The sequence below is a fragment of the Pelophylax lessonae genome (genome assembly GCF_965119305.1).
Source record: "Pelophylax lessonae genome assembly, chromosome: 1".
In the NCBI taxonomy this organism is placed as follows: Eukaryota; Metazoa; Chordata; class Amphibia; order Anura; family Ranidae; genus Pelophylax; species Pelophylax lessonae.
The window spans coordinates 595,899,206-596,043,384 of NC_138768.1; the positions used below are offsets into that span (position 1 = coordinate 595,899,206).

At 44.1% G+C, this 144,179-nt stretch overlaps 1 protein-coding gene across 1 annotated transcript; it reads right to left on the minus strand.

The window, feature by feature from the left end:
* Positions 1 to 16,763: 16,763 nt before the first annotated feature.
* LOC309555824 (alcohol dehydrogenase 1-like) lies at positions 16,764 to 105,367 on the minus strand. The gene is made up of 9 exons (XM_082257990.1): positions 105,321 to 105,367; positions 80,406 to 80,507; positions 65,305 to 65,443; positions 56,840 to 56,927; positions 52,181 to 52,400; positions 48,811 to 49,071; positions 41,291 to 41,420; positions 38,155 to 38,293; positions 16,764 to 16,826 (listed from the first exon to the last, which is right to left on the minus strand). Exons 1-9 carry the CDS (start codon positions 105,336 to 105,338, stop codon positions 16,802 to 16,804), a joined length of 1,122 nt encoding a protein of 373 aa, XP_082114116.1. The 5' UTR covers positions 105,339 to 105,367; the 3' UTR covers positions 16,764 to 16,801.
* Between the last annotated feature and the right edge of the window lie 38,812 nt (positions 105,368 to 144,179).

The following is a 144,179-nucleotide window of genomic DNA, read 5'->3' on the forward strand; positions in this document are numbered from 1 at the left end:
TTGTTTGGTAAAATTTAAAAGATGATCTTATGCTGAGTACATGGATACCAAACATGACATGCTTTAAAATTGCGCACGCCTGTGCAGCAGCATCAAACTAAGTAAATTTTTAAAAAGCCTTTAAAAGTCTTTACAGGCTACCACTTTCGACTTACAGAGGAGGTCTACTGCAAGAATTACTGCCCTCGACCTGGCATTTGCGGCGATACCTTACATGCATGCTGCAATTGCAGTTTATATATGACATTAGACCAACGCTTGCATGCACTTTTGCGCGCAAGCACGGGGGGACAGGAGGGCTTGATTTGTTTTTGTTTTTTGCATTTGTATGTTATTTTGACACCTTTCCTTTTATTTATTTATTTTTTTTAATCATTTTTATTGTTATCACAGTGAATTTAAATATCCCCTATGACAGCAATCTGTAGTGACAGGTACTCTTTTTTTTTTTAAATTTGGGTCTTTTAGACTCTAGATCTCTCCTCTGGGAAAGCATCTTATCACACCAATCTTGGTGGGGTTAGATGCTTTAAGGTCAATTTCCCAATGGCGCATGACGACTTTGCTGCCATTGTGCAATGTTCTGGGTGTTCAGTATGACCCTGAGCCTTTAAGGAGGGGTGGACTCCCTCCAGTCACCTGTCCTCCATCTATCTCATCAGAATGCATGTGCTCCCATTATGGAGACTCTTTAAAGGTAGAGTTAGGGTCTGCGGATATCAGGGTGCCTTGCCGTGGCCTGCATGTATTTGCAAATGTGTGCAAATAAACCCGTGCTTTTAACGCATACTGTTAGACAGGTTCATTCGGTTGGTCACTGGCTGGTTGGTAAGTAGTGACTGGAAAACCCATTGCTTTTTTGATCTGCGTTTGCCCTTCCAGTGCTTCTTACTGTTAAGACCAGTTATAGGTGGGGGAGGTGACCACTTTTTGCAATATTGTTTATATTAGTGGACCAATATAACCACAATTCACTCCTTTTAGTTATGCCCATGTTAAGGGAAAGTCCCAGAAAGGTTTCAAACTCGGAAACCGTTATAGGTTTCCAGCAGAATGGTCTGGCAAGGGACGAATATGGGTTGGCGGTGATGAATTGACCAGCATATAAATTGCTTTGGTCCACAATAGATCTAAAAAGATCTTCCGTGAAAAACAGCTCAAAAAATGAAGGGGAGTAAAATTGGCTGTTTCCACGTGAATTCCAGGTTGGGCAGTGGATGGGGGGGAAGTACGGGCGCTGTAGAATCAGTGGTCTGCCAATTAGAATATGCCAGCACTTCAGGGAGGGCACTATGGGCCTGTCTTCTAATTCACGGTGGCTGCAGGCCACTACTCGTGCCAGCCACCGCACCAGCTTCAACTGCACTTATGGGACTCGCCCTGTCACCAAGTGATACTGCAGTGCTGGTATGTCTAGGTCCAGGGTGTACTAGGCCGCTGGTGCTTGCCAGTTCACCAGAAGTGTGAGCGACACTAGTACCGACACTCTGCTCCATATGAGAACCCTGCGATTCCTGCACCTCAGCAACTCCAGAATGGGGTCGGGTACGCCTGAGCTTAGCAGGGACCCATCCGTCGTTGGAGCTATCTGTCAGGGAGCCGCTGCTGTCTACAGGCTCGTATACTGACCCTGAGTCTGCCAGTGAGGCTTCCCCATCGCTCTCATCTGACATGGCCAGTATGCTGTAGGCCTCTTAACTACTGTACCACTGTTTGGAAATTTTAGCAACTAAATTTACAGGTTTAGTAGTGTGACTCACAGGTAAAAAAGCACCTGGTTGTCAAGGACTATTTCAAACGCTACAAAAAAAACTTCTAGTGCTAGCAGGGATCAGGCCTGACTCTGCTAACGCAGCGATTTTTTGTGATGTGATGGACGAACATCGGCCGGGGCGGTTCGCGAATGTCAGCAGCAAATTTTCTCAAATGTCCGCGAACCGCAAGTTCACGGTGGGCCCCATTGACTTTAATGGGAGGCAAACTTTAAAAACCTTTAGGTCATATTTGCAGCCACAAAATACTTACTAGCTGTGCACAAATAGTCCCACCATATGGACAATGTCATAACAGAAGTATTGCAATTAGAAAAGTTGACCTAAAATTTTTTTTTTCCATAAATCAGCCAGAACTGACAGCAGCCGGTAAATAAATGTCAAATACATATAGGGTCCATTCACACATCTGTAAAATGGGTCCGCATCCATTCCACAATTTGGCGGAACATTTAGAGACCCATTGATTTTCAATTCCAGTCTGAAAAATTAGGCATTCACAGGATAAAGAAGTAAGTGTCGGCCAGTATAGGCCCAAAAAATTAGCCCACATGGGTTTACCTGACAGCTAAGAATGTAGTATTTGGTGGCTGGAGGTACATTAGGCATTCACAGGATAAAGAAGTGCCAGCCAGTATAGGCCCCAAAAATTAGCCCACGTGCGTTTACCTGACAGAAAATAACGTAGTATTTGGTGGCTGGAGGTACATTAGGCATTCACAGGATAAAGAAGTAAGTGTCGGCCAGAATAGGCCCCAAATATTAGCCCACATGCGTTTACCTGACAGCTAAGAAAGGTAGTATTTGGTGGCTGGAGGTACATTAGGCATTCACAGGATACAGAAGTAAGTGTCGGCCAGTATAGGCCCCAAAAATTAGCCCACATGGGTTTACCTGACAGCTAAGAACGTAGTATTCTGTGGCTGAAGGTTCATTAGGCATTGACAGAAAAAATAATTGTCAGCCATGAAAGGCCTCAAAAATGAGGCATTCAATGGACATGAAATGCCTTTTATGCGAAGACAAGGACCAGGAATTGTTGTGGGTGGATGGCGGTCTGGCGGATATTTGTGGCCTGGCATGAGGAATTTCAATGAAACATGGTCTACTGGTCACATGTGTTGAATTCCTCAGAGATCCATGCCTCGTTCATTTTTATAAATGTGAGGTAGTCTACACTGTCATGAGCTAGGCGAGTGCGCTTAACGGTCACGATCCCCCTTGCTACGCTGAACGTCCTTTCGGACAGGACACTGGACGGGGGCAAGCCTACAGTTCCATTGCAAATTGTGCATCTCTGGCCAGAGGTCAAGCCTGTCCACCCAGTAGTCCAGGGGTGCATCACTCCTCAGAGCATCCACATCAGCCGTTAACCCGATGTAGTCAGACACCTGTCGGTCTAGGCGTTCCCTGGCGCTGGATCCGGAGTACAGCTGTTGATGGGTCGGCTGAAAGAAGGATCTCATATCGGAAGTGACCAAGACATCTTTAAACCGCCCTCTTCTAGCAGGAGCTGTAGGATTGCTACCCGCAACTGTCTCTCTGTGACTTGAAATTCCTCTGCCAGCGCACGCAAAAGCAGAATGCAGCATTTCTCGCAGCAAGGCCTGGAAGTGCTGCATTCTGACTGCCCTCTGTGATGGTGGTAACATTTCCACCATTTTTTGTTTGTACCGGGGGTCTAAGTACATTGCCATACAGTACTGGTCCTTGCCCTTTATGCTTTTTATATGGGGGTCCCCCTTAAAACACTGGAGCAGGAAGGCCACCATTCGCACTAAACTGGAAGAGGTGTAGTTGCCTGGCTCCAGCTCATCATCCAGGATAATGTCGTCCTCGTTCCCCTCCCCCCATCCATGGATAACACCACGGATCCCAGAAAGGTTTAAAGCATGCTCTTCTTGCTCCTCCTCATCCGGCCCGGCACCATCCTCCTCTGACTCCTCTTCAGACTCCTGTTGTTGACTTGTCTCAGATGGAGTAGCACCCACTGGGAATTCAACCAACATTGCGACTTCCTCATCTTCCTGCTCCTCGACAGATTGATCAGTGAAACAACGCAATGAATGCTCCAGAAAGAAGGCGTAAGGTACGATATCACTGATGGCGCCCTGGCCGTGACTGACCAGTTTGGTGATCCCATCGAATGGCCGCAGAAGTCTGCATGCATGCCGCATGAGCAGCCACTGGCGAGGTGAAAAAACCCAAGCTCCCCAGAACCTCCTGCTGCAGAGTTCATACAGGTAGTCGTTAACTGCACATTTCTGCTGGAGCAGCCTATCAAGCATATGCAACATTGAGTTCCATCGCGTTGGGCAGTCACAAATAAGACGCCTGACGGGCAGGTTGTGTCACCACTGAATGTCAGCAAGGCGAGCCATAGCTGTGTAAGATCTTCTGAAATGGCCCGAGATTTTCCTTGCCTGCCGCAAGACGTCCCGGACCCCAGGGTGTATTTGGCAACGAATCACTGCAAGTCCAAGTTCAGGATGTGTGCCATGCATGGCACGTATATTATTTTGCCCTGTTTTAGCGCGCTCAGCAGATTGGCACCATTGTCGCACACCACTTTATCAACTGTCAAATTCAGCGGTGTCAGCCACTGATCTGCCTGTGAACGCAAAGCTGAAAGGAGTTCAGGACCAGTGTGGCTCTTGGCTTTCAAAAGACACAGCACAGCAAGGCAACATCTCACCTGGCATGTGGAATAGGTTCTGGGGATCTTGGGAGGTGCAGCAGAAGATACGGTAGCAGCAGAAAAGGAGGAGTTAGCCGAGGAGGAGAGGGAGGATGGAGGAGGAGGAGAAGGAGAAGAAGAGGCAGACCTGCATGCAATCCATGGCGGTACAACCAAATCTACACGGGTGCCACGGGTTACATGCTTGATGGCCGTCAGAAGGTTCACCCAGTGGGCAGTAAAAGTGATATACCTTCCCTGCCCGTGTTTGCTAGACCATGTGTCTGTGGTCAGATGTATCTTGGCACCAACACTGTGTGCCAGAGATATATTCACTTGCTGCTGAACATGGCCATACAGCTCTGGAATGCCCTTCTGCGAGAAATATATTTCCTGCCTGGGACCTTCCATTGTGGTGTTCCAATGGCCACAAATTTACGAAAGGCCTCCGAGTCCACCAGTTGATATAGCAGTAGTTGACGGGCTATCAGTTCCGACAAGCCAGCAGTCAAACGTTGGGCAAGAGGGTTATCCAGCGTCATCATTTTTTTCCGCTCCAATATTTGGACCACAGAAGCCTGCCTTTTTCCAGAACAACGTGACGATGGCATGGAAGGTGGAGTGGAGGACAATTGTGAGGAGAGAGGAGAAGCAGAAGAGGCTGGACGGTGAGAGCCTGGAGTGTGGCTTTGTGGGTTCTGACAGTGTTGCTCCCACTGGACTCGGTGATGGGAGTTCAGGTACCTTCTTAAGGCGGTCGTCCCTAGGTGAGTGTTGGGCTTACCGTGACTTATGCATTGACTGCAAAGGCTGCAGATGGCAACACTGTTGTCGGCAAAGGACACATTAAAAAAAGCCCACACTGCGGAGCCATGTGCCGGCGTCCTGGGAGTGTCAGATGTGACTGTACATGGTTGATGGCTCGCTCCTGATACATTTGCAGTCTGCTTTGTACCTCTTGTCCCTATCTGCTGGTCCGTCTCTCCCTCTGAATTCCCCTCCTCTTCCTCTCTTGTGGCCACCCACATGATGTCCATAGACACGTCATCATCCACATCACCTTACCCACCACTAACATTCAAGATCTCGGAGCAGACAGCAACAGCGGGGACCAACCTCCTTGGGCTGATCTGGGTACTGTCGTCAGACTGCTGAGTGGTGGCTGTTGCTACCTCCTCTTCCTGATCCGATGCCAACAATGGCTGCGCATTGCAAATGTCTTGTGATGGATCGGAAAATAATTCCAGTGACTCAAGCGGAGGGTATATGGTGGTGGTGTTTGTGGTGGTGTCTTTGGGGGTGCACACAGCAGAGAGTGAAGAAGGTGCAGATAGAGAGGATGAGGAGGGTGCAGAAGAGGAAGGTTGAGTGAGCCACTCAACCGAGTCTGGTGCGTCCTTTGACATAATCGAATGCACTTTCTGAAACTTCACACTTTGGCTCCGGCCTACTGCTCCTGCCCTACCCCTACAACCCCTGTGTAAGGGCCTGCCTCTTCCTCGGCCTGTCATGTTTTTAAATTACCCTGTGACAAAAGTCTCTAGAGAATCACAGTATATCTGGAAAAAGGTATATAACACCCCGCTTCAATCTGTGGTATTGGGGGGCCACAGGTTTATCACACCAGTTCTACAAATAATTGGCCAGTAACTGTTGTTACTGTATGTAGCACAGATAACACAGCAAAAGAGGCCAAATGTATGCAGGACTAAAATACACTCTTAGAAAAGTATACTGTTAAATAACACCCCACTTCAATATGTGGTATTGGGGGCCACTGGTTTATCACACCAGATGTTCAAAAAATTGACCAATGAGTTTGGTACTGTTTTAAAAAATTGGCCAGTGAGTTTGGCACTGTATGTATCAGAGTTAACACAGCAAAAAGAGGAAATATTGTTGCAGGACACAAATACACTTATAAAAGTATACTCCGATGACACCCCACTTTAATCTGTGGTATTGAGGGGGGGGGGGGGGGCACAGGTTTATCACACCAGTTCTACAAATAAATAACACCCCACTTCAATATGTGGTATTGGGGGGCCACTGATCTATCACACCAGTTGTACAAAAAATTGGCCAGTGAGTTTGGCACTGTGTGTAGTAGAGTAAACGAAGCAAAAGAGGCAATACTGTTGCAGGACACAAATACACTTTTTAAATTATACTCAGATAACACCCTGCTTCAATCTGTGGTATTGGGGGGCCACAGTTTTATCTCACCAGTTCTACAAATAATTGGCCAGTAACTGTTGTCACTGTGTGTAGCACAGTTAACGCAGCAAGAGGCCGAATTTTTGCAGGACTACAATACACTCTTAGAAAAGTATACTGTTAAATAACACCCCACTTCCATATGTGGTATTGGGGGGCCACTGGTCTATCACACCAGTTATAATACATTAAAAGTGCTTTTGTCATGGTTTGTAGTATTGCTGCAGCAACGCTCACCACACCACTCACAATGCTGCACAGTGCACAATACAAATCCACTATAATATGCTTTCTATATTACAAAGTATATTATACGTGGATTACACCCCTATATAGCGCACTGCACACCTATACCAAATAGCAGCCCTTAAAATGACTTTTGTGGACCTTAACAGAGCGATTTGTATCACTGACGATCTGTCCCTGGTGCACACAGCATACATGTCCCTAAACTGAAAAGAGACTGTAGTAGACCTATACCAAATACCAGCCCTTAAAATGACTTTTGTGGATCTTAACAGAGCGATTTGTGTCACTGACAATCTGTCCCTGATGAACACAGCATACCTGTCCCTACACTGAAAAGAGACTGTAGACCTATACCAAATACCAGCCCTGAAAAGGACTTTTGTGGATCTTAACAGAGCTATTTGTGTCACTGGCAATCTGTCCCTGATGCACTTGCCAACCTCTCCCTATGCTGACAAAAAGCAGAATGTGAAATGGCCGCCAGCTCTGGTCTATTTATAAGGTAGGGGGCATGTCCATGTGCTGAAATGTTTCAATTGGCTGTCCCGTTCCACCTGACGGCTGTGTCATGGGTCAAAGTTCTCCCCAATGTAAACTAAGGACACAGGGAAGGTAATACAATGTCCTCATTCAGATGAAACTCTGAAACCACTTTAGGAAGGAAGGATGGATTCGGACGAAGAACAACCTTATCCCTATGAACCACCAGATATGGGGAACGACAAGATAATGCGGCCAGTTCTGACACCCTGCGTGCAGAAGTAATGGCCACCAAAAAGGCCACCTTCTGGGATAACGTAAGCAAGGGAATCTCCCTGATATTTTCAAAGGGAGGTTTCTGAAGAACCGACAACACTAAATTAAGATCCCAGGGCGGTAAGGGCGCGCGCACTGGCGGAGCCAGGTGCCGCACCCCCTGGATGAAATTCCGCACCAAGGAATGAGTAGCCAAAGGTTTCTGAAAGAAGATTGCTAACGCTGAAACCTGACCCTTGATAGTACTCAAGGCCAGCTTCTGCTCAACTCCTTGTTGCAGAAAAGCCAAGATTCGGGTCACCGAATAGGCCCGTGGAGGAAATCCAAAAGATTCACACCACGCAATATAAGACCTCCATGTGCGATGATAGACTTTTCTAGAAGTCGCTTTCCTTGCTTTAATTAAAGTAGGAATAACTGAAGTTGACAATCCCTTGTCCTTCAGCACCTGAGTCTCAATAGCCAGGCCGTTAAAGCCAGCGATTGTAAAGCAGGATGGAAGATCGGTCCCTGAGACCACAAATCCTCCCTGAGAGGAAGTCTCTAGGGAGCGTCAGCGACCAGCCTGACGAAGTCGGCGTACTCGGGTTGACGAGGTCAGTCCGGAACTACCAGGATAACTGGAATTCCTTCCACCTCTATCCTGCGAAGAAGCTTCAGCAGCAACTTGAGAGGAGGGAAGACATACAGTAGCTGATACTGTCCCTACGGGGCGACCAGCGCGTCTGCTGTGTTCGTTCACGGATCTCGGGAGCGGGTTACAAAACTCCGCGCCTTCCTGTTGAGCCGAGCTGTCAACAGATCCACCTCCAGGGTGCCCCAACGAAGGCACCGCTGGTGAAATATCTCTGGATGAAAATCCAGAATCTAACGGCTGACCTAATCTGTCTGCCGATTTTCCACCCCCGGAGTGCATACTGCGGGGAGAGCCGGAACAAACCGTTCCGCCCAATGAAGAATGCTGGCCACCTCTATGGCCGCCAGGGCACTCTTGGTGCCCCCTTGGTGGTTGACATAAGCCACGGCCGTGGCCTTGTCCAACTGAATCCAAACCTGGTTGCCCTGAAGCTACTTGGTCTAGAGAATCAGACAAAGTCTGATCGCTCTCAGTTCCAATACATTTATCGGTAACCTGGATTCTGTCGGAAGAAATGACTTCCCCTGGCTGAGCATCGGAGACCGAAGCTACCAGACCAGAGACTTTCTGGTCCACTCGCTCAATCGGATCCGATTGTCCAGAGAATCAGGATTCAGATTTCATCTGAAAAGAATCTCCTTTTGTGATCTTTTTCAAAAGTGAAGAAAACGTTCTGCTCAAGGAGCGGGAACTGCCGCTCCCTGTTGCATCAAGTCTATTACTGCTCCCCGCAAAGCTTTTAAGTGATCCGGGGATAGTCGAATGTTGGAAGGGAAGAATTGCACCGGTAGAAGTGATCGAAACTTGATTTTGTATCCCGACCGCATGACCTCGCAAACCCCTTTGTCTGGGATTCTGGAAAGCCATGGATCCGGAAACCGGTGAAGACGTCCCCCCACCCCAGAGATGGGTGGGGGCGCACCTTCAGGCTGTCTTATCTTCAGGTTTGGCTGAGTCGGGCTTTTGTTTTCCCGACCAGCGCCCTCTGAAACCCCCTGAAGGGGCTTTGGAGGACTTCCCCTTATCGCCCGCCCCAGCGGAGCGAACAAACTTTTTATGAGCGGAAAAGGAAGGTCCTCGCCTGTTACGAGGTCCTTTACCTTTAGCTGTCTGTGGTAAAAAAGTGCTCTTACCCCCAGTGAGATCCTTTATAATCTCATCCAAGGTGGCCCCAAACAGGCGATCCCCCTTAAAGGGAAGATTAGCCAAAGTCTTTTTGGAACCTTGATCAGCCGACCAGCACTTTAACCATAACACGCGTCTGAGGACCACTGCTGAAACAGATGAACGCCCTAGCAAGGGAGTGGCATCCAGATCCAGGGCGGCGTCACAGATGAACTGTAGCCCCTGTATAATCTGCTCCAGCAAATCTGATACTGCCGGGGGGATACTTCTCCCCTTTATGTCACGGCGTAACAATTTGGTCCATTCTGTCAATGTTTGTGAAACTAAACCAATGGCAATCACTGGCCTAAATGTTGACCCTATCAGGGAAAAAATGGAGCGGGATTCGGCTTCCACTTTTCGATCCACCGGATCCCTAAAGGACGGAGCGTCCTCCAACGGGATAACAGTGGCTTTATTTAGTCTGGAAATTGGTGGGTCCACCACTGGTGGTACCGTCCATTTCTTAAGGAGGGATTCCTCAAACGGATAGCGTCTAGCAATGCGTTTGGAAATAGCAGGGGTTCGTTTTGGATGATCCCATTCCTCCTTAATTAGGTTACCAAAACATTTGGGCAAGGGAAAAACCTTCGCCATTTTGGTAGGCTTGCTGGTACCAAAGGGAATCTCAGTGTCATCTACCTCTGCCGGTGTAACCTCAAAACTTAAGGTTTCCCGGACAGACATGACTAGTGCGTTCACTAACGCTTCTTCTTGCGCTATGGCGGAGGCAGAAACGTCCTCCTCACTATCTGAGGAGACCGTACCCGAGACAGCAGCCCCAGCAGAGGGACCTGCAGCTGCAGTGACCAGCTCAGAATCCGTATCTGAAGTATCAGATGAAATAGGGGTAGGCGGGGGTCGCTTCTCTGACCCCCGTCCCTGACAGGCTACCTCCACCCGGGATACCAAAGACTCCAAAACTGCTGATAATGCATCAATCACAAGCGGGGTACTGGAGGGTCCTGCGGCCACCTCGAGGGGATCAGGTGGGGATACATGTGTGGCAGGGTCCATGATTATACAAGACACTTGCCAGCAAACAAAAAAATAATTTCAAAGAAAATTCTTTTTTTTTCTTAATCCCCCAGTGCAACAGCGCCCCTCAGTGTTACCTGCTTGGACCCCACAGAGAGAGAGAGAGAGAGACCCCAAGGCTCACCACCTGATGCACAGAAGTTTCTATCAACCTGCTCCCAGCACTGTCTGTTAAAGACAGGAAGTCTTTGGCTTGCTTTCCCGGGTAAAGGAGGCGGCTCTGCCCCTTTACACGCCTTCCGGCGCCTCCCCATTACTCCTCGAGGTGTTTGGTCATCTCAAACATGGCTGCCCCATGCTGGAGACATGAGGCTATGCCAAGATGGCGGCCCCGCGCGACCTGCGGGAAAATGGCGGCGGCCTGTGGAGGATGGCAGCGGTCTGTGCAAAATAGCAGCGGCCTGCGGGAGGTGTACGGCCTGTGGGAGGATGGCGGCCTGCGGGAGGATGGCAGCCTGCGGCCTGTATTGCACCTTATGTATCCGGTAAGCCCTCTTACATGGCCATCCTAATAGTAATGCCAGCCATTGACTACAGTCATGATCCCTTACAGTGCCCCTCATACAGTGACCGATTGTCAGCTCCCAAACCAAGCCTTCTGGTTCCTATTCACTAAATCACCCTCAAGAGGGGGATTTGCGACACCTGTTATAGGATAGAGGGGGGATCCAGGATTCCGGTCATCCCAGGGAGGGGCCCGCGTCCACCCACAAACCCGGCAGGGGGGAGAGGGGGAACATTTTACTCACCATACCGGAACAGGCGGGCCCCAACTCCTGACAGAACCCCTCTCCACCGAGGTGGGGGGGCTGTCGACCAATACGGACGCCGTGACTCAGTTTCCAACTTGTCGTCGACGTCCAGGCGAGACGTTTAACTCGCAGGGTCAGTCCCCTGTCCAATGGGACTATGTCGCGGCCGACCCAGCGCGGAGCTAGGGCCTGCACGCGCTCGTAGGCTGACTGGGGTGACCACTGGATCCTAACATCCAGCCCATCGCCCAGTTTCAGCATACTTGCTTGAAGATCTCACAGGAACAACTGGAGAAAAAAGCTGCCTAAAAAAAAATTTTTCTAAAAAAAAAAATCTTGCCAGGACCAAGATCCCAGCAAGGAACTTAGGTCCTTACTCCTAACTAGACAGAAAAAAACTGACATCCTGTAGCAGGCAGAGAGAGGATATACCCTCTGGGACTGCCCCTAAGGTGTGGCCAGAACGTTTTCCTTCTGCCTAGTGTCCTACTCCTGTAGAGGGCAGTATAACCCGATTTGATATTAATCAAGAGGACTGCGTCTGTCAATGAGCGACAGAGAAATAATATTTCCAACTATGCGACGGGGATCTGCGCTGTCCTAGACTGACGCTAACTAATGTCACCTGTGACACTAACAATAGTGATCAGAAAAAAAACTTCACACTATAAAAGTGACACTGTGACAGGGCAATGAAGGGGTCAACTGGGGGGTGATCAGGGGTCACAAGTCACACTATTACAGAAACAGACAAATGCTATATACTGTCTATAGTGTGCAATGTGACAGGGGGGTGTAGGGGTTAACTGGGGGCGATCAGGGGGTTAAATCTTTATTTGGGGGGGTGGTGGGGACCCTAAACCTACTTGGGACAGAAACTAACTTGCTAGCGCTAACTGAAGTCACAATCACACTACTACAGGAATTCAGAAAACCACTACATTATCTGTATATAGTGTGCAATGTGACGGGGAGGGGGGGGAGGGGTTAGCTGGGGTTGATCGGGGGGGATCAGGGGGTTAAATCTTTATTGGGGGAGTGGCGGGTATCCTAAGCCTAAAAGTAACTGTCCCTAGAGCTAAATGATGTCACAAGGCACACTAATAAAGAAATAAGGAAAACTGCTATATATTGTATACAGTGTGCAATGTAACAGGGGGTGTAGGGGTCAACTGGGGGGGGGGGAGTGATCGGGGGTTAAATGTGCCTATCTACCTGTGTGTGGGTGTGCTTGGTGCAGTACTCACGTTTTGATCCTCTCTCTTCTCTCGATGAATCCAAAAAGGATTTTGGGAGGAGATAGGGGGTCATTTCTGTGCCTGTGTTTACAGTTCACAGGCACAGGTTGGTCTGTGATTGGTCAGGACCGATCAGCAGGTCCAGGCCAAAAATCATTGGCCTGGACCTGATGACTGATCAGACCATCGGCAGGGACGGGGGCGGGAGCGTGCTCCAGGACCCTGGGAACGAGCGCCATACATGTACGGGGCTTTGCCTGTACGAGCCAGCCTGCCGCAGTACATCTGCGGTGGCTGGTCGTAAAGTGGTTAAAGACATTGTACACTTTTAAATGTTTTTGTTGTTGTTACTAGGTCCTAGTTTAGTTATATTCCCTGGGTTTTGTTTGCCTTACCTTGTAATGATGTGTCACTGCTCATAAATTTGTGGCTGCAGTTTAGCATATCATAGGTGATTGATTCCCCAATGTCCATTTATTAAATCCCTAGCTTGTAACCATCTCTCAAAAAAAAAAAAAAGGCAACTTCCTGTTCTGGGTCACACAGCATCTAAGCATGCCTTTCCATCCACTCTGTGTTGCATCATAAATGTGTGCATGCTAATGCAATGAATCAGTGATCTCTCTGTAAATGATCTGCCTTTTTGTGTCTGATCTAATTGCTGTGTAGCTCAAACCTGCACCAGCTCTACACTGAGAGACCTGGGGATTATGGGCTCTTTCACACGGGCGTTCCGTATGTCCGTTTTTCATCCCATCCGTTTGCGGATGAAAAACGGACATAATGTATCTCTATGTAAATACGGATGTCATCCTCTGACATCCGTTTTTTTGTCAGTTCAGTTCAGTTCAGTTTTTTTGAACGGAGGAGAACCCTATTTTTTCTTCCTTTCAAAAAACGGAACAGAAGCAAAAACGGATGTCAGTGGTGTCATCCGCAGACATCCGTATTTACATAGACATGCATTATGTCAGTTTTTCATCCGCAAACGGATGGGATGAAAAACGGACATACGGACCGGATGACACAAGTGTCATCCGTGTCCGTTACAAAAAAAAAAAAAAGGACCTGATCGGGCAAAAAAAAAGGAACGCCCGTGTGAAAGAGCCCTATGGGTAGTTTCTTCATGGGAAGTGTCAGGTCTCATTACAGACAGAGGTCATGCATTACCATGTGCAGTGCCATGCCGACTACCTTTTACACACAGAAGCTGCTGTGAAGATTTACCCTACTATAGTCTGGGCATACAGAGCAACAAATAGCACCATGAAACTACATGATCAATGCACATCTTATGCAGGTAAAAAACACAAGATGCAGATAAGAATGTTTACAATCCCTTTAATCAAACTTGATAATACACATTTAGACAACATAATTGCAGGCAAAAATGTATAAACCATCATTTCCTTGACTTCATGTTTTCCATTTAAAACAGATGATTGCAAAAATCAAAATGTCAAAATTCTTTAAACATAATAATGAACAGACTTAGTTATGTTAATTTTACCAAGCTCTGACCAAATGCTGTTTACATTTATATTACTGTTTGTATATGAGAAAGTACATTCTTTTCACGTGACTTAAGTTTTTGATATACACATGTAGGCAGGTGTTGGCTGCAGTATATCCACCAACCTGAAGGTAGCACTGTGCCATTTCTTTTCTGCTGGCAGAAGACCATTGAAGATTAACTTGTTCCCTGCTATGGACTCCAGGCAGCTATCTTGGGGAGGTTTATGTTATTGGATACAGAAATCCTGGGAGATATGGGTGGCCACCTTGACACAGAATTCCTTAAATTCTGCTTCATTTGGTTCTTGAATGCGGGAATAATATAGATATATTGGATAGGGAGAGAGTAGGAGTAGCATTAGGGAGAGGTACATGTGGAAGAGGTAAATAATATTTTTTCCATTACAGCGTGTTTCCTCTTTCAGATTCTTAGAACAGTCTCCCACTGGCAGCTGGAAATCCACAGGGATTTGGGAATCGCAGTGTGATGCAGTAAAACTATTCCTCCAAGGAAAGTGCTCCTCTGCCATTCTGTGATCTGTAAGTGTACTTTGTAACACTGCTGGAAAACGTCCTTACTGGTAAACTTTACTTTCTCTGCTCGAAGACTGTAAGATCTACCAGTAGTACCATTGCTATAACTGCCTTGCTTGTGCCTATTCAATCTCTACAAAAAATAACAGCGCTCAAAAGTCAGAGTGGTAATTCCTCTCAATCTTCATGTACCCTGATTAGATCCTATCCACACACCTGTATCTGTTTTTCCAGCCTCTTTCCTCCCTTCATTACTCAGTTACTTAATGACAAGTCTTTAGTGCCAGCTTTCATTTTTATACCGTAACAAAGCTTTTGTGAGAATCTGAATATACAATCCTAAATATAATTCTGTAATTTTACCTTTAAAAGACATATTTGCTTCACTTTGAAACAGAGTTTCAATTTGAATTATTTGGTTCAGTGGTCACCTCTTGTCTGACATTTGCCATCCTGTTTGGTCTCACGCACTCTCACAACTCTTCAGAATGCATAATTGTGTCAATATACCAGTGCCCTCCTTTAAAGGTTAATGTGAAGAAATGTATGCAAACAACTACAAGCTTTATGTGAGATTTATATAAACTAAAGGCTTCTGTTATCTTCACACTGGGAGGGAGACATTGTGCGACTTTGGTAAGGTGACAGTCCTCGGATGGGCTCTGCCCCTGGCACATGAGCTGAAGAATCAGGTTCAAAGTTAGTAAAGCTAAATAGAGGGCAAATATACATCTTTTATAGGTAAGCACAAGGTATCCAATGCCATACCTGAATAAGGAGGGAATATATTTCCCTTTCTTTTGATGTCCTGAAACATTGTTGCTTTGCTGATCCTCAGGACACAGGGGGGTATACAAGTGGTCAGCTGGGTTGAATACCCACTTGCCCTGCTGCTGGTAAAAGCGGAAATGTGGTATACTTTAAGCAGTAGTGGCATTCTAAGACGTGGTCTGCTGGAAAGGGAAATATATTCACCTTCTTTTAAAAGCTATGCTATTGCATACAGGTGACCCTAGGTTGACAAGGTCACTTCTAAGGAGACCCTTTGAAGATAGAAAAATGGGAACTGTTTTTCCGGACTTATTTTTAAGGATGCAGACTCAGGGGGGACTCAAAATGATTCTGGCTTCCCTATCTAGTGTCATTGAATTAGAATAAACAAATTGAATGAAAGTTCATGCTTTTCAGCCTCCATTGGCTACATGTTGTTGACTCACTAACACTGAAGCCAGGATCAGAAGTTCACATAAAAATATATTTCCACTTTGCAGTCAAACTTTAATTAAATGTGCAAGTAAAGCCAATCATAGATGATTTGATCCTCAGTCAGTTCAGCGGGATCGGCCGAGATTTGAACCATCTATAGGCAGGCTGAAGGTATCCAAGACCTCCCTCTCCTGCTGGGAGAACACAATAGCTCCATGGTAGGGATTCCCTCATCAACATTGACTGTGTTGACAAGGGAAATCAAGCAATTTTCTTTCCTGCCACCAAGGGTTGGCCATCTATGGCCTGCTTAACATACAATGCACCACCCAAGCTTTAAGATTTCCAACCCTTTGTTAGGATAGACAGTATGCCCATCTAGTTGACTAGAGAGATTTGACAGCACAGTACAAACACAGTTAATTATGGTAAACATAATTTCCCAGCTTCCTTAATAGAAGGAGAAAGCTATTCTACTTATGATTTTAAAGCAAGTAAAAAGATAAGCAGACATTTTATTTGTAAGTTATTTTATGTAAATGGAAACATGTAACAAGCAGATGTTTTCCTAACTTGGCTGCAAAGGTGGAATGCTCTTTAACGTCCTTTTCTTGCATAATATACCTACTTGGCGCAGGAAAAAAAAAAAAACATCTAAACTGATCTGCACAGAACCTTTCATGAGAGATGCGTGCCACAAAGACTGTCTCTTTCTATAAATTGACCCTGGTTATTGTTTAGATTTTTTTGGCTTGCAACAAGAATGCAGTCTGCGAAGTCAGTGATTGTGAATTTGCTATGACAGGTTCCCTTTCCAAATTTACATAATTAAAGCGATTACCCTCATCTTCAGTATTTGGGGGCTGATGTCCGTACAAACTTTTTAAACAAGTGCACCCATAATGAGATTCCAGCCCCTACCAGTGTTTAATATATTGAAGGAATCTTTCTTGTGGAGTAAGGGAAAATAAACAACAAAAAAAATATATATATTATATTACTCATTTAGCCTTCAAATCAGGATCATAGGAAGGGGGTTTTTCAAATCAGAACTGCAGGACCGTGCGTATGCTGCAAGTAAAAAAAAAAAAAAAAAGAAGAGTAAGACTTTTACACAAAATAACCAACTCAAATATTTTAGTTTGACGTTTAGGAGGATAGGAGTTAAAGCCTGGAATGTACCTTTAATATTGTCACTTACATTCTAAAGTAATACCAGAGTAATATAGATGAATTAAATTTAAACTTGCATAAAATGAAATAATTATTAGGGATGGGCCGAACAACCCCCTGTTCGGTTCGCATTAGAACATCTCAAACGGGCAAAAAGTTCTAGCGAACATGCAAACTCTTTTAAAGTCTATGGGACACAAGCATGAACAATCAAGTCCTAATTTTAAAGGCTTATATGTAAGTTATTGCCATAAAAAGTGCATGGGGACCTGGGTACTGCCCTGGGGGACATGTACCAATCTAAAAAATGTTTTTTTACAACAATTGTTTTTAAAGGAGCAGTGATTTTAATGATGCTTAAAGTGAAACAATAAAAATTCCTTTAGCTATCGTGCCTGGGGGGGGTCCCCCCTAATGTGCCTATAAAGTGGTGCATCTGTACAATGTATTGAGCCTTTTGCAGCAATACTGACATCTCTAAAGGAAAAAATGTAATTTAAACGTTCTCACGGCTGTAATGCATCGCCAACTCCCGGCAATAGAGATGAAAAATAAAATGAAAAAACGGCGTAGCCCCCCCCCCCCCCCCCCCTCCCCAGTTCATACCAGGCCTTTTGGGTCTGGTATGGAATTTAAGGGAAACCCCATGCCAAAATTAAAAAAAAAAAAGTTGTGGGGTCCCCTTAAAATCCATACCAGACCCTTATCTGAGCCTGCATCCTGGCAGGTCAGTAAAGGAGCGCCCCCCTCCTGTACCATACCAGGGTACATGACCTCAACATGGGAGGTGGGTGCTTTGTTGATGGGGACAAGGGCCTCTTCCCGACAACCCTGGGCTGTGGTTGTCGGGGTCTGCGGGTGGGGGGCTTAATGGAATCTTGAAGCCCCCTTTAACAAGGGGGCCCCCAGATCCCACCCCCTATGGTAATGGGTATCAGTACATCGTACCCAATAACCAAAAAAGAGTAAAAAAGTAAAAACCACTGGAAACTGTTTTTGACAAGTCCTTTATTAAAAAGAAAAAAAAATGTGTTCCTTGATGTAAAGCCCCCTACCCGCAGACCCCCACAACTACAGCCCAGGTTTGTCGGGAAGAGGCACCCCAAAGCACCCTCCCCATGTTGAGGGCAAGCAACCTGGTATGGTTCAGGGGGGCGCTCACTTGTCCCCCCTTTTTCTGGCCTGCCATGCTGCATGCTCGGATGGGCACACGCTGTTTTTTTTTTTTTTTACATTTTGGTGTAGAATTCCCCTTTAAATCTATACCAGACCCAAAGGTCCTGTATAGATTTGGGGGGGGGGGGGCAGTTTTTTTTTTTAATTCTGTCATTGGGTTCCCCTTAACCACTTAATTACAGGGCACTTTCACCCCCTTCCTGCCTAGACCAATTTTCAGCTTTCAGTGCTAATTGGCATCTATAGGAAATCTTGGTAAGCTTGACATGGCACTGCTCCATCTTTACGCACTTGCCTACCATAGCCAAATGACCGCTACAGCGCCACGGGACCCGGGGCATCGCGGATCATGGTAAAGGGCCAATGACAGCGGCCCTTTACCACGTGATCGCTCCATCCAATGATGGAGCAATCAGTTGCCAACAAACCGGGGCATGTTCGGTTCAGTTCTCTCCTCTCCTTGCACGCTTTACACAGCGATCGGTACAGCGTGCGAGGAGAGGAGAGAGACCGCAGCACCGCTCACCCCTGCCTCCTCCATGCCTCAATTGTGCCTCAGTCATGCCTCAATCGTGCCTCAGTCATGCCCATCCGTGCCTCAATCATGCCCACCCATGCCATGCCAATCTATGCCTCAATCATGCCCATCCGTGCCTTAATCATGCTGAATTCATGCCTATCCATGCCACATCCATGCCTCATCTGTGCCCACCTATGCCTCATCTGTGCCCACCCATGCCACTTCAGTGCTCACCCATGCCACATCAGTGCTCATCCATGCCACATCATACCATGTCAGTGCTCACCTGTGCCAAATCCATGCTACATCAGTGCCACATCAATGCCATGTCAGTGCTCATCCGTGCCACATCAGTGCTCATTCGTGCCACATCCATGACACGTCAGTGCTCATCCACGCCAGGTCAGCGCTCATTTGTGCCACATCAATGCCACATTAGTGCTCATTCCTGCCACATCCATGCCAACATCAGTGCTCCTCCATGCCACATTAGTGCTCATCTGCACCACATCAGTGCCACTACAGTGCCTCACAAAAGTGTAATGGGTAGTCAGGAAATTACGGTGCTCCCTGATTGTTGCGTCTCTGTATGTAGCTAGGCTGTGTAAAAGTCTCACACATGTGGTATCGCCATACTGAGAGGAGTAGCAGAATGTATTTTGGGGTGTCATTTTTGTACATGCTATGTGTTAGAAATATCTTATAAATGGACTACTTTGTGTAAAAAGAAAAATGTATTTTCTTTCTACATTTTCCAAAAAATTGTGGAAAAAAATGACATGTTCAAAAGACTCATTATGCCTCCTAGACTATGTGTTGGGGTGTTTGCTTTCCAAAATGGGGTAATTTTCCATTGTCCTGGTGCTCCAGTGACATCAAAAGTGTGATAGGTTGTCAGGAAATTATATATGTAATTTATGCTCCTAGAACGCCTGGAGGTGCTACTTGGATGTTGGGCCTCTGTGTGGTGCCAGGCTGTGTAAAAGTCTCACACATGTGATATCACCATACTCAGGAGTAGTAGCAGAATGCATTTTGGGGTGTAGTTGCAAGTATGCCTATACAGTGTGTGAGAAATAACTTGGTAATATGACAATTTTGTGAAAAAAAATCTTCATATTGCAAAGAATTGTGTGAAAAAATTACAACTTCAAAAAACTCACCATGCCTCTTAGAAAACACTGTTGAATGTCTACTTTCCTAAAAGGGGTCATTTGGGGGGGTTATTTGTACTTTGCTGGCTTGTTAAGGCCCGTACACATGATACAAAAATTGGAAGTAAAATTTCGTCCGACAAACAATCTGCCGATTTTCGGATTGTTAGTATGGTGCTTTCGACAGCCGATTACGAATTTTCGGACGATTTTCATTTAGTTAGTACAGTTTTCATCTGAAAAAAATCGTAAGAGCAAGACTAGGCATGCTCCGAAACGAAAGAACACATACAAAACAATTCAACATGACATCACTTCTGAAGTTGAATTCTGTCGTACGGGAATTTTCGTATGAAAGTAACCTCTTCACTTTCGAAATGAGACTAGCATGCAACAAAAATCAGAGGAAAGATCGTTTGATAGTCTGATCATGTGTACGAGGCTTTAGTGTCTCACGAAATGAGATAGGCCATCAGTACATCAGTTGTGATCAATTTTCAGTGATTGGCACCATGGCTTGTACACTATAAAACCTTCACAGAGACCAAATAATAAATACTTATTTGGGTTTTTTTTTAACAAAGATATGTAGCAGTATAACTTTTGGCCAAAATGTATGAGGAAAATTACTAAATTTGCAAAATTTTAAAATTGAAACAAAGAAAAATGCATTTTTTATAAAATGTACTGTCTTTTTTTATTTATAGCGCAAAAAATAAAAAATCCAGTGGTGATTAAATACCACCAAAAGAAAGCTCTATTTGTGTTAAAAAAAGGACAAACATGTCATATGGGTACAGTGTTGCATGACTGAGTAATTATCATTCAAACAGAGCACTGAAAGCTGAAAATTGGGTTGGTTAGGAAGGGGGGGTTTAATTGCCCAGTGGCGTCTATGGGAAATCTTAGGGAGCAGTGCCATGTCAAGATGACTTTAACATTGGCGTATATGGGAAATCTTGGTCAGCTTGGCATGGCACTGCTCCTGAGAGGGGACCCAGGACTACAACATAGCCAAACATCTTAAAAGTGGAGTATGCCTGTACACTACACTGACTGCACTAAACTGACTGAACTCACTATCCACTAACAAGCTGCCTAATCTCTTTTATCACACACCATTTATGGCTGCCGTGTAAGCAGCAGCCTTATATAGTGTGGGGTGTGGACTTAGCCCCTGAGCCATGATTGGCCAAAGGCACTCCGTCTTTGGCCAATCATGGCTCTCACAGTTCATTGTGGTCAGGTGCATGCTTTGGCCAATCATTAGCAATCAATGCCCTTCAACAGCGCAGTGCATTATGGGGCACTCATCAGCGGGCAAACTTCCCGCTGAGCGCCCCATTTGTTCTTGTGTTCAGCGAACACACGAACAGCTGGTGTTCGAGTCGAACATGCATTTGACTCGAACACAGAGCCCATCCCTAATTATTATACCTGTCCAATCCCTCTGGAAGCTGAAAATCACTGTAGAAGGCACTGCTTTTACAGTTAAACCTAAAATTTACCCTTGAGGTTGTGCCAACTTTAGTGTGTGTGAAAATCAAACAACCTATCATATGTAGCTTGATTCTAGGAGGTTTGATCCGCCGCCTCGCTTGCATGGACCGGGGTGGGTTCCAAACACCGGATGTAGGAACGTCAGGTGTAACCCGGAAATGATGGCAGCGTGTACTTCAACACATTTCATCAAGATGGCATCTTCAGAAAGTCACCATGTTTTGCGTTATGAAAAAAACTTGAACTATGAGTTTATAAGTGTTACTAATTTGATTTGTATATTATAGTAGTGCAAAATCTTGCGTTTGTATATTTAGTTACTGGTACTACAGTGAATACTGCTAGCTTCTGCGTCCCCTGACAAGTGGCTTCCCTGCTGCTTACTGAATGCATGAGCTCACTCAGCATGGGGTGTCATCCTCAGAACACTTTGCATTTCTCAATGAATGCAAAGCACTCTCTGATTAGATGAAGTAGAGATTGTGACATCGCTGAACCACTTTTCCACCTTGTCCAAACAGAAAATGCTTTGCATTTAATGAGATAATGCAAAGTATTACCTGACTGAGCAAACTACTCGCCCAACATGACCCAGAAACTATTGGCAAATACTGTAGTATCAGTGTATGCTACAGGGATTTCCAGCTTCCTCAGGGATCAGCCAGGTATGGCACATGCATACTTACATCAGTCCAAGTTGGAGAAATGTCTTTATGCAAAGTACTCATGCCTGAAATTCAGCTTTAAGCATTTTTTTGCCATAGTAAGTTTATATTGCAGTATGCAGTTTGCATGATTCTTAAAGAGGAACTGCAGTCTGCTCACATAATTTGTAATAAAAACAACATGTTTGCCATTCTGAAGCTTCCCTCAAACCACTTTGCATATTATTCTACATATACTGTGATTCTATACTTGCCAAATATGCTGCAGAAATTTATGACCTTGTTTTACTATCCAAAGTTAAAACAAGGTCAGAAGATTTAATAGATGTAAAGATTAAAAAATTACTGAAGGCCCGCTTTAAATATGATTCAGTGTTCATTATGTAATGTTATGTAGTGTGCATTATGTAATGATATTGTTTTCTTTACTTTCACTCTTTCCCAACTTGTATAATGCTAAACTACATGCTTTCCATAATGTACATTCACCACTCATATGTCTGTTAAGCTTCTCATTAATAAGATAATAATCTTAAATACAATGTTGCGAGAGCAGAAATACCTCAATGTGCACAATGACTAAAACAATCGCAGTAAAGAGAGCTAATATGCCAAATTTCCTAAATCATCAAATGCTTTCCCGATTTTGACTCCCATGGTGAAAGACATTGAACATATGATGCAACAAACATTTATGTTCATCTGTGTGCTGTACTTTTTTTTTTTTTAGATTACGATAACATGCAGCATATATGTGCATATGGCTACACAGTCTTCTGTTAGTCAATGGCCCATTCAATAGACTATACTATATCTCTCGCTATACACATTTCATATGTCTCTCTATACACATTTCATATATACAGTGAGGGGAAAAAACTATTTGATCCCCTGCTGATTTTGTATGTTTGCCCACTAAAAAAAATTATCAGTTTATAATTTTAATGGTAGGTTTATTTTAACAGTGAGAGACAGAATAACAAAAATATCCAGAAAAACACATTTTAAAAAAGTTATAAATGGATTTGCATTTTAAAGTGAAATAAGTTTTTGATCCCCTATCATTTAGCAAGATTTCTGGCTCCCAGGTGTCTTCTATACAGGTAAAGAGCTTAGATTAGGGGCACTCTCTTAAAGGGAGTGCTCCTAATCTCAGCTTGTTACCTATATAAAAGACACCTGTCCACAGAAACAATCAATCAGATTCCAATCTCTTCACCATGGCCAAGACCAAAGAGCTGTCCAAGGATATCAGGGACCAGATTGTGGACCTACACAAGGCTGGAATGGGCTACAAGACTATCGCCATGCAGCTTGGTGAGAGGGTGACAACAGTTGGTGTGATTATTCACAAATGGAAGAAAGACAAATAAATTGTCAATCTCCCTTAGTCTGAGGCTCCATGCAAGATCTCACCTCGTGAAGTTTCAATGATCATGAGAACGATGAGGAATAAGCCCAGATCTACACAGGAGAATCTTGTTAATGATCAGCCTGGACCATAGTCACCAAGAAAACAATTGGCAACACACTATGCCGTAAAGGACTGAAATCCTGCAGTGCCCGCAAGGTCCCCCTGCTCAAGAAAGCACATGTACAGGCCCTTTCAAAGTGTGCTAATGAACATCTGAATGATTCAGAGAATAACCTGGATGAAAGTGTTGTTGTCAGATGAGACCAAAATTTAGCACTTTGGCATCAACTCAACTTGCCTTGTTTGGAGGAGGAGAAACGCTGCCTATGACCTCAAGAACACCATCCCCATCATCAAACATGGAAATGGAAACATTATGCATTGGGGTTTTTTTTCTGCTAAGGGAACAGGACAAATTCACTGCATCAAAGGGACCATGGATTGGGCCGTGTACCATAAAATCTTGGGTGAGAACCTTTTTCCCTCCGCCAGGGTATTGAAAATGGGTCGTAGATGGGTATTCCAGCATGGCAATGACCCAAAACACACAGCCAAGGAAACAAAGGAATGGTTCAAAAAGTAGAATATTAGGGTCCTGGAGTGGCCTAGCCAGTCTCCAGACCTTAATCCCATAGAAAATATGTGGAGGGAGCTGATAGTTCAAGTTACCAAATGTCAGCCACAAAACCTTAATAACTTGGAGAGGATCTACAAAGAGGAGTGGGACAAAATCCCTCCTGAGATGTATGCGAACCTGGTGGCCAACTACAACAAACGTCTGGCCTCTGTGATTGCCAACAAGCGTTTTACCACCAAGTACTAAGTCATGTTTTGGGAAGGGGTCAATCACCTATTTCACTCATTAAAATGCAAATCAATTTATAACTTTAAGTGCGGTTTTTATGGATATTTGTTTTTATTCAGTCTCTCACTGTTAAAAAATCCCTACCATTAAAATTATAGACTGATCAGTGGACAAATGTACAAAATCAGCAGCGGATCAAATCATTTTTTCCGTCACTGTACATTCTACGATTTCAGCAAATTTCATGAATTACAAAGCAGAACAATTTTATGTGCTTATCCTATACTTCAAAGACACCATTAGCACACACTAAAAAAAAAAAAAAAAATGTTGTATATTGCTGTATACCAGACCTTAGATGCTGTGACTGAATTTTGTTTTCTTTCCTAGTTTTATTAATTTTTATTCTTACCTGATATTCCTGGTAATAACACATTTCTTGTCCTAGGGTTACAATATTCATCCAAATGTACTGTATTACCCTAAAGTGTTACTAAACCCACAACAGTAAAATCTGTCTGTATATGCAGTAAAGAATGGGTGTTATACTCACTGTGGAACCTAAGGGGTTAATCCTCTGCATTGTGTAAAAAGGCTGTTAGATCCTGTCTTCTCTGATTCTCCCCATCTTCCACTGTCCCCAAACCATCTCTTTATGGAACATAGCCACTTTCGGTGTCGGCGCTGTATGCCTTAGCTGCTTCTCTCGCAGCTCCCGCAGTGGGACTCACACATCTGCCTGTAAAATCTCACCTGCCTAAAGACGCTACCCTCACCAGTAGCCTCCTCGGCACCCCAGGAACCCATCATCCGCTCGGCATCGGCGTCCATGGACAGGTTCCTGGAGAAAAGCAGCCTGCGCATCCAGCCAGGCACACAACTGCCTGAGGCCGCGGCTTTGGCCCTTACGTCCGGAACAGCCGAATCTCCATCCATGGAGGTTAGTCTGCACCCAGCTCCCACAATGCCTCCCACAGGAGACCCCTCCACTGACCGCATTGCACAGATGGTAGTTGCTCTACTCTCTCCCACAATAACAGCATCTGTGGAGAAAGTGGTGTCTGCAGGAATGCTGGAATTTAAAAGGAAACTTAGTGAACATTCTCACCGGCTCAATGAGGTGGAATATCGCCTGTCCAGTATAGAGGACGAGGTTTATCAGTCCCATATTACTGAGCAATCCCAGAAAAAAAACAACAAATTTCTCCTGCAAAAATTAGAGGACTTAGAAAACAGGGTGATGAGAAGCAATTTAAGATTTATTGGGGTCCCTGAATCGATATCTCCATCCGCAATCAATGACCTTTGTGCAAAAAAATATCCTGGAAGCTCTGGGTCTGCAAGGCATGTATGTTGTGGAAAGAGCACATCGCATGGGTCTTTACTCTGCTGATCGCACGACTCCATGCCCGATCATTGCTAAATATTTAAATTATGCTGATAAAATCGGCTATCCTGCAAAGATTCAGGCAATCCAAAACCTTCCAGATCGATGGTATAAGAATTTTAATCTTCGCGGACTACTCAGTGGAAGTGGCCAAGAAGAGAAAAGCTTTCCAAACGGTCTGCTCTAAGCTGCACCAGGAACAAATAAAATTTACCTTGGCCTATCCGGTGACACTTCGACTACGAGCACCAAACGGCAACCAGCTCTCCTTCCAGGATCCCGCAGAAGCAGAGTCGTTCCTCCATTCCCTCCAGGCAGGTCAGGGCCACTCCTCAGGGACCAAAACCTCCCCAATTCCTCGTCCGCTTGTTCAAAGGAGCCCAAGCAAGGAACAGAGCGGCGCATGCTCAGTTTTGTGTGTTATGCTAGAGATTTTTTTTTCCTTGGGAGAGTGTATGTGATCAGCACTGGGCCAAACAGCATTGCCCAGACAGAGGGTCAGCGATCCTACAACCTCAGAGGACAGTCAGAGGAGAATGAAAACTCCTCCTACAGTCATTAACCAGACACTGGTAGAAGTCACAGGACTGTCATATACTGCTGATGAGAAAAGGTATTTAGCAGTTTATATGTACTAAAACTATTGCATTTCCGTGTTGTGTACTGTGGGAGACCAGATATAGTGAATGCATGCTCCTGGGTTTAGTAACACTTTAAGAGCATTGTTATTAGCCTAGGCTGTTCACTCCTATGTGGACTAACTCACAAACGAGAACTGGGAAGGGCTGATAAAGCTACTTGAGATTTCTATGCAGCAAATTGTACAAGAACTGTTTCTATCGGGATCAAAATATATTTTTGTGCATTTACTTTTTTTTTTTAACAGATAATAAAACACTTGTGACATTGTAGATATCAGACTGATGGAGAACCAAGTTCATAGTTAGAGTTTAAAAACACTTTAAACATAAACCAATTAATAGTTTGTTTCTGATCCATGCTGTAATTGTCAGTCCCCATACACATCAAACTTGTTTTCACATTCTGTGTTCTAAAGAGTTCAGAAGTCATTTAAGGTAGACCTAGCCATGATCATGTTTCAGCTGGAATATTTTTCCTATTATTTAATTGGTTGCAAATAACAAGCAGCTTGGCTTTATTGGCACAAGATGACTAATGCAATTAATGGGCGTGTGATAAGCTATTAAGCTCGTATGAGTGAGGAGCGACTCTCTATACAGAGATGCGTCTAAAGAATTCCCAGGTTCAGCAACTGCTATTAAAACAGTAATCATGGTCATGGTGCCAATGGATCATGGTGCCAATGGATTAATATTACGAAAACTCTGCATCCTGCAAGTTCTAACAATTTTCCTTATATGTTTTTCAATGTAGCCCTAAGATAACACATGTTTAAAAAGGAAGCCATCTCTGCAAAACTATGGGAAATGTCATTGTTGAACTGTTTTTAAAAGGTTTTAAGACGGTCATCCATCCTTCAATGCTTGATTAGTAACTAAACCTGGAAGAAGAAAATGCATAACAAGTATTGGAGACCTGATACACACGTTTTCCAGGTCAGTAAGAAAAACTAAACAGTGAAACAAGGAGTTGGAAAACAGTCCCAGAACCTGCACCTCCAATAACAATAAGCGCAATTGCAATTCTTTTTTGTCTAGATGGGTTATTTTAAAATAAATCTGTAATAAAAGTAGTAAGGAGGCTGTCTTGATTAGCTTCTTTTGAATTTGCTAGCTGCCTGGCTTCAATATAGGTATTATGAGTCACTGACCCAGAACAATCTCTCAGCATCCCATCTGCCTATAATAAGGCTTACCTGTAGGTAAAATGAATATCTCCTAAACCTGCATGGTTTAGGAGATATTCACCCTGCTTGCAGTTGCTGACACAAGCGGTGCATGCACTCTGAAGGTCCGGGTCCTTTGCTGAAAAAAATTAACTCCTGCTCACATGCGCGGGAGTGACGTCATCGCGGCTCCGGCCACTCACAGCGCCGGAGCTGCCGAACTTGGAAGAGACCCAGAGGGAACATGACAGCTCCCTTCGTGGTGTCCGGGCGACCGTGTCGGTGCTTCATTCTAAGGTAAGTATTTAATAATGTGCTAGTATGTGATGCATACTAGCACATTATGCCATTGTCTTACAGGGTTTTTTTTTTTTTTTTTTTTTTTGTATGGGGATACTACCGCTTTAATCCCATAGAAAATATGTGGAGGGAGCTGATGAGTTACCAAATGTCAGCCTCGAAACCTTAAAGTGGAACTCCATCCAAAAGGGAAGTTTTGCTTTAAGGACTTGTCTTGAGGAGCAGGTACTCGATTTTGACAGGTACCTGCTTCCCACTTCTGTTCTGAGCACTCGGCAACTAAAGTTTCCCTTCCTCCCAGTCTGGTGATATGATTTATGTAGTTCAAAATAAGGGGCCATCCTATAACTAAAGGATAGTTTCTCAGGGAATATTGGGTTCAGTACCCTATCCATCCTTAAGATGTGCCAATGTCTGAAGAATATGCTCTCAATCTCTTTGTACTGACAATTAAAATCTGAGATGAAACCCCATTGTTTCGCATCTTCTCAATCAATATGAGCCCTATTCTCCAAACATTGGTCTGTTGGGATGGCCAACATATTCTGAAACTCGCAGTCATTTGTAAACCGGAGTACGTATACATTTTTTTCTTTATAACCTCAGACTGTTCAATTAAGTCACTGTCAAAGGTACAAATGATGTGCACAAGTTGGCCTTGTGGAATATTGCGCAACCAGGTGGGATGGTGGTCACTCCTTATTGATAAATAGCTATTTTGGTCCAATTTTTTAAATTTTTAAATAAACTTTTGTAGCCAGAAGGTCATCTTCTCTATAAATAGTCAAATCTAAGAAATAATGGTGCTGGCGCTATATTGGTAATCAAATTTAATATTATTATTGTTGTTAATAAGAGAATCCATAAACTGGATGAAGTACATGTTCAGACCCCTCCCAGATAAATAGCAGATCATCAATGACCATCCTGTAAAAGCGTAATTCAGGTCTAGGTCTATAAAAAACAAATCTATCCTCCCACTCCACCATAAAAATATTGGCAAAACTGGGAGAGAACTTTGCGCCCATAGCTATACCATTTTGTTGGCTATAAAACACATTTTGGTACCAAAAATAATTGTGTGACAAACAAAAGTCTAATAATTTTTGTAAAAATATCTTTTGAACATGGGGTAATTCATCCCACGATATGTCCACTGTTACTACGTATGTATACTTGCCATTACACAATTTAATATCTTTCAATGCTACTAATAAATCCTTAGTGTCTTTTAAATAGACTCTGGTCATCAAGACACTAAGCTGTAAAAACTTATCAAGGTATTTCCCTAGTCTTGCTGATACTGACCCAATTCCATTAACAATGGGACGGGCCAGGGGACAAGTCACATTTTTATGTACTTTTGGCAGAGTGTATATTATGGGAATTCTACATATACTTGGGACCAAATATTTTTTCTCTTTTTTGTTTAATAACCATAATCTACTAGATGTTTCAATTGGTCTTTATAGGCCAATATCTTTATTAAATTTTGTGAATGTACATTCATCAGAGAGCATTTCTATAATCTGTTGGTGATAGAATTCTTCATCAAGAATAAACACACCACCTCCTTTATCTGCAGGCCTCACAATTTATTTTTGTGTTTCAAGAGATTCAATACCTTCTCTGATATGCCTTTGATTTACACCTCTTTTTGGTGTAATCAATTCCAAATTCCGCAGTACCAAGTTTTTGAACACTTCCACGTAGTGGTTACTTTGCACTGGGGGATTAAAAGGTAGACTTATTTCACAGTCCACTAGCAATTCCAAAATTAGCTATAGTGTTCCTACTAATTTAATTTAAAGGGTTAGAAATAAAGTACTTTTTAAAGTTAATTTTCCTAATAAACTTATGTGTATCAATATATGTATTGAACTTATTGATAGCTTTCTTAGGGGCACATTTTAAACCCTGGTCAAGTATATGTAAATCTTTTGGGGTCAGAGTAACTTTACATAAATTGGAGATTTATTGGTCCCTTCTGCGTTTTTTTTTAATTGGAGCCTTCTGCCTGCTCTGCAACCTCTCCTTGTCTTTCCATTCCTCCTCTTCTCCCTCTTTCTCCTTAATACACATGATTGTAGGGTCAGTGTCTTCCTCTCCCTCTCCCCCTGGCTGGAGCTCCTGGCCCCTCCCTCCTGTTGAGTGCCCCCACAGCAAGCAGCTTGCTATGGGGGCTCCTAAGTCGAGCTGCAGGTCCCTGTATCCATTCAGATACCCCCTCTCACCCCCTTTCTCTCTTGATTGGCTAACTGAGTTTAATTGACAGCAGTGGGAGCCAATGTTGCTGCTGCTGTGTTTCAGCCAATTGGGAGAGAGAGTTCCAGATCGCAGAGGCGTTCGTGGACATCGTTGTATTGAGATGGGGCTCAGGTAAGTATTAGGGGGGCTGAGGGGGGCTGATGCACACAGAAGGCTTTTTATCTTAACCACTTGCCGACCAGCCACTATAGTTATACTGCGGCAGGTCAGCTCTGTTACGCGAAATGAGGTACCTGTACGTCGTTTCATGTAGCAGTTAGTGGGGGCACGTGCACGCACTGATTTGCTAGGGCACCCGCGATTGCTCCCCATGGAGACAGAACGGCGGTCTTCCGAAGTAAACATGGCAGACCACTGCTCTGTCAGGGATGAACACAGGAATCCTGTGTTCCTCCTATTTAGGAACACAGGTCTCCGTTTTCATCCAGTAAGTAAATCCCCCACACAGTTAGAAAGCATCCCCTAGGCACACATGGTGTTAACCCCTTTTCTGCCAGTGTCATTAGTACAGTAACAGTGCATATTTTTAGCACTGATTACTGTAGTAATGTCACTGGTCCCTCCAAAAGGGTCAAAAGTGTCAGTTATGTGTCTGAACTGTCCGCCACAATGTCGCAGTCCGTCTAAAAATCGCTGATCGCCACCATTACTGGTAAAAAAAAATAAAAAATAAATAAAAATGACATAAACCTTTCCCCTAGTTTGTAGACATGATAACTTTTACGCAAACCATTCAATATACACTTATTGGGATTTTGTTTACCAAAAGTATGTGGTAGAATAAAAATTGGCCTAAAAATTATGAAAAATTAGATTTTTTTTTTTTTTTTATTGGGAATATTTTTTAGTAGAAAGTAAAAAATATAAAAATATTGTTTTTTTTTCGGAATTGTCGCTTTTTTTTTTTGTTTATAGCACAAAAAGTAAAAACCGCAGAGTTGATCAAATACCACCAAAAGAATACTCTATTTTTGGAAAAAAAAAAGGACATCAATTTTATTTGGGTACAGCAACGCATGACCGCTCAGTTGTCAGGTAAATTAACACAGTGCCGTATATAGAAAATGGCCTGTTTATTAAGGGGGTAAAACCTTCTGGTCCTTAAGTTGTTAATGCATAGAATGCATTATGATAAAAAACCTTCTGACTTTACAACCCCTTTAAATACATGTCAAATGTATTTACATTGTAAAAAAAAAAAAAAAGAGACAATGGGGTGAAATAACAAAGAGTGGCACAGACTTAATGTCTGCATCTCTTGTCTAAACAGAGAAAACAGAGAAGATCCTCTTCCTAATTTACAACGGAGGCGCAAGCGTCAAACTGTCCTCAATCTGCTTTATTAAAAAAAATAAAAAAAGAAGGATTCCTGTGCTCGTTTCGTCAACAGATGGAAAAGCAGCGCACTATTCATTCAAATACAGGACCATGATCAACTAAACTAAAATAGATGTGCTATTCCTTTAACCACTTCAGCCCCAGAAGGTTTTACCCCCTTAATGACCAGGCCTTTTGCGATAAGGCACTGCATTGCATTAACTGACAATTGCGTGGTCGTGCGACGCTGTACTCAAATAAAATTGATGTTCTTTTTTCCCCACAAACAGAGCTTTCTTTTGGTGGTATTTGATCACCTGTGCAATTTTTAATTTTTTGTGCTATAAACAAAAAAAGAGCGGCAATTCTGAAAAAAAAAAAAAAAACAACAACAATATTTTTAACATTCTGCTATATAACATTCCCTCCACCCAAAAAAAATTAAAAATCAAATTTTTTCATCATTTTTCGGCCAATTTGTATTCTGCTACATATTTTTGGTAAAAAAAAAAAAATCCCAATAGGCGTATTTTGATTGGTTTGAGCAAAAGTTATCGTCTCTACAAACTAGGGGAAAGATTTATGTCATTTTTATTTATTTATTATTTTTTTACTAGTAATGGCGGCGATCAGTGATTTTTATCGGGACTGCAACATTGCGGTGGACAGATCGGACCCTTAACTGACAATTTTGACACTTTTGGAGGGTCCAGGGATATTACTACAGTAATCAGTGCTAAAATATGCATTGTTACTGTAATAATGACACTGGCAGGGAAGTGGTTAACTCAGGGGCGATCAAAGGGTTAAGAGTATGCCTAGGGGGTGATTTCTAACTGTGAGGGGGATGGGCTTGTGGAATCAACACAAAGATCTGTGATCCAAAATAGGAGGCGCTCGGTGCTGATACCAGAGAGAACCACGGTCTGATGTGTTTACAACAGCAGACCGCTGTTCTCTCTCCACAGGGAGTGATTGTGGGTGCTCGGCAGCAATCGCGGCCGCCAGTCCCGTGAGTCAGCTTCCCTGCTGGCTAATGGGGGCACAACACACCTCCGGCAACGTTCATGCGCCCCCAGGAGCGCTCCCGTGAACCGCCGTACCTGTGCAGCCGAGCCAGCTTGCCACAGTATGTCTGCGGCGGGCTGTCGGCAAGTAGTTAAAGATAAATTCCAATTCTAGGGCACCATGGGTCAAATTTGAATCAGATTTGATTCTCTGATATTATCTCCCAGGTCCCCTTTGGGCACATGGGGCTTGTTCCACTAACTAATCTTAGGCCCCGCCTCTGGCAGCCTTTCTGGGTGACCCAACATTTCCCCCAGATTTTACTAATCCTCACATTTTTACCTGGTGGATTGCCTCAGAGGTTCTTTCTGTACAAAAATTGGTAGAAGACTCCACGTTCTCCTCCCAATCCCTGCAGGCCAAATATTACATTCCAAATAATGAAATTTTCCGTTATCTGCAGATAAAGAATTTCTACTTATCTTGTTTTAAGGTTAAAACTGTATCAAACCCAACTCAATATAAACAAATCTGTATGGAGAATCCCAGAGGGAAGGGCCTTATCTCTGCAATATATTCTTCTCTCAACAACCAGAATTCAACTGATAAGCTTTTATATACTTTATATACAGTACATATACAATCAATTATATACGCTGCTTGTAAGTATTATGAGAATACAACGATTTGATGCAAGTTGAAAAGGAGGGTCGCACAGCACTGGTATCATCCACAAGAAACTTTATTGGAGATTTCAGATAGAACACCATGGAAGAACCATGTTCTCTCTAAACAGTCTTCAGTAAAGTTTGTTGTAGATGATACCAGCAGTGTGCGACCCTCCTTTTCAGATTTGCATCATCTGCTAAAGAAGTGGGCTCCGTGCCAGTCTGCATCGGCCCTTCACAGCTAAAAGTGATTAAAAAGTCTTGTGTTTTTTTAAAAAAAAAGTAGCAAACATGTTATACTTACCTCCTCAGTGCAGTGATTTTGCACAGGGCTGCCCGAATCTTCCTCTTCTTGGGTTCCTCTTTGTGGATCTTGGCCCCTCCCTCCTGTCAAGTGCCCCCACAGCAAGCAGCTTGCTATGGGGGCCCCCGAGTGGAGTTGCAGCTCTGTGAGTCCATTTAGCCCCCTCTGTCGCCTGATTGGCTAACTGACTCTGATTGATAGCAGCGGGAGCCAATGACACCGCTCCTGAATCTCTGCCAATCAGGAGGAAGGGTCCCGGACTGACAAGAGACTTGTGGGCATCGATAGATAGAGGTGAGGCTCAGGTAAGTATTAGGGGGGCTGCTGCACACAGAAGGTTTTTTATCTTAATGCATTAAGTTAAAAAAAACCTTTTGACTTTACAACTCCCTTGAGTCTGTAAAAGTAATAATCGAATGCAAAGGCAAGAGTAGATACATTTATATAGTCTTACAGATACAACCGGCCCTTTAGACATCCCTGCTTTAGAGGTTGTCGGATTTCTGGTTCATTTCTCCATTTATTCTGGGAATGTTCCCATGTTGTCCCAATTTGGATAAAACTGTCCGCCTTTGCCTCCACCATCAAGGGTGTTCAGTTTTCCCTTACCTCAACTCACTGTCTATATTTTTCTCCCATTGTAGAGGCTACCCATACGATCATAAAACCATCGGTTTCACATACACAAAATGGCCGCAATGTGACGTCAGCACGTAGACTCTGCCCCTATACCCATTACATCAAGACGTAGACCCCTACTGAAGCGGTCTACTCCTTGATGTAACGCGTATAGGGGGCATTTTAGTGATATCGCCCACTTGGTGTTTTTTTACATAATTTTAATATTTGTGTTATTGTGTTCACACGTTGATTCCGCTGGTTGATTCTTTGGTTATCTTTTATGTGCTATTGATCTCTTGTAACATTGTGATCCTATACATCTACTAAGGAGTATGAGCACCAGGGGGCACTTGGAAGTGGACACGTGTGTAGTGCATTTTTGGGTACGTCACCATTATCAAAAGGAACACAAGTGGGTTGTTTTTACAACTCCCAGGAGTACTATCACTCCCATCAGAGAACACTTAGCCTGGCCTAAATGGCTTTTTGCAGCCTGCTTGGAATCCACTTGTCATAGCGACTACAGTTGGTTATTCTGAGTGGTTAACTACTTCATCTGGGATTCAGCCCCATGAAGGGCCCTTGACAAAAGTGGACTACATCCATATGGCTGTGGGGTGTTTGGCTCTTATGCCCCATCTTACTACGCTCCTCCCCTCCTGGCATTTGTATGGGCACCTAATCCACCCTTTACATGACTACAGGAGTGCTTTGCCTAAAAGGGGACCTAAAAACCAATGATATAATTCCCTATTACCACATAGTTTTGGGACAGAGTCACCTAGCGGCAGTCTAGCTAACTGCAGCCACATACAAGAAGCAGAATTAAGCCTAACTGGACCAGCTAAAACTAAAGCCCGACAGATTGGAATGCTCTCCTTAAAAGGTCAAGAGAAACTGAAAAAAATTATTATTAGCTTATAAAACCACCTACTGGCTGAACATAGCATCACAAAATATTAATATCCTACACTCCATATTAGCTTAACTGAAAAAAAAAAATCTACTTGAGCCACAGCAATTGGACAACCATGAGAGAGCATAGGGGAAAAAAAATTATAAATTTATATTCTAAAAAAAAAAATATATTATATTATATTATATATATATATATATAAATATATATATACACACACATATACACACACAACCCCGATTCCAAAAAAGTTGGGACACTGTACAAATTGTGAATAAAAACAGAATGCAATGATGTGGAAGTTTCACATTTTTATATATTATTCAGAATACAACATAGCTAACACATCAAATGTTTAAACTGAGAAAATGCATCATTTTAAAGGGAAAAATAAATTGATTTTAAATTTTATGGCATCAACACATCTCAAAAAAGTTGGGACAAGGCCATGTTTACAAATGTGTGGCTTCCCCTCTTCTTTTTATAATAGTTTTATACAGGCTTCTAGTTGCTCAACTGTCTTAGGTCTTCTTTGTCGCATCTTCCTCTTTATGAAGCGCCAAATGTTTTCTATGGGTGAAAGATCTGGACTGCAGGCTGGCCATTTCAGTACCCAGATCCTTCTTCTACGCAGCCATGATGTTGTAATTGATGTAGTCTATGGTCTGGCATTGTCATGCTGGAAAATGCAAGGTCTTCCCTGCAAGAGACAACATCTGGATGGGAGCATATGTTGTTCTAGAACTTGGATATACCTTTCAGCATTGATGTTGCCTTCCCGAAAGTTCGGCCTGGATTTAAGAACCCCATTGAAATCAATGGGACCCGAACTTCGGTAATCAAAAAACACCATTTTGAAGCCCTAAAAAGTGCCTAGGGTTCTGGGTCATGCCCCAGGGACTATTAATCACACAAAAAAAAGTTCTTAAAAATTGTCATTTTTGATAGAGAGCCAATTATTGAAATAATTATTGAAAAAAAAAGAGATTTATTTGGATTTAGTGTCTGGGGGGTCTAAAAAGTGTACCTGTGAAGATTTAGCTCTGTAGCATGTCCAAAACCAGAAAAATAAAAAAGTTTGTTTGCATTAGAATTGCAGTAGAACAGGATAGTGGCTTCGCTATTTTCACACCCGGCTTTTTGTTGCAGGCGTTTATAGGGCTTTTTTGTGGACGTGTTTGGAGGCAGGCATAACATCTGAACTTCTGTGTAGGGGTATATATACACACACACACACACGTATGTATATATGTATATATATATATATATATATATATATATATATATATATATATATATATATATATGTGTGTGTGTGAAAGTAGCAGAACACTATGCCAGCGCTAATGAAATAACTAACAGGCATAGGACTTCGCTCCTATCACACCTATATGTGTGTATGTGTATAAATACATATAAGTGTGTGTGTATATATACCCCTATACAGAAGTTCAGATGTTATGCCTGCCTCCAAAGACGCCCAAAAAATGCCCAAAAAAAACCCGCCTGCAACAACACACCTGGGCGTTTTTGTAGCAGGAGTTTTTTTGGGCATCTTTGGAGGCAGGCATAACATCAGAACTTCTGTGTAGGGGTATATATATACACACACACACACACACATGTATGTATATATACACATATATAGGTGTGAAAGTAGCAGAACACCATGCCTGCGCTAATGAAATAATTAACAGGCATAGGACTACGCTCCTATCACACCTATATGTGTGTATGTGTATATATACCCCTACACAGAAGTTCTGATGTCATGCCTGCCTCCAAACCCGTCCACAAAAAAGCCCAATAAAACGCCTGCAACAAAAAGCCGGGTGTCACAGGGGCGAAGCCACTATCCTGGTCTATTGCAATTCTAATAGAAACAATCTTTTTTCTATGGCGGTCACCCTGACATAGAAGGGTTTGGTCACCCTGCGATAGCAGTCAGAGTCAGTTTACCCTACACTACACTACGGTCACCCTGACACTTAACACTTTCCCTACAGAAACTAGATTTTTGAATCTAACTATAGTGGAAAATAGTACCCTAACTACACTAGATATCCCTTTCCTCACACTAATAATTGCTAAATGACACTTTGAAGCAGGAGTAACAGAACTGCTTCCACTCTCTTCCACATCCCTGTATTACAATGCTAGAGATTTGGCGGGGCTAGGTTATATACTGGGGGGCGTATTCACTACTGATTGGCCTCTGGACCCCCTAGTCCCTCCAATCACATTCCTAGCAAACTCCTGCCCTCTTAATTGGCTTTTACTGATGGTTCAGGTCCAATCACTGGCTTTTAAAGCCCAGTTCCTGTCCCATTGCATTTTGGTCGGTTCTGGTTGCCGAATTCCGAACTTTTTCAGCAAAGAGTTTGAAATTCGGCCGAATTTCGAACAGTGAATGTTCGGGTCGAACCGATGGTCGACCCGAACCGTTCCGCAGGCTTCTGAACTGAGCGCTGAGAACAACTTGGGTTGTCCTTGCTCTCTTTAGTCCGGATGACATGGCATCCCAGTTTTCCAAAAAGAACTTCAAATTTTGATTAGTCGGACCACAGAACAGTTTTTCACTTTTCCAGAGTCCAAGGGCCCGAAGATCACGGGTATCCAATATGGTTTTTCGGCCTTGACCCTTACGCACAGAGATTTTTCCAGATTCTCTGAATCTTTGGATGATATTATGCACTGTAGATGATGATAACTTTCAAACTCTTTGCAATTTTTCTCTGAGAAACCCCTTTCTGATATTGCTCCATTATCTTTGACCGCAGCATTGGGGGAATTGGTGATCCTCTGCCCATCTTGACTTCTGGGAGACACTGCCACTCTGAGAGGTTCTTTTTATACCCAATTATGTTGCCAATTGACCGAATAAGTTGCAAATTGGTCCTCCAGCTGTTCCTTATATGTACATTTAACTTTTACGGCCTCTTATTGCTACCTGTCCCAACTTTTTTGGAATGTGTAGCTCTCATAAAATCCAAAATGAGCCAATATTTGGCATGACATTTCAAAATGTCTCACTTTCAACATTTGATATGTTATCTATATTATATTGTGAATAAAATAGAAGTATGAGATTTGTAAATTAGTCCATTCCTTTTTTACTCACAATTTGTACAGTGTCCCAACTTTTTTGGAATTGGGTTTGTACATAGACAGACAGAAAGAAATATACACACACACACACACACACACACACACACACACACACGCACACACGCACGCACATTACACAAAATACAGTGCAGTAGACACACTATACAGGTTTTCCAGCTAATTTGTGATATAAGTAAAGCCCTAACCTTCTGAACTGTGTACTTACTCATTATCATATTCTTCAACAGATTAATTTTTTTTATCTCTGACACTAGTCTAGCAACGTACCTTTCCCCTTTATGCAAAAGTTCAAATCCTTTATTTATTTCAGTAAGAGGCAATCTGTGAGTTATCAGAGCATCCAGTTTGAACTTTTCTGATATCAAATCTAGCACAAGTTGAGGAACACAGTTCTTGCTCTTAAAACCTAAGGAAGAAAAAAATGTAATAATGATGATTTTCTCACATCATATACTCAGAAACAATCAAATAATATTTGTGCAGTATTGTTTGGGTTGCTTATATGCCCCGTCCAGTTACAGAATGGTGTACAAATAACACTTACAGGGAAAAAGGCATGTTTACATACATTTCTAGATAGTCCTGGAACTGCACCAGGGTAGTAATAAGTAAGGGCACTGTTCGTTAGATAGCTATCATTGGAAATGGGGTTAATCTCCCCACAAGCAGCAATAAATCTCTGACAAAAGTTCCAACCCATCCACATTCTATCTTAAAATAAAAAAAAGTTTTAACCCAATATATCTTTTAAGTGAGAAATCTCTTAAGTTTTATATATATATATATATATATATATATATATATATATATATATATATATCTATATATATATATATATCTATATATATATATATATATATATATATATATACATACATACACACATATACACACAGTATCTCACAAAAGTGAGTATACCCCTCCCATTTTTTGTAAATATTTTATTATATCTTTTCATGTTACAACACTGAAGAAATGACACTTTGCTACAATGTAAAGTAGTGAGTGTATAGCTTGTATAAAATTGTAAATTTTCTGTTCCCTCAAAATAACACTCGGCCATTAAATGTCTAAACCGCTGGCAACATAAGTGAGTACACCCCTAAGTCAAAATGTCCACATTTTGCCCAAAGTGTCAATATTTTATGTGGCCACCATTATTTTCCAGCACTGCCTTAAGCCTCTTGGGCATGGAGTTCACCAGAGCTTCACAGGTTGCCACTAGAGTCCTCTTCCACTCCTCTATGACAGTGGTTCTCAACTCCGGTCCTCGGGACCCACCAACAGGCCAGGTTTGCAAGATAACTAAATTACATCACAGGTGATCTCATTTGCTGCTCAGTGATTGCAGTATTCTAGTCTGCATCCCCCAAGGTAATACTTAAAATCTGGCCTGTTAGTGGGTCCCGAGGACCGGAATTGAGAACCACTGCTCTATGACATCACGGAGCTGGTGGATGTTAGAGACCTTGTGCTCCTCCACCTTCCATTTGAGGATGCCCCACAGATGCTCAATAGGGTTTAGGTCTGGAGACATGCTTGGCCAGTCCATCACCTTTACACTCCGTTTCTTTAGCAAGGCAGTGGTTGTCTTAGAGGTGTGTTTGGGGTTGTTATCGTGTTGGAATACAGCCTTGCGGCCCAGTCTCCGAAGGGAGGGGGATCATGCTCTGCTTCAGTATGTCACAGTACATGTTGGCATTCATGGTTCCCTCAATGAACTGTAGCTCCCTTGTCCCAGTAGCACTCATGCAGCCCCAGACCATGACACTCCCACCACCATGCTTGACTGTAGGAAAGACACACTTGTCTTTGCACTCCTCACCTGGTTGCCACCACACACACTTGACACCATCTGAACCAAATAAGTTTATCTTGGTCTCATCAGACCACAGGACATGGTTCCAGTAATCCATAGCCTTAGTCTGCTTGTATTCAACAAACTGTTTGCGTGCTTTCTTGTATCATCTTTAGAAGAGGGTTCCTTCTGGGATTACAGTCGTGCAGACCAATTTGATGCAGTGTGCAGCATATGATCTAAGCACTGGCAGGCTGACCATTCAACCTCTGCAGCAATGTTGGAAGCACATCTATTTCCAAAAGACAACCTCTGGATATGACGCTGAGCACGTGAACTCAACTTCTTTGGTCAACCATGTTGAGGCCTGTTCTGAGTGGAACCTGTTCTGTTAAAGCAGAGTTCCACCCTCGGAAAGTTTTTTTTAATAAAAATACCCCCGGGACAGTCAGGGCTAGTGCATTCCACAATGGATAGCCTCTGAACTGTCCCAGGTCGCACTTACCTTTAAGAAGAAATACTTACCTTGAAAATGTCTTGTCCAGTGCTGCCATCTCAGGTGTGGGCAGCTGAAGCCAGCGTGTCCTCTTCGGCATCCTCTTCTGTGTCCTCTTCGTCCCAGAATGCCCTGCACCGGCCCCGCTCGTCATGTCTGGTGCAGGCACGTCATTCCTGCACAGCTTCTGGGCATGACCAGAAGCTGTTTAGCAGTGAATGACGTGCCTGCACCGGAACTGACGAGCGGGGCCGGTGCAGGTGCATTGATTCCTGGTAGCGATGACGCTCAGCTCCCAGGAATCAATGCAAGCAGGAAGTGACAGCGCGGGCCACGGCCAAAGAGAGACGAACAGGAAGAAAGGTGAGTATATTTTCTTCTAAAACAAGGTAAGTAAAGAAAAAATTTTTTTTCAAGTATCCAATTGTTTTACAGGTGACAGAGAGGAAGAAGATGGCGAAAAGTTGCATTTCAGGGTGGAACTCCACTTTAAACCACTGTATGGTCTTGGCCACCATGTTGAAGCTCAGATTCAGGGTCTTGGCAATCTTCTTATAGCCTAGGCCATCTTTATGTAGAGCAACAATTCTTTTTTTCAGATCCTCAGAGTTCTTTGCCATGAGGTGCCATGTTGAACATCCAGTGACCAGTATGAGAGAGAGATAGAGGGATAACACCAAATTTAACACACCTGCTCCCCATTCACACCTGAGACCTTGTAACACTAACCTGTCACATGACACCAGGGAAGGGAAAATGGGTAATTGAGCCCAATTTGGACATTTTTGCTTAGGGTGTACCCATTTTTGTTGCCAGCGGTTTAGACATGAATGGCTGTGTGTTGAGTTATTTTGAGGGGACAGCATATTTACACTGTTATACAAGCTGTACACTCACTACTTTACATTGTAGCAAAGTGTAATTTCTTCAGTGTTGTCACCTGAAAAGATATAATAAAATATTTACAAAAAGGTTATACACATTATTATATGTATATTAAGCATAATTCTCCAGCTGCCTAATGATTAACAGTAACTTTCAATTACAGACAAGAAAAAAGCATTTTAGATCACATGAAAGAAATATTATTTGTATTAGCTTTCCATTACCTCCGAATATAGCTCCTTTCAAAGTCCGTCCAGTTAAAAGTATCATGGGGTTAAATGTAATTTCTTCAGCTGATACTCCAATAATAACGGTGGTTCCAGAGCCAGCATAAGAGGACAAAATTGCAGAAACCTAAAACGATATAGAAAAATATACTAAAGCTATGTACTGAATATTTTTTAAGATCATTAGTTTACATTTAGCTATAATACACTTTAAAGCTGAATTCCATGGAAATTTTAAAACTAGGCTTCCTGAGGGGCTCTCATCTGCAACGCAAAGGTTTAGAGCTCATTTTTGCCTAGGGTAGCGTTAAAGTGATTTTAAAGGCAGAAGGTTTTTTTTATCTTAATGCATTCTATGCATTATAATGAAAAACCTTTAATGTGCAGGAGGTTCCCTAATACTTACCTTAGCCTCATCTCGATCCAGCAATGTCCACGAGTGCCTCGGCCTGATTGGCTGAGACACAGCAGCAGCGCCAATTGCTCCCGCTGCTGTCAAAGTCAGTTAGCCAATCAGGAGAGAGCAGAGCAGAACTGTGGCTTAGCTGGAATGCCCCCATAGCAAGCTGCTTGCCGTGGAGGTAGGAGCCAAGAGAGTAGGTGGGGGACCCGAGAGGAGGAGGATCTAGGCTGCTCTGTGCAAAACCATTACACAGAGGACGCAAGTATAATTTGCTAGTTATTTTAAAGAAAAAAAAAAAAAACAGCAGGACTTTAGTATCACTTTAATTTCAGTTTTTAGTTATCTTTCACCTCATCCCCTTGGCAGCTGATGTTTAACTTTTCCCTCTAATGCTTTGAGTTGTGGGTTGGCCCTCAGCATGCTCACTCACAATGTGGAACTGCCGGTCTAACATTGTATGGGATGATGTCAGAAAATGTTTTACCCTTGCAGTAAGTCCTTCTTCCCACTGCAAGGGTTTACTGCTTGTTTTTTTTTTTTTCCCTCGGGATCATGAATAAGGCAATATGCTTACTTTATTCCTCTCTCATAGACTTGCTTCTTTTTTTTTTTTATTCCGATGGGCCACTGAAGCCCCTCTTTTGGGGGAGTGAAGAATAAGGTAAGAATATTACCTTATTTATAATCTCCTAGTAAACATGAGCAGTTAACCAATGAAGTGGGGAGGGAACCCATTGCAAGGTTAGAAGCCGAGTTCCATCTTTTTTTTTTCCAAACTCTAGCTTCCCTATGTACCGATATACCAATAATGTACCTCTTAAGAATTTCGTTTTAGAACCCATGTCAAGCTTTTTTGCTGCCCGTGTCCCCTGTTGGAAACATTCAAACTCTCTATTTAGAAAGTTATGGGAAACCCAACATTTCACTGAAATACAACGCCTTGAAAAAGTATTCATAAACCCTTTAAATTTTCCACATTTTGTCATATTACAAACAAAAACGTAAATGTATTTTAATGGGATTTTATGTGATAGACCAACACAAAGTGGCACATAATTGTGAAGTGGAAGGAAAATGATAAATGGTGTTCAATTCTTTTTACAAATAAAAACGTGAAAAGTGTGGCATGCATTTGTATTCAGCCCCCTTTTCTCTGATACCCCTAACTAAACTCTAGTGGAACCAATTGCCTTCAGAAGTCACCTGATTATTAAATAGAGACCACCTGTGTGTAATTTATTCTCAGTATAAATAAAACTGTTCTGTGAAGCCCTCAGAGGTTTTTTTAGAGATTCTTAGTGAACAAACAGCTACAAAAAGGCCAAGGAAAACGCCAGACAGGTCAGGGATAAAGTTGTGGAGAAGTTTAAAGCAGGGTTAGGTTATAAAAAAATTATCCTCATCTTTGAACATCTAATGGAGCACTGTTCAATCCATCATCCAAAAATGGAAAGAGTATGGCACAACTGCAAACCTACCAAGACATGGCTGTCCACCTAAACTGACAGGCTGGGCAAGCAGAGCATTAATCAGAGAAGCAGCCAAGAGGCCCATGGTAACTCTGGAGGAGCTGCAGAGATCCACAGCTCAGGTGAGAGAATCTGTCCACAGGACAACTATTAATCGTGCACTCCACAATTCTGGCACTTATGGAAGAGTGGCAAGAAGAAAGTCTTTGTTGAAAGAAAGCCAAAAGAAGTCCAGTTTGCAAGAAGCCATGTGGGGGACACAGCAAACATGTGCAAGAAGGGGCTCTGATCAGATGAGACAAAAAATGTACTTTTTGTCCTAAAAGCAAAATGCTGCACATCACTTTGAACACACCACCCCCACCATGAAAAATGGTGGTGGCTGCATCATGTTGTGGGGATGCTTTTTATTCAGCAGGGACAGGGAAGCTGGTCAGAGTGGATGGGAAGATGGATGGAGCCAAAATCAGGGCAATCTTAGAAGAAAACCTGTTAGAGGCTGCAAAAGACTTGAGACAGAGGTTCAACTTCCAGCAGGACAATGACCCTAAGCATGCAGGCAGAGATACAATGGAATGATTTAGATCAAAGCATATTTTGTGTTAGAATGGCAAAGTCCAGACCTAAAGCCAATTGCAAATCTCTGGCAAGACTTAAAAATTCCGGTTTACAGACGCTGTCTTACGAATCCGACAGAGCTTGAGCTATTTTGCAAAGAAGAATGGGCAAAAATGTCAATCTCTAGATGTACAAAGCTGGTGGAGACATACCCAAAAAGACTTGCAGCTGAAATTGCAGCGAAAGGTGGTTCTACAAAGTATTGACTCAGGGGGGCTGAATACAAATACACACCATACTTTTCAGATATTTGTAAAAAAAATTTGAAAACCATTTATCATTTTCCTTCCACTTCACAATTATGTGCCACTTTGTGTTGGTCTATCACAGGGATCTCCATACTATGGCCCTCCAGCTGGTGCAGAACTACAGGTCCCATAAAGCATTGTAAAACTCTGACAATCACAGTCATGACTAGGCTTGATAGGAATTGTAGTTCCAGAACAGCTGTTTGGAGACCCCTGGTCTATCACATAAAATCCCAATAAAATAAATGTACGTTTTTGGTTGTAACATGACAAAATGTGAAAAATGTCAAGGGGTAGAAATACTTTTTCTTTTTTTTTCAAATTATTTTTATTACATTTTTCAAAACAGTATAAAACAAGTAGCGTGCAAGCTACCACATTCGTACCAACAACAGGGGTACGTACATCAATGCAGACAAGGTAAAGAAGTTATAGAAACACTAACAGACGTAACAACTGTTACAGTAATAGAACCAAGTGCAAGTCAGTAGCATTAAAAGGACATACTTAGAAATTGTCGAGGTGAACTAGGCAGAGACCACTCAAAATAGCAACCATAGTCGGTAGCAACCAGATAATGCATAAACAGCAATTAGGATTCCGCGCCCTTCTGAACACCGTATCAATATTGAACATTTGACATAATCGTCATAATAAAACCACGAAGGTCATACCACTGGGCCACTCGGAGAGATCTCCATTATACCAGATAGATCCTAGCTCCCCCCGCCTGGGCACCCCTATCGGGATCCATACTGTGCCCAGGCGCGGAGAGCGTGGCTGGGTAGCCGCTCCCATCCCCACAGAGTATGATAAGGAACATGTCAAGGTAGGTATTCATAACAGATCTGAGCTTAATGTCAAATGCTCCATCCAGTCACACCATGGTTTCCACTGGGCTTCTACAGTGGCCCTAGCTCGGTTCTTGAGGGAAAGTGATCTTTCAAATGTGAAATGGGTATTGATAAGATCAATGACTTCTTTAATATTCGGTGGATCGGCTTGTTTCCAAGCGCGTGTCACAGTGAGCCTGGCTGCTAACAGTATGTGGGTCGCAACATGTCTACAGAGGGTAGGAATCTGCTCAATTTCAAGATTAAGTAAGGCTAGACCGGGTTTGATTGCGGTTGGACAGTGTAAGACTTCCGCCAATAACTTGAAAACCTGGGCCCAATATCGGGTAAGTTTTGGACAGCGCCACAGGACATGGAAAAGTGTACCATCTTGTCCACACATACGCCAGCATTTACCGTCATTCTGGGGGTCAAACTTGCAAATTCTGGAAGGCGTGAGGTACCATCTGAGGGAAAATTTTATGTGTAACTCCCATAGTTTGACACAACTAGTGGCTGCATAGATGGAACGAATAGCCCTGCTCCATTGTGTGGCAGAAAATTCTTGACCAATATCCCTTTCCCATTGAGTATGGGGAACGGACTTGGTGAAGAATGTCTTAAATTGGAGAAGATTATAAAAGACCGTAATGCCTTTCTGACCAGAGTATCCTGAGTCTACCAAGAACCGCCAAGCCTGGGTAGGAATAGTCGCGGGCCCTAACTGGACAGAATTGAGGAAATGTGACACCCGAAGATATGCGAATACTGCGGATCTAGGAAGGTCGAATTTCGCTTGGAGTGTGCTAAATGGAATCAGGTTGGGGCCGTCGTAGAGTATCCCGAGATGGGTAATGCCTTTAATTTGCCAAACGGAAAGGTCAACGTGAGGTATAAGCGAGTGTAATGCTGACAATGGGATATGGAGTGGGGAATTTGTAGAGGTCGAGGTCTCTTGTGCCACAAGGATTCTCCACGCCCTAGCTGCAGCAGTCATGAACGGAGGAAGAAAGGAAGGCAACTTGGAGCCTAGGGTAGTCGCCAACAACCAGTCAGACCATTTCTGCCTGGTGCAATATGTAGCCTCCATTGCGCTCCACAGTGTATTAGGCGTGTCCCTAAACCAATCACGTAGTGGAGACAAAACTGATGCCAGGTAATAGTCAGAGATGTCCACGTATCCCGCTTCACCCGCCAGACGATGTTTAATCAGTTTAGCGTGAGCACATCTGGGTTTTTTGTTTTGCCATATATATTTGGACAGTAGGGACTGAAGGGACCTAAGATAAGTCTTTGGTAAGGGGATCGGAAGGGTACGAAAGAGGTACAGTAATTGGGAAAAATACATCATTTTAAACGCTGCCAAACGCCCCAACCAGGAGAATGTAGAAATACTTTTTCAAGGCACTGTAGGTGAAGGGAAATCTAATGGAGAGATCTGCATTGATGACCACTGTTTTATGGGGGATTTCTTCTCATTTTGGAGAGACCTCTTTCCAATTTCTGTTGTATTTTCAGGACAAAAAAAATGAAGGAAAATCTCCATAGTGGGATGAAAAAAGAAAAAAAGACTAACACTTTCACGATTGGCTTTATAAACAAGGCTGGGTAGTTGATACAATCCTGCATTGAGGCCAACACATACTATAGCTGGGAAGGTCTGAGTCTTTTTCCAATGTACAAAAATGTTGGCCTCATATCTGTATAAATTGTGTGACCAGATTTCCAGGTTGCTTCGGAACTTGATTGTTCCTGTCAGTATGTAGTAAGATTAACATCTAGGAGCCAATACAAATAAACACATCCATCAAATATTGTATCTGCAAAGCCAAGTCCTCTACACCTGGCTTCATGTCAAATGGTTTTAATCACAGGCTAAAATTGAAATTTAGGTAGAAGATTAAACAATAATATTTGACTTGACAGCTGTTGAAAGGTAGGTTTTATTTAGTCATTTGATGCCAAATCTGATAACATTTTTAGTATCATTATCAAACACATAGATTAAACATGGTCATCGCTGAATCACAGATCTCCGCTGTGTCAGTACTCCTCAAAATAAAAAAATAAATAAATAAAAACCTCCATTAGTACCCCATTTTCACAGAAGCATATCATTGTAGGTGTGGGATTCTACAAGGAAGAAGATACCTTTATATAACAATACAGATGTCCTGAGATGACTCTGGAATGAACAAGCCACACAAGTCACAGGACAGAAACATGAAAAGGTTAAATAATATCCTGACTATTGTTGCTTCGGTTAAAGTATGCTTTCCTCTATTTTGCATGGAAAGTAAACAACTGGGAACAAATCATTTCCGTACCAATCTATCTTTCACGATTTAGTATTCAGCTCGCTTGCCGGGATGCCAAACTTTACATATTCTCTAAAGCATGTTTGTTATTTTTGGACACTGACAGTGCCTAACATGAAAGGGGCCTTGTTTATTGATACTGTACATTAACCACTTGCCGACTGCCTGCCTGCACTATACTGTGGGTGAGAGGTGGCTGTGGGCAAAGCGACATACTGGTATGCCTCTGCTTCTTTTTGAGTTTAGGGCTTGTGCATGCGTGCCCCCCCCACCTGGCTCCAGCTGTTAATGTACACAGTTGTAGCCTATCAGCAAGTCCAGTGATTCATGGTCGGGACATGCTGACTGGCTGTGTACAGTCACAGCCGAGATCTCTGTGTAGTTTCTCAACACAGAGCTCTGTACACAGGGAATAAACTATATGATCTCTAATGATCACTGCAAAGCAGGGATGAGAAACTTAGAGATCAGTTAGTAAAAGCAGCACACTTTACACACCTTACACATAGTTAAGCACATATTTAACCCATTGATCGCCCTAGATGTTCACCCCTTCCATGCCAGTGTACAGTGACAGTGCATAGTATTATCACTAATCACTGTATTAATGTCACTGGTCATGTCAGTGGCAGTTAGTCAGTTCCCCCAGCATCAGTTTGTGTCAGACTGAGCGCCACAGCATCGCAGTCTTGCTATAAGTCGCTCATCGCCACCATTCGTTATATATAAAAAAAAAAAAAAAAATTGATAAGGCCACATTACAAAAAGTAAATTATACATTTCTGGGTACTTAAATATATTCACACTGCAAAAAATGTAGTTTTACTGTTTGCTTTAAGAATTCTATGTAAAAAAAACATTTGCTTAAAGTAGCTATTAGCGTAGTTATATTCCCTGTGCTGTATGTTTGCCTTACCTTGTAGTAATGGGATCATATGTGCCCATTTATCCCGCCCCTGACTCTCATACAAAACGCCTTCCCCTTGTATTACTCCATTGATTTGAAGGAGCGATGCTCTGAAACACGTCCCGCCCCCTCTGACGTCACTTCCGGTTGCCGGTCTGTATTCCATGCTGGCCCTGACAGCACAGGTCTCCACACAGTGTTTCCCACCACTGGTTGGCTTGAACTTCCACCTGCAGCTGTCTTTACACCCAAGGGGCACCCCGCTGGATGTTATGGATTCATTGATATGCCTGTTTTTCACTTCCATCTTGTAAGTGTTTTTAACCTTTCCTTGTTATTAAAGTGTTTTATTACTGCACTTAGAAGTGCCTTCTTCTCTGCTTTGTTTTTACTGTAGAGTGTTTTTCCCTCTTCTGAAGTGCTGCTGTTGTGCATTAATCACATTTCAAGAGCCAGACATGTACTGTTTGTAAAAATCTCCTTGTTATCCAGAGCGCCCTATTCTCCACACTCCTACTTCTAAGCTTGCTTTAGAGCACAACAATAGAAATAATAAACACAGATACTGAGAGGAACAAATAGAGATGCCTCTACCCATGGTAAAGAATGAGAAAAACCTCCCATGGCTTTTTGTATCAGACTAAGTGAGCAGAAATATGGGGAATTATTAAAAAAATACATTATTAGGATCAATATTTAAGTAGCCTAATTATGTACCCACCATGATATCAGGTTTTCCAATGCATTCAAAAGCATAGTTGGCTCCACCATTGGTCATCTTTAGTAACACTTCATGGATGGGGGCTTCAAAATCTTTTGGATTTATGCATTCAGTAGCTCCCACTTCCTTGGCTTTTGCAAACTTATCACTATTTACATCAACTCCAATAATATTGGCAGCTCCAGCAACCTTACATCCAATTACTACAGAGAGGCCAATGCCACCTAACCCAAACACAACACAGGTTGACCCAGGAGTTACCTGTAACAGAATAGAAAACATTAATATATATGCAAACTTTTTTTTTCATAACAGCGTAGAGAAGAGATAAAACCACTGCCAGTTTATTTTTTACATCTGTGTCCAACTGAGATTTCCTTTCACTTCTTGTTCCAGAGATGCAACAGGAAGTAAATACCACAAAGTCAGGAGAATTCCCCTCTCAGACAGTTTTCATGGAACATGTATCCTAACTGGAAAATGTACCCTTACTTCTTTTTCCAGGGACAAATCTGCGCAAATCTAAAATGTTGGGTTTTCCCTCAATTTCATTCTTGGTGACCATGGTCATAAAAAAATATCTCCCCAGCAAGGACACAGACAGAAACAAAAAAACTTGACAGAGGATCTATCCAAAACAAAAAAAAAAAAAAAGTTTTGTCTAGAGGTAAACTTTAAGCTCACTCACCATATTCATTAAAACCAGTTACATTGTTATTGTTAGATGAGAGGCCTGGGTCCAAGAGGCTTCAATGTGGTCATGTGAGGAAACTAAGTGTCAATACATGACGATGGGTCAAGAGGCACATATCGAAGCATTGGCATTTTAATTGAATGTGACTGAGTGCATATTCACTTCTCTTAAAGTGGAGTTCCAGCCATTCCCTCACCTGTCCAACGGTCCAGCGATGCAGCCGCCCGAAGCCTTGATCCTCTCCCTCGGCGCCGGCATCACTGCTGTGGGCACCCGGCTGTGACAGTTTGCGGCTTCACATCCGGGTACCCATTGCGCATGCGTGAGTCGCGCTGCACGTCTTGATTGGCCGGCAATCTTCTGGGACCTCTGACGTGTCCCAGAAGATTGCAGGGAGGGAGGGGGAGAGGAGAACTTCCGTTCAGGGCGCCGCGGCGCTCCGAGCGGAAGTGGGAGCGGGTACCTGTCAAAACTAGGTACCCGCTCCCCCCCCCAAAAAAATGACATGCCAAATGTGGCATGTCAGGGGGTCAGGACTCCCTAAAGCGGAAGTTCCACTTTTGGGTGGAACTCCGCTTTAACTGCTTGAAAGTGCTTCTCATGCACTTCTTACTATGCAATGTACTTCTTTCCAATAAGTGCTTGGAATCACTGTAGTGGGTATATGCATTTTAGAAGATATAGCTACTGAGCAAAGGTAAACCAAACTCTTCTGCTGTCTGCCCTCTTCCATCGTTCACCTCTGTACCCCCTGTAATTCCTGCACCCTTCTTATTTTTTTTTGTTTCTCTTTTTTATTGCCAGTAATGTTTTTTTTTTTTTTTTTTTTATTCAGCTGTCAGCGGAGAAGCCCATTGACAGCTGATGACTCATTGGTTGGTAAGGCTTCCTGGCCAGCTCCTTTTTTTTCCAAAAAGACTTAAAAACAACTTTATTGATTCAGAATCAAAGAGGACACCCCACCCACACCTCTCACCGACGCGCTTGGTCCCCCGCTGGGATCTCAAAGCTCAATGATTAAAACTCAGCCGAGGGTGAAACGCGTCAGTAGAGGTGTGAGTGGAGTGTCCTCATTCTTTTTTTTTTAAACTATTTTTATTGAATTTTAAGTGCATAACAGACAAATACGTCAGCAACAGTAGGTTAGTACAAAGTACAAGCTTAAGAAAGGATCTAACAATGGACAACTAACCAGCAATAGAAAAGTAATATACAGTATTGACCTGAGATATAGACGGACATTAGCCATAAAACCTCAACCAGCCAAAAACCCTCGGAGCCTCAACCCCCTAATGCGGGAAAAGGAACCCGTAACAGACAAACTATAATATATCTGAACAGAGGAGCAGTTTAGCAGTAAAAAGGCTCTATGTAGGTTGAGGAAAGTGCAAACAGGTTGATTGTGTTATAACAGAACAGGTCCTAAAGTACTCCAATATCCCGGATGCGTGGCAACCAAGAACGGGAGAGAGGGAGTTGTCTGCATATTGGTAAACCAAGTTCGGGTATGAAGTTAGGGCTGAGGGTGCCCGCCGTCCGGGCCCGCCAGATGGCCATTAGGCACCGTGCAGAAACGGGGGGGGGGGGGTGAGGAGGCACTGGGAGGGAGGGGGTGAAAGGGGGGAGGGAAGGGAAGGGAAAAAAAAGAGGGAAAAAAGAAAGGAAGAGAGAAGAAGAAAAGGACAAGGCCAAAAAAAAAAAAAAAAAAAAGGGGGGGGGGAGCGGAGGTAGCCTGGTCAAAAGCGGAAGTGGTCCCCCACCCTTCTTATAATGGTCGGTTCAACATATCTCACTCGCTTCGCTACAGCTCTTCTATTGACAGGGTTAATTTCAGCCGTTTTTTAAACAGTTTATGGAGCCTTGACCCACAGCAACATGGAAAGAAACATAGTGGGCGGCAAAAATGCCTTAGCATCCTGTGCTGGGCACCTGGCATTAATAATGGCCATAGTCTTGGGTCCTAAATGTTGCCCTATAGTGTGCGAGCAAGAGCAGCCTAAGGTCGGGTTTGGAAGAGTTCGAGTGGGTAAGAAAGGTTTGACCATTGTAAGCATTTTAAACTATACTGAGATGAAAGCCCCCTTCTTCCTGCCTTGTTATAAGTTTATATGGAGTTTCTTTAGGGTACTGATGAGGTCTAGTGAGATCCAATAGGCAGACCGTTTATTTGCTAGGTTAGCTGGCCTCCCTGATTGCATTTCCAACATATTAATTGGGGGTAGAGTGAAACAAGTAGTACAATTGTACTCCTTAAAGACTTTTTTTTTTTTGGTAAGCTAATGCAAATCATGTGCATCATGCACCAAAAGCATCGATGGTAAGGTTTTATCAATTTGCCATTTTCTACATTTTAAAACTACTTAAGTATGTGGAAAAGGTTTTATGAATTCAGGCAGATTTTATTTTTTCTTTTAAAAAAAAGGTCAATAGGTCGGCAAATAGGTTGGTAAGCCTACTTATTTGTCTCCACACTGATGATAGTTTTATACAAGTTACTTTATCACTTCCATGCTACAATTTTACAGGACTGCATTTTTGCTTAGCTAACTGATGAAATGCCAAGTACAGATTTACAAAATGTCTATATAACAGAAAACTATGAATCTTACAATCTACCATGTATATAAATGAATAAATCAACACTAATCTCTAGTTGAAACTAGAATGGTCACTTACCTTAGCCACATTAACGGCTGAGCCGTAGCCAGTGGAAAATCCACAACCGATCACACATGCTTTATCCAGTTGTATATCATCATTGATCTTAACCACACTCATTTCCTCCACCACAGTGTACTCTGTAAAGGTGCTGGTGTTGACAAAATTATGAAGCACTTGGCCCTTGCAGGTAAATCTGCTGGTGTTGTCAGACATTAGACCTTGGCCTTTAACAAGGCTGTAGAAAAGGGTGTTATACAATTACTTTTACATGTGAAGTAAAAAGAAAAAAAAAGAAAAATAATAATAACACAATTAATAAACATTAAAATATAAAGTGACCAATAATGCCTCAGGTAAACAGCAAAAGACACTGAGTAGGGGCTGATCAATAACCGATCACTATCCATTGTCCATTATACTATCAGGTTACAAACAACATGGCATGCTTTCTTTTGGCCTATTCATAAAATGTGGGTCATGGTGTGAAGCCTGTGGTGCCTCAATTAATTACCCTATGCTGGTTTTGAAGTTCCAAAGGCTATCCCTTTGCTTTTTTAATTGACCCGAAGTGTAAACAAATCTACAGCATCAAAAATAGATGCAAATCAAAAAAAATGGCTGTACAACTTTAAACATTTTTTGGCATTTAGCGGTTTGTACCCTCAGTTCAAATCAGCAACTTCCAGCCCAAAAATTAAATTTAGGTTTTTGTTTCTGTGATCCACTCATATAATGGAGATCACATGAATATTCATGCATGTATTCCACGCTATGGTATTCCTAACCGGCTGCAGCCTTCCTCATGTTATCCATATAAAGGGATACAAATTAATAAAAAGGAGAGAGAGGTAAGTGGAGCTGCCTGATACCAAAAGGAAAGGAGTATAAACCAGTGATAAAAATTGAGCGTGTCTAAAAAATATCAATAATCCAAAACATGTATATAAAAAAGTAAAGTGCTAAGGTGCAGCAAATAAATAGTGTAAATATATATACTGTAGAAGAAACCGTACCACTGACGGTACTGTAGCTAAAGGGTATGTGAAACAAGTACGTTTCTTTGATATATATATATATATATGTATATGTTAACACCATTTATCTGCTGCACCTTAGCACTTACTTTTTTATAAACATGTTTTGGATTATTGAGATTTGTTAGACACACTCAGTTTTTATCATTGGTTTATACTCCTTTTGGTATCAGGCAGCGCCACTTACCTCTATCCTTTTTATTCATATGCATTTTCAGGCTATAGAGATTATATAGCATGATGTGACAGGATGTAGTGGTGGACAAAGTCATCAATAGGTCACATGTGTGAGAACATTTTTTTTTACCCTCATTCAAACACTGTACACACATGTATTCACAGACAGACAGAATGACCTGGACTATAGCTGATAACTGTACATATGTAGTTCATGTGGAGTGGTCCCTAGCGTGCCACATCCCGGGTACAGAATCAAAAACAAAAGGGTTCCCCTGTAGGTGGGACTTTAAAGGCACTGATATTTCAGAAATTACACATAGGTAAGAATACAAAATTGTAGCTTTATTGAAATTATTTATACAAAATATATAAAAGATAAAAGCAGAGGCAAGCAAAATTATACATCACATTACAGGGTTGAACATCCACTATAAAACCCCCATGTAAACACCCGACGCGTTTCGGAGAAACACTACTTCTTCAGGGGTGCCTTGGGAGGGTGGTCTGTAAACAATCAGTGTAAATGTACATATTATACATATTGCAAAGTCAATCTGGCAAGAAAAAATAATCAAGTCAGAAAAAGTGCACTTACATGTTTCACTGTAATGGTTAAAGAAAGAGTGCCTGCCTGCAAGGCTAAAAACAGAACATCGACAATGCCAGCGTGGGTCTATGGTAGGCCGGTTGAATTCGATGGAGTTGGCTTCATACAGAAGGAGAATTTTTTGATTTGCAGAATTGAAATTAAATCAAGGTTGCTTGCTACCAGACACCTGTGTGGGTCTGGGTGGGGACAGCTGAAATCCCAAAATGAGGCAATCCTGCTGGGCAAAAAGCCAGAATATTCTGGCTTTTTGCCCAGCAGGATTGCCTCATTTTGGGATTTCAGCTGTCCCCACCCAGACCCACACAGGTGTCTGGTAGCAAGCAACCTTGATTTAATTTCAATTCTGCAAATCAAAAAATTCTCCTTCTGTATGAAGCCAACTCCATCGAATTCAACCGGCCTACCATAGACCCACGCTGGCATTGTCGATGTTCTGTTTTTAGCCTTGCAGGCAGGCACTCTTTCTTTAACCATTACAGTGAAACATGTAAGTGCACTTTTTCTGACTTGATTATTTTTTCTTGCCAGATTGACTTTGCAATATGTATAACATGTACATTTACACTGATTGTTTACAGACCACCCTCCCAAGGCACCCCTGAAGAAGGAGTGTTTCTCCGAAACGCGTCGGGTGTTTACATGGGGGTTTTATAGTGGATGTTCAACCCTGTAATGTGATGTATAATTTTGCTTGCCTCTGCTTTTATCTTTTATATATTTTGTATAAATAATTTCAATAAAGCTACAATTTTGTATTCTTACCTATGTGTAATTTCTGAAATATCAGTGCCTTTAAAGTCCCACCTACAGGGGAACCCTTTTGTTTTTTATAGCTGATAACTGTTGCAGAACGTCTTCCTTTGTTGCTGCTGCAATATCTTTCTGCAATGTGGACAGGGCTCAACTGAATATTCATTAATGCAGAAGTTCTGCAGCTATCTTTAAGGAGACCATTTTGCAATGCTTTGGAGTGTCTCCAGTTCAGAGGGACAGCCACATTGGCTGGGTCTGATTTGATATTGGAGGGTGTTGCTTGGCTGATACAGCAGTGCAAGGAGAGGCATCCTCTGGCTGCTGAGAGAGAGAGGGAATGAGTGTGTTGATGCAAGTAGAGGTGGGAGAAAAAGACTGGGCTGCTAACTGAATGGAACTCTTCCATGGCTTACCACAATCTGCGCATTGTGCAGTGTAAGATGTGATTTGGATGCCTGATGTGATCAAACTGTACTGGAGAGCACTCCCACTACTTGTAAGGAAGGAAAAGGGGGATCTTCTTAGCAGGATTAAAATACACTTCTTTGTGGTAGGATGTTTAGAAATAGGCCATCATCCCCACACAATACAGTAAAAAAAAAAAAAAAAGAAGAAGAAAGAAAAGAAAAGAAAAGGTCCCTCTAATTTTTGGAACTATTGTTTGACAAAAGTAAATAGAAACTGTATAGAATATACAAAAACTGTATTTATACATAAACAGTCAATAAAAGTTTAAAAAGTGGACATTTTGTACATACAGCCAGGGTTGGGGCGAGGGATGGCAGGAGAGGCAGCTGCCCTGGGCATTGTGGTATCTTGTGAGATGGGGGGGGGGGGGGCACCACAATGAGGTTGAGGGGAGGGGATTTGCATTGGGAGGGGGGGGATTTATGCTAACAGAAAATATTGGGGGTGTTTGTGCCAGGAGGGAAAATTTAGGGGGGGATTTGTGCTAGGATGAGGGATTGGGTAGAATTTGTGCTAGGAGGGGTATTTTGAGTGTGTGTGTGGGGGGGGGGGGGATTTGTGCTCACAGGAAAAATTTGAGGTGTGGAGAATTTATACTAGGAGGGTGGAATTTTTTTTTTTTTTTAGGGGAAGGGGCGGATTTGTATTGGGGGCATATGGGGAATGAGAGGATTTGAGCTGGGGGGGCAAAGATTCATTCTGGTAAGGGGATTTCAGCAGGGGTGGATTTGTATAGCGGGGGGGGGGGATTTATGCTTAGGGGCATGTTCTCACTGGGCTCTAGTAGACCTTGCACTGCATACAGCATAGTATGAAAAGAAATACCCGACACAAATCTGTTAACAGCAGCATTTGTTTGGAAGACAGAAATACCAAACTTGTTCCCAAGCAGGGGTATAGTTGTACAGGAAAGAGATGCTCTACACTGTGAGAAACTGGATACATGAACAGCCATAGATGAAAACAAAAAAAAGACCAATGTTTGCTGCTGCTAACTTCAAGGCCCCAAAAGTGAGGACAGTCAGAACCAGGCCTTTTATCATTTTAATCTGTGGCTGTTCATTTATCCGGTTTCTCACAGTGAGATAGATAGATAGATAGATAGATAGATAGATAGATAGATAGATAGATAGATAGATAGATAGATAGATAGATAGATAGATAGATAGATAGATAGATAGATAGATAGATAGATAGATAGATAGATAGATAGATAGATAGATAGATAGATAGATAGATAGATAGATAGATAGATAGATAGATAGATAGATAGATAGATAGATAGATAGATAGATAGATAGATAGATAGATAGATAGATAGATAGATAGATAGATAGATAGATAGATAGATAGATAGATAGATAGATAGATAGATAGATAGATAGATAGATAGATAGATAGATAGATAGATAGATAGATAGATAGATAGATAGATAGATAGATAGATAGATAGATAGATAGATAGATAGATAGATAGATAGATAGATAGATAGATAGATAGATAGATAGATAGATAGATAGATAGATAGATAGATAGATAGATAGATAGATAGATAGATAGATAGATAGATAGATAGATAGATAGATAGATAGATAGATAGATAGATAGATAGATAGATAGATACTTACTCCATTTTGTGACAAAAATTACTATTTGTATCATGGCAGCCCCTGCAGTCTCCACATTGAGGGGTAAATAATGGAATTACTTTATCACCTAAAAAAATATAGATGTAACATTTTAACTAATTTACAAAATCCACACCAAAAAATACATCAATACTACTTTTAGCATTAACTTTCTATCATAGTAAAAAAAAAAGTGACTGGTTGCTCTTTTTTACAGCCTGGCCCCTTATGTATTACTGCTCTTTTTGAGTTCTTATTTGACGCATCTGATATAATTTATAAGTTTACTACATGTACAAAATGCAGTGCAGCAGGGAAGGGCTTAAAGTGATTGTAAACGATCACCTTTTAAAACAACCCATTCGGTTAAAAATTGAATGAGAGCGCAATGAGAGCGAATGCGAGTCCGTGAGTGAAGCTCTGATGTTGGGGATGGGTGGGGCTCTGACCCTTTGTTCCGTGCATAGACAAAACAGCCGGCGTTTACACATTGGAAGAAGGTGGCAGTGAGCGGGACCAACTACTGCATGTGCACATACAGCTGTGTATAATACAGTGTGATTATACACAGCTGTGGGTGCACATGCAGTAATTGATCCTGTCCCCTTCCACCTTCTTCCCCACCCACTAATGTATAAACGCTGGCTGTTTTGCCTAAGCAGGGGGCAAAGGGGTGGAGCCCCACATATTGGCCCCGCCCTTCCCAACATCAGAGCTTTGATTTGACAGCTCCACTCACTGACTCACACTCGCTCTCATTGCGGCTGTATGCTCCGCTGGCTTGCCCACCAATCCCTGGCTGTGCTGGATGGATGCTCACACTGCTGCATGTTCTGCTATAGGCTGCACTCATTTATTATCCATGATCCATCTGATGCCACCATTCTTCCCTCAGCTCCTGTATGCTGCTAGATATTAGGACGTAAGTGTGCTATGTTTAATTAATTGGTGTCTTTGCAGTTAAACTCCTGAACCTTGCAACCTGTACAATGCATTCCTGAACCTTGTACCCTGTACAATGCACAGTGCTGTATTTTAGCCTAGGCCAACAAGGCCCAGGCCTAGGGCGGCACTTTGCAGGGGGGCAGCAAAAAAGCCACCCCTCCCCTCCACCTGGGACTCTATTGGCCATTGGTTACCAGAGCCGCCTCTCTCTTACCCCCTCTCTCTCACCCCCCTCTCTCTCTCCCATCCCCCTCTCTCATCCCCCCTTTCTCTCTCATCCCCCCCTCTCATTTCCCCCCTCTCTATCATCCCCCTCTCTCTCTCACCCCCCTAATCTCTCTATAGCTTTGATCTCTCTCGCTCTCCCTCTCCCTCTCCCTCTCTCTCGTGAGATCTCAGGGGTTCATGCTGGGACTCGTAGTCTTTCAAATTTGGAGGGAGTCACATCCGTTAAGAGGAGTGGGGCACATTTACATAGGAAGGGGGGGCACCCAATTTTAGCCTGGCCTAGGGCAGCACAAAACCAAAATACACCACTGACAATGCATTCCTGAACCTTGCACCCTGTACAACGCATTCCTGAACCTTGCACTCTGTACAACGCATTCCTGAACCTTGCACTCTGTACAACGCATTCCTGAACCTTGCACTCTGTACAACACACTCCTGAACCTTGCACCCTGTACAACACACTCCTGAACTTTGCACCCTGTACAAAATGCACTCCTGAACCTTGCACCCTGTATGAACCGCACCCCCAAACCTTGCATCCCTGTACAAAACACACCCCTAAACCTTGCATCCCTGTACAAAACGCATTCCTGAACCTTGCACCCTGTACAATGCATTTTTGAACCTTGCACCCTGTACAATGCATTCCTGAACCTTGCACCTTGTACAAAACACACTTCTGAACCTTGCATCTTGTACAATGCATTCTTGAACCTTGCACCCTGTACAATGCATTTTTGAACCTTGCACCCTGTACAATGCATTTTTTGAACCGTGCCCGCTTGTGAATGTCTGTAGCGTGGAGAGCGGCTTGCGTTCCAGGCTGACGGCGTGCGTTCCACCTGACGCACGTTTCGTCAGAGCGTAGTGACGTCACTACGCTCTGACGAAACGCGCGTCAGGTGGAACGCATGCCGTCAGCCCGGAAGTCAGCCTGGAACGCAAGCCGCTCTCCACGCTACAGACATTCACAAGCGGGCTCTGTACAGCGGTTTTTATCCTTTGTCTGCTTTTAAAATTCAATAAACCTATCTTAATGGTACTGCACCATCCGGAGCCTGTCCATTTTGTTCCCTGAATTTTATTTGGAGGACCGTGAGGAACCCTTTTACCCCACCTGGGGGATTCCGGCCGAGAGGGATAGGAGCCCAGCAGTCACCATCGTTCTGACCTGGAGGGTCACTAAAGCGTTATTGGCCTCTTTGCCGTAAGGCAGTTGAGACCCACCTTATCTGGTGAGTTTACATCTTACCATCTGCATGATTGGATATCCTGGGCCATTGGAGGATCCAGCACCAAGCAGTTGCACTTTTTCCTTTTTGGCACCTTTTTGGAATACCCATCACTTAGTCACTTATGAACTATTTTTGAATTTCACTCAGCACTTTACCTTTATTGTGATTTGTTTGACTTGATTGTGGCACATTATTTATATAGTTATATTAACCTTTATGATATTTATGTTTTAAGGGTACAGCCTTTTTAGAATTTTAGAGTTTTTAGGATAATAATTTTATATTGTAAACCTACCCCTACTGTCCTCTGCACACACCAGCAAGCGCTATATTATCTCATCTAGTTTGGGATTTCCTATACACTAAAGTAGGAATAGAGGAAGAATCTATCAGTAGGGATGCTTGTTTGGGTGACACACATTATTGAACTCACATTTTTTGGACCGTTCTGTGGCAAAAATCTCTCCCAATCCTCGGGATAGAGTCTTGCTACCTCTAACCATGCTCGGTCCTGCTTGCCTTGGTCTTTATAGGTCGGGTCCCTTGTATCAAATGTTTCAGTGCACTCATGTACAAGTTGGATGAGTTGTCAATTGTTAAGAGCATCTCTCAGTCTCTTGGAAGCCATCTTTCCTGCACTGTGAACATAGCTGTACAATGTGCCTGCTATATGGACAATGTGCTTTCAGAGGTGACAATGCTTGAGAGGGGATTTTGAGCTGCGGGGATGGGCTGAGCCACAGGCACACAATGAAAAATGGAATTGGAGTGGAGTACAGGGTTAAAAAACCCTCTAAAATCGCAGCCAAGGTCACAAAGATAAGACACAGAAGTGCACCCAGGGTGAGTTCAGGGACACACACAAGCACTCACATGGATGCCATGTTTGGACACAGTGGCTGTGTCCATGCAGCCACTTTGTCCTAGTAGACATGAATGGAACTTCCCGCATGGGGATGCACAGAACACCTGTGCATCCCTGTTAAGGTAAACATGGCCCTGCAAGGGGCACAGACATAATTTCCCCATGTGAGCAAGGACTAAATATCAAGTATTTCATATGGGAATTTCAGATTACTTTTCGCAGGTAGCAAGTGATAACATTTAAGGTTTAACTTTTTCATTGCAATCTAGTTCATAAGTTTTCTAGTCAGGATTTGAAATCATTCTTGCTCTAGGGGCACTCAGAAGGGGAGAGGAGCCAGGAGTGCTCTGTGCAATAACATTGCACAGAGCTGGTAGGTATAACATGTTTGTTATTTAAAAAAAAAAAAAAAAATCCCCTACAGGGTTGTCTCCTGTCTCCACTCCTTTTTGTTTTATCATTGGAACCCCTATTACATGTCCAGAATAATCCACATTGTAAAGGTCTGGAAATTAACAAATATCACCACAAGATTGCAGCATACACTGATGATTTATTTTTGTATATCGCTAACTCAATATTTCATTACCTGTCTTTCTTTCAGAACTCAGCATCTATGGAAACTTGTCAAACTTCAAAGTGAATCTGCAAAAATCAGAGGTGCTTAATGTCACCCTCACCTCGCAGGCCAGGCCCTCCATGTTCTTCCTCGTAATTTCCCCTTTTGTTGGGCCCCACAAGCCATTCAGTACCTGGGAACTAAAATCCCATCCAACCTCTAACATATTTTTAGGATAAACTTAGCATCAGACTTTGAGAAGTGGAAATTTTTGGCCATCTCCTAGTTTGGTAGGTGCAATGTCCTTCTGCAGGCTTTACCTTTAGCTATGAGTCTGTTTGGAACAGTGCCATTTCCCATAGCTGGCCTTCCCTCTCTCTTGTCTTCACCAATCCTACCCCCTATTAAAACTGACGTTAATAGAACTCTAAAGGTAATTTTTTAATTAGCAGACATAACAAGCTTTCCTTCACCAATGATGCCCATTATAGGCCACCCAGCACTGGGCTACACAAACAGGGTCTTTCACTGTAACGGATCAACCAGCACCCAACCGGGCACCTCCGTTGACGGATGCTCCTAGTGCTTTCAGAGGGCTCCAAGCACTCCACCCGATACCGTAACCACTTCAGATCCCACAAACCGCCGCAGCTTGGTTAGGGTCTCGCCGTCTCTTACCCACCCTGGACCTACGACAAGGCTCCAGGTTCCCACGGGTGACCCTCTCTTTCCCCAGAGAGCGAAGCAGGAACAAGCTCTGGCACAAGCTCTTACAAGAGCTTAGTGATTATCCAAGGGAGTATGCAAGCATAGCAATCCCTTGTAGAAGATTCCCTCAATGAGTGACAGGACTCTAGATTGAAGGTAAACTAACTCAACTTTATTGAACAAGAAACAGACTGATATACAGTTTTCCCCCACAAGGTTACCACCCAGGTGGACCTTGTTGAGGACTGGACGTGAGATTCACAATCCACTGAAAACAGAGTTTTACACATACAGTGTACACAGAGAATTACAATATGGGACAAACCCCCCTCCCTCTAGCAGCCAGTCCCCACACACACACACACACCCCATAACAAGTTCATCCCAAGGCAGACAGAACAATGCGAGGTCATTAACATTTAACAATGAGACAAGGGGCAATTCACATTCCCTCCCAATACACAACCAATAGGGAAGTCTGCGAAGACAGTCTGTGTGTCTCTCTCACACCGAAGCATGGAATACTCTTTGTAAGGTGGTATTACATCTTCATATTTCTATATGAAGATATTTCTGACAAATATGGAAGCAATCCAAACTGTTAATTATCTATCTTTCACTCATAGTGACGGTTAGTACCGTCACATTCACATTAAAACAGATTTGAGCATCGTCAGGACGTCTACAGTATGTTCTCACGATCCTCAGGCTGGGCTCAATTTTCAGATCAGTATGGATCCCTCACCAGTTCTGCTATGGACAGATGGAAACTAAGGCAACTGTCTTGCTTTCTACATTCCCTTCTGGACCCTGAAGGCTTTAGCAGACTCCATTTGAAGACCTCTGCCTGTGTGAAGATGCCATTCGTAAATCATTCTCTTTCTCATATCATATCCTGCTAGATTTATCTTCCCAGCAGGATCCTCCATATCTATCCAAATAGGAAAGGGACCTGAATACAACCTTTGCTAACGACCAGAATCAACGTATTTTCTTTGCCCACAAATCTTCCTTGTGTAGCAAATACCAAGAGACTACATATAAAACCCTGTCACACTGGTATCAGACTCCCTCTGTTCTAACATCCATGTTTCCTCAACACTGCTCTTCTTGCTTGCGATGCGGAGCTCAGGTACAATATTTCATATCTTTTGGGACTGTCCAAATATTCAGCCTTTTTGGTGACAAGTCCTGCAAATTGCAAAACAAACCAACAAAGGAAAAAGGCACCTACAAGGGCTACCGGTATCACAATTATATTTTATTGTGCATATTATTATAAAGAGCTGCAGGTAGGGATGGAAAACCCTTTTCCATACATTTGTCCACGAGACCATTCATGTTATCTTGTCATGTTGTGGTAATTTGACGCATACCATTAAATAAAGATAATAAAAAAAAATCCCTTTACAATTACCTTGTTTTGAGCTTTAAACAATGGTCACACAAAGTTAGGTTGGGGCAAGGCCATATTTCTTTTTTATTATTCCACCCTCAATTGCCTCCATTTTTTTGTAGATCCATACATGCATGCATTTTGTGTGTACATGCCTATGTCTACATACATCTAATGTCTATACGAGAAATAATTCTTAAGCACTACTGTAACAGTGCTTAAGCTAGCACTATACTAATAAATGCTATAATTAGACACTTTCAAGACATACTTCAATACAATATCCTAACCTGTGCTGATATTTTGTGCTATTGTGGGCTATGATTATAGGGTATTAATTCACTTTGTAGTGCTTTAGAGCAAAGGCATTTAGTTCATTTTAGACCACCTTCGCCCTAAGCTGATTATTCTAGTCAGGAAAAGGGCTTAAATTCTAAAACCATGTAATAATGACCCTCTGAAGAAGCTGCTGGAAATGTTGGGTTCTCCTCATGATTCCAGTAATGACCCACCCTTTAACTGGCTCCGACAATACACTGACACAACCAATATTGACACAATTGGCCTTTAATAAAACAGAAATAAGTCCTGCTGAAAAGTATTGGTTAAACAGGTTTGAAGGTAGTAAAGGCAACAGGTCAATACCAGTATAAATATGTAATGATACAATGAGCTGGTATTTGATCTTTTTGCCACTAGTGAAAGGCCTTACAGGAAATGCATTGGGGGAAAGGATAACAACACTGCAGATAATAATAAACAACACTGAATGCAACCAATATCCCTGGTATGGGGTAAGGAGGATGCAGCTAAATACAGGGTTCTAACCACAATCAAACACACCCTAGCTAACCATTGGCTCCTGGGTAAATCTGCAAAAAATGTACCAGCTGTAGGTCCCTTTAAATTCAACAGTGGATCATTCAATTTTCAAAGGAAGGTATTTGTAACCCACAGAAGTAAGAGGGTATCTTCAAAAAAATGTCTCAACTATCCATAGTGAAAGGGTGATGGGATCCCCTTTAGAAAAGCCCTGCCACAGGTGGTAGTCCCAAACTAGTGTGAGCAAGGTTCATCACAACAGAGGGTGCCAAAATATTGCCTGGCAATTTGATGTCTGCCAAAGGTCTTCTTGATGCAATCTGTCTCCTGATGGAAGCTTATGGAGGCTAGATAAGGGCTGGGCAAGTGAGGTGAAGGTCTCACTGTCCTGGCTAGATGAGGCAAGACTAGGGGTAAGATGCACTGTACCTGGGGGCTAGTGTCCCTGTGTTACTGTTCTTAAAGGGAGTCATGTCAGGCAAAGAGAGCATGCTGCACGGCTTTGGTCTCCTCTCTTGCTTTTACCTCAGTGTCTTCCCTGGTGGCGGTGGATCTCCTCTGCTCAGACAAATCCACATACCTCCTGTCTTCTCCTCTCTCCCTGCTCTCCTGGCCCTCTCCTGAGATGCATTTAGTCCGCTAAGTAGGGTTTAATCTGGCCATAGATGTAGGCAATTTTGCCTACATTTGCAGTCTGCAGAGGCAGGCTATGCCAAAGCCCTTCTTCCTCCCCTCTTCCCTGTCTGGCAATAGTTGGGGAAAATAGGCAAGCTGCGTGGCAACCAGAATGCTTAGGCTGTGTGGGACCAGCACCTTAAAGTGGCCACCAGCCATGGCTACAAATATTTGTATATTTGTATACACACTACTACAAAACCATTTGTTACAAAATATAAAAGGTATTTTTGTTTCAGAATCCTTGCAAGGGCTAGGAGCCACAATCAGAATGGCATTGAGAGTTCATGATGTCCTTGTATCCTTTATTGACTTTTTTGTAAGGCTTCAACTCTTTTGTAACTGATTAAGTTATGTTGTTATTTTAATAGAAATGTTGTTATTTTAATAGAAACTAAAACCAACATGTCCTTATGGAGGCAATTCATACATGCTTTATATGCAGAGCTCAAATTGATTTACAGTGCACACTCTGAGTCCCGGTTCAAAATGGGGCAACTTGTCAGGTGACTTAGCCGCCTGACAAGTCACTCTCCATTCAGTGCAATGGAACCCTTCTAATCGGAGCAACACAAGTTGCTCCTACTTAGAAAAAGTTTCCTGCACTATTCTGGGGGCGACTTGCATTGACTTCTATTAGAGAAGTAGTTTGCAAGCCCCGCTGAAGTCGCGCTGCACAGGGCGGCTTCAGAGTCGGGCAACTTTGAAGCCGCCTCACTGGTGAAGCCAGCCTTAGAAAAAGAAAATTGTTGCAATTTACTTGACAAACAGAAAATCTCTGCCTGTCTTCCCTCATTAACCCCTTAATACCCCCACCATTTATGCTGCTGGATTTCCCCTTTAGTGTTGTGAAGTGGTCAAAAAAAGAAAAAGAGGAGAAAAATATAAACACATATTGTATATTTTGCACTGTGCTGCTGCTCCTTTTATCCTTCTTTCTCATGCAGAGGCTCACAAGATCCTTATGATAAATGCACCCCTACCTTTAATGCAGGAAAACTTCCATAAAATAAATAAAAATGTGCCTACCTGGTTTAACTGTAGTTACTCCTTCACCAATACTTTCAACTATTCCAGCACCTTCATGGCCTAAAATAATTGGAAATTTTGTTTTCATATGTCCCTCTATCACGTGGTCATCTGATCGACAGATTCCAGTAGCTACAATCTAAATACAAATAAAATAATGAAATGTTAAATGTAAAGTATGCAGACTTAGGAATTGGCTTCTCTGCCTGTTATTGTTTAAACCAGTAGTAGGCAATATGCCAGATTAGGAAGCATTTTGTGCAGTGCCGGATTTTATGTTTTTATGTACTCAATCATACATACATCAGTTATTATGGTTTAGTAATTTGGCATTAATGTAATTAATAACCCGTTATTAGAATTACTAGTAATGCTTTGAAAATATAGCCTATATACATGGTAGTCTCTTGACTTGCTCATCTCCACCATTGCTAAAATTTGGGAGTAAAGTTGAGCACTTTGAATGACAATTGCGCATGCATGCCACTCAAATTACATTTTTATCATTTTTTTTTCACACAAATAGAGCTTTCTTTTGGTGGTATTTAATCACTACAGTTTTTTTATTTTGTGAAAAAAAAAAGGTTTTCTTAGTTTTGGTTAAAAAAAATTGTAATTAAGTAATTTTCTCCTTCACTGATGTGCACTAATGAGGCTGCGCTTATGGGTACTGATAGGCTGCACTGATGGGTACTAATAAGGTGGCACTGATGGGCTCTGATGAGACACTATTATGCAGCACTGATGGGCATTGATAGGTGGCAATGATATGCAGCACCGATGAGCAGTGATGGGCACTGATAGGTGACACTGATGCGCAGGCACTGATGGGCACTTAAAGGCAGCACTGATTGGCTTCACTGATGGGCACTGATAATCAGGGTACTCCCCTATAAGGAAATGCCGCCGATCAGCTCTCCTCACATGCTGTCATGTGAAAGGAGAAAGGTTGATAAACTGGCATTTCCTTGTTTACATGTGATGATCAGCTTGTGATTAGGTGTCCCAAGCGTGGCAATAGTGGGACGACATCAGACATCATCCTAGAAAAAGAGAGCATCCTGCCCACCGTAATTTGTTTTTACAGCGGGTGGGAGTGGTGGTGGTTAAAAATAAAATTGATATATTTTATAATATTGGTTTTTAACTATGTTCTTTGTTCAAATTAGGCCTGTCTTTCAGCATGCTGGAATAATTATTCTCTAGTGAAGTTAACGGTTTTATAAATGTATCAGTTCTGAGCAGTTCCTAGTGCAACTAATAAAGGTTCTGTCTGACTAAGATCCCATGCCAGTCTCCAATCTTAAAGTGTGCTTAAGAGTGAATTTTGCCCCACTCTCTTTAAAAGTAAAAGTGCTGCCTAAAAATCATTACTTAACCTCCCTGGCGGTATGATTCTTTCCGATTTTAGGTGCTGAAAGCGGTACCATTATTTTGCATGCAATTCTTAAAAATGAGCACCCCAAACCAACTATTTACATAAGATTTTTTTTTTTACTGTGAGATGTTCTTTATAACATCTCAGGTATGATAAAGTTTGAAACACAAAATCATAAATTATAATATAATAAACGACTATAAATAAGTTAAAGTATATATGTATAAAAAGTACAGTAAAACTGCAGGAAAGGGCACTGGGGGGCAATCTAATGTAATTTATTTTATTTTGCACTGTATCAGTGTGTTAGGTGTGTTTTACTTTTGAATTTGCCAGCGGTTCCACCCCCCTGCGAGTGTCACGTCGCAGGAGACAGAAGCCGGGGCACAGAAAGCATCAGGAAGAAGATCCGCCGCCGCACACCGCCCACATACATCGCTGGATCCCGGGGATAAGGTAAGTAACCCCTCTACCAGGATCCAGCGATGCTTCTGGCGGTACCCCGAGTGTGGCTCGGGGTTACCGCTTTTGGCATTGAAATTTAACCCAGAGCCACACTCGGGAATACCGCTAGGAAGGTTAAAGCGATATTGAACCCAAAACCAAAAATGTAATATGTTGCAGCTCACCAGTCATTCAATTGTATTCAAGTGCTTCCACTCTGGATGAAGGAACACAGGTGCACCCTTAGACAGCAGCATTGTCAGCTTGGGGGCAGGGTAGTGTTAAATGTGCTAGCAGATTTTGATACAAATTGAAGCCAAACTCATAGTAACACTTATCTAAGCAGTTACTTAACCATTTTTTTTTCCTTTTGGGATGAAGTTTTTACATAAATAAAAGATGATCATTGTAAACACCCTGTCAGTGGTATATGGTTTGTGTCATCCCTGTAACTTCTACATCTGCAAGAGAGTTTGTTCTTTCGAAAAACAACAGATTTACCAACTAGATCACCTGGTGAACATAAAGGAAAGAAAACCTAAAAATGAAACCTAGTGCAGCCATTACGTCGAATGGCACAAAAAAGGTGCAAAAAGAAGAATTACAAGGGATGTGGTACCGCCTCAAACAGCCATAAAACCCCTTTTTGTATGACACAAGAAGGCAACACACATATTTAAGGTATAAAAATATAAATGTAAGCTGAAAAGGAAAACTGCCAAAGTGTAAGGAAAAGGGAAAATGAAGAACTCTGTCAAGAAAGTTTGAATCAACAGACACTAAAAGTTACAATGTATACAAAGCAAAACAGTACAATATTCCCAGAGGTATGGTTTCTAATCGGAATAAGCTTCGAGTTCGAGTCAAAGCTAGCTTCACCTCGAACATCGGTCGCTCGATCGTTCGTCGAAAGACGAACAAATGTGCTTTTTCGCGGGAAATTCGAGATCCCATAATGCACTGCACGCGCTCCACACTTGCAGCATGTTATGTGATTGGCCAAAGCATGCACCCTGAACTCATGCTTTGGCCAATCAAATGATCTCTGCCATGATTGGACTAAAGGCAGGCTGCCTTTAGCCAATCATAGCTCAGGGGCCAAGTACACGCCCCACACTACATAAAGGCTGCCCGCGCAGCTGTAGCGTGTAGTGTGATTGTGCGGGCGAGGAAACAGGGAGAGTAATGCGTGTGAGGCAGGGCGAGAATAGCTTTTTTAGGAGTTTGTCAGACAGTGTATAGAGACATTCCTAGAAGCGTAGGGAGGGACAGGAATGTGTTTGAGGCAGGGAGAGAACCGTTTATTTGCAGTTTGTCAGACAGTGCAGTGAGACATTCCTACTTTCCTAGCAGTGTAGGGAGGGAGAGAGATATGTGCTTTTTACAAGTTCAGAGATCAAATAGTGAGAAGTATATTCAGTAGTGCATACCATAGACCATATACCATACATAGATCTCTATATATAGGGCTATTAAATCATATCAGGTCATAGAGTATACTGTATACCCATTACATCCTTCCCTATCTATAGGGCTATTGATTACATATTAGTGAGAGTATTGTTAAATCGGTCACTTGCTTACTTCCTATAAGCAGCACAGCTCATCTATAGGGCTACTGATTACATCATATCAGGTCATTGAGTATCTATTGGTCAGTTGCGTATACCCTATATTGATCTGTATCCACATCATGTCCGAAAGGCAGACAAGGAGAGGCTGATGCTCACAGGCCACGAAAAGAGGGCAAGAAGCCTCTGTGTCCATTGTGAAAAGTGGTGGTCACAGTTGACATAGTGCATCCTCTGCAGGCGGAGCATGCCCGTCCCTTATTTCTGGTGCTGCCCGTGCTATTCAGTCACAACATGTGGAAGAGTTGGTGGAGTGGATCAATAAGCCGTCCTCATTCTCCTCATCCTCTGACACCCACGCTCACAGTAGTTTGCCTTCCACCGCAGCTGCCAAAGTGGCCCGTTCCACAGGCTCGTTCTCCACAGCTGCTCCTTCTGTCGCCCCACCATCATGCACAGAGAAGTCACCTGAACTATTCGATCATAGTGTCAGTGACATGCTGCTGGAGTATGTGCAGCAATTTGAAAGCTGTGATGTTGGTTCCCAGGTTGATGAAGGGAATAACGTGAGCCTAGAGAGAGGGGGTGACAATGACAGACAAAAAACCAGCAGGCATGTTGCCACAGCTGAAGCATATTGCCAAGTTTGCTCCAGTGACGAGGAGGGAAGGGATGATGAGGTCACTGACTTTACTTGGGTGCCTGACAGATTAGAGGAGGAGGAGGAGGAGGGGGAGGATGAGGAGGATGCACAACTCCAACGAGGCAGGATGTACTCCAGGGGCCGCCATAGCAGTAGCCAACCTATTGCGTCACAGCACAGAGCTCCACAGGTGCAGGGTGCTGCAAACTCCCCGCAGACTCACAAAAGTTCATTAGTGTGGGTTTCTTTCAGCACATGTACAGTAGACCGCAGCGTTGCGGTTTGCAACATCTGTCTGAAGCGGATCAAGCGTGGCCAGAATACCAGCCGCTTGGGCACCACATGCTTGACAAAAGCATACGACGACCTGTCATGCAGTCTGTTGGCAACAGCACCTGAAAGAGGCACCAGATCAAAACAAGCATACATCACCTTGCTCCTCATCTGTGATCTCTAACCCTACTATACTTCATGCCTTGTCAAATACCAGCATTGAGATGGATGATCGTATAGCAATGAGTGCTACAGAGACTTGCACCCAATCTGCTAGCAGTACACCACCGATTGATTTGAGCAGCAGGCAAATTCCACTACCCCAGTTTTTGAACCGTAGAAAGAAATACTGTCCCATCCATCTACATGCTCAGCGTCTTAATGCTAGCTTGGCCAAATTGTTAACATTACAGTTGCTGCATTTTTATCTGGTAGACTCTGCTCCCTTTCATGAATTTGGAATTTGCAGGAATGTGCTGCACCACAGTGGCAGGTCCCTATAAGGCCATTCCGGCTCTCTACCATCATGTGGAAGGTAGAGTTTTGGTCTCATTGGACAAAGCGGTCAGCAGGTAGGTGCGCATTACTGCTGACTCTTGGTCCAGCAGGCATGGACAGGGCCGTTACATTTCTTTCAGGACGCACTGGGTAACTCTGCTGGCAGCTGGGAAGGATGCAGGACAGGGTTCGGTGTTGCAGCTTGTTTTGCCACCACGCCTCCAAAAAGCTGGTACTGGTTCTGCCACATCTGGCTACTCTACCACCCCCTCCCTCCTCCTTCTCCATGTCCTCTTCTGCTCAATTGTCCTCTGAAGCAGCAATGTTCCCTAAGCATTCAAGGGGCTACGTAAGCAGTCAGGCTAAAAGATGCCATGCTGTGCTTCAATTGGTCTGTCTAGGGGATAGGAGTCACACCGGTACAGAGATTCTGTCAGCTCTGCAGGGGCAGGCTCAGAGATGGTTGACACCATGACAGCTTGAGCCAGGAATGGTTGTATGCGAAAATGGCACCAACCTTCTCTCCGTACTCCGACAGGGATACTTGACACATGTTCCATGCTTGGCACATGTTGTGAATCTGGTGGTGCAGCATTTCTTGAGCAGATACCCAGGCTTCCAAGATCTCCCGAGGCAGGCCAGAAAAGTCTGTGGCCATTTCCGCCGTTCATTCAATGCCAGTGCTCGCTTATCTGACATTCAACGGGAATTCAACCTGCCCACCAACTGCCTCATTTGTGACATGCACACCAGGTGGAACTCAACATTGGCAATGCTGCAGTGGCTGCACATGCAGCAGAGGGCCATCAATGAGTACCTGTGTAAGTATGGCACAAGGGCAGGGTCAGGGGAGCGTGGCTTTTGATAAAGGATGCATGCATCATCCTGTCACCATTTGAGGAGGCCACAAGGATGGTGAGCCGGGACGATGCATGCATCAGTGACACTATCCCTCTAGTCTACCTGCTGGAGCACACGCTGCATGAAATCATGGACAGGGCATTTGAGGCAGAACAGCGGCAGGAAGAGGAGGACCTCCTTTCCTCACAAGTCCCCCTTTATGCAGATATCATTCCTGCAGGGGCACAAAACACACAGGAGGAGGATGTCGTCAGCATGGATGTAGAGGATAGCATACAGCAGTCTTCAAGGGATGGTTTGGATTCCCCAGAAACCCCAGGAGTTGTACATGGTTGGGGAGAGGTTGCTCCTGCTGACAATGTCATCCTTAGTGACCCAGAGGACTCAGAAGCTCATGCCCCCTCCAACTTACGTTGCAGGGGCTCCTTCATTCTGCAAAGCCTGAGAAAGGACCCGAGGATTTGTGCATCAAGGAAAGGGATAATTACTGGTTGGCAATCCTTTTTGATCCACGTTACAAGGGTAAAGTTGCAGAGCTCATCCTGCCTTCGCAGAGGGAGCAGAGGAATGAAACATCTTGAGGTGGACTTGCAACTAAATTTGTGTACCAACTTCTCTGGATGTGTTTCTGATGCATCGTTCAGCCAAAGGAGGAGCGGTGGAGAAGGCGGTTGGCTGACCGATGCCTTTAAACAGTTCTTTAGTCCTCAGCAGCACCCAGGGCTGTCAGGTTTAAGCAACCATCGGCAGTGTCTCCAACATATGGTTCATAATTTTCTAGGCACAAGAGCAGACTTGGAGACTTTTCCAGCTGAGCATCCACTGGGTTACTGGGTCTTGAGGATGGACCAATGGGCAGAACTTGCTCAATATGCAATGGAGCTACTGGCCTGTCCTGCTTCCAGCGTGCTTTCCGAACGGACGTTTAGTGCTGCTGGAGGTTTTGTGATGGACAAAAGAGTGCGTTTGTCCACAGACTCTGTTGACCAGCTGACTTTTATCAAAATGAACCAGTCCTGGATCAACAAGAGCCATCAAGCCCCTGATGGTGATGTAACTGATTGAATTTGCTATGGGTCTGCCATCCCTTGAAGACTGCGTATGCTGCCTATCCTATTTCTCTACCTTGATTCTGCTAGCTTCCAACAATGTTTTTGGTTTAGTTCACTACCAACTCCCAAGGCCTAATTTTTCTGCACTTGTATGACAGGTGCATACAATTTAAATGTCGTATGTAATTTTTAATAGCAGGGCCTGTCCCTGTGCCCTGCTAACTGTGAAGGGTTACGGTGTTCAGGCACAACCAACACCAAAGGCCCAATATTTTTGCACCTGTATGACAAGTACATGCAATTTCAAATTTGTATGAAATTCTTACCAGCAGGTCCGGTTCCTGCGCCCAGCAAGAGTAACTGCGAGGACTTGGTTACGGTGTTCAGGCACCACCAACAGCAAAGGTCCAATTTTTGGCACGTGTATAGTACATCCAATTTCAAATTTGTATGGTATTCTTACCAGCAGGTCCCATTCCTGCACCTAGCAAGAGTAACTGCGAGGGCTTGGGTACGGTGTTCAGGCACCACCAACAGCAAAGGCCCAATTTTTGGCACTTGTATAGTACATGCAATTTAAAATTTGTATGGTATTCTTACTAGCAGGTCCCGTTTCTGCGCCCAGCAACAGTAACTGCGAGGCCTTGGTCACGGTGTTCAGGCACCACCAACAGCAAAGACCCAATTTTTGGCACCTGTATAGAACATGCAATTTTAAATTTGTATGGAATTCTTACCAGCAGGTCCCATTCCTGCGCCCAGCAAGAGTAACTGCGAGGGGTTGCGGTTTTCAGGCACCAACAACAACCAAGGCCCAATTTCAGTTTCTGTCGATACTAACCTTCCAGGTCCCCATCACTCCAGCCAGTTTGCATAGCAGCCACCCAACCTTAGCCAGGTCAGATAACAGCAGTGCCCCCACTGCATCACTGATAAGAACACATACAAGACTTGATCTTTGCCAATTTCAAATTGGTATGGAATTCTTACCAGCAGGTCCCATTCCTGCACCCAGCAAGAGTAACTGTGAGGGGTTACGGTGTTCAAGCACCACCAACACCAAAGGCCCAATTTTTGGAACCTGTATAATACATGCAATTTCAAATTTGTATAGAATTTTTAGCAGCAGGGCCTGTCCCTGTGCCCAGCAAGAGTAACTGTGAGGGGTTGGGGTGTTCAGGCACCACCAACAACCAGGGCCCAATTTTTCTGCACCTGTATGACAAGTACATGCGATTTGAAATTTGGATGTATATTTGTATATGACATTTTTTGCTTTAGAAATGTCAGTATTTCTGCAGCAGGCTACATACATCGTAGAGATGCACTACTTTACAGGCACATTCAGGGGACCCCCTAGGCACGATAATTGAAATTTTTCATTTTTATTAGTTTCACTTTAAGCCTTTATTAAAATCAGTAAATAAGTGCTCCTTTAATAACGATCGTCTTTAAAAACTTTTTTTTCATTGCTACATGTTCCCCAGGTCAGTACCCGGACCCCCATGCACTTTTTTGGGGCAATAACTTGCGTTTAAGCCTTCAAAATGAGGCCATTTGATTTTCGAGGTTAGAGTCCCATAGACTTCAATGGGTTTCGTTCGTTCGAACAAACTTTTCCTCCATTTGCGGTGTTCTGGTGCGAACCAAACCGGGGGGTGTTCGGCTCATCACTAGTCTCTAAGCTAATTAATGAACTGCTTCAGTTGACTGAATGAGGCTGCCTCTTCAAACAGGCTGGGAACCCAACCACTACAATAGAGGAAAGAGAAGGAAGAGAGAGGCACCAAGCAGCCCCTGGTGCAGTAGATTTTATTTAATGAAATGTCATAAAAACAATATGTATTGTACTCACAAACCTTACAGAGTGATAGGCATATCAACAGCCTTGGGAAAGTCCACTGCCAGCAGTCTCCTGAAGCAAGTTGTTGTGATCACTGAAGCTCTTGAGGAAGCCAGTACAAGGATACAGAAAGCCGCGGGAAGCTCTTGTGAACTGTCAGATGAGTTCTCAAATAGTATCATGTACCTGGTGTTGGAGGCCAATGGTAAGTGGGCTTCCCTTGCAGCTAAGCCCCAGACTCCCCTGAATGTGGAACAGGAGGAGTCAGGCTCAGAGGAGCATGGGTCGCCTGCTGGAACTACTTGCAGAGATGTTCTGACTAGAGTGTTGTCAGATGAGACTTCCAGATATTCAGATGAGACACCAGGATAGTGTTTGCAGACAGGTGGTGCCTGTGGGAAGAAGCAGGACTCAAGCTGAGCAGAAGTCAGTATGGGGTCCAGTTCAAAGCCGAGGTCAGGCACGGGGTGTGGAGAAGAGTGAGCGTGGTCAGGAGTATTTCCAGGGTCATACACAGAAGAGCAGAAACAGACAGTGTGTTAAACAAACCAAGGTTTGATCAGGAGGCAGACAGAAGACAGGTCTAGAGGTAAGCCGAGTCTGTAACAGCTATATACAGATGCAGGGGTTTTCACAGGAACAAACCGCACTAGAGAGCCAAAGATCAACCAGCAATCACAGAGGATGACTGGCTGCCTTATAAAGGCCATTTGACGCCGGTCCAGGCCAGAACTGTAAATAGCTGTGCACCAGTACTCATCCTCGTGCTTCCTCACGCATAGTATGTTCGCTGGAGCATATGCCTTACATAGTTACAAAGTTGGTGAGGTTTAAAAAAAGACACCAGTCTATCCAGTTCAACCTATAATAAGTGTGTGTGTGTATACCCCTGTATGTTGTGGTCGTTAAGGTGCCCATCTAATAGTTTTTTGAAACTATCGATGCTCCCCGCTGACACCACTGCTTGTGGAAGAGAACTCCACATCCTTACCTCTCTAACGGTATAGAACCCTTTACGCAGTTTAAGGTTAAACCACTTTTCTTTTAATTTTAGCAAATAGCTGTGAGTACTTTTATATTTCCTTTTGCTGAATAGTTTGTTTCCTATGTTAGGGTCACCAGTACATTGTACATTGATATCATATCCCCTTAAGCGTTTCTTCTCCAGAAGGAATAAGTTCAATGCTTGTAGTCTTTCCTCATAGCCGAGACCCTCCAGTCCATTTATTAGCTTTGTTGCCCTTCTCTGGACTCTCTCCACATCCTTCCTAAAGGACCGGTGCCCAGAACTGGACGGCATACTCGAGATGCGGCCGGACCAGAATCTTGTAGAGTGGGAGAATTATTGTTTTATCTCTGGAGTGAATCCCCTTTTTAACCACTTTACCACCGGAGGATTTTGCTGTCTTACGTCCAGGCCACTTTTTGCGATTCGGCGCTGTGCGACTTTAACTGACAATTGCGCGGTCGTGCAATTTACCCAAACGAAATTTACGTCCTTTTTTCCCACAAACAGAGCTTTCTTTTGGTGGTATTTGATCACCTGTGCGATTTTTACTTTTTGCGCTATAAACAAAAAAAAGAGCGTTTATTTTGAAAAAATAACAATATTTTTAACATTTTTTTATATGAAATTCCCCCCAAAAAAATGTAAAAATCAAATTTTTTAAAAATTTTTGGCCAATTTGTTTTCTGCTACCTATGTTTGATAAAAAAAAAAAATCACAATAAGCGTATTTTGATTGGTTTGCGCAAAAGTTATTGCGTTTACTAACTAAGGGAAAGATTTCTGTCATTTTTGGTGTTTTTTTTTTTTTTTAACGAGTAATGGCGGCGATCTGCGATTTTTTTTGCGGGACTGCGACATTGCGGCGGACAGATCGGACCCTTGACTGACATTTTTGACACTTTTGGGGGTACCAGTGACATTACTGCAGTAATCAGTGCTATAAATATGCACGGTTACTGTAAAAATGACACTGGCAGGGAAGGGGTTAATTTTATTGGAGAGGGAGGGGTTAATGTATGCCTGGTGCTTACTGACGTGTGTGGGGGGAGGTGACTGAGTGAGTGAGGGACAGATCGGATGTTCAGCTATGCTGAACACTCCGATCTGTCACTCCCTGTCACTTAGGAGATCTGCCCGCTCTGTTTACACAGGCGGGCGGATCTCCAAACTAGATTCCCCGACGATCGGGGAAGAGCAGCGTCGATCGCCGCTGCTCCTCCCCTGGCCCGACTCCCACTGTGAATGAAAACAGCGGGAGCGCCGCCTACAGGGGGAGGAGTCCAGCAACGTAGGTCTACATCGCTGGACGATAACGAGCCACTGTGCCGCAGTAGAGGCACAGTGAGCGGAGTTAAAGTGGTTAATACATGCCAATATTCTGTTGGCTTTTCTTGCAGCAGCTTGACATTGCATGCCATTGCTGAGCTTGTCGTCTACTAGGACCCCCGGGTCCTTTCCATCTTGGATTCGCCAAAAGGCTCTCCCCCTAGTGAGTAACTTGCATTTGTATTTCTGGCACCCAAATGTAATACCTTACATTTTTCAACGTTAAACCTGATTTGCCATGTAGATGCCCACCCCATTATTTTGTTCAAGTCTTCTTGTAAGGTTTGCACATCTTGTGTAGAAATTGTTGCCCTGCTTGATTTAGTATTGTCCACAAATATGGAGATTGAGCTGTTTATCCCATCCTCCAGGTCGTTTATGAATAAATAAAATTGGACTGGTCCCAGGACAGATCCTTTGGGGACCCCTCTTTCCACACCAGACCATTTTGAGTACTCCCCAATTATCACCACCCTTTGGACTTGCCCCTGAAGCCAGCTTTAATCCAGGTACTCCCTCTATTGTCCATACCTACGTACCTTAGTTTGTACAGTAAATGTCTGAGGGGAAATGTATCAAATGCCTTTGCAAAATTCCTGTGGCCATGTAAAATACTGGCAGGGATGCTGGGTCTTTGTGAGCCTCTGCTGCAGACAGTGCCCTGACTGATAGTCTGGACTATGTAAGTGGCACTTCCAGACCCAGGAACTTGGAAACTTGAGTTTTTCTTCAAATCAAAAGGTACAACATCGGACAGGAACACAAGACAAACTGGACAGCAGACGCGTTTCACACCTTGTGCTTAATAATTGAATAAGCACAAGGTGTGAAAACGGGTCTGGAAGTGCCACTTTCTTTTCTACTTACATGGACTTCTCAGGTTGCGGACCTTGGTGAGCACCCATTCCTGCAGGACTGCCACAGCTGTTCGGGATCCATCCAGCTCAGCTGGCTGCTTTCAGAGCGGTGATTTGTTTGTTTCTTTTTGGTTTCCTCATAGTCTGGACTAGCAGCTTGGATTGGGATGCTGACAGTGGACTTCACCAAGACTGTTGATATCCCGATATCCCTACCACTGACATTTGTGAGTGCAATACATATTGTTTTTATGACATTTCATTTAATATAATCTACTGCACCAGCAGCTGCTTGGCACCTCTCTCTTCCTTCCCTTTCCTCTAATAGCTTTAATAGCCTGTGGAGAGAAGTCATGTGCAGGTTGCAGTGGTAACTAATCAGAAAAAAAATCATTAACAATCCTTACTACTTTTAAACATATAAAAACATTTAGGGAAAATCAATGGTCAGCACCACAAATATTCAGATGTGGTTAACATGCAGAAAACTCCCAGGGCAGGCACCTGAGACAACAAAGAGGAAAAAGAGAGCGGCAACCCAGAACAGCTCTATTTAGATCCAGAGTATGGGATATATCATGAATTGTGGTTTAACTACACCCCAAATTTAAAAAGATAACTGCAATAGTCCATTAAGACTCACATTCAGGATAGCGTTTAGAAAACAATAGCCTTAATAAATGACATGGAGCATGTAACTACTATGGGGGGGGGGGGTGTGTAAAATTACCACAAACCCATCAAGAGCATGGTGACTTCATAGGAATACATCAATGGCAAGTAAATGTATGGGCCTAATAAAAGAATATATATCCTTACTTCTAGTTATTGAAAAGTGAAATCCTATGGTTTGTAAAAACTGTGGTAACACCGCTTAGCCTACAAGTAGACACAGGCATTAACCCATCTGACACTCTAAATTAATAATCAATCTCAGGAATCTCCAATATGTGTATCAATCAAAATACATAAGCCACGAGAAGCCCGCAGGACCCACTTAACCCTCAAGATGGCGTTTTACTCACCTAAATATACAACTAGGGACTGCTTACCAGCATCAAATTCTCTGAAAGTAAAAAAGCCTAACTACCATCATTTTCTAGGCAATGTGCCAATAGCTCACTAGATCAAATTTCCGCCTGTACAAACAAGCCTGAATATCTGTGCATTTTTAACTCATGCTACACAAAAGAGCAACTCAAAATTATAAACCCCTTGTGTCACCGTCCTACTGTCCTATGTACAGGATACATCCGACAAGTTGAGACTGTTCCTATAGGCTGTTTTTTAGTCACCATTGACATTGAGGAAATATACTGTAGCATTAGCAAAATTAAATAATAAACTGTGCTTGCTCAACATAAATTACCAGTCTTTACATGTGCAATCCTAAATGTGCAAGTCTCATGTATACAATAAAGTCCAATATGTGCAGATCAAAACAGTTTTGTGCAATCCTTAGTAATGCATACTGGGTCATACCATGCATGATGCATACCGCATATGCATAGTGCATACTGGCTTGGTGAGGTCACAAGGGGGCGGCACCATCAGGTGACATCACCAGGGGGCCCCTCCCCTCACCTATTTAAGAACTGTCACACGGCGGTGCAAGCAGATGGCTGTAGCCTTTGTCGCGAGCAGAGCTTTTTTTCTTGTTTTTTTTCAGATCTGGTTGTGTGGCAGGCGTTGTGATTGATGATGGATCTACATCAAGGGACATTGTTTTTTTATTTTTAATAATGGAATTGTCAAAAACTGTTTTTTTCTTTTTTTTTTTGGTGAATGAGTAGGGGTACAATGTACTCATTCACATGTGGGGGAGGGGTGGTATCTGGGGGCCCATTTGTTCCAATAAGCCCCCTGCCCTCTGACGCCCACAACCAATGCCCAGGGTTGTGGGGAAGAGGCCCCCCTTTCCTTGCCTGCCAGGCTGTATGATCAGATAATGTTTGGGTATGTATTTTTTTTTGGGGGGGGGGGGACCACACTTTTTTTTTCATATTTTAGCATTGTGTTCCACCTAAAATCCATACCAGACCCCAAGGGCCTGGTATGTATGGGGGGGGGCATCCAAGTCGTTTTTTATTGCCGGCATTGGTTTGAAAGCTTACAGGCGGGAATATCAATTTGAATGTCATTTCTTTTTCTTCAAATGTGTCAGTTTTTCTGCAGCAGGTTTTATACACGGTACAGATGTGCCTCTTTACAGGCAGACTAAGGGGACCCCCCGGGGACCCCCCCCCCCCCCAGGCACTATATTTAAAGGAATTTTTTATTTTTCCAGGTTAAGCATTATGAAAATCCCTGCTCCTGTAAAAAAAAAATTTTAATATGGTTCGTGGTTCAGGTCCAAACTTTGAGATGTTCGAGAGTTTTGCTGCGAACAAAATTGGGGGTTATTTGGTCCATATCTACCCAGAAGTAATGGTATATATGTTATTTTATTAGGTCTATACATCTACTTGGCATTTATGTATTCCTAGGAAGTCACAATGTTCTTGATAGGTTTGTGGTCATCTTACACCCCCCCCCCCCCTCCATAGTTATGTGCTCCATGTTGATTATTAGGGTTATTGTTTTCTAAACCTTATTCTGAATGTGAGAATGAATGGACTATTGCATTTATTCTTTTAAAATTGTCAAGTAGTTAAACCACTGTTCATGATATATCCCATACTCTTGATATAAGTATATCTGATCCTGGCTGCCGCTCTCTCTTTGTATTCCTTTTTGTGTTGTGCCTGCTCTGGGAGTTTTCTGCATGTTTGCCACATCTGCATACTCGAGATGTGGACCATAGATTTTTTTCCAAATGTTCATAAATGTACTGTATATGTTTAATAGTGGTAAGGATTACAAATTATTTGGGTTCCTGTTTAGTTACTTCTGCAACTTTCCTCTATTTATCCTGAAGAATCAAAACTGAGAAACGCGTTGACCCATGGGGACTTCGATAATGAAATTGAATTGATATATTTATACCTTAAATATGTTCCTTCATGTGCCAGTCCAATTAATTTTGTTTTGTTTTTTGGAGGAACAGGATATATATATATATATATATATATATATATATATATATATATATATATATATATATATTTAATAGGGTTACAAACACTTTAAGGGAAAAATGCCCCTGGAGCTGAAAACCACAGCCTCAGTATCTACCATAGGCTTAATCCAGTCCCAGGGCTACCAGTGTACAGATTCTCAATTATATAAGAATTTTTAAAAGTGCTGAATTGTTCTTTAAAAAAATGATGAGCATCAAACATATAATATAATAAAATCTCAAAATAATTGACCCCCCCCCCCCAAAAAAAAAAACAATCGTTTTTACCTTTATCCGGACTTCATGAGCCTTTGGTGGAGCAACTTCAATCTCTTCAATACTAAGAGGTTTGTGTGGCTCCCACAATACAGCAGCCTTGCATTTGATGACCTAGAATATAGAATATGTGAAAATAACCATAATAAATAAAGTTAACTAGGAGGTACAAGTAACTGGATGTTGATATAGGTCATAGACATATTGTAAACATTATAGCAATTATAAGGGCAAAACAATTTATGACCATAACATGGCTTGTCTTAAGCCCCGGTTCACACTAGGGTGACCTGTGAGGCGACCTGGTCGCCTCACAGGTCGCCGCAGGTCGCCTCCCATAGGAAAGCTGCGGACCCGTTCTAATAGGAGCGACACAAGTCGCTCCGACCTAGAAAAAGGGTCCGGAGCTTCTTTGGGGCGACCAGGAGGCGACCGCCATAGACTTCAATGTTATGAAGTCCGTGGCGGCCGCTCCGAGGTCGCGGCGCGCTGCTCGCACCGCGATCTCTGGAGGTCGCCCCTGAAAGTAGCTTCGCTCCTATGTGAACCGGCGCTTACTGTACTGCCTGTTTAGCATCCAGTCCAAACAATACATTTGTGTGTGCCCAATGGTTTAAGGCCTGGACCAGCCAATCCGTTCTGGAGAATCACAGAACATCCTATGCCTGTGGCATGTAAACACAGGCACAAGAAAAGATGCAGTCTCCCCTTCTGGTGTCCTTTTCGGTTCCAGCGAGTGAGGGGAGAGCATCTACTGTGTATACACAAGCACTACACTGACACCAGTATACATAGGCACATATTTCACCCCCTGATCACCCCTCAGTTAACCCTTTCACTCCCTGTCACAGTATCACTATATACAGTGTACAGATATTTTACGGATCACTGTATTAGTGTCACTGGTGACTTCAGTTAGTGTGAGCAGCAGTTAGCGGTAGTTAGCGTCAGTCCCAGATAGGTTTAGGGTACCCGTCATATATTTAAAAAAGAATAGCGCGCAAATGCAAAAGAAATTACTGCCAAATCTGAAGACAATCCATAAATAAAAATGGGGATTTGGTCCCACCATATGGCCATATCGTGCTCAAGCCCACTACTGCGTCAAAGTACCCCATTATCAGTGGGTCCTACACTATCCATGAAAAAGAGATGAATCCGGCCTTTCTAACCCTTGGAGAGAATACTCCCAGCTTTAGAAATACATGGGTATGCTCCCCCAAATTTTTTACCCGTCATATATTCCCTAAAAAAGTTTTAACCCCCTGATAATCCCCCAGTTAACCCCTTCACTGCCCTGGTACAGTGTCATTATTACAGTGTCATTATTACAGTGTACAGATCTTTTTTCTGATCACTGTATTTCTGTCACGGGTGATGTCAGTGTTAGTTAGCGTCAATCCAGGATAGAGTCAGATTGCCCACCACATATTTAGTAATACAGTTTAACTCTTTGATTGCCAGTGACACACACATACACACACACACTAAACACTTCCATTACTAGTATAGTGTCTGAATGGATGAATAGATTTGATCAGATCAGAACTATACTAGCATCCCCAATAATATAGTATAGTGTTCCCAAAATGCAGCGTTAGCAGGATCAGCCCCGACACCTGCCAGCACCTGCATTTAGCCCCTCCACACAGCCCTCAAGAAGTGCAGTATCAGTAGATCCCTGTTACTTCTGATACACAGCACACAAAACATTAGGCCTGATCTCTGCTAGTGCTAGCAGTTCAGTTTTTTGGTAGCGGTTCAAACAGTCCTTTACAAACAGGTGCTTTTTTACCTGTGAGTCTCACTAGGTACCTATACATTTATAAATGATAAAAATAATTAAAAAAATAAATAAATAAATAAAAGCACCCCCCTCTGTCCCCCCAGTGTTTGCGCTCAAAGGCGAATGCAAGCATCGGTCTCGTGTCGTATGTAAACAGCAATTGAGCCATGCATGTGAGGTATCACTATGAATGTCCGATCAAGGGCAGTAATTCTAGCAGTAGGCCTCCTCTGTAAATCTAATGTGGTAGTCTGTAAAGGCATTTAAAGGCTTTTGAAATAGGAACAGTTTGTTGCCACTGCACAGGCGTGTGCAATTTTAAAACATGTCATGTTTTGGTATCTATGTACTCAACATAAGATCATCTTTTATATGTTAACAGGCATATGGGCAAGATAGTGTTTCTGTGCATTAAATTTAAAAAAAGTGTTTTTTTTTCTAAGATAAATTGCATTTGTAAATACTGTGTGAAAATAAATTACAACACCCACCAATTTAATCTGTAGGGCTTATGCTTTAAAAAGCTATATATTGTTTGGGGGGTTCAAAGTTATTGTCTATTAATATTTTCTTCATGTAAACAAAGTGTCAGAAAAGGCTTGGTCTTCAAGTGGTTAGAACAGTGGGTGATTTGTGGCAAAGGCTTCTAGTATTGGGCATAAAATACCAGGACAGTTCAAACACCCCCCAAATGACCCCTTTTTTGTAAAGTAGACACCCCAAGCTATTTGCTGAGAAGCAGGCTGAGTTCATGAAATATTTTATGTTTTGCCACAAGTTTTAGGAAAATTACACATTTTTTATTTTTATTTTTTTTACACAAAGTTGTCACTAAATGATATACTGCTCACACAAGCCATGGGTATATGTGGAATCACACCCCAAAATACATTCTACTGCTACTCCTGAGTACAAGGATACCACATGTGTGAGACTTTTTGGGAGCCTAGCCGTGTACTAGACCCTAAAAACCAATCACCGCCTTCAGGCTTTTGAAGGGCGTAAATTGCTCATTTTACTTCCTCACTACCCATCACAGTTTTGGAGGCCCTGAAATGTCAAGATAGTGCAAACCCCCCACCCCCCCACCCCCCATGACCCCATTTTGGAAAGTAGACCCCCTATTTGCTGAGAGGAATGTTGAGTCTATGGAATATTTTATATTTTGCCGCAAGTTTTGGGAAAATGACAAATATATATATATATAATTTTTTTACACAAAGTTGTCATTTAAATGATATATTGCTTAAATATGCCATCAGTATATGTGAAATTACACCCGAAAATACATTCTGCGGCTTCTCCTGAGTATGGGGATACCACATGTGTGAGACTTTTTTGGCAGTCTAGCTGCGTACAGGAACCCGAAAACCAATCACCGCCTTCAGGCTTTCTAAGGGCGTAAATTGTTGAATCATTCCCCACTACTTATCACAGTTTCGGAGGCCATGAAATGCCAAGATAGCACAAACCCACCCAAGGTATTTGCCAAGAGGCATGGCGAGTATTTTGCAGCTCTCATTTGTTTTGGAAAATGAAGAAAGAAAAAAGGAAAATATTTTTTTATTTTTTCAAATCTATAAAAACTTTGTGACAGCGAGATCTGCAAAATATTCTAAAAGTGAAAGTATCAACGCGACTAAGGCTCCATTCAAACCTGGGCATTTTTGAGTGTTTTTCAGCTTCAAAAAATGCTCAAAAAAAATGTTCCAAAAACGCCCAACAAGTAAAACCCCATTCATTTAAATGGCCCCTGTTCACATCTGAGCGTTTTGCAAAACGCCTGTAGCTGAAAAAAGTATATGAGCTTCTTTTTGGGCTGATTACCAGCGTTTTTGATAGATGTCAATGCCTGCCTCCAAAAACGCCAGAAACAAACGCCTGAAAATCACGGTAAAATCTCGGTAAAAAATGCGCGAAAACGCTACGCTCAAGTGTGAATGCAGCCTTAGTATGAATTCTCATAAAAAAAAATAAATCAAAATAGTAGAATTAATATTAATGATTGTGGCAGCTATATCCAAGCATGTGAATCATGGCACATAAAAAGGATATATAAATAAAGTGATACAGCGCCACTGATCCCAATTAACCACTTAAGCCCCGGAAGATTTTACCCCCTTCCTGACCAGGGCCTATTTTTTGAGGTCCTTTTTTTCCCCACAAACAGAGATTTCTTTTGGTGGTATTTGATCACCTGTGCGATATTTTGATCATGCGCTATAAACAAAAAAAGAGCATCAATTTTGCAAAAATAACAATATTTTTCAAATTTTTTTTATATGAAGTTCCCAAAAAAAATGTAAAAATCAAATTTTTTTAACATTTTAGGACAATTTTTTTTTTACCATATGTTTGGTAAAAATAAATAAATAAATAAAAATCGCAAAATGTGTATTTTGATTGATTTGCGCAAAAGTTATTGCATTTACTAACAAAGGGAAAGATTTTTGTCATTTTTTTAATTGTTTTTTTTTTAACGAGTAATGGCGGCGATCTGCGATTTGTTTTTGCGGGACTGTGACATTGCGGCGGACAGATTGACACTTTTGGGGTTACCAGTGACATTACTACAGTAATCAGTGCTATACATATGCACTGTTACTGTAAAAATGACACTGGCAGTGAAGGGGTTAACTTTTTTTTGAGAGGGAGGGGTTGTGTGTCCCTAGGGGCGTGATTCTAACTGTGATTGGTTGTGGCTTGAGGTGTAAGAACAGTGATCAACGGTCCTACATAGCAGAACCGTATGATCACTATTCTTACACAGGGGAGAATGACAGACGGCTTTGTTTACATTAGCCGCCTGCCTTTCTCCCGCTCTAACGGACAATCGGGACCGCCGGGCACACGCGTGGGGGGGGGGGGGGTCCGTGAGCGGGTGGCGGGCGCTCGCTCCCCAGAGCCTCACAGGCTAGCGATGTAGATCTACGTTGCTTTGCCTGTGAGGGGCTGACTGCCGACGTAAATAGTCGTTAGGCAGTCAGCAAGTAGTTAAGGTGCAACAAGCAAAAATTATATATGCAAATTGTGCAAATGGGTGCCCTATATACGATTGCAAATTAAAACCAAATATTGCTTTATATACTTGTAAAGTGCTCACATCATTAATAGATGTATACCCAGGGCCGATGCAAGCATTTTTGACACCCCTAGGCTAAACCTCATTTTGCCGCCCCCCTGGCTACGCCCTTAACTCCACCCCCTTTGCCCTGCCCATGTAACGCATATGACCTACCTGCCTCTACACTGACCTACCTGCCCCCTACTCTAACCTACCCCACTCTTATACTGACCTACCTGGCCCCTACACTGACCTACCTGACTCGCACACTGACCTACCTGACTCGCACACTGACCTACCTGACTCACACACTGACCTACCTGATACCTACTTCCTTCCCTACTCACACTCCCTTCCTCCCCTCCCATCCCCCATACAGACAGCTTGATGTAAATCGGATGCATCCTGATCCTTACCTCTTCTTGGCTTCATCGTTCATCTCATTTGGGCTCTCCTCTCTTCTGCAGTTGGTAGGCTGTGGGCAGTATTGTTTAGAACACGGAGTCCTTGCCAGCGCCATGCAGCTGTTCTTTGGTGTCCTTCGCTGGCCAGGAGGTCAGGTAACAGTCACTCTCCAAATGCTCCTGTGATCTCCAGCCACCTCTGGTGTCCTGGTTCCCGGCTCAGCCCCTGCACACATGGTTTGCCTTCTTCTGACTGGGCTGCAGCACCAGACGGGACATGCTGCCTGTTCTACAGGCTCCACTACAGGTGCAGACGGCCTCATGGGGAGGGGAACGGAGCAGAGGAGAAACAGCAGACAGACATCTCAGATTACCCGAGGGAAGGAGAAGGAAGGAGGGGTTTTGTCCCGGCTCTCTTCCCCTCCTGTTCTCACTACTGCTGGGGCTGCACAGTTATCTGAAGACACAGATTCTAAAGGGAGGCTGGGGATGCAGTATGTTTCCAGCAGAGGGATGTTGACAGTGTTGTCCCAGCGGGAGGGCGCTCTGAACCCTCAGAGTGCCCGCACAGCCGAGGCTGAAAGCACCGAGCCCTTGACATCACTGCAAAGGCTGAGAGAGGGGGAAGAGGAGTAGTTGCGGGAGAGAAGACAGGCAAAAACACTGGTAGCGATAGGGATGGCTCGCTTGCTTAACACTGCAGCGGCACACCGATGCGGCGCCCCCAACTGATGTGCGCTCTAGGCCGGCGCCTACCTTGCCTATAGGTAGTGCCGGCCCTGTGTATACCTAACATAAATGCAAAAAATATGTACAAAAACACAGATATACTGAATTACCAAGTGTAAAGTGCTACTACAATATTAAACTTTATTTTTAAAAATAGTGTAAACTTTAGCGTGACGCATCAAATAAATGTGCCCATTGGCAAAAACAACACATATTACATACAAGATCCGTGAAACAGGGAATAAGGTGCTCAGTGCTAGTCCAGTGGAGGAAGCAAGAATAGTAGATCACACTTTGTTAAGTGCAATCACAGTCTCTTCAGTGACCATAAAGTGCACGCGTGCCAAAAAGTGGATGCCGTAGGTGCTCGTGATCCCACACAAACCATTATAGATGGCCTCTCACTTTAGGTTTTGACCAGTGATTCACCACTGGGTCAAACAACGCTAAATAGATAAGGGAGGTATGCCAGGTCGTGTTGCCACATCAGGAAATCCTATGATACTGTGCAGGCTGATACAAGATTCTGTCTTCACATTCAGTAATCTCGGTCTCAGCATGTGGTCAGAGAATGAGAAAATAGGGAGATCTAATGCTCTCTGTTTGCAAATTTTATAATACACTCACATTTGGTTGCACATGAAGCTGTGCGGGCTGGAGGAGACACTGTATGCTACGAAGGGAGACACAGGAAGCTCTTCTGTGCTGCTGTCAGATCTTGTCTGTCTGGAGTCCCTGCCCCCTAGTAGGGCCCCTACTGAAGTCGTCAATGCCCACAAGCAGTTAAAGATACGCGTCTAGGGGGCAGGGACTCCAGACGGATGAGATCTGACAGCAGCACAGGAGAGCTTCCTGTGTCTCCCTTCGTAGCATGCAGTGTCTCCTCCAGCCCGCACGGCTTCATGTGCAACCAAATGTGAGTGTATTTCTGCCTTTACTCTTCAATAAAATTTGCAAACAGAGAGTATTAGATCTCCCTATTTTCTCATTCTCTGACCACACGCTGAGACCGGGATTACTGAATGTGAAGACAGAATCTTGTATCAGCCTGCACAGTATCATAGGATTTCCTGATGTGGCAACACGATCTGGCATACCTCCCTTATCCATTTAGAAATCTGCTAAATACTCAGCATGCCTCTCAGCAAATACTTTGGGGTGTTTACTTTTAAAAAAAAGGGGTCATGGGGGGGGGGGGGGGGTTGTACTGCCCTGCCATTTTAGCACATGAGATAGTCGGAAAGTTAAAGCTGCGTATATACCAATAAATATACGCTTATCGAGATTTTTTTTTTAAATCAAAGACATGTAGCCAAATACATTTAAGCCTAAATGTATGACAAAAATTTAGTTTATTGGATAATTTTTATAAGAAAAAGTAGAAAATATAATTTATTCTCAAAATCTTTTTTTATTTATATCGCAAAAAATAAAAATCCCAGTGGTGATCAAACACCACCAAAAGAAAGCTCTATTTGTGCGGGGGGAAAGGGACATACATTTAGTTTGGGTACAGTATTGCATGACTGCACAATTACCAGTTAAAATTGTGCAGTTCCAAATTGCAAAAAACGGCCTGTTAATTAATGGAGTAAAACCTTCCGGTCCTTAAGTGGTAATGTGCCTGTAAAGCGGCACATCTGTAGCATGCATAAAACATGCTACAGCAAAAGTGACATTGCTAAAGAAAAAAAACTTGTCAAAATCCCATTTAAAATGACTCCCGGTTAACAATTAACGGCACCCAGCTATTGAAAAAATAAAAGAAAAAAACGGCGTAGGGTCCCCCCCCCCAAAATCCATACCAGACCCTGAACCATACCAAACCCCATGCCCTCAACATGGGGGGGTGCTTTGGGGCTGGGGGAGGGGCTCTGCTCCCCCCACTCCAAAGCACCTTGTCCCCTTGTTGATGGGGTCAAGGATCTCTTCCCTACATTCCTGGGCTGTGGTTGTCGGGGTTTGCAGGGAGGGAACTTATCGGAATCTTTTAACAAAGGGACCCCCCCGATCTCACAACCCCCATGTTAATGAGTATCCGACACATAGTACCCCTACCCATTCACCAAAAAAAGTGTACAAAAGCAACGTGATGTCAGAAGGGGGCACCACTGGGTGATGTAACCAGGTGGACCCCCCCTTGCCTATATAAGAAATGGCAAAAGCACAGGCATATAGTGGGAGGCCTCCCAGGAGGTGAGAGCCTTTTTCTATTCTTCTTTATCAAATTTACTTAGATGCAACATTTTATAACGGAAACAAAGAATGTATATATTTTTTCTGAATTTTTATTTCCGTTTCTTTAGCAAAAAATAAAAAGCCCAGTGCTGATTAAATATGGCCAAAAGAAAGCGGTCTCAAAAAAATGCTAAAAATTGCAATTGTCATTCAAAGTGTGACAGTACTGAAAGCTGAAAATTGGCCTGGGCAGGAAGGGGTTAAAGTGCCCAGTATTGAAGTGGTTTAGAAAAAACAAAAAACCTTTAGAGCCCATTCAGACTAGTGTGACACGACTTTGGGGGGCAACCTGTGAAGTCGCGTGCACCACTGTGCACCGTGACTTCGGCGCGACTTGCAGAGACTTCACATAATGGAAGTCTATGCAAGTCGCTCTGAGGTCGCCCCAAAGTAGTACAGGACCCTTTTTCTAAGTCGGAGCGACTTGTGTCGCTCCTATTATAACGGGTCCTGTACTACTCAATGGACCGCGACCGAGCGCGACTTGTCAGACTGACAAGTCGCCTGACAAGTCGCGCTAGTCTGAATGGGCTCTTAACAACTTTAATACTGGACACTTTTACCCCCTTCCTAAAAATATATTTGCATTGATACTTGACCCCTTGGGCATATAAGCCTTCAAAATGGGGATTTTTTCAGGTTCGGGTCCCATAGACTAACAGGGTTTGCGGTTCGAGTCCGAACTTTTCCCATGTTCGGGAGTTCTGGTGCAAACCAAATTGGGGGTGTTCGGCCCATCGCTATTTGCAGACACCGAAGTTACCTTGTAAAAGCGGTGGTGAAATCATAACACTACGTCACGTAGCCTATGCAGAGAAGAGCTGCGAGAGATACCCAGCGGGTCCTTCTACTTCAGGCTGCTTGCAGAAAACTACAAGGAGACCGATAAAAGCTGACTCACCATACACAAGGAGAAAGAGCAGCAATGATCAGTCTTTATTAATGCTGAACTAAATGCAGAGTGCTATGTATACTTACTTGAATCTTGGGAGTTCTCTGGGTATTTCTTTCAGATCTTTGCAGTAGTTTTGCATGAAACTTTGCCTCTGTGCACTTGCTATAAGACCAGTCAATGCTCCTCTCTCTTCTAGTGCAGGATGACTAGTCTTGTATCCGCCTTCTTATATACTATATTACCAAAAGTATTGGGACACCTGCCTTTACACGAACTTTAATGGCATCCCAGTCTTCGTCCGTAGGTTCAATATTAAGCTGGCCCACCCTTTGTAGCTATAACAGCTTCAACTCTTCTGGGAAAGCGGTCCACAAAGTTTAGGAGTGTGTCTATGGGAATGTTTAACAGTTCTTCCAGAAGCCCATTCATGAGGTTAGGCACTGATGTGGACAGGAAGGCCTGGCTTGCAGTCTGCACTCAAATTCATTTCAAAGGTGTTCTTTTGGATTGAGATCAGAACTGTGTGCAGGACAGTCAAGTTCCTTCACCCCAAACTCGCTCATCCATATCTTTATGGTCCTTGCTTTGTGCACTGGTCCAAATCATTAGGTGGAGGGGGGATTATGGTATGGGGTTGTTTTTCAGGGGTTGGTTCCAGTGAAGGGAACTCTTAAGGCAGCAGCATACCAAGACATTTTGGACAATTTTATATTCCCAACTTTGTGAGAACAGTTTGGGGGTGGACACTTCTGTTCCAACATGACTACGCACCAGTGCACAAAGCAAGGTCCATAAAGATGTATGAGCGAGTTTGGGGTGGAGGAATGGACTGACCTGCACAGAGTCCTGGCCTCAAACCTAAAGAACACCTTTGGGATAAATTTAGGCAGAGACTGCGAGAGCCAGGCCTTCTTGTCCACATCAGTGCCAAACTTCACAAATTCCCTTCTGGAAGAACGGTCCAACATTCCCATAGACACACTCCTAAACCTTGTGGACAGCCTTCCCAGAAGAGTTAAAGCCGTTATATTTGAAAAGGGTGGGCCAACTCAATTGAACCCTATGAACTAAGGACTGGGATGCTATTAAAGGTCATGTGTGTGTAAAGGCAGGCGTCCACAAATACTTTAGGTAATATAGTGTAGTTTCCTGGAGGCAGTCTGTAGTTGGTGAACCCGCTGGATGTCTCTCTCTGTTCTCTGCAGAACAGTTATGTCACTCTTACTTTTACAATGTTTGCAAAAGTGTTTGGTACACACAAAGTGAATAGATATTCCCAGTTTTAAAGGTAGTTTACAGATGTGCAATTTATCCAGATTTTCGCGCTGGAACCTCAACTCTGGTTTCTTTCACCACAAAGTCTTTGGTACAGAGAATCTTTGAGCAGGAGCAGTGAGTATTCAAAAAGTTTACGTTATGGAGTGTTCTTGTTAAAGTCACAGGGAGAGTTAATTTAAAAGTACGTGTAAGGTTATAGAGAGCACTGAGGGTTAGTGTTATGGCTACATGAAGAGCCAGTTTGAGGGAGCCTTGGGTCAAGATGTCATCAAATTTTCCAAGGCCAAGAGCTAATGTAATGACATTTCATAGATTGAAATAAAGGTACTACTGTAAAATTGTATGATCCCACTTCAATCAAATCAAATCCTAGTGAATGCAAAATGATTACAACCCTCTGGTTGCATTCTACTATAGGATTGCTGTAAATGTTCGATTCTCTGTAGACTCTGATCTTTATTTGGTTAATCATTTGAAAAAAATCCATATCTGTACTTAGTTACTTGAAAATATCAAGATTTGAAAGAAGATTAGAACAAGTAGATATAGATTATAGCTACCTTTTGCATACTTTTGCTATGCTATAGTTCGGATCACAGCAGTCAACTGGAATTGCTCTGTGATGTTGAAGAGGTTTTATTGCTTATCCAAGCAGTTTCTTCAGTGCTAATGAGTGTTAGAGAGTGTTAGAGACATACCCAGCATTTTTAGCTGCAATGGTGGCTAACTTAGTTCAAAGTTTCCATTTTTTTTTTTTTTTGGTCTCATCATCTCATCAAACATGGCTGCGATAGATCACAAATATTAGCCGTAAGCCCCCGTTCAATACCAGTACAACTTGTCATGCGATTTGACAGACCCAAATCGCATGAGAGGTCACACCCTATTGTCAGCAATGAAACTGTTTAAATCAGTGTGATTCCAACTTTGCTGTGTTGCATCGATTTAAAAAAAAAAAAGAAGAAGGTTCCTGCACTATTTTTTACTCCTCATTGGCTGAGACAAAAACGGGAGCCACTGTCAAAGCCAATGAGAAGCAAGCTGCTTGCTATGGGGGCACTTAGCAGGAGGAAGAGCATAGAGCATTGGTGGCAGAGTTGATAAGAGGAGGATCAGGGCTGCAAAACCATTACACAGAGCAGGTAAGTAGAACGTGTTTAAATATTTATTTTAGCCTGCCTTTAATATCACTTCAATGTTTTTGCCACAAGTTTTATGAAAATAAAGAAAGAAAATGAAAATATATTTTCTTCTCAAAGTTGTCATTCAATAAGACTTTTTTTGCGGTTTAGCTACATAGAGAGACCCAAAACCCAAGGAGGACCTTCAGTCTTTCAAGAAGCATAAAATATGCATCTTATTCCCTGACTACCCATCACATTTTTAGAGGCCCTGAAGTATCAAGACAGTCATTAGCCATCATCAGTAATCAGCAAACTGGAAACTTTGGTACCGGTTGTGATCAGCAAACTGGAAAAACTGGTTCTGGCTGTGATCAGCAAACTGGAAGCATTAGCACACTGGCTATAATCAGGTGCTGGCTGTAATCTGCAGCCAACTAATCTAGCACTGGCTGTAATTTGGAACTGGCTGTAATTAGGCGCTGGGTGTAATCAGACACTGCCTGTAATCTGATACTGGTTGTATTCTGGAATTGGCTGTACATTGGAACTGACTGTAATCAAGCACTGACTGTATTTAGGCACTGGCTGTAATCACACACTGGGTGTAATGTGGTACTGGCTGTAATCACGTGGTGGCTGTAATATGGTACTGGCTGTAAATCACGTGCTGGGGGTAATCTGCCACTGACTGTAACCTAGCAGAGGTAATCAGGTAGGGGCACTGTAGTCAGGCATGCACACTGATCAGGCAGGGTCACTGTGGTTTGCACACTAACACAGGCTATGATCGACACCTAGCCCCCATCCCCCCCCCCCCATTAAAAAAAAAAAAAACATTTAAAAACCTACATCCCTCTATGTGGACAGTGGCCATTTTATAAACTAAACCTATATTAGGTAGAATTAGGTAATGGTGAACTAATGTCCTTCTTGCACCAAACTCATGTATCCTTCGGAAACTGGGACATGATTTTGGTGCAAGCATCAGCATTTACCATGAAGAGGTGCACCGAAGCCAAAGTGTCCATACGAACACTCCATTCTGTCACACAGACAGCACAGCTGCCAATAAGTTTTGGAGATGAGTGGGCACTGGCAGAGCTTGATGGGCATTCACAAACACTAAATCCTATCAGGGCTGCCTACCTTGTGATTGATAGCAGGGAGTGGGTAGGTTCCACAGCCAATAGATAACCTGCTTTTCGCTATGAAAATCCATTTATTGCCCACTGCCAATCACAAGGAGGGAGTGGACCTGATGGGTAACTAGTTCCTCAGTTTCCCCATCAAGCTTTGTCTGCTGTTAGAATAAAGTTTTTCTAAGAGCTTATTGGCTTTGAAGCGGACAGCATCTGTGGCAGTCGGTGACAGGTGGAGAGGGGGAGGGGGGTAGCAGCGGCTAACATGCTACCCTGTTATACAGTATACAGAGACAAGCACTTTGCCCATCTCTCTATATCAACTTACGGCTGGTCCTAATTACCTCCAGTTTCATTATCTATGACCTAGTGGTAATTTGTTTTTTAAAATATTTTAAAAGTGGTCTTTGTGGCACTATAAAATAGAGCCCAACATGCCTTCTGCATTCCTCTTGCTGCTACTTATCTGTGGAAGGTGTTCACAGCCCAGACAAGCTGCAGTTATGAATCATGTGTCTCCTTCAAAGCTGCTGTCAAGTCGGCTGAGACAGGAGGGGGGGAGGGCAGGCCAGTACTCATGACTATGTCTAGAAAGTGCTTAGAAATATGGGACAAAGTGCTACATGTACTTTGTCCCACAGAAAGCAGGATTGTAACAAAAAAAAAAAAACGAATGCTAGACCTTCATAGACCTGATGGCAGCAACGCCTATGTGGGTGGACGTACCTGTATGTCCTCCTGCATTGGCCACTGGTGCGTGCTCTTGAGACCGTGCAGCCTGTAACACAGTGGGCTACCAATCGCAGTACTGGGCCAATGTGGGTGGCCCTGGTACCATGTGATACCTGTGACCAATCACAGTGATCATTGACAAGAATACCCTTCACTATCGGGGGACTTTATTCGGCAAAACAGACAATAAAAACTCAAGAAACAATGCAAGTAAAAAGATTGTAAGCTCCTTGAGGGCAGGGACTGATGTGAATGTACAATAAATAAATAAATATTGCTTTATTACATATCACAAAGGGATAAAAGTCGCGTTTAAAAAAATAGAGTTTTTTCTTCTTCCTAAAGGATGCTCAAACTAAATAGTACAAGGGGTATTCAGGCTGTATTTAAATCACTCATATAGCAGATCGCTGAGAGTAATATTGTATAAAAGCATTTGTGCCACCTCCCAGGAAACCTATACGGATGGAGAGGACTACCACAACAAGACAGCCGGGGGCCACTGGGGTCACCACCTCCAAGGCAGAGGTAAACCTCAGTTTGACCTAAGAGGAAAAGAAGGGAAAGGCAATCAAAGTGTAAAAAAAAAATCTTTAAAACCCCCCCCACAGAGTAGTGCAGCTCTGGATCGCTTTTCAGGGACCATTGGACAGGCAGTGAGGAGGCATTGTACCTCTACCTGCTTTAGCTCCTTGGATCCCCCCTTATTCACTTGAATGGGTCACAATCAGCGGGGGTACAGAGGCATAATTGCTGCCATAGCTGTAAAGCATAGCAATGCACTTGGGGCATGTGTATACCACAAGGTTTTACCACCCCTCAACCTTATGTGTGAATATGAACTAATAGTGCAGCCAATCACAGTCGGTGTCCCTGCTTGTCGTCTATACTAACCCTGGCCTGTTAACTGACCATGTTTCTACCTGTTGCTTAGGCTGATCCTTTGCCAATTGTTTGTTGACAATGTCTCTATCTGCTCCTAAACTGACCCCACTTCATGTCATACTGGCTTTATTCCTGAGAGACACCAATCCTAGCCATCCCTTGCATACAACTGACCCCCTGGAACCACAGAAATGTTTTTGTTCTTACTTTCTTAAGCCTCCTGTACTTCCAGGACAGTGAACATGCCATTCCTTGGAGCAGCCACGTACCAGCAGGCTAGGCTTGCTTGGTTTACAGGGACAGAGTCAGCTATAGGTGACGCTACACTAAGCGGTATTCACTGATCACTTATATAGACATGAGCATTACAGTATATTGGTTTTGACACATGTCCATTATATATTCATTCCAGACTGTTAAAAAGTCTCACCTATGTTTTATCGACCTTCCCGGGAGATGCAACAGAATATGTTTTAAGGTTTAATTTGAAGTATGCCCATGCAGTGTGTGAGAATCATCACATATACTGTAATATGTATATAAAATGTAATGTTCTTTCTGCATTTTCCAAAAACTTGTGGCAACAAAATAGAGCATTCATAAGACTCACCGTGCCTCATAAAAATACTTTGGGGCCTCTGCTTTACAAAATGTGGTAATTTTTTGGGCGTTAATACTGTCTTTGTGCTCCAGGGCCAGCAAAATGTGATAGGTAGGCAAGAAATTTTGGGACCCTCTATTTGGCTAGACTGTGAAAAGTCTCACATGTGATATTGCCATACTCAGGAAGAGTAGCAGAAAGTGTTTTGGGGTGTAACTTTAAGGATGCCTATGATGTGTGTTATAATAAATATCGTATCAATTGAAAACATCGTGTAAAAGAAAAAATCCTTTTCTTTCCTGCATTTTCCAAAAACGTGTGGCAAAAAAAATTACTCTTTCAAAGGACTCACTATTCCTTTCAGAAAATACCTTAAAGTGTTTGGTTTCCAAAATGGGGTCATTTTGTGGGTGTTTCCACAGTCCTGGTGCTCCCGGGCCTTCAAAATATGTGACTGATAGTCAGGAAAATAGATGCATAATTTATGCTTCTTGAAAGCCCAAAAGGTGCGGCTTCGGATTTTGGGCCCCTCTATGCATCTAGGCTGTGAAAAAGTCTAACACATGTTGTATTTACATACTCAGAATTACACCCCAAAATACATTCAGGTTTGTCTTCTAAGTATGCCTATGCTGTGTGTGTAAGAAATAAGAATAAAATGGCAATTTTGTGGGGGAAAAAAAGGAAGTAATTTTTTCAAAAAATTGTGATAAAATTGTACAACTTCATTATTCACCATGCCTCTTACAAGCAGGAAGGCGCTCCTTGGATTTGGAGCCTCTCTTTGTAGCTAAGCTGTGAAAAAGTTTCATACTTATGGTATCACCATACTCAGTAGGAGTAGCAGAATGTTTTGGGTGGTATTTGTTAGTATGTCTAGAATGTGTGTGAGAAATAATTTGTTAAAATGACAACTTTGTGAAAAAAATATATTTACTTTCATCATTTTCCAAAGAATTTTGTCAAAAAAAAAAAAAAATACAACTTCAAAAAACTCACCATGCATCTAACAAAATACCTTGTACTATCTAATTTCCAAACAGGGGTCATTTGTGGGATAATGGTACTGTCCTTGCATTTTACGACCCAAAGAAATGAGATAGGCAGTCAGCACACCAGCATTGACCAATTTTCAAATATACAGTATACTGTATATCATAGTGTGTAGACTATGTAAATAACTTTCACAAAGACTAAATAAACTACACAGATTAGGGTTTTTTTTTTTTTTTACTAATGAAATGTATCAGAATACATTTTGGTCTACATTAAGACCCCGTTCACACTGGGGCGACTTGTCAGGCGACCTGGTCGCCTGACAAGTCGCGGTGGGTCGCCTGCCATAGATTAGCACAGGACCCGTTCTAATAGGAGCGACACAAGTCGCTCCGACTTAGAAAAAGGGTCCTGTACTACTTTGGGGCAACCACAGGTCGCCCCGGCAAGGCGGATCGCCTCAGTGTGAACCGGCTCTTAAAGTTTATATATTTGCCGCATTCTATAACAGAAACGAAGAAAAACCTTTTTTTTTTCCAAAATGTTTGGTATTTTTCATTTTTATAGCAAAAAAAAACCCAGTGGTAATTAAATGCCACCCAAAAAAAAATGTTTTATCCGTCTAAAAAAAAAAAAAAAAAAGATATAAAATGAAAAAGTGTTGCATAAGTAAGTAATTGTCATTCAAATTGTGACAGCAATGAAAACCGAAAAACGGCCTGGATTGGAAGGGGGTTAACGTGTCTGGACTTAACCACTTGCCGACCGCCTAACGACTATTTACGTCGGCAGTCAGCCCCTCACAGGCAAAGCGACGTAAATCGACGTCGCTAGCCTGTGAGGCTCTAGGGAGCGAGCGCGCACCACAGGAGGCGCGCTCCCGCTCCCTCACGGCCCCCCCGCACGTGTGAGCGGCGAACCCAAAGTCCGCCGGTCACTCGCGATCGCCGGTTACACCGGGAGAAAGGCAGGCGGCTAATGTAAACAAAGCTGCCTGTCATTCTCCCCTGTGTAACAGCAGAGATCAAACGGTCCTGCTATGTAGGACTGTAGATCTTTGCTGTTATATCACTAGCCACATCCAATCACAGTTAGAAGCACGCCCCTAGGGACACACTTAACCCCTGCTTCTCAAATAAAGTTAACCCCTTCACTGCCAGTGTGATTTTTACATTAACAGTGCATAACAGTGACTGATTACTGCAGTAATGTCACTGGTACCCCCAAAAGTGTCAAAAATGTCAGTCAAGGGTCCGATCTGTCCGCCGCAATGTCGCAGTCCCGCAAAAAAAAAAAAAGGAGATCGCCGCCATTACTCGTTAAAAAAAAAAAACAAAAAAAATGACAAAAATCTTTCCCTTAGTTAGTAAACGCAATAACTTTTGCGCAAACCAATCAAAATACGCTTTTTGCAAATTTTTTTTTTACCAAACCTATGGTAAAAAAAAAATTGGCCTAAAATTTAAAAAAATTTTGATTTTTACATTTTTTTTTTTTTGGGAATTTCATATTAAAAAATTTGAAAAATATTGTTATTTTTGCAAAATTGACGCTCATTTTTTTGTTTATAGCACATGATCAAAAAATTGCACAGGTGATCAAATACCACCAAAAGAAAGCTCTGTTTGTGGGAAAAAAAAAGGACGTCAATTTCATTTGGGTACAGCATTGCATGACCACGCAATTGCACGTTAAAGTCAAGCAGCGCCGAATCGTAAAATAGGCCCTGGTCAGGAAGGGGGTAAAATCTTCCGGGGCTTAAGTGGTTAATGTACTAAAAGAAAAAAAGCAACGCGCTCTGAAGGAACAGCCACCCAGGCCATTCCTTTAGAGTCCTGTGGCGTAAACAGCACGCGCAGGAGTTATGTCAATCGCAGCTCCAGCCATTCACACAGCAAGAGTCCGCGAATCGGGAAGGAAAACAGGGTGCAGATGTAAGCCTGTTAACTGTGACAGCGCGCCCCAGGAGGGCTTCGTTCTAAGGTAAGTTCCATATGCAAAAGATGCATACTAGAACATTGTAACTTTGCCTTGCAGGATTAAAAAAAAATTTAAAAAATCGCCGGCGGTTTACTATTGCTATTAAATATCAACTAATATCCATGCACTATCACTGGTACAAGTTTGTGTTTGTGTATCTGTATCTCAACTCCATGAGTATCTATGTATGAAAAGTATAAAAATGCATTAGCAAATAATCAGCTTTTAAACATAATTTCTACAGTCCATGTTTTGAAAACAAAAACAAGGATTCTCTCGGATTGCTATGGGTGTAAAGACTTTATTTTACTAGCACATGTTTCATGTATGAGTAAAGATTAAATGCTCAACCACATCTAGGCACCGCAGAAAGATGTATGACATTAGATACATTCATGCATCACACAAAAAATGGATTTTTGTAAGAACTTACCGTAAAATCCTTTTCTCTTAAGCTCATTGACAGACGTAGTCTTCTTGATTCTCAAGAGCTGGGTTATGTTGTCTCCGCAGGAGTAGGACTAGGCAGAATGACAAAACGTTCTGGCTCCACCTTAGGGGCAGTCCCTGAGGGTATATCCTCCCTCTCTCTGCTACAGGGAATCAGTTCTGTTTAAAGCAGTACAGAGAATTTAACCCAACCCAACTCAATGATAGAGGGGCGGGTACTACGTCTGTCAATGAGCTTAAGAGAAAAGGATTTTACGGTAAGTTCTTACAAAAATCCATTTTTCTCTATCGCTCATTGACAGACGTAGTCTTCTTGATTCTCAAGAGCTGGGACATCCAGAAGCAGTGCCACAAATGAGGGGTGGGATTGACAAAATCAAATCCAATCTAGAAGGCCCAACCGGTGCCAAACTAGAAGTTTTAAAGGCTCATTATAAACAAAGAATGAGACTAAAGAAAAATTTTCCAACGGAAAAAACCCTCGAGGTAGACCACTGGTCTCCTCAAATTGCGGCCTGCAAAACCTTGCGGCCAAATGAGGCATCAGACGATGCCATTACATCAACTTTATAATGTTTAGAGAAGGTATGCACCGACGACCAGGTAGCCGCCTTGCACACCTGGACCACTGACGCCTGATGGCGAAAGGCCCACGACGCACTAAGTGCCCGAGTGGAGTGCGCCTTAACAGGGAACGGGGGCTCCCGACCCTTAATAGAATAAGCCTGTACTACCGTCTGTCTGATCCATCTGGAAATGGTCGCGGCAGATGCAGGCAACCCCTTTTTGGGTCCATCTGGGATCACAAAAAGTGAATCCGTCTTGCGAAACGAGTCTGTCGTTTTCAAGTATACCCTGATCGCCCGGACCACATCCAAGGAGTGTAACGCAAACTCCCGAGGATGACTGGGCTTAGGACACAGGGAAGGTAATACAATTTCTTCATTCAGATGAAATTCTGAAACCACTTTTGGTAGGAAGGATGGATTCGGACGAAGAACCACCTTATCTCTATGAACCACCAGATATGGTGAACGACAAGATAATGCGGCCAGTTCTGACACCCTGCGTGCAGAAGTAATAGCCACCAAGAAGGCCACCTTCTGGGACAACGTGGGTAGAGGAATTTCCCTAATATCTTCAAAGGGAGGTTTCTGAAGAACCGATAACACTAAATTAAGATCCCAGGGGGGTAACGGCGCGTGCACTGGCGGAGCCAGATGTCGCACCCCCTGGATGAAATTCCGCACCAAGGAATGAGTAGCCAAAGGCTTCTGAAAGAAGATGGCTAATGCTGAGACCTGACCCTTGATAGTACTCAAGGCCAGTTTCTGCTCAACCCCTTGTTGCAGAAAAGCCAATATTCGACTAATCGAATAAGACCGAGGACGGAACCCCAAAGGTTCACACCATGCAATGTAGGACTTCCATGTGCGATGATAAATCTTTCTGGAAGTCGCTTTCCTTGCTTCAACTAGAGTAGGAATAACTGAAGCTGACAAACCTTTGTCCTTCAGCACCTGGGTCTCAATAGCCAGGCCGTTAAAGCCATCGATCGTAAAGCAGGATGGAAGATCGGTCCCTGAGACAGTAGATCCTCCCTGAGAGGAAGTCTCCACGGGACGTCCGCCACCAGTCTGACCATGTCGGCGTACCAAGCTCGACGAGGCCAGTCCGGAGCTACCAGGATTACTGGGATTCCTTCCTCCTCTATTCTGCGAAGAAGTCTTGGCAGTAACGCGAGAGGAGGGAAGGCATATATTAGCTGGTATTGCCCCCACGGGGCGATCAGTGCGTCTGCGGTTTCTGCTAGAGGATCGCGGGAGCGAGCCACGAATCTCTGAACTTTCCTGTTGAATCGTGATGCCAACAGATCCACATCCGGGGTGCCCCACCGTAGGCACAACTGGTGGAAAACGTCTGGATGGAGGGACCATTCCCCCTGATCCAGGGTCTGACGGCTGAGATAATCTGCCTGCCAATTCTCCACCCCCGGAATGAACACCGCAGAGATTGCTGGAACAAATCGTTCCGCCCAGTGAAGAATGCAAGCCACTTCTTTGGCCGCTCGGACACTCTTGGTGCCCCCCTGGTGATTGACATAAGCCACGGCCGTGGCATTGTCCGACTGGATCCGAACCGAGCTGCCCTGGAGCTGCTCGGTCCAGTGAATCAGACAAAGTCTGATCGCTCTCAGTTCCAATACATTTATCGGTAACCTGGATTCTTCCGGGGACCAAAGTCCCTGGACAGATAACTGACTGAGAATTCCTCCCCATCCGGATAGACTGGCATCCGTGGTCACTGTCGTCCAATATATTGGCAGAAATGACTTTCCCTGGCTGAGCATCGGAGACCGAAGCCACCATACCAGAGACTCTCTGGTCTGTTTGCTCAATCGGATCTGATTGTCCAGGGATTCCGGATTCCGATTCCATCTGAGAAGAATCTCTTGCTGAAGAATTCGGGTATGGGACTGGGCAAATGGGACTGCTTCGAACGAAGCCACCATCAACCCCAGAACCCTCATGCAAGTCCGAAGGGAAGACCAGCTGTTGGACAGTAACAACTGGACTGCAGATTGAATCTTTCGGAGTTTCCCTACCGGAAGAAAAACTCTTGTCCTGACTGTGTCTAGAATTAGACCCAGATATTCGAGCCTCTGGGTGGGAACCAGAAATGACTTTTGCTGGTTCACCAGCCACCCGAATTCCTGTAAAGAAATCATAGTAATTTCTATGTTTTGTAGCAAGGTCTGAGGAGACTCTGCATGAAGCAGAAGATCGTCTAGGTAACCTAGAATCGATATACCTCTTTGGCGCAGAAGTGCCAACATTGGGGCCAACACCTTTGTGAAGACCCGCGGAGCCGTGGCGAGACCGAAAGGTAACGCCACAAACTGATAGTGGTTCTCCTCTACGGAAAAGCGTAGAAAACGCTGATGTCCTGCGAAAATGGGAATGTGAAGATAGGCGTCCTTGATGTCTATGGACGCTAGGACATCCCCTGGATGCAGGAAGGCTGCTACCGTGCGAATGGACTCCATTCTGAATCTTCTTATGTTGACGAAAGAATTGAGTGCTCTTAAGTCCAGAATTGGACGCACTTTGCCCTCTTTCCTGGGTATTGTAAACAGGTTTGAATAAAACCCTTGAAACCGTTCTGTCCAAGGAACGTGGACTACCACTCCTTGTTGTAGTAAATCTGTGACTGCTCTCCGCAGATCTTCTAAACGATCTGCGGATAGTCGGATATTGGAAGGGAAGAATCGCGCCGGTGGGAGAGATCGAAACTCGATCTTGTACCCTGACCTTATGACTTCGCAAACCCATTTGTCCGGGATTCTGGAAAGCCATGGATCCGGGAACCGGCGAAGACGTCCCCCCACCCCAGTTATGGGTGGGGGCGCACCTTCAGGCTTTGGATGGTTTATCTTCAGGTCTGGAGGGGGCGGGCTTTTGCTTGCCCGACCAACGACCCCTGACGCCTCCTGCAGGAGCTTTGGAGGACTTAGTTTTTTCACCCGCTGGACGAAAAAACCTCTTGTGAGCAGAAAAAGAAGGCCCTCGTCTTTGACGAGTTCCTCTACCTTTAAAATTTTGCGGTAAAAAGGTGCTTTTTCCACCGGTGAGATCCTTAATGATCTCATCTAAGTTGGCTCCAAATAGACGCTCTCCTGAAAAGGGGATATTAGCCAATGCTTTTTTGGAACCTTGGTCGGCTAACCAACCTTTTAGCCACAGTGTACGCCTGAGAACCACTGCTGAGACTGATGCTCGCGCCATTAATGGAGTGGCGTCTAACGCCGCATCACATACAAACTGTAACCCTTGTATCATTTGTTCCAACAAATCTGATACCGCCTGAGGGACTTCTTCTAAGTCCCGGCGTAACCACTTGGTCCATTCAGTTACAGCCTGCGAAACCAGACCAATAGCAATTATTGGTCTGAAAGCTGATCCAATCAAGGAAAACATGGTGCGAGACATAGCTTCTATCTTGCGATCCACTAGATCTTTAAAAGACGGAGCGTCTTCTAAAGGAATAACCGTGGCTTTATTCAATCTAGCAATAGGTGAATCCACCACAGGTGGTTCTGTCCATTTCTTAATAAGGGTTTCCTCAAACGGATAACGCCTGTCAATGCGTTTAGAAATATTAAAAGTGCGTTTTGGCAGACGCCATTCTTCTTCGATTGGATTGCCAAAACATTTGGGCAATGGAAAAACCTTCGCCACTTTGATGCGCTTTTTAGTCCCAAAAGGGATCTCAGTTTCAGCTATTTCTGATGGAATACCCTGTAACCTTAAAGTCTCTTGAACAGATACAATGAGTGCGTTTACCAACGCTTCCTCTCGGGCTATGGCGGATGCCAAAACATCCTCCTCACTGTCTGAAGAGACAGGACCCGAGACACCAATACCAGATGAAGTACCTGCAACTGCAGAAATAGGCTCAGAGTCTGAATCCGAGGTTTCAGATAATAAGGGGTTAGGCGGGGGTCGCTTTCTTGCGCCCTGTCCCTGACAAGCCACTTCCACCCGGGACACAAAAGTTTCCATAATAGCTGACAAAGATTCAATTGTCAATGTGGTGCTGGAGGATCCCGCAGACCCCTCGAGGGGATCCGGAGGAGATACATGAGTGGCAGGGTCCATGTTAATACAGGACACCTTTGCCAGCAAAACAAAAAAAAACTTTTTCTTTTTTTTTTTTTTTTTTGTGTCTCCCCCCTTAGCGCAATAGCGCCCCTCAGAGTACCTGCTTCTCGATCCCAGAGAGAGAGAGAGAGGGACCCCCAAGGCTCACCAACCGATGCAGTGCAGTTTCCAACAAACTGCAGTCAGCGTCTGTCTTACACAGACTGGAAGGAGCTGTTTGCTTTTTCCCGGGCAGAAGGCGTGGCTCCGCCCCCTGTGTACGCCTTCTGGCGTTCCCAGCCCTCCACGAGGTAGCTGGGCTCACAAAACATGGCCGCTCCCATAGAAGAGACATAAGACTCCAAAAACATGGCGGCCGGCGTGACCTGAGGACATACATGCATTCGGTCTACGGCAAAATGGCGGCGGACCGCCGATATCGTCTTCCCAGCACATCCACCTGCACTCTGCTAAGAGGTGACATATGGATCTACAGAGATACACTGCACATAAGGTAGGATTATACCTCCTATGTCTGCTGTAATGTTACAGTCTGCTGGGTAGAGTGTTAGCTCTTGAACCAAGTCCACTTCCCACAAACACATGCTGTATTACAAGGGGGACTTGTAAGTATCAGATATATACTGACCATATATGGAGGGGCCCATAATATATACTGCCTCATAATGAGGAAAAAAGGGAACGTTTACTCACCATACCGAACCGACAGGCACCCTCTCTTCACAATACCCTCTCCACCGGGGTGGGGGTTTGTGGACGCCTCGACTCTCTGGTACCTGGCGTCCAAGCGAGACTTTTAACTCGCAAAGTCAGTCCCTTTACTGGGACTCCGTCGCGGCCGACCCAGCGCACTGGTCTGCACGCGCTCGTAGGCAGAAACCGGGGTGACCACTGGATCTCAACATCCAGCCCGTCGCCCGGCCCCGCATACTTACTTGAATATGTCGCGGCCGACCAAGCGCAATGCCATGGTCTGCGCGCGCTCGTAGGCCGGCTGGGGTGACCACAAGTGTCGACCAGTCCGGCATTTTTGCTTGAAGATCTCACAGGAAAAAAACACTGGAGAAAACTACCTAAAAAATGTCTTTTTCTTAAAGAAAAAAAGTCTTGCCAGGACCAAAAGATCCCAGCAAGGAACTTAGGTCCTTACTCCTGACTAGACAGAAAAAAACTGATTCCCTGTAGCAGAGAGAGGGAGGATATACCCTCAGGGACTGCCCCTAAGGTGGAGCCAGAACGTTTTGTCATTCTGCCTAGTCCTACTCCTGCGGAGACAACATAACCCAGCTCTTGAGAATCAAGAAGACTACGTCTGTCAATGAGCGATAGAGAAACATATTTTTTGTAGGTTTCCTGCAATGCCATTCATTCCTAATGACATCCCAACTTGGTATTGCATGTGTGTTTAAGGCCCCTTTCACACATGTGACTTGTCCTGTGACTTGGGACTGCAAAGTCGCATGACAGGTTGTACCCATATATTCCAATGTGTACCATTCATATCGGTGCGACTTCAAGTCGCAGCAACTTCAGAGTAGTTCCTGCAATACTTTGGTTTGACTTGCAAGTGATTTGAGGTCCATAGACCTCAAGAGTACACAGGCACAGCTTCAAGTCGCATTAAAGTCGCGCGACTTTCAGGTTGTACAAGTGTTAAAGGAGCCTTAGAGCACCAAAGTGCATAGTAAGTTTTTACCATTCATTTTGGTGCGAGGAGTTTTAAAAGAAATGGTACATGCACTTAAGTGCAATTTCTGTGCATTGGGCAGCCCTTCTGAATAGATTGTCCAACACAAAGTATGTAAAAACGCACATCTCTGCATGTGCCACATCGCATAAATGTGAACCTAGACAAAGCCAAGTGGTCACACAGGCATGGCAACAGTACAATGCCTGCCAAAACATTATTTCTTATAAACTCAACTAGCAACTCTATAGACAACAAAAAATTTCAAATTTTCTTACTTTCCCAGTGGTATCCATTTCGATCAGAAGTCTTCAATGAACAGGTTTCTGTTTTTGCTGCTTTAAAGTACAAGGTAACACGCTGACCACTCCTGCTGTAAGTAAATGATTAAAAATATGCTTGCACTTTGTTCAAGATTTAAAAAAAAAAACATAATCCACTATGTGAGCGTCAAAAGACTGAGGCAAATCCTATAGATAAAGAATTCAGTGAAGCTGAAAATCTGGTTATTCCATTTTTCACACTGTGTGGTTGAAGTGGTATGTATTATACTGACTCCTCTGCATTATGACTCCCATTTTGAGTTTAAAAAAAAAAAAAAAAAAAACATTTTATGTTGTCATGCATTTTAATATGGTAGATTGTTTTTCAGATGGTATAGGGGACCTGAAGAGGACTGCCAGCACTGGACCAAGGTGGAAATCAGTCAGAACATGGAGGTGATAAGTTAGGATTTGCAATAAAACTTTTACACAAGAGGGGCAATCAAAAAAAAAAAATCCTGTAGTTCTACTGTGAAACAACAATCAATATTCCCATTCAAAGATTCCCAGACTGCAACCAAAATGGTTTAAGGCCCATTCAGACCTTGATGTCCTGGTGGGTTGCATGAACGCACATAAATCAAGACGCACTTTGGACTGGCAATATGCAAAAATGTCCAAAAAAAATTGACATGCACCCACCATTTTTGGCAATACAGAGCACCACAACACACAGTAGTGCATTATTGTTGGTTGCGGTGCACTTCAATGCATGTGAATTGGAGTTGTGTTGTCATTTAATATGAATGGCACCACAACACACTACCGCACATGTTAAAATTGCTGTCACAGGGATGTTTACATTGCTTGTGACAGCAATAAAAGTGACAAAAAAATTAATATATAAATAAAAGGGACAGTAAAAATAAAAAACAAAATAAAATAAATAAAAAGAAAAAAAACTGTCTTGGTATACTGATGCCTTAAGAGTTCCCTTCACTGGAACTAAGGGGCCTAGCCCAGCCCCTAAAAAACAGCCCCATACCATAACCTGCCCTCCACCAAATGATTTGAACCAGTGCACAAAGCAAGGTCCATAAAGACAGAAAGATTAGCGAGTTTGAGGTGGAAGAAGTTGACTGGCCTGCACATAGTCCTGACCGCAACCCAATAGAACACCTTTGGGATGAATTAGAATGGAGACTGTGAGCCAGGTCTTCTCGTCCAACATCAGTCCCTGACCTCACAAATGTGCTTCTGGAGGAATGGTCAAACATTCCCATAGGCACATTCCTAAACCTTGTGGACAGCCTTCCCAGAAGAGTTGATGCTGGTATAGCTGCAAAGGGTGGGCCAACTCAATATTGAACCCTACGGACTAAGATTGGGATTAAAGTTTATGTGCATGCAAAGGCAGGTGTCTCAATACTTTTGACAATATAGTGCTTGTATATAGGTAGCCAAACTCAAACCCCATTGAAATAAATGAGATCTGAATCTTTCAAATTAATAATGCTAATTTTCTAGGCTAAGAGGCAAAGACTTAAAAAAAATAGCATTGGGGAGTGGACACTGCCCTGAGGAACCTAAACCAGTGCAGAAGAATTTTTTTAACAGAGGTTTTGTTTTTTTTTTTTTTTAAAGAACTGGCAAAGAAATGTCTTTTGTCTGCAATTTAAAGTGGTTCCAACACTGAGGACCATAGAAAAAAGAAGAGAAAGACGCACCAACCTAGTGCAATATCATAAGACATTTATTGGAAAGTAGAAAAGAATACCATACATGATACTCACAAACGTATGCTGAAAATATGCATATAAAACTCCTTTTGCAATCAGGGGAACTACAGGACTGGGATACTTTTCAGTAATGCAGGAGGACTGGAAGGCGTCCGTACTGATGGGGCTGACGCGTTTCAAGGGAGAACCCTCTTCGTCAGAGCCAGGCCAGGTTCACATACGTGCGGCCACGGTTTCGTGCCTGGGGTCCGGTGCATTCCTGTTCACCAGTTCAGGTGCAATTCAGGTCCGAATTTATGCCTGAATTTGCACCTGAACCATACCCAAAAACGCACAGGACCCTTTTAAAATCTGCTCCGTGGCTGCCCCCGGACCTGGGTGAAGCGGCTCCATTGAGAACTAGTCACACTCCCCTGTCATGCAAATTGGATGCGGTGAAAATTTGCACATATGTGAACCAAGCCTAAAGGTTTTTTACCTTCATGCATTCTCTATAATACCCTGGTGTGTGTTTTAATAGAATACGTCACACAGACCGTTTGCATACCAGGTCCTTTAACAAAGAAAACGGGTTTCAATATTATAAAATCAATCCAAAGTGATCAAAATGGTTTTAAAACATCACTGATATTTGGGAGATATGAGCATAACATAAAAACGTTGAAAGAATCAGTGCATTGAACAATCCGATCAATACATGTTTGGTCTGTGCTACAAAAGCATTCAGACACCATAAGCCTCTTTGTTATATAGAATTTCTCAGGATTTCCCAGTCATTCCATTGAGTATTAGACTTCTACAAACCAACAAAGCCAGATTTTCTGGCTTCAGAAATGTCAGCTAAATCCTAATCCTATATTGTGTATCCGCCCATGCTTTGCATTAGTCAGTCATATCATAGTTTTGATAGCAAAATCGTTCAATTCTATATTGAAAATACAATATAACATCACACAGGCCTTGGCTTTTCAGGTAAAAACGAGAAAGCTAGTATTGGAACTTTTCTTGAAGCATATTTCTAGATACATACAGCTGCAGCTCATCTGATGAGTAATAAAAAAAAGTTAATTTATCAAAGTAAAACCTCAAATTTGCAGGAAATATTCGCTAAATATGTGAGGTAAACACCACAAAAAAATAAATAAATAAATAATTAAAGATAAAATCATTGAAGTCTAATAGTAAAAATGTTCTGTTTTTCCTCAGAGTAGGCAGTCGATATTTTAGGAATGTACAGAACAACTGAGGAGCACTGGCCATTAGGTGAAAAGTAAACAAGGTATCAGTGTGAAATGTTATGCCCTTGGCTCAGGAATGTAAATAATTTGTAACATTGCACTAGGGCAAGGGTAGCCAACCTTTGAAAGGTGGAGATCTACCTGAACAACATCCGGTAGTTCAAAGAGATCAAAGATCACCAGATTTTCTTTTTAACTACCTGTAAAATAGAGATGGGCCGAACACTCCCCTGTTCGGTTCTGAGCCAAACCCTAATAAAGTCTATAGGATCCAAACTTGAAAAATCAAAAGTCCCTTCAGGTCTGGTTTGGATTTTAACCACTTGCCGACCACCCCACGCAGATTTACTGCGGCAGGGCGGCTCGGCTGCGCATAATAATGTAGATCAACGTTATGTGCATGTGGTTTCAGCGGCGCACGCGTGCCGCCGGAGCCGCGCTCCGGCTGTGATTAGACACTGCGGGAGACAGCCGTGATCTTTGGTTAGAATGGCAGAAGAGCCACCTGCCTATGTAAACAAAGCAGGCGGCTCTTCTGTCAGAGAAGCAGGGAACAATTGTGTGATTCAGCTTAATTCAGCTAAGCTGAATCACCAATCTCTCTCGGCTTCCGTCCAACCCATCCTCCCACACAGTTAGTAAGCACAATAGGGAGCACATTTAACCCCTTGATCACCCCCAGTGTTAAACCCTTCCCTGCCAGTGTCATTTATACAGTAACAGTGCATATTATTTAGCACTGATTACTGTATTAATGTCACTGGTCCCCCCCAAAAAAATCTTAAAAATGTTAGTTAGGGGTCTGATCAGTCCGCCGCAATGTTGCAGTCCCGATAAAAAAAAAAAAAAAATAGCTGATCGCCACAATTTACTAATTAAAAAAAAGTCCATAAATCTATCCCGTAGTTTCTAAACGCTATAACTTTTGCGCAAACCAATTAATATATGCTTTTTGTGATTTTTTTTTTTACCAAAAATATGTAGCAGAATACAAATTGGCCTAAACTGATAAAAAAATTAGATTTTTAAAAATTTTTTATTGCGAATGTTTTATAGCAGAAAGTAAAAAATAAATGGATTTTTGTAAAATCTTACCGTAAAATCCTTTTCTCTTAAGCTCATTGACAGACGTAGTCCTCGTTGATTAATAACAACTCGGGTTATACTGCCCTCTACAGGAGTAGGACTAGACAGGAAAGAAAACGTTCTGGCCACACCTTAGGGGCAGTCCCAGAGGGTATATCCTCTCTCTCTCTGCTACAGCAAATCAGTTATGTCACAAAGCAGTGTTTAGAGAATTTAACCCAACCCAACTCCAAAACAGAGGGGCGGGTACTACGTCTGTCAATGAGCTTAAGAGAAAAGGATTTTACAAAAATCCATTTTTCTCTGTCGCTCATTGACAGACGTAGTCCTCGTTGATTAATAACAACTCGGGACGTCCCAAAGCAGTACCACAAATGAGGGGTGGGAAAATGGAAATCAAAATCCAATCTAGAAGGCCCAACCGGTGCCAACTAGAAGTTTTAAAGGCTCATCAATCACACGATGAGACTCAACTGAAATTCCAACGGAAAAAAACCCTCGAGGTAGACCACCGGTCTCCTCAAATTGTGGCCTGCAAAACCTTGCGGCCAAATGAGGCATCCGCCGATGCCATCACATCAACTTTATAAAATTTCGTAAAAGGTATGTACCGACGACCAGGTGGCCGCCTTGCACACCTGGACCACTGACGCCTGATGGCGGTAGGCCCAGGAAGTACTGAGCGCTCGAGTGGAGTGCGCCTTAACAGGGAACGGAGGATTCCGACCCTTAATAGAATAAGCCTGTACCACCGTCTGTCTGATCCATTTGGAGATAGTTGCGGCAGATGCAGGCAACCCCTTTCTGGGGCCATCCGTGATCACAAAAAGTGAATCCGTCTTACGGAACCTTTCCGTAGCCTTCAGGTATACCCCGATTGCCCGAACCACATCCAAGGAATGCAACGCATATTCCCGAGGATGATTGGGCTGAGGACACAAGGAAGGTAGCACAATATCTTCATTCAGATGAAATTCTGAAACCACCTTAGGAAGAAAGGATGGCTTCGGATGAAGAACTACCTTATCCCTATGAACCACTAGATATGGGGAATGGCATGATAATGCAGCCAGTTCTGACACCCTGCATGCAGAAGTGATAGCCACCAAGAAGGCCACCTTCTGGGATAATGTAAGCAAGGGAATCTCCCTGATATTTTCAAAGGGAGGTTTCTGCAGAACCGACAAAACCAAATTAAGATCCCAGGGTGGTAAGGGCGCGCGGACTGGCAGAGCCAAGTGCCGCACCCCCTGGATGAAATTCCGCACCAAGGAATGAGTAGCCTAAGGCTTCTGAAAGAAGATTGCTAATGCTGAAACCTGACCCTTGATGGTGCTCAAGGATAGTTTCTGCTCAACCCCCTTTTGCAGAAAAGCCAAGATTCGGGTCACCGAATAGGTACGTGGGGGAAATCCCAAAGATTCACACCACGCAATATAAGTCTTCCATGTGCGATGATAGACTTTGCTGGAAGTCGCTTTCCTTGCTTTAATTAGAGTAGGAATAACTGAAGCTGACAGCCCTCTGTCCTTCAGTACCTGGGTCTCAATGGCCAGGCCATTAAAACCAGCGACTGTAAAGCACGATGGAAGATCGGTCCTTGAGACCGCAGATCCTCCCTGAGAGGAGGTCTCCAAGGAGCGTTCGCGACTAGTATGTCCAAGTCGGCCTGACCGGCTTGACAAGGCTAGCCTAGAATTTCCAGGATAACTGGAGTTCCCTCCATCTCTATCCTGCGGAGAAATCTCAGCAGCAATCTGAGAGGAGGGAAGACATATAGTAGCTGACACTGCCTTTACAGGCCGTTCAGCGCGCCTGCTGCGTCCGCTAGAGGATCGCGGGCGCGCGTTGCCCACCTCCGCGCCTTCCTGTTGAGCCGATATGCCAACAGATCCCCCTCCGGGATGCTCTGATGAAGACACAGATGGTGAAATCCTTGGTGATCGACCTAAGTCATCACCCAGATATTGTCTGACTGGATCCGAACCAGGCTGCCCTAGAGCTGCTTGGTCCAGGTAATCCGACAAAGTCTGATCGCTCTCTGTTCCCACACATTTATCAGAAACTTGATTCCTATCAGGAGTGGTGATTTCTCCTGGTTGAGCATAAGAGACCGAAGTCACCCGACTAGAGGCTCCTTGGTCCGCTTGCTCAACCGGATCCGATTCCTGGAGGAAACTGAGAATGATCCTTGGAAAAGGTAAGGAAAATGATCTGTTCAGGGAACGGGAACTATCGCTCTCTGTAGCACCTAAATGTTGGAAGGGAAGAATCGCACCGGTAGCAGTGATCGACACTCGATCTTGTATCTTGATCGTATGATCTCCTGAACCCCTTAGTCCGGGATTCAGGAAAGTCCTAGATCTGAACACCGGTGAAGACGTCCCCCCACCCCTAAGCTGGGTGGGGGCGCACCTTCAAGCTGTGTTAGCCTTGACTTCAGGTTTGGCTGAGTCGGCCTTTTGTTTGCCCGACCAGCGCCTCTTGAACCCTCCTAGAGGGGCTTTGCCTTTCCCGCTCGCCCCAGCGGAGCGAACAAACCCTTTATGAGCGGCAAAGAAAGGTCCACGCTTGTTACGAGGTCCTTTAGCTTTAGCAGCCTGCGGCAAAAAAGTGCTCTTGCCCTCAGTGACATCCTTAATGATCTCATCTAGGGTGGCCCCAAATAGGCGATTCCCCTGAAAAGGGAGATTCGCCAAGGTTTTTTTGGAACCTAGATCCGCCGACCAGCACTTTAACCACAGCACACGTCTGAGGACTACCGCTGACATCGATGCATGCCCTAACAAGGGGGTGGCATCCAGGGCTGCGTCACAGACGAACTGCAGTCCTTGTATGATTTGCTCCATCAAATCAGACGCTGCCTGGGGGATACCTTCCCCCTTTAGGTCATGGCGTAACAATCTTGCCCATTCCGTTAATGTTTGTGAAACTAAACCAATGACAATCACTGGTCTAAAGGCTGACCCTATCAGGGAAAAAATGATGCGGGACTCCGCTTCCATTTTCCGATCCACCGTATCCTTAAAGGACGGAGCGTCCTCCAACGGGATAACCGTGGATTTATTCAGTCTGGAAATAGGTGGATCCACCACTGGTGGTACCGTCCATTTCTTAATGAGGGATTCCTCAAACGGATAGTGTCTAGCAATGCGCTTGGAAACAGTAAGGGTACGTTTAGGATGATCCCATTCCTCTTTGATTTTATTACCAAAACATTTGGGTAAGGGAAAAACCTTCGCCGTCTTGGTAGGCTTACTAGTACCAAAGGGAATTTCCATCTCGGTTATCTCTGCCGGTAAAACCTCAAGTCTTAAGGTTTCCCGGACCGCCACAACTAGTGCGTCCACCAATGCTGCTTCTTGTGCTATGGCGGAGGCAGGAACGTCCTCCTCACGGTCTGAGGGAACTTTACCTGAGACAACAGCCCCTGCAGAGGGACCTGCAGCTGCAATGACCATCTCAGAATCTGAATCTGAAGTATCAGATGAAATAGGGGTAGGCGGGGGTCGCTTTCTCCCCCGTCCCTGACAGGCCATCTCCACCCGGGATACCAAAGACTCCAAAACTGCTGTAAATGCATCAATATTCTGTGAACTGGAGGGTCCTGCGGCCACCTTGAGGGGATCAGGTGGGGGCACCTGTGTGGCAGGGTCCATGATTATTCCAGAACTTGCCGGGAAGAAAAAAAAAAAAATGATTTGCAAAAATAAAAAACTTTTTTTTTTTTTTTTCTTTAGACCCCCAGCGCCACAGCACCCCTTAGTGTTACCTGCTTTAGGACCCCTACAGAGAGAGAGAGAGAGAGAGACCCCAAGGCTCACCACTTGATGCTCAGAAGTTTCAATACAACCTGTTCCAGCACTGTCTATTACAGACAGGAAGTCTTTGGCTTGCTTTCCCGGGTAAAAGGAGGCGGCTCCGCCCCTTTACACGCCTTCCGGCGCCTCCCCATAGCTCCTCGAGGTGTTTGGTCACCTCAAACATGGCCGCCCCCATGCTGGAGACATGAGGCTACGCCAATATGGCGGCCTCGTGTGATCTACCAAACAATGGCGGCGGCCTGTGTGGGATAGCGGCGGCTAGCAGCGGCTAGCAGCGGCCTGTGGGAAGTATGTATTCGGCCTGGCGGCCTGCGGGAGCTTGGTCCCACAAACTTCACCCTGAATGATGAAAAAAGCCTGGCTGGCGGTATAGGACCCTGGTGGGCCGCATGCGGTCCCTGGGCTGCTGGAGGAATGGCGATCTGGACTGCAGTAACTCAGGCTGTGTACACACTCTGACAGGTGGGATACCTTTTACTTCAATAGTAATGCCCTTTTGTACTGCCACTGACTTCAGCTTTACAGTCTTACAATGACTCTAGATTGTCAGCTCCCAAACCAAGCCTCCTGGTTTCTATTCACAAACAATCACACTCAAATAGGGGGATCTGTGACATGTAATAGGATAGAGGGGAGACCCACCTACCATCCCAGAGAGGGCCCGCGTCCACCGACAAACCCGACAGGGGGAGAGGGGGAACATTCTACTCACCATACCGGAACCAGGCGGGCGCCAACTCCTGACAGAACCCCTCTCCACCGGGGTGGGGGGGCTGTCGACCAATACGGACGCCGTGACTCTGTTGGTCATTGGCGTCCAGGCGAGACGTTTAACTCGCAGGGTCAGTCCCCATCCAGTGGGACTATGTCGCGGCCGACCCAGCGTGGAGCTATGGCCTGCACGCGCTCGTAGGCTGAACTGGGGTGACCACTGGATCTCAACATCCAGCCCGTCGCCCAGTTCCAGCTTTCTTGCTTGAAGATCTAACAGGAACACTGGAGAAAAAAGCGGTCTAAAAAAATCTTTCTAAGAAAAAAATCCTGCTAGGACCGAAGATCCCAGCAAGGCATCTAGGTCCTTACTCCTAACTAGACAGAAAAAAAAATGATTTGCTGTAGCAGAGAGAGAGAGAGAGGATATACCCTCTGGGACTGCCCCTAAGGTGTGGCCAGAACTTTTTCTTTCCTGTCTAGTCCTACTCCTGTAGAGGGCAGTATAACCCGAGTTGTTATTAATCAACGAGGACTACATCTGTCAATGAGAGACAGAGAAATTTAGTTTTTTTTCAGAAATTGTCGCTCTTTTTTTTGTTTGTAGCATAAAATCGAAAAACCGCAAAGGTGATCAAATACCACCAAAAGTAAGCTCTATAAATGGGAAAAAAGAACATCAATTGTAATTGGGTACAGCGTCGCATGACTGCGCAATTGTCAGTTAAAGCAACACAGTGCTGAATCGCAAAAAATGGACTGGTCATTAAGGGGGTAAAACCTTCCCCAGCTGACGTGGTTAAGGGGAACCCCACACCAAAATGTAAAAAAAATTAAAAATGGTGTTGGCCCCCCCAAATCCATATCACACCCTTATCCGAGCATGCAGTCTGTCAGGTCTGGAAAGGGGGGGGGGAGCAACCCCCCCTCCTGAACCATACCAAGCCACATGCCCTCAACATGGGGGGTTGCTTTGGGACAGGGGGCTTTGAGGCAGATTCATTGGGGTTGATTTACTAAAACTGGAGAGTTCAAAATCTGGTGCAGGTCTGCAAGGAAACCAATCAGCTTTCAGGTTCTTTTGTCAAAGCTTAATTTAACAAGCTGAAGTTAGAAGCTGTGGCTACCATGCACAGCTGCACCAGATTTTGCACTCTCCAGTTTTAGTAAATCAACCCTACGGTGTTCATTTATAAAAGAAAGGGGCCAGGATTACATATATACCTTCCCCTTTCCTTGCTTGCTTATAAAATCAATCCACTGCAATCTATAAGAGCCAAAAAAAAAGAGGAATATCCCTTTTTTATAACTTTCTACAAGATAAAACCACATTTCGGAAAACCACTACAATGCTAAAATAGGAAGATCTCCATACCCCCTTTACTCCCAACCAATGGTAATCTGCCTTCCGAGAGATCTATAGAGCGAAACATTGCATCAATCACAGGGAGGTGATGTTTAAAGTCACCAACAGATGGGGTTACACCTCCTATAGGCTGATTAAATTCTCCCCATCTATATCTCCTCTCTGCTGGCATACCTGTGGTCAGGTAGGACATTTATTGCACATTCTTTGGGCATGTCCCAGTCAAACAAGCTTTTGGAGATAAATATTTCAACTCATATCGGCTTGGAGAGCCAGTCTGTATGATGAGGCAAGCATGTGTACTTGGAACAAGATTACCAATTTTTTTGAATAAATTCCGGTGTCTCTTTGGCATACTTTGGATGGAAATAAATAAATGTGTACTACAGTGGGCAAGCCTTATGTGAAGAAGCCAAAATATAGTACTATCAGGCCAAGATTAACGATTCTTTTTTTAGATAAAGTCTGGTGTCTTTCGCAGACTTTGGATAGAAGTAACGTGTGAAAAAATTGGGCTTTGTATGTTTTGGTGCCTTCACACTGTACCCCTTTAGAGGTATTCTTGATGAAAGCAAGAATTGGCTTTGCTGTAAAAAAAAAAAATTAACTTTGATGCCCCTGTCACAGTTGCAGAAAAGTTGGTCTTTGGATCTTGGTGGTGCCTTCACTCATTAACCTTCTAGAGGTACTCTTGATGAAAGCAAGAAAATGAAAGGTGACGAGTGAGGAGGAGAAGAATTGTGTCCATTGTGTGTGGCTTTCAGATGCTCTTGCCAACTGGCTGAGTGGTGGGAGGTTAAATGCCTTGTCAAGCATATGGTGCCCAAATGGCTGGTGTTTTTTTCCATGCTTGACCTGCTTGCGGCAGAGATTGCAAATTGCAACGGTGCAATCAGCTGCACATGTGCTAAAAAAAGGTGGGACATCCTGCTTCATTTTGGTTGTGCCTTCCCCTTCCTTTTCCTCCTTGCACTATCCGGCACCCAAGTCGCGTTAGTGGCCTCTTCATTATCATCCCCTCCATCCTCATCATCACTGGAGCCAACTTGGCAATACGCTGTGGCTGGGGGAACATGACTGCCAATTTGTTGTTTATCAGTGTTCTCTTCTCTCTGTGGGTTAATGTTACTACCTTCCTTCCAACAGAATTAAGTAATGTTTGTCCATCCTCAAGAAGCAAGTGGCAGACTCTGTGTTTAAATGATTCAGCTGACTCCTCCATGCATGATGCTGGGGCTATGGCAAGAGTAGCTGTAGATAAGGAGGCAGAAAAAGCCGCTCTGGCAGCTGTGGTGGACTGCGCACTAGTGTCAGATTGAGTCATAGAGGATGAGGGGAATGAGGATGGTTTAGTAAGCCAGTCCACCCCCTCCCCTGCATGCTGTGGCTGGATAACATGAGCAACATGACTAAACAGATACAAATTGCCCTGCCTGAGGACAGACCAAGTCCACCTTTGCCTGTGGACACAGATGCTGCTGGTCCCCTCATAGTAGCATGGGAATGTCTGCTTGTTTTTTTTGGCCTCCCAGTCATGATGGGGGGGGGGGGGGGGGGGGTTATTACCCAAATGTAATAGAAACTGAAAAATTTGTGATTAGATGCACTTGAATGAAAAGTGGTGTTTGGTTTCCCTTTAAATTGAGGAATGATGCAAACAGAAATGTAAAAACTATATTATATATATATATATATATATATATATATATATATATATATATAAAATTATTATTATTATACAGGATTTATATAGCGCCAACAGTTTGCGCAGCGCTTAACAAAATGTAGGCAGACATTACAGTTACAATGCAATTTGAAACAAGAGGAATCAGAGGGCACTGCTCGTTAGAGCTTACAATCTAAAAAAGGGAGGGTCAATTGATACAAAAGGTAATAACTGTGGGGGATGAGCTGATGAAGAAAGTGAAACAGTGTATTAGTTAGTAGCAGGATAGGCTTCTTTAAAGAGAAGGGTTTTCAGGGATCATCTAAAGATGGATAGATTAGCAGACAGTTGGCAGATTAGAGTAGAGAGTTCCAAAGAATAGGAGAAGCTCTGGAGAAATCCTGGAGGCGAGCATGGGAAGAGGTGACATGGGAGCTAGAGAGCAACAGTCTTGGGAGGACCGAAGAGAACGGCTTGGTTGATATTTTGAGATCAGGTTAGTGATGTAGCTGGGGGCAGAGTTGTGGATGGCATTGTAAACTATTGTTAGCACTTTGAATTGTATTTGTTGGGTGAGTGGAAGCCAGTGAAGGGATTGGCAGAGAGGGGTGGAGGACACTGAACGGTTGGTAAGGTGGATGTGTTTTGCAGCAGCATTCATTATGGATTGAAGGGGGGATAATCTATGTAAAGGTAATCCAATGAGGAGGGAGTTGCTGTAGTTGAGGCGAGAGATAACCAGGGCGTGAATTAAAAGCTTGGTGGTGTCGTTGGTTAAAAAGGGCCATATTCTAGCGATATTGCAGAGGTTAAGGCGGCATGATTTGGACAGGGATTGCATATGAGCCTGAAAGGACAGTGCAGAGTCCAGGGTTACCCCTAGCACTCTGACATGTGTGGAAGGACTGATAGTTGTTCCATTGATCTAGACAGAGAATTCAGGGGATGGGGCACGTGGAGGAGGAAATATGAGCTCGGATTTAGATAGATTCAGTTTGAGGAAGTGGTGTGACATCCAGGCTAATATGTCTGTTAGTAGATCAGTGATGCGGGAGGAGACTGATGGGGTGAGCTGAGGGGTAGAGAGGTAGATTTGGGTGTCATCAGCATAGAAATGGTAGTGGAAGCCATGGGAGGCTATTAGCTGACCCAGGGAGGAGGTATAGATTGAGAATAGTAGCGGTCCAAGGACAGAACCTTAGGGGACCCCAACGGTAAGAGGAGTTGCAGGGGAGTAAGTGGAATTGTATGTGACACTGAAGGTGCGGTGAGATAGGTAAGATTTGAACCAATGGAGAGCACAGTCACGGAGACCGAGCAAACAGAGTTTTTTTGAGAAGAAGGGGGTGGTCAACAGTATCAAAGGCAGCAGAGAGGTCCAAGAGTAAGAGTACCGAGTAGTGACCATTGGTTTTAGCTGTTAGTAAGTCATTTGTAAGTTTTAGGAGAGAAGTTTCTGTAGAGTGCTGCCAGCGAAATCCAGACTGAAGGGGATCAAGAAGGTTATTCTCAGTGAGGTGCTTGCTCAGGCGGTTGTAGATTAAACGTTCAAGGAGTTTGGAAGCAAAAGGGAATAAGGAGATGGGTCTTAAGTTATTAAGATTGGTGGGGTCTAGTGAGGCTTTCTTTGGTATGGGAGTGACTAGCGCATGTTTTAGAGAGTTAGGGAAGATGCCAGTGGAGAGAGAGAGGTTGAAGATAGGAGTTAAAGAGTGTAGGATAGAGCCAGAGGGTGACCGTAGTATTTGAGAAGGAACAGGGTCCAGGGGGCAGGAAGTTAGGTGGGCATTAGAAAAAATTTAGGTGACTTCCTCTACAGTAGTTGGGTTAAACAAGGGAAGCATAGATTGTGCAGGAGGACAAGGTGTGTAAGGTGAGGGGCATATATCTGTAGTGTAAAGATCTCTTCACGAATTGTATCAATCTTGTTTTTGAAGTGATTGGCAATCTCTTGGGCAGTGAGTAAATTAGTGGGTGGAAGTAATGGAGGAAAAAGTAGAGTGTTTAAGGTAGACGGGGACTGTGTAAGAGGGTGTTAATGAGAGTAATAAAATAGGTCTGTTTTGCAGTGTGGAGGCAGGAACTGTATTTTTGGAGGGCAGATTTATATTGGCTGAAATCTTGCTGTGATTTAGTCTTACGCGACAGACGCTCAAGAGCGCAACTACGTTTTTTGAGGCTTCTGGTATTATCTGTCTGCCAGGGTTGTAGCGGTCGGGGCCTGATTCTGTGTGTAGTGAGGGGGGCCAAGGCATCCAGGGTAGATGACAGTGAACTGTTGTAGACAGAAGTGGCCATGTTGGGGCAGGAAAGGGATGAGATTGTGTTGAAGAGACAATCTGTAGCAGAAATAAAAATTTAAGGGTTAAGAGGACTACGGTTTCTACGGGTAATTGTTCGGTAGTTGGAAGGTAAGGAGGAGGACAAGGAGAGACTGAAATGAGGTGGTGATCAGAGAGAGGGAATGGAATGTTGGAGAGTTTGCGAGTAATGCATAGGTAGGAGAACATGAGGTCAAGGCTGTTGCCATTAGAATGAGTAGAAGCATGTGTCCATTGTTTTAGGTCAAAAGAGGAGGTTAAGCTCAAAAGTTTAGAAGTAGCAGGAGTGTTAAGATTAACAGGGATGTTGAAGTCTCCAAGAATGATTGTTGGAATTTCAGAAGAGAGAAAGTAGGGTAGCCAGGCAGAGAAGTCATCAAGGAAGCCCGATACCGGTCCAGGAGGTCGATAGATCACAGCAATTCTCAACGAAACTGGAGAAAATAGACGAATACAGTGAGCTTCCAATGAGGAGAGGGACAGAGAGGGGGTGGATGAAGAACCTGAAAAGTGCTTTGAGGGGAAAGCAGAATTCCAACCCCATCTCCTTTCTGTCCACTAGGCCTGGGAGAGTGAGTCCACAGGAGGCCACCATGGGAGAGGGCAGCAGGAGAAGGAGAGTCAGATTCTTGAAGCCAGGTCTCAGTAATTGCAAGCAGGTTAAAGGAGTTTGTGATAAATAGGTCATGGACAGAGGTGAGTTTGTTGCAAACAGCGCGGGCATTCCAGAGGGCACAGGAGAAGGGGAGGTTGGCTCTAGGCAGAAGAGGAATAGAAACCAGATTATGTGGATTTCGGCAGGTTACAGAGGATAGGGGGGTGACGGGTATGTTGGCCAAAGGTAAATGATGGGGGTCCAGGATTTGGGGAAATATCTCCAGAGGTTAGGAGAAGCAGAAGGGTGAGGGAGGTGATATGGGAGTATGATTTATGAGAGGGGACACATCTCAGTGTCCTTGAGGTTTTATTGGTGTGTGGGTTCAGAATCAGCAGGAGTTGATGAGTGCAGTATAAAGGTGAGGATAGGAGTGAGGGTGATATATACAAGCTGTGGGGCGGAAAAGAGGGGTAAAGGAGAGAAAGTTTTGGGAGAGAAGATGCAAACATGAGAAGGAGAATTAGGGATTGCATAATACAGGGTGGTGAGATTGAGAAGTAGACTGAATGTGAGATGGAAAAGGTTGTATAGAGACTCAGGTCACCTGTAGTCTGTTGGTTTGCAGTTGTATGCTTTGGATGTTTGCTTTGTGCATTCGCTGAAATGCTGAGCCGAAGTGTAATACTTAATCCAATATTAATACTTTATCCAAGATGATAGTTGCCAATGCAATCCCTGCCTGTGCATCCCCTAGAAAGGGCTTAGATTAATACTGAGTTGGGTGGAGGTATTGCCAATTAATCAATTAGGATTGCATAGGAGGGACACATGGCTAACAGAATAAACTTCTCACACCAAAGACAGACTACAAGAAATAGCAAGAGAGCAGAATGGAAGACTAATAAAGATCAGAATGGCAGAGTAATAAAGATAAAGACAGCTCACAATTTAGGTATAGACAAGAGAAAGCAAAATAAACATCAGCGGTCTATGGACAGAGGTAAAGATTTTGAAAGCAGCATAGATTACCATTGAGCAAATCATATAGATTATATATTAGAGACAATTCATCAAAGTAAAAATTTCAAATTTGCAGTAATTACCTCGGTAAATATATGAGGTAACAATCACAAAAATTGAAGATGAATCATTAAATTCTATTCACAAAAAAACCCCCACATTCGTTATTTCATAGAGTAGGAAGTCAATATTTTAGGAATGTACAAAATAACAATGAGGAGAACTTTGCATTGATCATTAAGTCCTCATGCACACAGGGCGTCTGAAAAACCGAGATGCAAAGTTAGTTCTGACGCCAGAAAAAAGCGGCATTAAAAATGCCCTGTGTTCATGGGGACTTAGAAGTAAACAATCTGTAAGGCCCCTTTCACACAGGCAGACCATTCAGATCCGCCTGATGTTTTTTTTGGCGGATCTGAATAGTCACCCCATGCATCTCTATGGGGCATCGGATGTCAGCGGAGACATGTCCGCTGACATCCGATCCGATCTGTTAAATCTGGACGGATGGAAACCCTATTTTCCATCCATCCAGCGGATCGGATGGGATCAGATGAGTCCGTTACCATCCGATTCCCCCATAGAGATGCATGGGGACCTGACAGCTATGTCTCTGCACACAGCGCGGAGACACAGCTGTCCTCCTCCTGCTCAGCAGAGGGAATCGGCGGATTGATCCCCCACTGAGAAAAACGGAGTCCGCCTGATGGACCAGATTGTGTGTAAGGGCCCTAAAGCCCCGTACACACGTACCGAATGTCGGCCGAACGATCGGCCGTCTTTTGTCCGGTGCTGTCCTGTCGGTTGAAAAGTGCTAAAGACTGCACACGAATTTTGTCGGCCAACAACAGCCGACTGCAGAAGTGATGCCATGTGATGGTTAACTTTCCGTGTGTTTTTTCTTCTCTGAGCATGCCCAGTCTTGCTCATCTGCTGTTAAGTCGGCCGAATTCTGTACTGACTGGCGAACAATCGGCCGTTTTGGTGATGGCCAACAAAAATTTTATAGCCTGCACACCCGATTCTGTTCGGCCGAAAAGTCGCAGTCGGTTGTCGGAAGCATCATACTAACAAGCCGACAATCGCTACGTGTGTACGGGCCTTAAGTGTGGAAATGGTATGCCCTTAGCTTAGGGATGTAAATCATTTGGAACATTGCACTAAGGCAAGGGTATGAGAGGTGGAGATCTACCTAAACAACATCAGGTAAATCAAAGAGATCAAAGATCACTGTAGCTTTGCACTTTTTTTTTTTTTTTTTTTTGAAGAAGAAGAAATGGACTAGCAAGAGCTAACTAAATAGTAAGGAAAATAAAAAAAATATATAATAAAACAAATGTTACTGTAAACATATAAACTTAACCTACCTTAAAATGGACAGTGTCAGTCAGTAGAGCAGTGGACAAGGTCAGTAGGGCAGTGGATGGTGTGTGGAAAGTGTCAGTATTGTGGTAGACGGTGTCAGTAGGACAGTAGGTGGTGTTAGTAAAGCAGAGGAAATTTTCAGTACTGCAGTGAATGATGTCAGTAGGGCAGTAAACAGTGTGTGGACAAGGTCAGTATGGTAGTAGATGGTATCAATAGGGCAGTAGATGGAGTCAGTTTAGCAGTGGATGGTGTCAGTAAGGCAGAGGATGGTGTCAGTAGAGCAGTGGATGGGGTCAGTAGGACAGTGGATGGTGTCAGTGAGTAGGACAGTGGACAGTGTCAATAGGGCAGTAGACTTTGCCCTACTGACATCATCCACTGCTCCACTGACACCGTCCTCTGACCTACTGGCAGAGGATGGTATATAATAGTGATCTGCGGCTCTCCTGACGGGGGGGGGGGTCTGTACTGGTAATCACAGCATTGATTACCAGTGCAGACCCTTGGAGGGGTGCCACTAGAACCACCAGGGATGCCCACCCATGACCCCAGGGATGCCAACCCATGACCCCAGGGATGCCCACCATGGCCACCAGGGATGGCAATCAGGGCTCAGGGAACCCACCAGTGCCCTCCCCATCAGTGCTGCCTGCCAGTGCCCTTCCCATCAATGCTGCCCACTAGTGCCCATCATTGCCATCTATTAGTGCCACCCACCAGTGCCCATTATTGCCCACCAGTGCCGCCTATCAGTGCCCATTAGTGCTGCCTATCAGTGCCCACCAATGCTACCTATCAGTGCCCATCAGTGCTGCCTATCAGTGCCACCCCATAAGTGCGGCCTCATCAGTGCAGGAAAAAACGTATCTATTTACAAAATCACATAACATCAACAAAATTATTTTTTTTTTTTTTCAAACTTTTCAGTCTTTTTTTTTGTTTGGTAAAAAAGAAAATAAACCTTGCGGTGATCAAATACCACCAAAGAAAGCTCTATTTGTGGGAAAAAAAATGAGAAATTTGGTTTAGGTACAGTGTTGCATGACTGCACAATTGTCATTCAAAATCCAACAGCGCTAAAAGCTATAAATTGGCCTGGGCGGGAAGGGGGAAAAGTGCCCGGTATTGAAGTGGTTAAATCTCGAGTCAGACACTATTGTAAATGGCTGGTTATCAGTTACAATCATCTCTGTGATTACTCTGTCCAGCAGTTGGGATCTTCCATCTTAATCTAGACAGTGACACCTGTTATTTTTCTGAAACATATTGGTTATTGTTGCCAGGGATAGTGGAGGAGGTACAGTATTTCAAAAATCACATGGATATTCATTTTCTTTTTTCTGTGCTGTATGATATAATTTAATATGATGAACTCTTAGATGTGCCCAAAGATTTGACGTATTTTTGTTTTTTTGCAGTTACTGATCCCATGCTTAGATTGTTTGTGCATGTGTTGCACACTGCTGCTTTTCCTGGAGAAGGTTGAGACGAGAAATAGTCCCAGACCATATTTTTACTTTTTCTCTCCTCATTCATCTCCATTGCAATTTGAAAGACACAAAAAAGTTAAAAAAAATGGCTTGCTGGCACCCAGTTGTGGGTCGGTCGGTGGCTGACGCCTGGCGGTGTGGGTGGCTTGCTGGCACCCTGTTGTGGGTTGGTGGCTGATGCCTGGCAGTGTGGGTGGCTTGCTTGCTGGCACCCTGTTGTGGGTTGGTGGCTGATGCCTGGCAGTGTGGGTGGCTTGCTTTCTGTCACCCTGTTGTGGGGTGGCTGGCTACTGTCACCCTGATGTGGGTCTTTGGCTGATGCCTGGCAGTGTGGGTGGCTGGCTGCTTTCACCCTGTTGTGGGTCGGTGGCTGACGCCTGGCAGTGTGGGTGGCTTGCTTTCTGTCACCCTGTTGTGGGTCGGTGGCTGACGCCTGGCTTGGGGTCACCCTGTTGTTGGTGGCTTGCTTGCTGGAACAAGGTACAGTGCTAGATATACACTGTGCCAAATAAATTGAATCAAAGTGACATAGTGTCAAATAATATCTTAAAATGCAAGTAATATTGAATATAAATCACAAATGCCACCAAAGGAAAGTGACGAGGTGAAGAACAATTAGTGAATAGTGTTGAGCGAACACGGACTGTATTATTCGTGTTCGTACCGAATAATTGGATTTTTTGTACCCGAACACGGACACGGACACTTTACTGTATGTTCGGGTAAAAATCCGTGTTCGGTCGTTTTATTTCCGGGTTTTGCATGCTTTGGCGCTCTTTTCATGGCGGGCTTTCAACAGCCAATCAACAATCGTTTAACTGGTGTGCCTTAAGCCATCCCAGCCATGCCTGCAAATGTCTCAGTAGCTGTGATTGGCCGTCTGAAGCATGTGACCAAGTCTTTATAAGTTCGAGGCAGCCGCAGCGGCGTCATTATGCTGCTTAGATTCAGGGACAGAGCACACATCAACGTGCTGGCTGCTGATTAGGGAAAGATAGGCAGGAAAAAACCATTTGTGTCCGGATAGAATTGAGGGACAGGTCGGAGTGTTTAGGCAGGGCGAGTTGTAGGCATTTTAGGGATAGAGTCTGCTGAATTATAGGGTCAGTGTCTTCTACAAACTACAATCGATATTGCTGTGTGGGGGGTGGGGTCTGCACTCAATCCTGATCTACGATCTCTTCTCAATCCTGTTAGGGACAGAGTCTGCTGAATTTTAGGGAAACTGTGTTCTACAAACTACAATCGATATTGCTGTGTGGTGTGGGATTGGAGATAGGCAGGTGTCAGTGATCCACATCCATTTTTCTGTGTGTGAGCTGCAGTGAACACAATCTTTTTGGGCTGCAGTGAACACAATCTTTTTGGGCTGCAGTGAACACAATCTTTTTGGGCTGCAGTGAACACAATCTTTTTGGGCTGCAGTGAACACAATCTTTTTGGGCTGCAGTGAACACAATCTTTTTGGGCTGCAGTGAACACAATCTTTTTGGGGTGCAGTGAACACAATCCTTTTTGGTGTGCAGTGAACACAATCCTTTTTGGTGTGCAGTGAACACAATCTTTGTGGGGTGCAGTGAACAAAATCCTTTGTGGGGTGCAGTGAACACAATCTTTTTGGGGTGCAGTGAACAAAATCCTTTTTGGGGTGCAGTGAACAACATCCTTTTTGGGGTGCAGTGAACACAATCTTTTTGGGGTGCAGTGAACAAAATCCTTTCTGGGGTGCAGTGAACACAATCTTTTTGGGGTGCAGTGAACACAATCTTTTTGGGGTGGAGTGAACAACATCCTTTTTGGGGTGCAGTGAACAAAATCCTTTTTGGGGTGCAGTGAACAAAATCATTTTTGGGGTGCAGTGAACACAATCTTTTTGGGGTGCAGTGAACACAATCTTTGTGGGGTGCAGTGAACACAATCTTTTTGGGGTGGAGTGAACAACATCCTTTTTGGGGTGCAGTGAACAACATCCTTTTTGGGGTGCAGTGAACACAATCTTTTTGGGGTGCAGTGAACACAATCTTTGTGGGGTACAGTGAACAGAATCTTTGTGGGGTGCAGTGAACACAATCTTTGGGGGGTACAGTGAACACAATCTTTGTGAGGTGCAGTGAACACAATCTTTGTGGGGTGCAGTGAACACAATCATTGTGGGGTGCAGTGAACTCAATCTTTGTGGGGTACAGTGAACACAATCTCATACTTCTGAAGGTTTGAGGGTGCTGCCTGTTCCATACTCCCCCTACTCCTAGCCTTTTAGGGGTACAAACAATAGTAATTGGGGCCTAGTGTGGTTGTGTACGTGTGATATACATACACTTTTTTGGGATCATATTTTCTATTCCGCTATTTAATCAAAAACCTTTGGGGATCAGTTAAATTGGGGGATAGTCTGTGTTGGTACGTGTGAGAGAGATCCACCTTTCCAAGTTGTTGGGGTTCATCTCATACTTCTGAAGGTTTGAGGGTGCTGCCTGTTCCATACTCCCCCTACTCCTAGCCTTTTAGGGGTACAAACAATAGTAATTGGGGCCTAGTGTGGTTGTGTACGTGTGATATACATACACTTTTTTGGGATCATATTTTCTATTCCGCTATTTAATCAAAAACCTTTGGGGATCAGTTAAATTGGGGGATAGTCTGTGTTGGTACGTGTGAGAGAGATCCACCTTTCCAAGTTGTTGGGGTTCATCTCATACTTCTGAAGGTTTGAGGGTGCTGCCTGTTCCATACTCCCCCTACTCCTAGCCTTTTAGGGGTACAAACAATAGTAATTGGGGCCTAGTGTGGTTGTGTACGTGTGATATACATACACTTTTTTTGGATCATATTTTCTATTCCGCTATTTAATCAAAAACCTTTGGGGATCAGTTAAATTGGGGGATAGTCTGTGTTGGTACGTGTGAGAGAGATCCACCTTTCCAAGTTGTTGGGGTTCATCTCATACTTCTGAAGGTTTGAGGGTGCTGCCTGTTCCATACTCCCCCTACTCCTAGCCTTTTAGGGGTACAAACAATAGTAATTGGGGCCTAGTGTGGTTGTGTACGTGTGATATACATACACTTTTTTGGGATCATATTTTCTATTCCGCTATTTAATCAAAAACCTTTGGGGATCAGTTAAATTGGGGGATAGTCTGTGTCGGTACGTGTGAGAGAGATCCACCTTTCCAAGTTGTTGGGGTTCATCTCATACTTCTGAAGGTTTGAGGGTGCTGCCTGTTCCATACCCCCCTACTCCTCATCTAGCCTTTTAGGGGTACAAACAATAGTAATTGGGGCCTAGTGTGGTTGTGTACGTGCGAGATACATACACTTTTTTTGATCATATTTCCTATTCCGCTATTCAATAAAAACCTTTGAGGATCAATTGAATTGCGGGATAGTCTGTGTCGGTACGTGTGAGAGAGATCCACCTTTCCAAGTTGTTGGGGTTCATCTCATACTTCTGAAGGTTTGAGGGTGCTGCCTGTTCCATACTCCCCCTACTCCTCATCTAGCCTTTTAGGGGTACAAACAATAGTAATTGGGGCCCAGTGTGGTTGTGTACGTGTGATATACATACACTTTTTTTGGATCATATTTTCTATTCCGCTATTTAATTTAACTGGGCCTCCATGCGAGACCTGTGTGCCTTGTTGCGCTGTTTTGAGTACTCCACCAACATGGCCAGTGGCAATGACGCCGTTCTCAGCTTAACTATCCCACTTCTATGCCTCCTTGAAAAAACAATTCGGGCGATGATGGAAGAGGATGTGGCACAGGATGAGGAGGAGGAGGAGGATGAAGAGGTAACATTTCCAAGGCTTTCAGGGCAGTCATTCGCAAGGGGCTCCGAGGGTGGGTTCCTGCACACGCAAACGCCAGGGACGCAATTGTCCAGCAGGGGCACAGTTCTGGAGGATGAGGAGGATGAGGAGGAGGAGGAGCTGGAGGAGGAGATGGAACCATGTTCACAGCAGGGTGGCACCCAGGCCAGCTCATGGCCATCACTGGTGCGTGGCTGGGGGGATACAGAGGACACGGACGATACACCTCCCACAGAGGACAGCCTTTCGTTGCCTCTGGGCAGCCTGGCACACATGAGCGATTACATGCTGCAGTGTCTCCACAACGACCGCCGAGTTGCCCACATTCTAACTTGTGCTGATTACTGGGTGGCCACGCTGCTGGATCCCCGTTACAAGGACAACGTACCGTCCTTAATTCACTCACTGGAGCGCGATCGCAAGATGCGCGAGTACAAGCGCACGCTGGTAGACGCCATGCTGCTGGCATTCCCATCTGACAGCGGGGCCACAGTGGAAGCACAAGGCAGAGGAGGAGGAGGAGGAGGTCGCCAACGCAACCAGGGCACCGCCAGCACCTCAGAAGGCAGGGTTAGCATGGCCGAAATGTGGAAAAGCTTTGTCAGCACGCCACAACAAACAGCAGCACCAGCAGCTCAGATGGAACGTCTTAGCAGGAGGCAGCATTTTACCAACATGGTGGAGCAGTATGTGTGCACACGCCTACATGTAGTGAATGACGGGTCTGCCCCCTTCAACTTCTGGGTCTCCAAATTGGGCACATGGCTTGAGCTTGCCCTTTACGCCTTGGAGGTGCTGGCGTGCCCTGCAGCCAGTGTATTATCTGAACGGGTATTTAGCACGGCTGGGGGCGTTATAACAGACAAGCGCAGCCGCCTGTCCAGAGACAATGTGGACAAGCTCACGTTCATTAAAATGAACCAGGCATGGATCCCACGGGACTTTTCCGTACCTTATGCAGAATAGCAATGGATACCGACCTTACCCACCCATTGTTCCATTTTTGCTCTTTCTCACTCTTTTGGGGTGTACCCTCATTTAAAATTTTTGAAAAGAAGCAGTGTTGGCTACCTCGTCCTCCTCCTCAGGGCCAGATTAATGTAGGGGCTATTGGAGCTGCAGCTCCAGGCCCCTACCTTTTATATAGGCCCCGGGTTGGCCATATTCACTGTTACCGCTCTTCTGTCACTTGTAAACACAGAAGTCTGGCTTCTATGCTCGCTTCCCCAGGCAGCACCCTCAGAACCTCCCCACACAGCGTGAAGGCCGGACAAGGAGGGACAGTTGGCGATGCATGGATGTGTTTATGGGCTTCAGAGACAGCATCCCATGTTGAATTAGGCATGCATGGCTGCACCCTTCCTCCTCTGGGTGCATGGCAAGGCACGGCCCTTAAGGCCCTTCAAAATCCTCAGCACCAAGCCCATGATGCTGTTAATCCGGCCCTGGTCCTCCTCCACCGCCGCTTCCACCTACACCGCCCATAGGTGTGCGCAGCCTATTGCATTAAGGTGTGCACCCCAAAGTTGAAATACACATGCATGTGTTTGCCAGCAGGGAGAGTAATGTATCGGGGCCATGTACCTGTAGGCAAGGAGAAATAGAGCAGAGCAGGTCCCAGGGAGATCTTTCCCATCTCCTCACTGGCAATGCTATGTGCCCTAGGTGATTAGGGTGTGCCCAGGCACACCCAGCACACCCTGTGCGCACGCCTATGTCACCGCCACATCCACCACCACCTCAACCTCCCTCCTACTCCATATGGGCCTCGTCCTTCAGAGATGAAGAAGAACATTGTTTTATTTTTCTGTTTTTTTTTTGTTGTTTTAAGTTATTTCCCTATCCACATTTGTTTGCAGAGCACTTGCCATGCTCTTAATTACGTTTTGCTGCCATTTGCAGCACTCTAGCCCTTTCCTTTGGTGTTTTAGAGCCATTTTAGTGCCTTAAAGTTCGGGTCCCCATTGACTTCAATGGGGTTCGGTGTCCGGGAAAAGTTCGGTAAAAGTCCGGGACACGGACCCGGACTTTTTTTTAAAGTTCGGCCGAACCCGTCGAACACGGACATCTAGGTGTTCGCTCAACCCTATTAGTGAATAAATATTATTAAGGTGAAATACATGAACAATCAAGGAATATACAATCCATCCAGAAATAACACTCTGTGTAAAATAGGCAAGACTTAGTGCTTAAAAGGTGTCCAGGGTTGGAATGTATGAATACTAATAAAAAGTAGTAAGTCCATCCAAATAATACATTCTGTGCAAATTCAGCAAAATAAGATGCTTGACACTATGGTGCCCTAGCAAGCCTAAGAGGAAAATCACCTGTGGATTAACCCTTGGGGGAAAACTGCTCTTAGACCTAGTGTTAATGCACAGGTCGTAATTTAAGTTGAGAGGCAATCCTTTGGTGTTGGTGGTGGTAACAAGAGCACTGAGTTTTGGGACACATGTCAAGCACCTTATTTTGCTGAATTTGCACAGAGTGTATTATTTGGATGGACTAACTACTTTTTATTAGTATTCATTGACTCCAACCCTGGACACCTGTTAAGCACTGAGTCTTGCCTATTTTGCACAGAGTGTTATTTCTGGATGGATTGTATATTCCTTGATTGTCCACGTATTGCACCTTAATAATATTTATTTACTAATTGTTCTTCACTTCGTCACTTTCCTTGGTGGAATTTTTGATTTATATTCAATATCACTTGCATTTTAAGATATTATTTGGCACTATGTCACTTTGATTAAATTTATTTGGCACAGTATATATCTAGCGCTGTACCTTGTTTATTTTGCAAATATTGATATACTTTTTAGTGAGAAGGTTTTTTTGGTATAGCAGCTTCTTTATTAATATTATTATTTGTTGCGCTGATTTTTATTCATTTTTTCACTTGCTTGCTGGAACACCGTGGTGGGTGGCTGGCTTTGGGTCACCCTGTTGTGTGGGTGGCTTGCATGGGGTCACCCTGTTGTGTGGGTGGCTGGCTTGCTGAAACACTGTGGTGGGTGGCTGGCTTGGTGGCATCCTGTTGTGGGTTGCTGGAACACTGTGGTGGGTGCCTTGGGGTCACCCTGTTGTGTGGGTGGCTGGCTTGGGGTCACCCTGTTGTGGGTGGCTGGCTTGCTGGAACACTGTGGTGGGTGGGTGGCTGGCTGGCTGGCTTGGGGGTCACCTGTTGTGTGGGTGGCTGGCTTGGGGTCACCCTGTTGTGGGTGGCTGGCTTGGGGTCACTCACCCTGGCCTGTTGTGGGTGTCTGGCTTACTGAAACACTGTGTGGTCTGTGGTTGCGGGCTTGCTGTCATCTGGGTGGCTGGTTTGCTCGCTGGAACCCTGTTGTGGGGTGGGTGGCTGGATGCTGGCCTGGCACCCTGTTCTGTTGTGGGTCGGATGGCTGGTGGCTGAGGCCAGGGCCTGTGGGTGGATGGCTAGCAACGTGAGCACTGTGACCGGACTGCAGCTGTGCACACGAGGCTGCCTGAGGCGTGGGAGGCAGTCTTACAAGGCAGAATGTGTGCAGCACAACATATGCAATGACCTCACGAAAATATCGGCAATATCAGTAACTCAGAAGCCGATTCCTATATATAGGGGAAAGTGCATTTCGGGCCTCAAAATATCTTTGCCGATAATTGTGTGTGTGTGTGTGTGTGTGTGTGTGTGTGTGTGTGTGTATTTTTTTTTTTTTTTTTTGCTCGCGCTTTCAACATTTTTATAATGTTTTTAAATAGCACTGTTGGGGGCTTTGGTGAAATGTCAGGGGTCTAAACAGACCCCTGTTGCCTCACTTTTGAGACACAGAAAGTGATTAAGGATACAGTCCTCAGTCCCCATCTCTGCAGCCTCAGCTGCACAGAATTAATAAACTGGAACCTGTGCCTTCTCAAACGGAAGCATAGTAAACACAATTTACTATGCTTTGGTTATAAATTAACACAATGAGTGATCAGTACTGATCCCTCACTATGTTCATTTAGAAAAGGAAGGGGCCAGAAAATTGCATATTTACTGGCCTCTTTGCCTGCTCTCCACCCTGAAACATTCCTTACAGCAGCCAGTGAAGAAAAAGGAGGGGAAGCCAGCAGCGCTGGGGGTGGGGGGCTATGCGGTGATGTGGCGAACAGGGGCGCACACAGGGGGGCCTGAGCAGCAAAGGAAGGGGGAACCTGGACAGGATAGGCAATATGAGGGAGGGAAATATGTGGGATCAGTTCCAGTAAATGCCACCCCCGTTCCTATCCAGGTTTCCTTTTGTTCTGCTTGTCAGCTACCTGGTACCCCCTTATCAATGGACCTGATGCAGCTTACTAAGTTGTTCCTTCCCTGCGCCTCTCCACATATGTGGGAGGAGCAATCTGGAATCCGCAAGGAAGGGATGCAATCTACCCATCACCTGCCCATGACAGATGGGTTGCCGACCCCCACACTAGGGGTCGAAGGCCTCCTTTATACTTGTGGCTGGAGGGGGGGGGTAAAATGCACAGTTTTACTGCCCCCCCTAAAGTTGCTACGGCAGTGGACAGGGGTATACACATGCGGTGTTGCTGCAAAAATTACCCCTCACCACCACCCTGCACTACCACCTGCTGAACGCAACCTATTCAACGGAATTGGATTGTGCTGCTAATGTCTCACAACAGTAAAGGTATAAGCTTTTAGGGGGTTAAAACAGGTGCTGAGGAGGGGACACATCGCTTCCTCTCCGCCTGTCAAATACCTTCCTGAAAAGCCGTCCACTGCAGATCGCTGGTTAAAGGGCACCACTACTGTAAATGAGCCTTAAGAATGGTTTAAAAGTTTCACATTACTTCTGTGTGGCTTTTATTTGGATTGCAGACCCCACATTACCCAACCCACTAACCTATAAAGGAACATGGTAAAAATAAAAAAACAAACCAGGTAAATTCTATGGAAAAATTAAGCCTTTTGTTGGGGTTTAAATAAATGAACATAGATAAATATAGAATGTTAACCTAAGCTGTTTAACCATAAAATAATCTTCAAAAAAATATAACTTATTAAATTAACAGCTCAGTCTCCAAGACTCAAGCTTAACTGAAATATTTAGGTAAATGTATTTAGGCACACTGTCCACCCACAAATGCAGGCATCAATACCCCCAATAAAGGATAACTGTGACAAAAGAGAAGAAGGGAGGGAGAGCTCCAAAAATATTTAAACTTAGGTCTAGACCTTGATCGGTAGACAAGTTCCCCACCGGGAAGACCAAAATCAATTTTCTTTGACAGGTGACGGACATATTACTCAGCAACAACTGCAAAATGTCTTCTTGCCTAGTGACAGCTGGAAGGGGGGGACCTAAAACGGACAAGAGAGGCAAGATGATGAGGCAAGAGGAAAAGATGATCAAATACTACCAAAAGAAAGCTCTATTTGTGTGGAAAAAAAGGATATCAATTATTTGTTTGGGTACAGAATCGCAATTGTCAGTGCAATTGTCAGTTAAAGTAACGCAGTGCCGAATCACAAAAAATGGCCTGGTCATTAAGGGGGTAAAAAATTCCGGTCCAGAAGTGGTTAATCAAGGTATAACGGTTAACCAAGCTATAACATTTAACAACCGATATGGTTGATGAATAAAACAGACACATTCAAGTATGGAGGCATCCGGGGAGTCTTGCACAGTCTTTAAGATAAGGCTGCAGTTCAGCTTTAATTAAACATCATTTGTTCAATGAACATGTGCAATTTTTCTAGTTATTTTTTAAGGTATACTTATGCTTTTGTAATATGGTAAGAACAGGATATGGCCAATAAACAAAATGGAAAAAAGTTAGAAAAGTGGGGCTGAGAATAGTGTGCACAAGGAGGGGAACTACCAGTCTTGCTATCTCAGCTCCCTAGAAGCGACCGCAACACGTGAGGTGGTAGTGATGTAATCGGGCTGGGGCCATGCAATATTCATGATCATGATACATGCTGTTTTTTCACTTCTAAATTGTGAGTTTCTTTCAAATTTGAATAAAAATTGGTTAAAGTAATCTGTACTATTGGGTCTTCTTCTTGCTTTTCATATATAGGATGTCACAATGGGGAGCTCAAGATCGAGATTGCTGAGCAAGAAGAACAGTGTCATAAAAATATTCTAAAGCCAAATGCAAAACTAGTAAAAAATAGTCAGAAAAGAGTAGGGAAAAAAAATGTCAGTGGCCGCCCCACCTGCAAAACCATTGCTATTTTAGAGGTTGTCTCATTGTTGCCCATCTAGTGCACCTGTTGGTAATTAGTGATGTCGCGAACATAAAATTCGCCGTTCGCGAACGGCGAACGCGAACATCGGCGAACCGGCGAACATTGCGAACCGCCATAGACTTTAATAGGCAGGCGAATTTTAAAACCCACAGGGACTCTTTCTGGCCACAATAGTAATGGAAAAGTTGTTTCAAGGGGACAAACACCTGGACTGTGGCATGCCGGAGGGGGATCCATGGCAAAACTCCCATGGAAAATTACGTAGTTGACGCAGAGTCTGGTTTTATTCCATAAAAAATGGATTTTTGTAAGATCTTACCGTAAAATCCCTTTCTCTTAAGCTCATTGACAGACGTAGTCTTCTTGATTCTCAAGAGCTGGGTTATGTTCAGTGGCGTACCTAGAGCATTTGGCACCCGGGGCGGATCCTATATCTCGCACCCCCCCCCCCCCCCCCCCGACTTTAAAATGTAAAAACACCCACAAAAAAATGTAATGTTTTCAAGAATATTTTTTGCACAAATTTCACAGCCCCCCATCACAGTGCCCCTTGCAGTCTGCCCTCCGTCTCTCTAATCACAGTTCCCCCTTTTGCACTCTCTGCCTCCCCTGCACAGTCCTACCTTCAGCATAGATAGATAGCTAATATTAGCAATGTGTTTAAGTTTGAGTAAGAGATTGGAGACTTGCTACAGTAGATGGTCAGAGACTACAGACATGATATAGTAGATGGTCAGAGACTGCAGACGTGATACAGGAGATGGTCAGAGACTGCAGACATGAAACAGGAGATGGTCAGAGACTGAGGACATGATACAGTAGATGGTCAGAGACTACAGACATGATACAGTAGATGGTCAGAGACTACAGACATGATACAGGAGATGGTCAGAGACTGCAGACATGATACAGGAGATGGTCAGAGACTGCAGACATGAAACAGGAGATGGTCAGAGACTGAGGACATGATACAGTAGATGGTCAGAGACTACAGACATGATACAGGAGATGGTCAGAGACTGCAGACATGATACAGGAGATGGTCAGAGACTGCAGACATGAAACAGGAGATGGTCAGAGACTGAGGACATGATACAGTAGATGGTCAGAGACTGAGGACATGATACAGGAGATGGTCAGAGACTGCAGACGTGATACAGGAGATGGTCAGAGACTGCAGACATGATACAGGAGATGGTCAGAGACTGCGGACATGATACAGGAGATGGTCAGAGGCTGCGGACATGATACAGGAGATGGTCAGAGACTGCGGACATGATACAGTAGATGGTCAGAGACTGCAGACGTGATACAGGAGATGGTCAGAGACTGCAGACATGATACAGGAGATGGTCAGAGACTGCAGACATGAAACAGGAGATGGTCAGAGACTGAGGACATGATACAGTAGATGGTCAGAGACTACAGACATGATACAGGAGATGGTCAGAGACTGCAGACATGATACAGGAGATGGTCAGAGACTGCAGACATGAAACAGGAGATGGTCAGAGACTGAGGACATGATACAGTAGATGGTCAGAGACTACAGACATGATACAGGAGATGGTCAGAGACTGCAGACATGATACAGGAGATGGTCAGAGACTGCAGACGTGATACACAAGATGGTCAGAGACTGCAGACATGATACAGTAGATGATCAGAGACTGCAGACATGATACAGGAGATGGTCAGAGACTGATGACATGATACAGGAGATGGTCAGAGACTGCAGACATGATACAGGAGATGGTCAGAGACTGCAGACATGATACAGGAGATGGTCAGAGACTGCAGACATGATACAGGAGATGGTCAGAGACTACAGACATGATACGGGAGATGGTCAGAGACTACAGACATGATACAGGAGATGGTCAGAGACTGAGGACATGATACAGGAGATGGTCAGAGACTGCAGACATGATACAGGAGATGGTCAGAGACTGAGGACATGATACAGGAGATGGTCAGAGACTGCAGACATGATACAGGAGATGGTCAGAGACTGCAGACATGATACAGGAGATGGTCAGAGACTACAGACATGATACGGGAGATGGTCAGAGACTGCAGACGTGATACAGGAGATGGTCAGAGACTACAGACATGATACAGGAGATGGTCAGAGACTGAGGACATGATACAGGAGATGGTCAGAGACTGCAGACATGATACAGGAGATGGTCAGAGACTACAGACATGATACGGGAGATGGTCAGAGACTACAGACATGATACAGGAGATGGTCAGAGACTGAGGACATGATACAGGAGATGGTCAGAGACTGCAGACATGATACAGGAGATGGTCAGAGACTGAGGACATGATACAGGAGATGGTCAGAGACTGCAGACATGATACAGGAGATGGTCAGAGACTGCAGACATGATACAGGAGATGGTCAGAGACTACAGACATGATACGGGAGATGGTCAGAGACTGCAGGGATGATACAGGAGATGGTCAGAGACTGAGGACACGATACAGGAGATGGTCAGAGACTGCAGACATGATACAGGAGATGGTCAGAGACTGCAGACATGATACAGGAAATGGTCAGAGACTGCAGACATGATACAGGAGATGGTCAGAGACTACAGACATGATACAGGAGATGGTCAGAGACTGCAGACATGATACAGGAGATGGTCAGAGACTACAGACATGATACAGGAGATGGTCAGAGACTACAGACATGATACAGGAGATGGTCAGAGACTACAGACATGATACAGGAGATGGTCAGAGACTACAGACATGATACAGGAGATGCTCAGAGACTGAGGACATGATAGAAGATAGAAGAGCACTAGGGGGGCGGAGAGCACAGACGAAGCAGAGAGCACTGGAGGTGCTGAAGGACACGGTGGGGGGGGGGGGGAACTGGAGAGAATTAAAAGAGGGTTTGGAAAGCATTGTAGGGGGGTTGGAAGGTGCAGGGGGTGGATTGCACTGGGGGGGACAGGGAGCACTTGGGGGGCGAGCAGGGAAAACCAGGGGGGTGGAGAGCACTGGGGGGACAGGGAGCACTTAGGGGGGTGGGCAGGGAAAATCAGGGGGGTGGAGAGCACTGGGGGGACAGGGAGCACTTAGGGGGGAGGGAGAAAGCACTGTGGGGAGTTGAAGAGCATGGGGGGGGACTAAAGAACAGGGGGGGTCTAGTGCACTGGGGGGAGAGGGGCTAAAAGCACTGAGGGAGGGATTAGGAGCACTGGAGGAGGTTAAGAACTTTGGGGGGCCAGCAAAAGAAGTTGTATAGGAGGGGGATGGGGCAGCTGCATATAGATGAATTGATCTTTCCCTATTCTTCCTGCAGGAGGGAGAGGAGGAGAATCAGTTATTCAGCAGGAAGCTGCAGGAAGAATAGAGAAAGATGAATTCCTCTATATGCAGCAGCCCCTCCCCCCTCCTATCCAGCACACAGTTTTGCAATGGGCACTCACCTTCTTCCCGCCGAGGCTCCGCCCCTTATTCCCGCCGCGGCTCCGCCCCCTTATTCCCGCCGCGGCTCCGCCCCCTTATTCCCGCCGTGGCTCCGCCCCCCACTAGCAGCACGGACTGAAGGAGCTGCTAGCCACTGCAGCTGCCTTCACACTGCGGGATCTGCCTGACTCTGAACACACCGGGCAGGACACCGGCTGACACCCCCCAGTGAGTGGCACCCGGGGCGGGCCGCACCCCCGCCCCCCCCATTGGTACGCCACTGGTTATGTTGTCTCCGCAGGAGTAGGACTAGGCAGAAAGACAAAACGTTCTGGCTCCACCTTAGGGGCAGTCCCTGAGGGTATATCCTCCCTCTCTCTGCTACAGGGAATCAGTTCCGTTTTAAAGCAGTACAGAGAATTTAACCCAACCCAACTCAATGATAGAGGGGCGGGTACTACGTCTGTCAATGAGCTTAAGAGAAAAGGATTTTACGGTAAGATCTTACAAAAATCCATTTTTCTCTATCGCTCATTGACAGACGTAGTCTTCTTGATTCTCAAGAGCTGGGACATCCAGAAGCAGTGCCACAAATGAGGGGTGGGATTGACAAAATCAAATCCAATCTAGAAGGCCCAACCGGTGCCAAACTAGAAGTTTTAAAGGCTCATTATAAACAAAGAATGAGACTAAAGAAAAATTTTCCAACGGAAAAAACCCTCGAGGTAGACCACTGGTCTCCTCAAATTGCGGCCTGCAAAACCTTGCGGCCAAACGAGGCATCAGACGATGCCATTACATCAACTTTATAATGTTTAGTAAAGGTATGCACCGACGACCAGGTAGCCGCCTTGCACACCTGGACCACTGACGCCTGATGGCGAAAGGCCCATGACGCACTAAGTGCCCGAGTGGAGTGCGCCTTAACAGGGAACGGGGGCTCCCGACCCTTAATAGAATAAGCCTGTACTACCGTCTGTCTGATCCATCTGGAAATGGTCGCGGCAGATGCAGGCAACCCCTTTTTGGGTCCATCTGGGATCACAAAAAGTGAATCCGTCTTGCGAAACGAGTCTGTCGTTTTCAAGTATACCCTGATCGCCCGGACCACATCCAAGGAGTGTAAAGCAAACTCCCGAGGATGACTGGGCTTAGGACACAGGGAAGGTAACACAATTTCTTCATTCAGATGAAATTCTGAAACCACTTTTGGTAGGAAGGATGGATTCGGATGAAGAACCACCTTATCTCTATGAACCACCAGATATGGTGAACGACAAGATAATGCGGCCAGTTCTGACACCCTGCGTGCAGAAGTAATAGCCACCAAGAAGGCCACCTTCTGGGACAACGTAGGTAGAGGAATCTCCCTAATATCTTCAAAGGGAGGTTTCTGAAGAACCGACAACACTAAATTAAGATCCCAGGGGGGTAACGGCGCGTGCACTGGCGGAGCCAGATGTCGCACCCCCTGGATGAAATTCCGCACCAAGGAACGAGTAGCCAAAGGCTTCTGAAAGAAGATGGCTAATGCTGAGACCTGACCCTTGATAGTACTCAAGGTCAGTTTCTGCTCAACCCCTTGTTGCAGAAAAGCCAATATTCGACTAATCGAATAAGACCGAGGACGGAACCCCAAAGGTTCACACCATGCAATGTAGGACTTCCATGTGCGATGATAAATCTTTCTGGAAGTCGCTTTCCTTGCTTCAACTAGAGTAGGAATAACTGAAGCTGACAAACCTTTGTCCTTCAGCACCTGGGTCTCAATAGCCAGGCCGTTAAAGCCAGCGATCGTAAAGCAGGATGGAAGATCGGTCCCTGAGACAGTAGATCCTCCCTGAGAGGAAGTCTCCACGGGACGTCCGCCACCAGTCTGACCATGTCGGCGTACCAAGCTCGACGAGGCCAGTCCGGAGCTACCAGGATTACTGGAATTCCTTCCTCCTCTATCCTGCGAAGAAGTCTTGGCAGTAACGCGAGAGGAGGGAAGGCATATATTAGCTGGTATAGCCCCCACGGGGCGATCAGTGCGTCTGCGGTTTCTGCTAGAGGATCGCGGGAGCGAGCCATGAATCTCTGAACTTTCCTGTTGAATCGTGATGCCAACAGATCCACATCCGGGTTGCCCCACCGTAGGCACAACTGGTGGAAAACATCTGGATGGAGGGACCATTCCCCCTGATCCAGGGTCTGACGGCTGAGATAATCTGCCTGCCAATTCTCCACCCCTGGAATGAACACCGCAGAGATTGCTGGAACAAATCGTTCCGCCCAGCGAAGAATGCAAGCCACTTCTTTGGCCGCTCGGACACTCTTGGTGCCCCCCTGGTGATTGACATAAGCCACGGCCGTGGCATTGTCCGACTGGATCCGAACCGGGCTGCCCTGGAGCTGCTCGGTCCAGTGAATCAGACAAAGTCTGATCGCTCTCAGTTCCAATACATTTATCGGTAACCTGGATTCTTCCGGGGACCAAAGTCCCTGGACAGATAACTGACCGAGAATTCCTCCCCATCCGGATAGACTGGCATCCGTGGTCACTATCGTCCAATATATTGGCAGAAATGACTTTCCCTGGCTGAGCATCGGAGACCGAAGCCACCAGACCAGAGACTCTCTGGTCTGTTTGCTCAATCGGATCTGATTGTCCAGGGATTCCGGATTCCGATTCCATCTGAGAAGAATCTCTTGCTGAAGAATTCGGGTATGGGACTGGGCAAATGGGACTGCTTCGAACGAAGCCACCATCAACCCCAGAACCCTCATGCAAGTCCGAAGGGAAGACCAGCTGTTGGACAGTAACAACTGGACTGCTGATTGAATCTTTCGGAGTTTCCCTACCGGAAGAAAAACTCTTGTCCTGACTGTGTCTAGAATTAGACCCAGATATTCGAGCCTCTGGGTGGGAACCAGAAATGACTTTTGCTGGTTCACCAGCCACCCGAATTCCTGTAAAGAAATCATAGTAATTTCTATGTTTTGTAGCAAGGTCTGAGGAGACTCTGCATGAAGCAGAAGATCGTCTAGGTAACCAAGGATCGATATGCCTCTTTGGCGCAGAAGTGCCAACATTGGGGCCAACACCTTTGTGAAGACCCGCGGAGCCGTGGCGAGACTGAAAGGTAACGCCACAAACTGATAGTGGTTCTCTTCTACGGAAAAGCGTAGAAACCGCTGATGTCCTGCGAAAATGGGAATGTGAAGATAGGCGTCCTTGATGTCTATGGACGCTAGGACATCCCCTGGATGCAGGAAGGCTGCTACTGTGCGAATGGACTCCATTCTGAATCTTCTTATGTTGACATAAGAATTGAGTGCTCTTAAGTCCAGAATTGGACGCACTTTGCCCTCTTTCCTGGGTATTGTAAATAGGTTTGAATAAAACCCTTGAAACCGTTCTGTCCAAGGAACGTGGACTACCACTCCTTGTTGTAGTAAATCTGTGACTGCTCTCCGCAGATCTTCTAAACGATCTGAGGATAGTCGGATCTTGGAAGGGAAGAATCGCGCCGGTGGGAGAGATCGAAACTCGATCTTGTACCCTGACCTTATGACTTCGCAAACCCATTTGTCCGGGATTCTGGAAAGCCACGGATCCGGGAACCGGCGAAGACGTCCCCCCACCCCAGTTATGGGTGGGGGCGCACCTTCAGGCTTTGGATGATTTATCTTCAGGTCTGGAAGGGGCGGGCTTTTGCTTGCCCGACCAACGACCCCTGACACCCCCTGCAGGAGCTTTGGAGGACTTAGTTTTTTCACCCGCGGGACGAAAAAACCTCTTGTGAGCAGAAAAAGAAGGCCCTCGTCTTTGACGAGTTCCTCTACCTTTAAAATTTTGCGGTAAAAAGGTGCTCTTTCCACCCGTGAGATCTTTAATGATCTCATCTAAGTTGGCTCCAAATAGACGCTCTCCTGAAAAGGGGATATTAGCCAATGCTTTTTTGGAACCTTGGTCGGCTAACCAACCTTTTAGCCACAGTGTACGCCTAAGAACCACTGCGGAGACTGATGCTCGCGCCAATAATGGAGTGGCGTCTAACGCCGCATCACACACAAACTGTAACCCCTGTATCATTTGTTCCAACAAATCTGATACCGCCTGAGGGACCTCTTCTAAGTCCCGGCGTAACCACTTGGTCCATTCAGTTACAGCCTGCGAAACCAGACCAATAGCTATTATAGGTCTGAAAGCTGATCCAATCAAGGAAAACATGGTGCGAGACATAGCTTCTATCTTGCGATCCACTGGATCTTTAAAAGACGGAGCGTCTTCTAAAGGAATAACCGTGGCTTTATTCAATCTAGCAATTGGTGAATCCACCACAGGTGGTTCTGTCCATTTCTTAATAAGGGTTTCCTCAAACGGATAACGCCTGTCAATGCGTTTAGAAATAGTAAAAGTGCGTTTTGGCAGACGCCATTCTTCTTCGATTGGATTGCCAAAACATTTGGGCAATGGAAAAACCTTCGCCACTTTGATGCGTTTTTTAGTCCCAAAAGGGATTTCAGTTTCAGCTATTTCCGATGGAATACCCTGTAACCTTAAGGTCTCTTGAACAGATACAATGAGTGCGTTTACCAACGCTTCCTCTCGGGCTATGGCGGATGCCGAAACATCCTCCTCACTGTCTGATTCCCTGTAGCAGAGAGAGGGAGGATATACCCTCAGGGACTGCCCCTAAGGTGGAGCCAGAACGTTTTGTCTTTCTGCCTAGTCCTACTCCTGCGGAGACAACATAACCCAGCTCTTGAGAATCAAGAAGACTACGTCTGTCAATGAGCGATAGAGAAAAGTGTACCTGTGAAGTTTCAGCTCTGTAGCATGTCCGGAACCAGAAAAAATTACGAATTAGGGTTAGGGCTAGGGTTAGGCTTAGGCTTAGGCTTAGGGCTAGGGCTAGGGTTAGGGTTAGGGCTAGGTTTAGGGTTAGGGCTAGGTTTATGGCTAGGCTTAGAGGGTTAGGGTTAAAGGTTAGAGGGTTAGGGTTATGGTTAGAGGGCTAGGGTTACGGTGAGATACTTAGGGTTAGAGTTAGTAGCCCTACCCCTACCCCTCTAACTCTAACCCTCTAACCCTAAGCACTAAAAATAACCCTAACCTTAGCCCTGACCCTAACTCTATTTTTTTTCTGGTTCTGGACATGCTACAGAGCTCAAACTTCACAGGTACACTTTTTAGACCCCCCAGACAATAAATCCAAAGAAGTTTTTTTTTTTTTTTTAATTTTTCCAATAATTGGCTCTCTATCAAAAATTACAATTTTTAATAACTTTTTTGTGTGATTTAGTGTCTAGGGGGTCTAAAAAGTGTACCTGTGAAGTTTCAGCTCTGTAGCATGTCCAGAACCAGAAAAAAAGATCATTTTTCAGTAGAGCAGGGATGGTGGGAACCCCTTTTACACCTATATGATCTTTTTTTTCTGGTTCTGGACATGCTACAGAGCTGAAACTTCACAGGTACGCTTTTTAGACCCCCCAGACACTAATCCAAAAAAAGTCATGCCTGCCATCATATATATCAGTGGTGGGTGGGCAGTGGCACTGCAGTGGGCACAGTACACTCTGTGGACCTTACAGTCACTGGCACCCAGGCAACTGCAATTATAAAAAAAATATATTTTTTTAATTTGCAAGCTGCTGTGCCACCGTATATATATATCAGTGGTGGGTGGGCACGCAGTGGCACTGCAGTGGGCACAGTACACTCTGTGGACCTGACAGTCACTGGCAGCCCAGGTAACTGCAATATTAAAAAATATATATTTTTTTTTCAATTTGCAACAAGATGCTGTGCCACCGTATATATATCAGTAGTGGGCAGTGCACTGCAGTGGTTACAGTACACTCTGTGGACCTGACACAGCACTCACTGCAATTATGACAGAGGAAAAGAAAAAATATTTTTTAAAATGCAAGGTACTGTGCCTGTGCCACCCGAAATAAGTGTGGTGTGCACACAGTACAGTCTGTGGTGGGTCTGTGGCCTCTCACACACAGCGGGCAGGTAACTGCAGTGCACAATAGAGATATATATATATATATATATATATATATATATATATATATATATATATATATATAAAATACTCAAATACCAGCCCTCAAAAGGGCTTTTGGGGACAATATATATTATACATATACACACACATCACAGAACAAAAAAAATTACACAAATACCAGCCCTCAAATGGGCTTTTGGGGACAATAGAGATATATATATATCTATCCAAAAAAAACCTCAACTACCAGCCCTAGGAAGGGCTTTTTGGGGGTGCTGTCCTTACAGCAGGAGTGTACCAAGAACACTGGCTAACAAGACCGGGAACACTGACTAACTGTCCCTAACTATAACAGCAGCACTTTCCCTGCTCTCAGTAACACAAATGATCTAAGATGGGTGCTGCCCTTGCTTATTTATAGGAGGTGGGAGGGTGTGGGAGGGAGGTATGCTGATTGGCCTGGAATGTGTCTGCTGACTGTGAGATTCAGGGTCAAAGTTTGCCTCAATGATGATGTATAGGAGGCGGACGGAACATCGCATATGTTTGCCCGCAGTGGCCAACATGAACATGCGAAGTTCCCCGGGAACCGTTCGCCGTTCACTATTGGTAATTTCATTAACACCAAAGCAGCTGAAACTGATTAACAACCCCCTCTGCTACTTTACTGACCAGATCAATATCCCAGAAGTTTACTTGACTTGATGCTATTCTCTAAATAAAAAAAGTGCTCCTTTAATGTTTTTGAGCGAGATAGATAGATGGATAGATAGATAGTGACACGAGGAGGAGACACTGTCACTGTAAAATTGGTAATTTAAAGGACACAGAGTGTGCACATTGGCTCCATGCAGGACTACAGAGTGTAGCTGTGGAGTGGAAAAAACTGCTTTTGCAGCTTTCTCCATGATTTGGTATACCTGAATGGGGCTCTGTAGTTGGGAGATTCCATAGTGTCTTGGGTGGGAAGGAATCTCCAACCCTG

What these genes read in the sequence shown, in the direction of transcription:
- LOC309555824 (XM_082257990.1), bottom strand. An exon ending in CTCATGAAGTCCGGATAAAG is followed by an intron (nt 65,444 to 80,405) that starts GTAAAAACGATT and finishes ATTTGTATTTAG; the next exon opens with ATTGTAGCTACTGGAATCTG. An exon ending in GAAAGGAGCTATATTCGGAG is followed by an intron (nt 38,294 to 41,290) that starts GTAATGGAAAGC and finishes TTTCTTCCTTAG; the next exon opens with GTTTTAAGAGCAAGAACTGT.